At 36.4% G+C, this 143,617-nt stretch overlaps 11 protein-coding genes and 3 pseudogenes across 14 annotated transcripts in view; 8 read left to right on the top strand and 6 right to left on the bottom strand.

Moving 5' to 3' along the window:
• LOC103403507 (beta-glucosidase-like SFR2, chloroplastic) overlaps positions 1-4,436 on the top strand; it is a 4,865-nt gene extending 429 nt beyond the window's left edge. The window contains exons 2-10 of the mRNA XM_008342349.4: positions 909-1,278; positions 1,445-1,583; positions 1,826-1,992; positions 2,163-2,384; positions 2,490-2,658; positions 2,754-2,987; positions 3,092-3,241; positions 3,357-3,486; positions 3,989-4,436. Of these exons, the coding sequence (XP_008340571.2) occupies positions 909-1,278; positions 1,445-1,583; positions 1,826-1,992; positions 2,163-2,384; positions 2,490-2,658; positions 2,754-2,987; positions 3,092-3,241; positions 3,357-3,486; positions 3,989-4,191 (1,784 nt within the window). The 3' untranslated portion in view covers positions 4,192-4,436. The remainder of the gene's footprint in view (positions 1-908; positions 1,279-1,444; positions 1,584-1,825; positions 1,993-2,162; positions 2,385-2,489; positions 2,659-2,753; positions 2,988-3,091; positions 3,242-3,356; positions 3,487-3,988) is intronic.
• A 26,283-nt stretch (positions 4,437-30,719) lies between these two features.
• LOC139193221 (gibberellin 2-beta-dioxygenase 2-like) lies at positions 30,720-35,710 on the top strand. Its single transcript, XM_070816248.1, has 3 exons — positions 30,720-31,386; positions 33,074-33,458; positions 35,188-35,710. Exons 1-3 carry the CDS (start codon positions 31,007-31,009, stop codon positions 35,452-35,454), a joined length of 1,032 nt encoding a protein of 343 aa, XP_070672349.1. The 5' UTR covers positions 30,720-31,006; the 3' UTR covers positions 35,455-35,710.
• Positions 35,711-37,863: 2,153 nt separating this feature from the next.
• On the bottom strand, positions 37,864-41,594 carry NI (alkaline/neutral invertase CINV2). Its single transcript, NM_001294124.1, is given in 6 exon segments — positions 37,864-38,190; positions 38,373-38,421; positions 38,548-39,041; positions 39,331-39,542; positions 39,818-39,983; positions 40,794-41,594. Coding segments are annotated over 6 exon segments (2,049 nt in total).
• Positions 41,595-49,648: 8,054 nt separating this feature from the next.
• LOC103403506 (transcription factor MYB108) lies at positions 49,649-52,197 on the bottom strand. Its single transcript, XM_008342348.4, has 3 exons — positions 51,764-52,197; positions 50,844-50,973; positions 49,649-50,648 (listed from the first exon to the last, which is right to left on the bottom strand). The coding sequence occupies exons 1-3, from the start codon at positions 51,978-51,980 to the stop codon at positions 49,946-49,948; spliced, it is 1,050 nt and encodes a 349-aa protein (XP_008340570.2). The 5' UTR covers positions 51,981-52,197; the 3' UTR covers positions 49,649-49,945.
• Positions 52,198-70,342: 18,145 nt separating this feature from the next.
• Positions 70,343-82,949, top strand: LOC103425613 (E3 ubiquitin-protein ligase UPL6). Of its 2 annotated transcripts, XM_070816244.1 has the most exons (26): positions 70,343-70,907; positions 72,288-72,385; positions 72,494-72,621; positions 73,409-73,520; positions 73,977-74,157; positions 75,251-75,433; positions 75,565-75,747; positions 76,087-76,168; positions 76,321-76,436; positions 76,552-76,856; positions 77,014-77,110; positions 77,897-78,037; positions 78,223-78,306; positions 78,367-78,453; positions 78,560-78,700; positions 78,964-79,089; positions 79,675-79,773; positions 79,848-79,915; positions 80,012-80,078; positions 80,742-80,912; positions 80,996-81,085; positions 81,676-81,756; positions 81,923-81,996; positions 82,129-82,200; positions 82,315-82,404; positions 82,510-82,949. In XM_070816244.1, the coding sequence occupies exons 1-26, from the start codon at positions 70,749-70,751 to the stop codon at positions 82,574-82,576; spliced, it is 3,102 nt and encodes a 1,033-aa protein (XP_070672345.1). In that variant the 5' UTR covers positions 70,343-70,748; the 3' UTR covers positions 82,577-82,949. The 2 variants fall into 2 exon arrangements, with proteins under 2 accessions (XP_070672345.1, XP_070672346.1); XM_070816245.1 differs by lacking the exons at positions 80,742-80,912; positions 81,676-81,756; positions 81,923-81,996; ... (1 more) ...; positions 82,315-82,404; positions 82,510-82,949 and having other exon boundaries at positions 70,399-70,907; positions 80,913-81,049.
• Positions 82,950-83,750: 801 nt separating this feature from the next.
• LOC103416711 (E3 ubiquitin-protein ligase UPL6-like) lies at positions 83,751-89,481 on the top strand. Of its 2 annotated transcripts, none has more exons than XM_070816246.1 (8): positions 83,751-83,992; positions 87,255-87,425; positions 87,509-87,598; positions 88,189-88,269; positions 88,436-88,509; positions 88,642-88,713; positions 88,816-88,902; positions 89,041-89,481. In XM_070816246.1, exons 1-8 carry the CDS (start codon positions 83,888-83,890, stop codon positions 89,051-89,053), a joined length of 693 nt encoding a protein of 230 aa, XP_070672347.1. In that variant the 5' UTR covers positions 83,751-83,887; the 3' UTR covers positions 89,054-89,481. The 2 variants fall into 2 exon arrangements, with proteins under 2 accessions (XP_070672347.1, XP_028951954.2); XM_029096121.2 differs by having other exon boundaries at positions 89,001-89,481.
• A 1,250-nt stretch (positions 89,482-90,731) lies between these two features.
• LOC103403498 (uncharacterized) lies at positions 90,732-97,060 on the top strand. 2 transcript variants are annotated; one of them, XM_070816243.1, is made up of 14 exons: positions 90,732-90,997; positions 91,106-91,218; positions 91,316-91,412; positions 91,512-91,636; positions 91,918-92,449; positions 92,590-92,775; positions 93,010-93,303; positions 93,404-93,556; positions 94,036-94,190; positions 94,409-94,514; positions 94,628-95,620; positions 95,936-96,008; positions 96,145-96,510; positions 96,671-97,060. In XM_070816243.1, the coding sequence occupies exons 1-14, from the start codon at positions 90,893-90,895 to the stop codon at positions 96,862-96,864; spliced, it is 3,492 nt and encodes a 1,163-aa protein (XP_070672344.1). In that variant the 5' UTR covers positions 90,732-90,892; the 3' UTR covers positions 96,865-97,060. The 2 variants fall into 2 exon arrangements, with proteins under 2 accessions (XP_070672344.1, XP_070672343.1); XM_070816242.1 differs by having other exon boundaries at positions 90,733-90,997; positions 96,148-96,510.
• Positions 97,061-97,430: 370 nt separating this feature from the next.
• LOC103403499 (small ribosomal subunit protein bS1c-like) lies at positions 97,431-100,309 on the bottom strand. Its single transcript, XM_008342344.3, has 7 exons — positions 99,878-100,309; positions 99,150-99,425; positions 98,859-98,939; positions 98,284-98,565; positions 98,093-98,203; positions 97,790-97,876; positions 97,431-97,670 (listed from the first exon to the last, which is right to left on the bottom strand). The coding sequence occupies exons 1-7, from the start codon at positions 100,169-100,171 to the stop codon at positions 97,563-97,565; spliced, it is 1,239 nt and encodes a 412-aa protein (XP_008340566.1). The 5' UTR covers positions 100,172-100,309; the 3' UTR covers positions 97,431-97,562.
• Positions 100,310-105,426: 5,117 nt separating this feature from the next.
• On the top strand, positions 105,427-108,187 carry LOC103403618 (galactinol synthase 2-like; annotated as a pseudogene).
• A 120-nt stretch (positions 108,188-108,307) lies between these two features.
• Positions 108,308-109,933, top strand: LOC108169703 (stress-response A/B barrel domain-containing protein HS1-like; annotated as a pseudogene).
• A 680-nt stretch (positions 109,934-110,613) lies between these two features.
• On the top strand, positions 110,614-112,479 carry LOC103403501 (stress-response A/B barrel domain-containing protein HS1). The gene is made up of 2 exons (XM_008342345.4): positions 110,614-110,789; positions 112,134-112,479. Exons 1-2 carry the CDS (start codon positions 110,650-110,652, stop codon positions 112,321-112,323), a joined length of 330 nt encoding a protein of 109 aa, XP_008340567.1. The 5' UTR covers positions 110,614-110,649; the 3' UTR covers positions 112,324-112,479.
• A 6,245-nt stretch (positions 112,480-118,724) lies between these two features.
• Positions 118,725-119,147, bottom strand: LOC103402352 (pectinesterase inhibitor). Its single transcript, XM_017322981.1, has one exon. It carries the CDS (start codon positions 119,145-119,147, stop codon positions 118,725-118,727), a length of 423 nt encoding a protein of 140 aa, XP_017178470.1.
• A 13,803-nt stretch (positions 119,148-132,950) lies between these two features.
• LOC103403616 (peptide-N4-(N-acetyl-beta-glucosaminyl)asparagine amidase A-like) lies at positions 132,951-134,807 on the bottom strand (annotated as a pseudogene).
• Positions 134,766-137,380, bottom strand: LOC103403495 (laccase-7-like). The gene is made up of 6 exons (XM_008342340.4): positions 137,196-137,380; positions 136,792-136,943; positions 136,455-136,699; positions 136,214-136,342; positions 135,160-136,113; positions 134,766-135,060 (listed from the first exon to the last, which is right to left on the bottom strand). The coding sequence occupies exons 1-6, from the start codon at positions 137,283-137,285 to the stop codon at positions 134,930-134,932; spliced, it is 1,701 nt and encodes a 566-aa protein (XP_008340562.1). The 5' UTR covers positions 137,286-137,380; the 3' UTR covers positions 134,766-134,929.
• Between the last annotated feature and the right edge of the window lie 6,237 nt (positions 137,381-143,617).

The following is a 143,617-nucleotide window of genomic DNA, read 5'->3' as shown; positions in this document are numbered from 1 at the left end:
TGTGAGGTAGTAATGACATTGAGGAATGAGCAAATGAAGAAAATCATAATTTTGAACTTTAATCGAGTTCTTGATCCTTAATGACTTGGATTTGTGTTAATTAAACTCAGTTTTAATGAGGGCCATAAGCTGAGTGTAATTAATATGCTGCCAATTGATGACTTTGATCAATGATTTCGCTGTTCGAGCTGTGTTTGTAATCTTATCTTTTATAATCACATGCTATCATTTCTCTGTGATATGGCAGTAGGTTATATATCTGTCTTTGTATTTCAAAGCTTATTGTGTAATTACATTGGTTCTATGTACATGTTCATGCATATTTGTGGAACTTATTGCTAAACCTTCCCTATTTATGAGTTTGGTCTTTGTTGTTTTGGGTAAAATTGGGGCTGGAGGCCCGAGTTTGATCACTTAGGCTACATTATATGAGGGATTTGCGTGTACTAAGGGATTAGAATAGGCTGAATTAGAAATGCAATACAAAAGATTAGATGGAGGGATTTGAAATGAGTATATATAATGCGTTAAGAGGCAATTGCAAATGACGACGTGAAAGAGAGTATTTGTAGACACGTTTATGTCTTTGCAAATGCCTTGCTGCACTTGAAATTTGAAATATATCAGGTTAGGGAAACATCTACATGTAAATCCGTTCTTTATGTCTTTGCAAATGCATTACTGCACTTGACTTTGAAATATATCTCTAAAGGTTAGGACTACAAGTACTTTATATTAATCCAAATTTGTTATTATGTCATCAAAGTATTGTGTTTGCTTGTGTGGGGTTGCAAATAAAGCGAGATTAGGCTCTTCAGATTTTAGCTCTCAGATTTCAGAAGCACTTGTCTCTGTGTATTTTTCAATGAGTATATCATAAAAGTATTCTGTAATGTGATGGTGTGCAGAAGGGGGAGATGAGTTTTTCTTCGGGTTGGCAACGGCTCCAGCCCATGTTGAGGACAGGCTAGATGATGCTTGGCTCCAGTTTGCAAAAGAAAATCCTTCTGACCAATCAGAGTCACAGGGGAGCCTGCAAACAGCAGATGCTATAATGGGTTCTGCTACTGGTGATGGAGGATCTCAGCCAGTTTCCTTACCAGGAAAAGCTGGGAAAACAGATAAGAAAAGGAAGCCTCTTAAGATAGCTATGGAAGCCATGATTAGAGGGTATGAGAAGTATATTGAAGGAGACGGAGGAGAAGAAGAAGTAGAAACACCTGTCCCAAACGAAGAATCCCATCATAATGTAGCTGCATGGCACAACGTTGTGCACCCGTAAGCCTCATTTTTTAAACTTGATCAATTGAAATTTAAGTAAATTGCAAAACAAGACATCATATTGTCATACTTATTTCTGGTTCTCATACTTATTTGACACTAATCAGTTTCATATGATCTCGTGTTGTTTTGTGGGTAAAATGGATTCTTGAATCAATCTCAGAGAAGAGAGGCTAAGGTTTTGGTCTGATCCTGATACAGAACTAAAATTGGCTAAAGATACTGGAATCAGTGTCTTCCGAATGGGAATAGATTGGTCACGAATCATGCCAGAAGAACCACTCAATGGGCTAAAAGAAACTGTAAGTCTGATGCTGACTGTTTATGTAGTTTCCAAGCATTTGGCAAATCAGGAATGATACAGGACTTAACTTGCCATATGGGGTTCATCCATGCCTAACATTTTCATAAAAATGTGATGTTTGACAAGTTAGTGGATATTGCTTTGATGATATTTTCAGGTTAATACATTGTGTTTGTTCAGTTTAAATGGAATATCATTATAAGTTTGACTGAACTCTATGAACGATGTCCCTCTTTTTAGGTCAATTATGCAGCGTTGGAGCGATATAAGTGGATAATCAGCAGGGTCCGTTCATATGGAATGAAGGTGATGTTAACTCTGTTTCATCACTCATTACCACCATGGGCTGGAGAGTATGGAGGTTGGAAAATGGAAAAAACGGTTGATTATTTCATGGACTTTACAAAGTGAGTCGTCCTTTCAGTGGTAGAGTTACCAGTTCTCTTTTGATGTTCTGATTACTTTCATTACTTGTGAGACTGTCTAAATTATGCTAGCGGTTACCCTTTTATCATGTAGTCTTCTTTCTCTCCCTTTTCCTTTTGGTCTTTTAATCATTTGTTGTTTTGCTTTTCAGGCTTGTTGTTGACAGTGTCTCAGATATGATAGACTATTGGGTAACATTTAATGAGCCTCACGTCTTCTGTATGCTTACCTATTGTGCGGGTGCTTGGCCTGGTGGTCATCCTGACATGCTGGAGGCGGCCACTTCTGCTCTACCTACTGGTGTTTTCCAACAGGCTATGCATTGGATGGCCATTGCACACTCAAAGGCCTATGAATATATTCATGAACAAAGGTTTCTCTGCCTCATACAAGCTCTGGAAAGAAGATTTTTTGAAGAATATAACATATGTTGCGTTTAATTATTACTGTAGTGAAATTTGTGTTTTAACTTTGTCAGGTCTTCATCAAAACCAGTAGTTGGCGTGGCACACCATGTCTCATTTATGCGGCCATATGGTCTCTTTGATGTTGCTGCTGTTTCACTGGCGAACTCCCTGACTATGTACTCATATGTGGATAGTGTTTCTGACAAGCTGGATTTTATAGGCATAAACTACTATGGACAGGTTTCCTCACCTCTCTAACTAATTAAACTGACACCCTCCTCCTCCTATATATAGAGCAACAAAGTTCACTATAGCATTAATCTTCTGCCCTTCAGGAAGTGGTGTGTGGTGCTGGACTGAAGCTAGTAGAGACTGATGAGTATAGTGAATCTGGACGTGGGGTATATCCAGATGGCTTGTACCGTGTGCTTCTTCAGTTCCATGAAAAATATAAACATCTTAATGTACCCTTCATGATTACTGAAAATGGGGTAGCCGATGAGACAGATTTGATCCGTCGGCCATATCTGCTAGAGCATTTGCTTTCTGTTTTTGCAGCCAAGACCAAGGTTTGATTCTCCACTGCACTTTTCAGTTATTTTCTTAATTAAATACCTTAATTTGGTGATCATGGGTGTTATAAATGCGTATGGTTTGATACTTTGATTTATAGGGTGTCCCTGTGCTTGGCTACCTGTTTTGGACTATTTCTGATAACTGGGAGTGGGCAGATGGATATGGTCCCAAGTTTGGACTTGTAGCAGTTGAACGTGCCAATAATCTTGCCCGGATTCCACGTCCTTCTTACCATCTATTTACAAAGGTTAATATTTTTTCTTGTCCTCGCTCATGTGACTTTCCATGTTCTGCTTCTTCCCCCCTAATACATCCCCAATTGTGCTCTTGGCTAAAAGTTTTGGCGTGTGTTTTCATTTCAGGTGGTGACAACAGGTAAAATTACACGTGATGACCGGGCACAAGCTTGGAATGACCTCAATCAAGCTGCTAAAGCAAAAAGAACACGACCATTTTATCGGGAAGTTAATGAGCATGGTTTGATGTATGCAGGTAAACCATGAGGTCTTCGATTCTACATTTTTTTTTCTTTTCTTTGTGTCATCCATCAAGAGGGTGGTTCTGTGCAAACAATCCATCAATAAACATTCTACGATTCGAGTGTCCTCATTGAATTTAAAATCTTCCATAGGTTCTAACAATTGATATTAGAGCAGGTTTCACCATGCAACTAGGTCAGCCCTCAGATGAGATAACCTATAGGCTAGATTGGTAGGTGAATGAAACTACTGTAAAAAGATAGGTCTACCGTTGAGTCGTTGGACGAGTGAAGCTCCCTTGGGTTCTAACAGAACTCTGTGGTGGTCACTTGGAAATGCACCCTTGTACACCATATAATACTGCAGTTGTTTAGAACCTTCAAAATTTTCCTGTGCACGCAGAGGTTAACTTACCTTTTGCACTTTTCTTATTGGCACTTCAAAATAGTCTTCCTTTATCATATTCTTTTGATTAATGGATGGCATTTTTGTCCTTGTTGGTATTGGGATAACAGGAGGCCTTGATGAACCGATACAGCGGCCGTATACTGACAGAGATTGGCGATTTGGACACTACGAGATGGACGGTCTCCAGGACCCCTTAAGTCGCTTCTCAAGATTCATTCTCCGACCTTTCTCCTTCCTCAAAAGGAAACCTAAAAAGAAGAAATCATTTACCAGTAAGGAGAAGGTAACAAGCCTGACCCTGGTGCAATGAATTGAGCATCCTTTGTGATTATCCTTGGGTTTGGCAAGTTCAAGTTGTAATCTCACCAACTTTTCATAATTTGGGTCTTGTATAATGTCTCAAATGAAAAGTGGAGGACTTTGATTACATTAAACAGTATTTGTAAATAAGAGATTTTGCGGTTAGCCCAAGTAGCAAGGGAGGTTTAGTTATTGGGTTGGGATTGTGATAGATTCGAGGTTCGATTCCTTTCAATATAACAAAATTAAAAACCATTGCGGACCTCAGTGATGGTTTCTCATGATGGGCTATTCATCAGGCCCATTGGTTCAGATCCTTGTCACTCTAGATTGGATTGGATTGGATTGGATTGGATTTGCTAATATCCATTTTACAGAAAAATGATGAATACAGATGAAAAATAATGAACACGCATCTTTTTTAGCTTCTTGTTATACTCTTGGTTATTCTTGTTCATTGCTTTTGTTTGATTTGTTCAATCCAACGGTCAAAAATAAAGAGAGACGTGTGAGAAGCTATGCGAAAATCATATGTCCTTACAGATGAGCTAGAGCTAGTCTCCTGAAGCACTATTTTGCTTTAAATGAAAATAGAGAAGGAAATACCAAATTTTGGAAACAAAGATTTAGCAAAATTGGAATGAAAACTAATCAAATGAACAGAATACTACGAAATCAGAAATATTACCTATGAATTTTTGGGAAATTAATTTCTTATGCATGACGTTGTATTGCATATATGGTGACATATGATGGAATTGCAATTATTGTGGAGCAATGTCACATATGATGCAATTGCAATTGGTTAGTTGAAGGGAGGAGGCTGGAGAGTTTCATGAGTCATGGCCTTGGATGAGCCAATACCCAAATAATTAAGATCATCTACTCTCAAAATATTCCTTTATTTGGCAATATTCAGCCATATTTTGAGCAACTTATATTAGGTAACGTAAAATTCACATGGTTCAACATTATGAGAGAGATTTAGAGCAACGACGTCTCATTCACTATAGACTCTCTCAGCATAGTAATCACACATACTTTGATAACTATTTCGTTTTCAACTATTTGAATTTTAAACTAGAAGTTCTTGCAGATGTTAACTTTTGTAGGTAAGGATTAATACTTATTTTTAAAAACTACTTAGCTAAGGGTTTCTACAAACTTGGGATTATTAACATGAACAACAATGGATGACTGAACTAAGGAGATGGAAGAAGACAGAGAGAGAGAAAGAGAAAGAGAGATTGTATATATGAAAAATCAGAAAGATTACAATGATATCTTCTTACAACTGAACACACTACTACTTCTTATATAGTCACAAAGACTAATTACAATATTACCCTTCTACCTTAACTACCATCGGATCAACTAGATAATGCCATGTGGCATTCGGTTATATTGGTTATTACTCCCCCCTCAAACTGAACAGCCCAGTGAAGTTTGAATCAACCAGCCGGAAACTGATCGGAAACAGCAAGTGAAAGCTGTCGGCAGTGCTTGACAAACACGGGACTATGCAATCCTTTTGTGAACACATCTGCCACCTGATCTGTAGTAGGTATATAATTGACAATCAAATCACCTCGTTGCACTTTTTCTCGAACAAAGTGATAATCGGTATCAAGATGTTTGATCTTGGAATGAAAAACAGGATTGGAGCTTAAAGCTAAGGCACTAAGGTTATCACAGTAAAGTAATGGAGGGACCAAAATTCGCTGATGCATATCTTTGAGGAAAGCCCGAATCCAAAACAAATCTGCTGCAGAATGTGCTAGAGCTTTGTATTCAGCCTCGGTGGAACTACGAGAAACTGTTGACTGCTTCATAGATTGCCATGAGATTGGGTTATCTCCTAAGTAAATCACAAATCCAGATATAGACCTTCGGGTATTTATGTCTGCTGCCCAATCTGAATCGGAATAGGCAAGTAGATTGAAATCCAAGCTCTTTTTGTAGTGCAGACCATAGTCAAGTGTTCCTTTCAGGTATCTCAAGATTCTTTTGACAAGGTGCATGTGAAGATCCGTTGGGGAAGTCATAAACTCACAGACCATGTTAACAGCATGAGCAAGATCTAGCCGAGTAAAGGTCAAATACTGAAGAGCCCCTACTAGACTTCGATAATGACTTGGATCAGAGAAAGCAGTGCCTTCTTGTTCAAGTAGTTGAGCATGTGGTTTTGACGGTGTGGATGTGGGCTTACATGTCTCCATGGCCGCCTTCTTCAGTAAATCCTTAGCATATTTAGATTGACTTATAAACAATGACTCATCATCCTTATACTGAATATGCAAGCCCAAGAAAAATGATAATCTGCCCATATCCTTGAGATCAAACACTTCTGCAAGATTAGTGATTACTGCTTGAATTTTTGTAGAATTAGAGCCAGTGAGTATGATGTCGTCTACATAGAGTAGTAGAAGAATAATATCGCCTTCATCGACTTTAACAAATAAACTTGTATCCGAAAGAGAAGTTTTGAAACCAAGAGATGGAAGATAGCTCGTAAACTTTGAGTTCCAGGCTCTCGGGGCTTGCTTTAAGCCATAGAACGACTTAATGAGTTTACACACATGATTTGGAGAAGAAGTATCCACAAAGCCTTGAGGTTGCTGCATATAAACCTCTTCCTCGAGATCACCATGCAAAAAGGCATTTTTAATGTCTAGTTGTGCATATTCCAGCCATATTGGGCAGCTAAGACAAGAATAAGTCTTACAGTGGTGTGTCTTACCACTGGACTGAATGTTTCTGAGTAATCCAGCCCTTGTTCTTGAGTGTAACCCTAAGCAACTAACCTAGTTTTATACCTTGATATTGGCCCATCAGGATTTTTCTTGATTTTATAGACCCATTTACTGCCTACAATGGTTCTGTTGGATGGAGTAGGAACTAGAATCCAAGTACCTTGAGCCTTTAAAGCATCATACTCTTCTTGCATAGCTTTTTGCCACTCAGATTTACAAGATGCAACCCTAAAAGTCTTAGGTTCTTCAATTTCAGATATATCTGCTAAGAACGAAAAACCAGCAAAGCATGCACCAGTAGTTGGACCAAAACCAGAATTATCATAACCTGAGTCCATAATTTGTAATGAACTTAACTCAGGTAACTCTGTAAAATAAGCAGCATAATTCTTTCTTGAGATAGCTCCTGTTTGTAATCTAGTTTGAATCCTATGATGTGGTGGGTGTTGGACAGGTAAGACAGGTGAACCAGTATGAGATGAGCTGTCAAAAAGAGGAAGTATTACCTGTAGTTGAGTGGGATCGAGGACAAGAAGCAAAGGAGATTGATATGGTGTATCACTAGCTGAAGAGTTGGAATTACCAGGTGTTGATGCTGATGAAGATGCATGACTTTGAAGCTGTGAAGAAGTACTGACAAATCCTGATGTCCCAACGGGATGAATAACTGGTGACTGACCATGCTCCGAATGATTCCTTGTAGCACTTAGGGGAATAGGAAATGGCAGAATCACAGTATTAGTGTTACCAGTTGACTTACCAGAAATATCACCACTGGGAGAGGACTTTAACTTTGCAGGAAAAATGGATTCTTAAAAAATGACATGCCTTGATATAATACACTTCTTAGATTGTTGATCATAACAGATAATGCCCTTATACCCCATTGCATAGCCTAAGAAAATACACATTTTGGATTTAAACTGCAATATATGACTGTTGTAAGGTCTTATCCAAGGAAATACAGCAAATCCAAATATTCTCAAAGACTGCAAATCAGGCAACTTGTTGTATAACAGCAGATAAGGAGAACTAAAGGACAAAGTCTTACAAGGCATTTTATTAATCAGAAATACTGCATGTGCACAAGCAAAGTACCAAAACTCACTACTTAAACCAGAAGCACTTATTAAAGTGAGAGCAGTATCCACCACATGCCTATGTTTCCTCTCAAAAATCCCATTCTGTTGAGGAGTGTAAGGACAGGAAATAAACTGCATAATGTCTTTTTTAGCCAAGAAGATGTAAACCTTTTGCTAGTATATTCACCTCCACCATCTGTTTGCAACCCTTAATTGTCATTCCAAACTGGGTGCAAATAAAAGTATAAAACTTGACAAAAATTGCAAATACATCAGATTTGTTGCACATGGGAAATATCCAAGTAAATCTTGTATATTCATCAACAAAAAGTACATAGTATCTAAAACCTTCCACGGACTTTACAGGATTTGGACCCCAAACATCAGTATGAACTTTCTCAAAAGGAACCACACATCTGTTATTTCTAACCGGAAAAGGTACTCTAGACATTTTTCCTTGAATACAAGAAGTACAAGTAGTACATGTATTATCTATCTTGTGTACAACTTTAGACTATCTTAACATTGCTGCCATTGTATCATGTGCTGGATGTCCTAATCGTTGATGCCAAATATCTGATTTCACCATTTTCCCTAAGTAAGCCACTGGATCTCTTGTAACAGATTCTAGCCTTCCAGAAACTTTAACCACCGGAATCTAAAACAACTCTTTTGGTTTACTCCTTCCGTGATACACCACCTCCCTTGTCTTCTTGTCCTGCACAAAAAATTCACACTCATCACATATAAACCAACTATTATTATCTGCACATAATTGTTTCACTGAAAAAAGATTTCTGGCAATATTTGGAACATGAAGAACTTTACTGAGAACAAGAGAACGATCAGCAATATGAATAGCAGTGGAGCCAATATGTGTAATTGGTAAACTTGAACCATTACCAATGGTTATATTATCAGAACCTTGATAAGAAGCCACTTGATTTAATGCATTTATATCGGCAGTCATGTGGTGTGACGCACTCGAGTCCACAATCCACGAATCCGGAGGAATGACCTGAGATGTTTACTGTGCATTCATGGCAGATAGGGAAGATGGAGGTGGATGTCCTTGATAAGTGTAATTGGCTCTATGGAAACAGTCAAGAGCAGAATGTCCTCTTTTGCCACATATTTGACACTCCACAATAAAACCAGCTGTTATATTGCCCGTATTTCTGTGAAAACAGTTCACTGCAGTATGCCCTCGTTTATTGCAAATTTGACACTCAATAACAACATTTGGCCTAGCTTCTTTATTGCTTGACCATGATCCAGTAACATTCTGAACTTGTCTTGACCCGGATGAATAATGACCATTACCACTATGAAACCCTCGGCCTCTGACATTGTTACTAGTTCTATAGTTGTTGCTATTATTCCTGTATTGACCACCATTGCCATTGCCAGACCGGTTACCCCCATTATAGTTCTGAGTTCTGAACCCTTGCTGCTGACCATAATTAGATTGAGCTACAAGACCATATCCATATGATTGATCATGATGCCCTGGAGGAAGCGTATTAGATCCAAACATCTGAGACTCCACACCATGGTGATAAGCATTAGTAAATGCACTCTGTGGTTGCTGACTAATCGTGCCACCTGTAGTAGCAGGTATATGAGCATGATGTTAAGAATTGGATGAAGATGCACCACTCGAAGATCCACTTCCATGCATGACAGATCCCAAATTAGTAGTCTGACCAGAATGAGAACCCTGAACATACATAGCAACCATGTTCTGAGATAGCAGATTCATTTCTCCTTCAATCTCCTTTTCAGTTGCAAGTAATTGTGCACGAAATTCCCGTAAGGTAATGGAAGATTCCCGTGCCAAGATAATAGTGCGAATAACACCATATTCCTTAGGTAAACCTGCCAACCCAGCAACGATAATATCATTATCAGAAACTGTCTCTCCTGCAGCCATTAACTGATCTCTTATATTCTTCAAACGCAACAAGTATTTATCAATACTATCTGCCCCCTTCTGAATCGTATGCAACTCAGTTTTCAAATGATTAACCCTAGACTTCGAAACAGAAGCATACCGTTCAACAAGATTTGACCATGCTTCAAAGGCAGTCCTGCACCCCAAGACATATTCCATTGCCTCATCTGTTAGTGTAGCCAACAGCAGACTAATAAGAGCCATATCATTAGACTCCCAATCAAGAAACTCTGTGGTAATCTCCCTTGTAATACCAGTCTCTGAACTAACTGCATACTTTGATGGGCAACCAATCGTGCCATCAAAATGACCAAATAATTTGTACCCTTTAAGAACCGACTGAAACTGAAAGGCCCATTTGGCAAAATTATCATCTCTAAGTTTTATAGTCAACATACCCAACAAATTCTCAATCTTGAATGAAGAAGACGCCATTGAAAAAGATTCAATCAATCAGAACGCTGAATGAAAAAATTACCAAACAAGGAGACTGACACTCCACGATTACACAAGAGACTTCCAAGATTCACAGAACCACGCTCAAATAAGGAGATTGACACTCCAAAGCACAACACAAATCACACACTTCGACTAGAGACACTAAATCAGGAGATTGACACTCCAAAACACAGCACAGGAGACTGAAACTCCAAGATTCATAGAATGAATAATACAGACACTAAATCAGGAGATTGACACTCCAAAACACAGCACAGGAGACTGAAACTCCAAGATTCATAGAAAGAATGACACTTTCTTCGTTAAACCGAGAAGTGTTAGAGAATGATACTCCAAGAACCAATACAAAAAAAAATGATAATTGCATAAATCAACACATCACTATTCTACCAAAACCCCCAAATATTCGCTTCAATTAAATTTCAACAAATTAAACCAAAACCCCAAATACCACAGCTCCAAGAAAGAAACAAAAGCACCTGATTCGCTCTAGATTTTCAAGAACGTCAATCCAGATTACCAAACGCCCATTCTTCGAGCCCCCAATCTCCGAACACCTAATCTTCAAAACAGCACCCAAACCAGCAGAAGTTTTCACCAGAATCAAGAATGGCGACGAGCCAATGCCGGCGATGATACCATATTAACATGAACAACAATGGATGACTGAACTAAGGAGATGGAAGAAGACAGAGAGAGAGAGAGAAAGAGAAAGAGAGATTGTATATATGAAAAATCAGAAAGATTACAATGATATCTTCTTACAACTGAACACACTACTACTTCTTATATAGTCACAAAGGCTAATTACAATATTACCCTTCTACCTTAACTACCATCGGATCAACTAGATAATGCCATGTGGCCTTCGGTTATATTGGTTATTAGGGATATCATCATTATCGAGCTTAATGGATATGGAGGTATAGTTTGCAAAATTCAGTTTTATCTTAAGGTTTGTGGTGGAAAGCTTCCAATTAAACTTTTTGGTTATGGTCATGGATCCATTTTTGTATTATCAATGCTTGACGATAAGTTGATACATTGGAAATTCCATTAGGGTCAACACAAATGGTGGGGGAAGGCGAGGAAATGAGTTAAATATATTGGGATCATGTTAAGTTAAGATTCATGTGAGCGCTAGTTTATCTAAATTAAGAGAAGGAGAATTCGAACTTAGATGCAGAAGAAAAAAAAATTCTTTTAATTATTTTTGGCATATGTATACCAAATGGTTTAGGGTTTGCTCAACATTTAAACATTCATGGATTCTTACCTTCTAGATAATTTCAAGGTTTAATTTATGAATCAAACTCAAAGATACAAGAAAGTCCTTTTAACGTGTGAGGACGCAGCAAATTTTAATTTTAATTTTTTTTTTAAATAGGAGGGGTTTACAACACGAGACTTCAATCTCACTCATATTAGTATTATTCTCGCTCAAACTTGCTAAACTTTGAAGTTCTGGTAGAATCCGGTGGTGTGATTGCATCTTTGACACAACATTAATAAAATATAAAATAAAAAAAATAAAGCAAAGTATGGGAGTCGGCTACTAAATCAGGACTAATAATTCACAAGATGAATAAATCAATTATATTCCATCAGTTCCTATCATTTTCAAGGAATTTTAGTTCTGATAAGGATTGAATTAATACTCATCCTATGTAGCTATAACTAGCACCGATCTATATAATAGCTAGCAAGCTTGGTTTCTACATACATTGCACAGGGGACTGATTTACGGGACAAGTTCATACATATCTCAATATATCTCACTATAGTAACGTTATTGTCTGACAAATAAGAATATTCGATTTTTAAACTGTAGACGTCGAAATTTCGGTAAATAAATGTTGACCGATAAATCAAAGTGTCAACGCTCATGTATTACATAAATTTTACACGTAGCGTGTGACTCAACGAAAATTGAAATGAGTTGGAAAAGTCATCAAATAGGACACGTGTCAACACCTGGCAGAAACGACTTATTTCATCTGGGATATTATATTCAAAATTAGGCCTTGGAAAATTCTATAAATACAAGCCCATTTCATTCATTTAAGGGGAACCAAAATCATTAGGCAAAAACTCTTGAAGCTCTGAAGCTCTGAAACTCCGAAGCTCTCAAGCATCCAGGTTCCCGAAGAATCAAGAAAGCGTTCTTCGTTCATCGTTCTTCCAAAGATCAAGCCCGACGGCCCTTGGATCAACAATCATCCACCTTCAAGCCCAAGCCTCAACGACCCCTTGAAGAAAGCGTTCATCGTTCATCAACTGTTCATCCTCAAGGATCAAGCCCCAACGGCCCCTTTGGATCGACAACATCATCGAATCCGCTCATCCGCTGTTCATCAAGCCCAAGCCTCGACGGCCCTTGAAGAAAGCGTTCATCGTTCATCACTGTTCTTCGAGATCAAGCCCAAAAGCCCTCGAAGATCCGTTCAAACCCAAAAGCTCTCGAAGATCCGTTCGTCACTATTCTTCGAGTTCAAGCCCAAAAGCCCTCGGAAATCCATTCATCTCTGTTCTTCAAGATCAGGCCCAAAAGCCCTTGAAGATCCGTCAATCACCATTCTTCAAGATCAAGCCCAAAAGCCCTTGAAGATCCGTTCATCCTCGTTCATCCAAGATCAAGCCTCGACGGCCCTTGGATCAATCGCACATCCCACAAATCAACACCTTACGGAGATCGAATCAGAGGATCAAATTAGAGAGAGATTGTAACCCAAAATCATCAAATACAAATATATTTGTTTGTGCGCGTTGTTCTTGTCTCTTTCGTTTCAGGAATTTTCCGTGTTCACAAATTGGCACGCCCAGTGGGACAATCTCTACCTCTCATCTCTTTCTCCGTTCAAGGAATCCAAGCACACCTCAAAGTCAATGGCATCAAGCAAGGGACAAGCCATTCTCGCAACCACTGAAGGAAGGATCCTAAGCACTTCTGCCGCAAACGGACAATCCATTGGCGCCACAACCGCTCCTCAACATGCCACTTCAAAATTGGTGCCGCTAAAAGAGCAAGGAGAGCATCCAAGGTGTGAGTATGTCATCAACCTGACCTCACTGGGGGCACCGAAGCACGATGTTGGGGCACACAAGATGACATCCCAAAGCAGCCAACGACGTTCTTCATCAGCATCCTGGATGTCTAAAGGAAAGTCACGTCTATTGGTCGCACAAGTCATGACTATCGGCGTTACCTCCGTTGAAGAACAACTGGCTCAAATGAATGAAGCAATCGCAAGGCTAACCCGAACTGTGGAAGAAAAAGACTTGCAAATTGCAGCACTCGTCAATCGACTAGAGGCGCAGGACGGCGATAAACCCGACCCAGAGAATGATCCACTAAAAAGAAGAGATGATGAAGAAGATGAGCCTCAGGTGGAGAAAAACGATGCGAAGCCGGAGCCAGACCGAGCAGCGGCACTCATGGGATCTCTTTCTATCCAGCAGCTGCAAGAGATGATCACCAACACCATCAAGGCACAGTACGAAGGGAGCTCAAATACCTCCGGGTTGTACTCAAAGCCGTATTCAAAGAAGATCGACGCCCTAAGGATGCCAAGGGGTTATCAACCACCAAAGTTCATGCAGTTTGATGGAAAAGGAAACCCAAAGCAGCACGTTGCACATTTCGTCGAAACTTGCAACAACGCGGGGACAGAGGGAGACTACCTCGCCAAGCAGTTTGTGCGCTCGCTGAAAGGAAATGCCTTTGAGTGGTACACGGACCTAGAGCCCGAGTCCATCAACAGCTGGGAGCAATTAGAGCGGGAATTCCTCAACCGCTTCTACAGCATCCGCCGCACTGTGAGCATGCTAGAGCTAACGAGCACAAAGCAGTGGAAGGACGAGCCAGTCATTGACTACATCAACAGATGGCGCACTCTAAGCCTCGACTGCAAAGACAGGCTCTCGGAAACCTCTTCAATCGAGATGTGCATCCAAGGCATGCAATGGGGTTTGCAATACATCCTTCAAGGCATTAAACCACGGACCTTCGAAGAGCTAGCCACCCGCGCCCATGACATGAAGTTGAGCATCGCCCATCATGGGAAGAAAGAACCGATCGCCGACTACAAGAACGACAAAGTTCTTGGGACAAAGGGGGAAAATGCTGCATGGAAACCCACCAAGGAAGCGATGATGGTTAACACAACTCCCGTCAAAATATCCACACGAGGCAAGGCGATTCAAACCGAAGCTTTTCGTGATCAAGAGATGCGTAGACGCACTTTGAAGGAGCTTGAGGAGAAGATTTATCCATTCCCCGACTCTGATGTAGTTGCCATGCTGGATGACCTGTTGGACAAGAAGGTGATCAGTTTGCCTGAGTGCAGACGGCCGGAAGAGATGAATCGTACCGATAGTCCAAGATACTGTAAATTCCACCGCTTCATCAGTCATCCGACAGAAAAATGTTTCGTGCTGAAAGATCTCATCATGAAGCTGGCTCATAAAGGAATCATCGAGCTAGATCTGGACGAAGTGGCGAAGTCAAACTATACCACCTTCACTTCTGGCTCTTCCGACTCAAAGTTTTCACCTCAACCGCTGGGGGCATCGTCCAAGACAAGCAAAATTGAAGGATGGACTCAAGTCACTCCTAAGAAATTGCACAAGAAGCATACGTCTCCTCCACAAGTCCGCCAATCGGAAAGGGGGCAAAGCAGCTCTTGTCAACCTTCAAAGCAACGTGAACATGTTGAAAATGAGGAAATTTCGACACATAGATCGTCCATCCCCATCACGATGCGTGATTTCTTTCCTGAAGACTTCTTCAATCACTCGGTCAAGGCTCCTTGCTATGAAGATTGCGAGGAACGACTCTCTCAGATCGCTTGACGAACCAAAGCTCCTTGTCTATAAGAGCCTAAACTGCAAGACACAATGCTCCTTGTTCGCACGAGCCTAAACTGCACGAACCAAGGCTCCTCGCCTGCACGAGCCTAAACTGCATGGCACAATGCTCCTGGTCTGCACGAGCATAAAAGGCAACACCAATGCTCCTGGTCTGCACGAGCATAAAAGGCAACACCAAAGCTCCTGGTCTGCACGAGCCTAAAAGGCGACAACCCAAAGCTCCTTGTCTGCACGAGCTGAAACTGCAAACGGCACAAAAAAAAGAAAATACCAAAAAAAAAAATATATATATATGTATGTATTTGAACTACGTTTTGACTTGATCTCTTTCTTTGGAAGGGTACGTAGGTAGCTTGAATATTCAATTACAAGTTCAGTCACATCAAAATAAAAAATAAATGCTTTATTAAATAGAGTCAATTTTATTTAAAAAAAAATGAATACATATGTTATTATGTATTTAAAAAAAAAGAAACGTATGTTATTATGTAAAAAAAATAATTAAAAAAAAAAAAAAAAAGATACATGTTTTATGTATTTTAAAAAAAAAAAGAAGAAAAAAAAAACATATGTTTTATGTATTAATATATATATATATATATATATATAAAGGGCCTCAGAAGCAGCCCGTGTCCAAAACCAGATCAACCCAGGCTCGGCTGTCAAAGCCCAAGTCTCTCGCAGCTCTTTCTCCCTAACGAGCTCAGCTCTCATCCTCACTCGGCCCTAAGCCTCGTCTCCACCAATAGAAAGGGAGTAAGAGCCCGGGCCTCCTTTTATTTCACAGGCCCAGATGCCAAGACCAAACCCGGCAAGAAGCCCAAAAGACCTTGCCATCTTCCTCCCTGTCAGGATCCGACATTAAAGTCACCGTCGATCTCTCCTGATCATCGTCAATAGCTGCAATACCACCTCAGCAGATTTCGGTCATGGCATCAAAGCTCTGCGACTCTTGCCAATCGGCGACGGCGACTCCGTACTGCCGCACCGACTCCGCCTTCCTCTGCGTCAACTGCAACTCCAAGATCCACGCGGCCTCGTGGCTGCTCCCGAACCCCAAGGCGGTGGAAAATCCAGATCTGAACTCGGGGCAGTGCTTGTTCCAGGAAATGGATCCGTATCTGGATCTGGACTACGGGTTTTGGATCCGAAACTTGAAGAAGCTCAGGAGCAGAACAGCTGCGGCGCGGACGGCGTCGTTCTGGTGCAGAGCAGGAACATGCAGCCTCTGCTAGTTAACGACCAGAGCTTCGAACTTGACTTCTCCGCCGACGCAACCCGATTCCGGCAACCGCTTCTGGGGCCGAACCTTCTGCTCCCACGACTCTGTCGGAAAATTCTCCTGCCTCACAGCCGACTGCAGCTCAGGAAAATTGGAGTGCTCAGGCAACGGAGCCACCCCGCCCGCCACTCTCGCTGAATTCACACTCGACGGCTCCGGCGGGCTTGATTTATACGCCGTCAGAACCACCGTCAGAGACCCTGACAACCACAAGAAGGTCTCCCACCTCACGGCACTACAAGAGTTGAGCCTCTACCTCCCACCTCCTCCTCGCCGCAGGCGACCGCCAGAGCCGCATCGCCCTCCTTGATCTCCGCCATTGATCCCGCCACCAGCGTCCACGAGCTGCTCGAATACCCCGCCTACACCAAATTCTCTATACTCTTCCTCCTTCCCAACAATCGCGGAGAAGATGATCACTTTCCCTGATCTATCAGCTGGAAGCTCAGGAGGCTCAGTCTCTGATGCCAAACCAAATGCCTCTTCCTCTGGAGCGTCAACTGCCAAGGATCCATGCTTTCCACCTTCAAGTTCAGTCACTGGACTTGAAGGTTGTAACTTAGATTGGTGTCTCTGACTCGGCTTGAGGTTGTGACTTGGGTTGGTGCTGCAGGATCCATGCCTTCCATCTTCATGACTCGGTCATTGGACTCGCAAATGATCCTGAAGCTTTTGCTGAACTAAGAGAGCGAAGATTGGCGCTGTTGACGGTGGCGAAGAAGCTTCGGAAGCGCTGTCAATCTGTCTCTCCCCTTGCAGAGGTGATGCAGCAGCAGTGCGAGGAAGGCAGTGGTGGTGCAGTAAAGGTACAGTGGTGCAGCAGCAAGCGAGATAGGGCAGCGTAGTTTTGTGCAATGCTTTGTGCAGTGAGGACGACAAGGCTGTGCAGCAAGGAAACAGCGCAGTGAAGATGCAAAACAGTGTGCGGTGCAGAAGCAATGGGGATGGTGCAGTGGAGATGCAGTGGACAGTGCAATGGCAAAGGCTATGCTGCGACGGTGCGACGGCGATGCTGTGCAGCAAGGAAACAGTGCAAGGACGACAAGGCTGTGCAGCAAGGAAACAGTGCAAGCCAATGACTCCAAAGCAAAAGTATCTCATATCACCAGGGTAGAAAGCGAGAGTATCTCATATCATGCGTTCTCCCTGTCCTTTCCTTTGTCCTTGTTCTTACCTACAAAGACAAGGATAAAGAAAACAATATGCCGGAACTTCCATTCAAACTCGGGTAAGGAACCGACTGCTTGGAACCCTTCCCTGATTGCCTACCTAGCACTTCTCTCGAGTACTCGTTTCCCACTGCTGCTGTACTTCCAAAGAAGCTGCCACATCTGCCTGGAGAACAGATAAGGCAAGTGAAAATGATACCTTGCAGCATGTGGAGACAAGGTGCAGAAGGAACAAGCGGAGAAGAATGCAGTCTGCACAGTCAACTCAGCAGAAAGAGTCCGAGCTGAAGAACTCGAGAAGCTGCCATATCTGCCTGAAGAAACAAGCAGAGAAGAATGCAGCATGCACAGTCAACTCAGCAGAAAGAATCTGAGATGAAGAACTCGAGAAGATGCCGCATCTGCCCGAGGACGGTGAACTCGTTTTGACCCTCAAATTCTTGGGTCGACTTACTAGGCGTTGTGGGCTGCACGTGCCGATTCACCACCCTTGAATCAAATCCTTAAAGACCAAGTCACCAATAGGAAGATGAGCCCATCAATCTCGAAGATCATACCGTTGACCAAACTACTCAGGTGTGAATTAGAAAGATTGAACAAAGCAACAAGTCGTCACCTTCACCTCGTGCCTGCTTGCCGTGTGTTCGAGTCAGCCTTCAAGAATCAAGCCTCAACGGCCCTTGAAGAAGCTTCCAGCCAAATTCAAAATCAAGCCTCGACGGCCCTGGAAGAAATCACAAGTCCGATTCAAGATTAAGTGTCTACCACCCTTGAATCAAAACCTAGTTCAAGAATAAGCTGTGGAAAATCAACAATTGGAGGAATCCAGAAAATCCTCCAACCCAGTTCAAGATCAAAGCTGTGGAAAGTCAACAAGCACAACAAAAGTATGTGCCGATTCACCCACTACCAAAGCCAAAGATCATCTACCACATGAAGCTCCTTGTGGTCCAATTTCAACCTTCAAGATCAAGTCTCGAAGGCCCTTGAAGAAATTTCAAACAAAAGTTCAAGAACAAGCCTCAACGGCCCTTGAAGAAATCTCAAGCCCAATTCAAGATCAAGCCTCAACGGCCATTGAAGAAATCTCCAGCCCAATTCAAGATTCAAGCCTCGACGGCCCTTGGATCGACATCTACAGTAAGGGACTTCAAAACGCATCTCCTACACGTGACAAGCACATGTATACGACGTGCCTTGAAGTGGGGGCATTTGTAGACGTCGAAATTTCGGTAAATAAATGTTGACCGATAAATCAAAGTGTCAACGCTCATGTATTACATAAATTTTACACGTAGCGTGTGACTCAACGAAAATTGAAATGAGTTGGAAAAGTCATCAAATAGGACACGTGTCAACACCTGGCAGAAACGACTTATTTCATCTGGGATATTATATTCAAAATTAGGCCTTGGAAAATTCTATAAATACAAGCCCATTTCATTCATTTAAGGGGAACCAAAATCATTAGGCAAAAACTCTTGAAGCTCTGAAGCTCTGAAACTCCGAAGCTCTCAAGCATCCAGGTTCCCGAAGAATCAAGAAAGCGTTCTTCGTTCATCGTTCTTCCAAAGATCAAGCCCGACGGCCCTTGGATCAACAATCATCCACCTTCAAGCCCAAGCCTCAACGACCCCTTGAAGAAAGCGTTCATCGTTCATCAACTGTTCATCCTCAAGGATCAAGCCCCAACGGCCCCTTTGGATCGACAACATCATCGAATCCGCTCATCCGCTGTTCATCAAGCCCAAGCCTCGACGGCCCTTGAAGAAAGCGTTCATCGTTCATCACTGTTCTTCGAGATCAAGCCCAAAAGCCCTCGAAGATCCGTTCAAACCCAAAAGCTCTCGAAGATCCGTTCGTCACTATTCTTCGAGTTCAAGCCCAAAAGCCCTCGGAAATCCATTCATCTCTGTTCTTCAAGATCAGGCCCAAAAGCCCTTGAAGATCCGTCAATCACCATTCTTCAAGATCAAGCCCAAAAGCCCTTGAAGATCCGTTCATCCTCGTTCATCCAAGATCAAGCCTCGACGGCCCTTGGATCAATCGCACATCCCACAAATCAACACCTTACGGAGATCGAATCAGAGGATCAAATTAGAGAGAGATTGTAACCCAAAATCATCAAATACAAATATATTTGTTTGTGCGCGTTGTTCTTGTCTCTTTCGTTTCAGGAATTTTCCGTGTTCACATAAACATTTGATCAAAATTGCAAGAGATTCTGAGAAATATGGAAATTAATGTGCATGCAATTAAGTGGAATACAACTCAACAAATTTTTTTTTTTTTTAAATTAAGAACTAGCTGGTGGCTTCGCAACTGCAGTCCATCTAGCTTCTGGGGGTTGGGAAGACTCAAAGAGGCATTTCAACATTCTCTGGTTATCATCGTGTGATTCACCTGCGCTAGGAATTAAAATTAGGACATTCTTATGTGAAATACGGGTCTGAAATTCATTTCCAATCACTGAACACCTGTAGTGTTTGAATATAACTCAACTCAACTACCATTGTTTATCTTTAAATATGTAAACATGCATGCATGTGGAATACATACGTACGTAGGTAGAACACTTTTTTTTTCTTATTTTGCTTGCTTGCCATACAGGAAAAAACTCATCTTTTGACGTCCATAGATGATGAAGTTAAAGATATTATGCAAAGCATATATACATATGATATGTATTAAATACGATATAGATATAAACTAGGAAATTTTTATATAGTTAGGATGTGCCGCCCATGAAATTGTTAGATATTTGCCTTTATTACTCATTTTCTTTTATAAGGTCTATCCGGGAATACTAAGTCTAGAATAAGTTTCAATCTATGGAAATTTCTTTGTAGTGGCCAGTTAAAGCTATTCTAGACTTAGTATTCCAGGATAGACTATCAAATATCAAATATAAGAGAGACTACCTACTTCAAGTTCAAGGTAGTCTATCTTGAACTTGAAGTAGGTAGTCTCTCTTATTCTAGCTCAGTACAAGAGTCCCTTCCTTTAATGTGCAATTCCCGTCATATAATCATTGAGATAGTAATTATATTGAATATGTTATAAATATTGTAGCCAAATTCGTATAGTTATATACAAAATGTGCCATGCCCGTCACTCACTATCAGATTGACGAAGACTCTCACCATATGCAGATATGCATTGAACCTTTAGTCATTTGACTTGTAGAATTGGATGTCACAATTTTTTAGTTGGTCATAAATTAATGGGCAGCCAATAGCATACCTTCATGCTTTTGTTCATGTCAAAAAATGCTCAAAGTGTCATTACATTGTCACATTCCAGCTAATTTTCTTCAACTTTAGCATCACCTCAAAATCAAATCAATGTATTATTTATATCAATGTCAAGTTATACAAATAAAGTTTGTGCGTGGGTTTGGAATGGAATATGACATTAGCCCCTGTTGGACCGTTGAAAATGACTGTTAATTTATATCAATGTCTAAATGGGTGGGCTCACATCAATATGATAATCAGTATCATCTGTTGAGTCACGCGTTCATTAATTTATATCAATTTATTACTTGTGCCACGAATCAGCGTCATCTGTTGAGTCTCTCATCTATAGTTATTTACATTTAATTATGTTTCATTCTCGTTTTTTTCCTTGTCCCTCATCTTAATGATCTGCTCTGGTTTAGACTTTCACCGAATTTGGTAGTTAAAAGATATAGTCTAATAACCATCTTCAGGGCTGCTTTGGTATTATTTTAAGAGTATAAGAAGAATCATACATGATTTCCATGGCTACAATATAATATACACAGGTGTGAAAATTGAATGAATTACCAAAGCACCATAGCAGTGATGTTGAGTTCTTCGTGTGCGGAAAAAAAGGGTTTAGGAAGCAATAAGTGAATGAAAGAAAAAAGGCGTGACAATAAAAATAAGGGAATCTTAAAGAACACTCACGTACTGTTCACTTTTAACGAAAATAATATTTTTATCTTAAAAAGTCACTGTGGTACTATTTACTTACACATTTATTTTGTCATTTTCATTAAAACTAAAGTTTTTGAGAACTTTTCATTAGTTTTCCTTAAAAATAAGAGCATAAATTATCTACTGTCAAAGGAATGCATATAGCCCAGTCATTTGATTAGTGTGCAATTGACTGGATATATATACGAACATCAAGTTGGAGATAAGTTTCATAATAGAAAAGTTCATAAAAGAGGATGAAGACGAAAAGATCGGAAGTAAGGGGACTGTTTTTGGAAATGATGATATCTTGTATAGTTCTGTTAATAGATGGATCTCTAAAGAATAATAGATTAGTCGCATCCTTGTCTGATAAGATCTTATTAATTGCCAGTTGAAAACATCAATATATTGATGAGAACGACTGCAAATCGAAGATGAAGTACTGGTTTGGTACTGAGGTGTTTTTATAAAAAGTGGGTATAAAAAAAGCTGTGCTAAAAAAGGTGTATGGTAAACACTTAAAAACAGCTTATTTTCACAGTTTTGAGTGAAAAAAAAAAACTGAAAACGTGAAGCTGCAAAAATGAGTTTATTCTCACAGTACAGCAGAAGCAGAGCTTATTCTCACAGCACAGCAAAAGCAAAGCTTATTCTCATAGCACAACAGAAGCAGTTTTTTCTCAAAGCACAGCAATACCAAACAAGTCCGAAGATCGTTTTTGAGGCTTTGACCATAAAATAAGCTTTTGTTGCATATCTTAAATTATGTTTACACATTACATTTTAATATTTGTATATTTAAAAATAAATTATAGAAGTATAATAACAGGGCGTGAGGTCAACAATATCCGTATATCATGCAAAATAATAAAATTATTAAATCACATTTAACAAGCGTCTAAATCAAACGCAAAAGAAAATAATAACTTGAAGAAGAGTTGGATTGAGACATTGAGTAGGGCTTCCAATTTGATAAGTAGGTCATTGCCATCAAACTATAAAAGTGACGCTAACATATTTCATTTAGCCTTTTCATGCCTATTATAACTAGTTATTTCGGTTTTCTACTAGCATCTTTGACTATAACCTCAGCTCTATTTATCGGTCTGAGCAAAATACGACTTATTTGAAATTAATTAATGAACAATTTATAAAAAAATCTTTCTATGGTAGTTCATATATTCTCCAGTCCCTTACCAATTCTTGGTCATTGAGATGTATAGTCAATACAAATTAATGCTGATATCCTAAGGTTGAATCAATCACCTAATGTAATTCAAGTAGCATTAGTTCATGAATTTACATGTAATTTAATTTTAGTTTTTGAACTCTTATAATAGTTTTTTTAGTTCTTTAATTTAATAATGTGTCGCACCACTGGTCCTTTTCGCTAATGTCCTCTATTTCTCTGTTAAATTTAGAGGAATGCTAGGAACTTCATCCCACATTACTAAAAATGAATTTAAAAATAGAAATGGGAAAGAAAGAAAAAAAACCCTTAAATTTTTTTTTTTTTTTTTTATTTTGTGTAAGAAAAATTGAATACATAGGAATTTTTTCGTACTTCAATATGTGATCGGTTAGTTGTTTAAGTCCAACCATAATTCGACCTCCTACCAACTTTGAAATCGTATTACCTAATATTTACAAGTTGCTAAAGTCTAATCATTTTCGTTTTATATATTTATAGTTCAAATTTCATTTATATTTAAGTTTGAGATACTAATTTATAAATTTTTATTTGCTTTTTAGCTTATTCTATTGTTTTTTTGAAGTTTTGAGTTGAAGTTCCTAATATACTCCTAGAGTTAATAAAAGTAATACGATGTTGTTAAATTCAAAAACTAAAGAAACTAATATGAGAATTCATGGACTATAATTAAAGTAATAGTAAAGTTCAAAGACCAGTATTATAATTAACCCTATTAAAAAAGTCATGGCTAATCTTGACTTAATAAACTTATGAACTGACTCATAATGATACATCAATGATTCCAATTTGTACACAATGGCAGAGTTAAGCATAGAGCACAAGCCCTGATTATCTCATCCACTTCTTTTTATCCCTTTTAGTTCATGTATATAGTGTATAAGCACAAATGTGAAGATGGGATCCTCCTTGTCTCTGGTTGGAAAGTGACTCTTTTAGTGTTTTTTTTGGCTCTCAAATCGACTGATTTTGATCCTTCTTGGCCTCTTCATACACAATGATCTATTTGTTTGGACCACATTCAGAAGATGACTTTCTATGCTTCTCATATACATCACGAAAGAAATGTTGTCACGGACAATTTCGCTAACATGGGGTTATTTTCTCCAACTTTGGTATGGCAAGATTCTCTTTCGCCAACAGTTCGTGTTGCTTTGTTTTAGGACTATGTTGGCTTGTCTAGCTTCTGCTTCTCAAATTAATGTGTATGTCGGTATATAGGTTTGTCTTAAATTTCTTTTTTTTTAATCTTGTAGTGTTGTTCGACTTGTTTTGCAGGTTTAGAATATTAACTTTTGTAACTAACATATATATATATATATATGTGTGGATGTATATATTAACTTTGTATCTTATATTTGGCCCCCGAAGATTAAGTATATGGCTCCACCCTTGAATTTGAACGTATACAAAGAGACTACTATAAACTGTTGAGATAATATTATTGCTCCACCCTTGAGTATATGGCCCCCGAAGATTAGGTATATGGCTCCACCCTTGAGGTTTAAGTCAAAAACAACAAAATTTGGTTTTGTAAAATTATATTATTGCTCCTAATTTTTTTGTTGTGATAGAAGTACACTTTTTTTGTTGATAAAGAGAATTTTGCTAATAAGTAGCTTAGATATATAGGTATTGTAGTTAAATTCATATAACTATATGCAAAACGTGACATGCCCTTCACTCACTAGCAAATTGATGAAGACTCTTTCAACCAAAAAAATTGATGAAGACTCTCACCATATGCATATATGCATTGAATCTTTAGTTATTTGACTTATACACAATTTTTAGCCGGTCACAAATTGGGCAGCCAATAGCATACCTGCGTGCTTTTGTTCACGTCAAAAATGCTCATATTCCCAATACCTTGTCACATTCTAGCTAATTTTCTACAACATTAGCATCACTACCTCAAAATCAAATCAATGTATTATTTATATCAATGTCAAGATTTACATATAAAGTTTGTGCGGGGGTTTGGAATAGAATATGACATTAGCCCCTGTTGGACGGTTGAAAATGACTGTTAATTTATATCAATGTCTAAATGGGTGGATTCACATCGATATGCATTATCAGTGTCATTTGTTGAGTCATTCGTTTATTAATTTATATCAATTTATTATTAGTGACTTAAAATGTTTTTTTTTAGTACAACGATATATTTTATATCGGGAGTTCATCTAAGCCACACAATGGGCAACCTAATTTGGTATCGAATTCGCCATCCACGAGATTCGAACATAAAATCTCACACTTACAAGTGAATAAGAATACCACCAAATCGTAGTACTGAGTGGGTAGTGACTTAAAATGTTAGATGTATAATTTTATGTTTTCATAATTAAATTAAGAAACATATCTTTCCTCACACGAATAAAATATGTTTTCATAATCAATTGATATAAAATATGTACATATATATATATATATATATCTATATATATACACACACACACATATATTCCGACTCAAATGTTAGATATGATACCTTGTATAGTTCTGTTAACACATGGATCTCTAAAGCATAAAAGAATAGTCGCATCTTCGTCAGGTAAGATCTTATTAGTTCCAGTTGAAAACATCAATATATTGCTGAGAACGACTGTAAATCGAGGATGGAGATGGTTTTTGAGGCTATACCATAAAATTATCTTTTCTTGCTTATCTTAAATTATGTTCACATTAAATTATATTATTGTGTAAATAAAAATAAATTATAGAAATATATTATATAATAACAGGGCGTGAGGTCAGCAACATCCGTATATCATGGAAACAATAAAATTATTAAATCATATTCAACAAGCGTCTAAATCAAACACAAAAGAAAATAATAACTTGAAGAAGAGTTGGATTGAGACATTGAGAAGGGTTTCCAATTTAATAAGTAGGTATCGGACTATCGAGGTCGGTGCATGTGGCGTTGACGACTGCATGGGACTGCAGATTAACACTGCTATTCTACTGTTGAGTCAATGAATCAGTATTGTACATAATGGCAAAGTTATGCATAGACCACAAGTAACCCCGACCCTCTCACCACTATTTTTATCCCTTTTAATTCATATATATAATGTCAGTCCTGCTCTCAGGTCCTCATTTTGAGGATTTGTGAGGACTAATTGTAAATTAATTGTAAAATTATATTAGTTTTGATTAAAAGTTCAAAATATTAGTTTAAGTTCAAAGAATTATATAAGCACAAATGTGAAGATGGGTAGCTTTTAGTTAAGGTTATGGCCTTTCATTAAGTACGATACACACACAAACACACACACATCCTTTAAGAGAAGCAAACCCTTTTTTTTTTTTAAATGGAGATTAGTTGTGGGATTCACTTACATCAAATTTCAACGGTCCGAATCGTCTATTTTGTAAGTCTCGATTCATAGATCATCTTTGCAAAAATTTAATTTAATCCGAAACCATTTGCTTATTCAATTATCATAATGAAATTTCATTGTTTCTTATAGAATAAAGTGTTCGTCAATTTCTTTAAAATCAATTAGATGTCTCAAATAGTTCCTATTTGGCGAACACTTTATTCCCCAACTGATTATTCTTAAGGTTTAACAAAAGCATTTTTTTTTTAAAAGCATAGGAGTTCCAAATTGGCCCTTAATAAAAAGAGTAAACTGTAGCTATGGTCCCTTAATTTTAACTCAATTGGAGCAATGGTCCCTCAACTAAAAATTCATTACCATTGGTCCCTCAACTCATCAAAATATACAGTTATGGTCCCTCAACTAAAAACCCATTACCATCGGTCCCTGAACTTTTTAATTCAACTGGAAAAATGATCCCTTAACTTTAACCCAATTGTAGCAATGGTCCTTCCAACATAACTCGTTTTGACAAAAAATTTGACGTAGTTGACGAAAAGAACCATAATTACACACTTTGATGAGTTGAGGGACCCTAATTATATAAATGGTTATTCCAACATAATTTATTTTGACAAAATTAATGAAAATGACTATAGCTACATATTTTGATAAGTTAAGGGACCAATGGTAATGGATTTTTAGTTGACGGATCATTGCTCCAATTTGATTAAAGTTGAGAGACTATTGCTATAATTTACTTTAATAAAAATAAAGAACTTTCTCTACCACGTATGTAAGAAGGCCATACCTTTTTTGGTAAATAAGAATGCCAAATTTGTGACCACTTCATACCGATCATTACTCTCTCTCTCTCTCTCTCTCTCTCTCTCTCTCTCTCTCTCTCTAAAATACAAATCTAATCTAATACGATCATTGTTTGGATTGGCATTGGTGCATATATAATCTAATGAATTTTAGATTAATATGTAATGAGAAATTTGTGACCACTTCATGCGATATTGTAATACATTCACATGCTATAAACTTTCACTCATGTTTAAAAATGCGCATTGGTTATCGCATGCCGTGTTATATCGCTTGTTGTGTTCTAGTACGTACGAAACTATAATTTTTCAGAAAAAAAGAGTACAGTTCATCTTTTAATTCTTTTCAAGTAAGTCTCTTATATTAGAGATGTGATATGATACTGTGGCTTATTAACATTTTTCAAATTTAAAACAACAAACCGATTATAATTTGATTAGTTGAAAACTCATCCAAAATTTTCGACTATAATCACGACTAAATTCCTAATCAACCACTGACCACGTACATATCGGCTCTGTGCACTTTAAGTCTGGAGCTTTCACAGTAATGAATGTATGAGAGTAACTAATTAAAGTTACCATTATTCTCTATTCTCTATGATAAAACACAAAATACAAAATTTAATACTGCAATAAATTATTATTCCATCTCTACTCAGATATGACCAACAGTGGATGAATGATGAATCATGAGATTCCTTGAACCCAAATCAAAAACCCAGAAAAACTAGATCATACCAAATTCTCATGACCAATTAAAGATGGGTGAACCACAAATACGGACCAACACCATCCATTAGTACTGTCTTTATCACATACTATACGATTGGACGTAGGATCCATATATGAGCTGAAGTTGGTACCTTTCGGGTAAGAGTTGTTACCCAACAAAATGTTGAGTTTGATGATCACAATCTGTGGAATGTCATGCTCATGTAAACCTAGCTCATCAAATCCTCGACCTCCAGAATAACTTACCTACACGGGAGAAATATGTTCATATCTCTACACATATTACGTGATACGTAATATGTCATACAACGAGTGAAATAATGAGAATGTGAACATAACATTGTAGTATAAAAGTTTTCTCATCGGTATTATCTGTAAATGCATCAATAAAATAGTCAAACAATATTTAAAGGTGGTGTTTTTTATTTTTGTTTATTTTGTATATCTAATTAAAGGCATTGCTAAAACGCGTAGATGGTTATAAGATCAAAATCAAAGTATACAAAAAGGTATGCAAAATCAAAAAGATCACGAACACACATGGGAGGGAGATGACTTAAATTGGTAAAGCTATAAGAACCAGTTCATGAGCCAAGATCATGAACTCCATGATTTTCACAAACGAATGTGGAAGACATAAATCACATTCTTTAATAATTAACTGTTAAATGTCATCTACAATCTTTATCTTGATCGATCTATAGATGAGGCGTCGGTGTGAAGAAAACTAAGTTTCTCTCTCTAGACTTGTTTGCACGTTTAAACTCTAATAAAAAAATCACCATCCACCGTTGTATTAAAATAAGAAATCAAATCTCATAACTTGACCCAAGAATGTTTCCAAACAATATTTATTAAATCGACGATATTATACTTAGACAATATCATGTAGGCCACAGAAATATAAAGAGAAGTCAGTTCCATGTGTGTGGAAAATTGAAGACATTAAGTCTGAAAGGAAAGTTTGACGTCCTGGCAGCAGAAAACGCATTAGACTCTCTCTCTCGTTTTTCAACCTTGCAAACTTTTTTGTCGCCGGCCCCAATCTTTGGCTTGGGTGCCGGTGGCTATCCTTGTTCAAGTTCCTTTTTCTCCTCTTTCCCTCTTTTTTCATGATCCTCTTCTCTCTTTTTCAAATTTTTTTCTGAGATTTTTCTCAGTTTCATTGAGCTTTGTCTCAAATTTTCCGTGAGTTTGTCTCACTTTTAGACTTCATGTCCCTCCTCTCCACCCATTCCTCTCCTCTAGCAGTTCTTTTCCAAACCCAAACTCCATCTCCCCTCACTTTTTTCCTCTGCCTCCCTTTCCCATAAACTATCCCCACCCCATCCTTTGCTCTGACATGCAGACTATGGGCCAAATATGGTTGCTAGCTTTATTTCCCTCCTTCACACTCCCCCCCCCCCCAAAACGCTTGCTAGATTTCCATTGAGGCCAAGTGTAATGCGACTTCGGCCAAAGTAATAAGGGTATTTTACATACCCCCTTAGCTTCACCTTCTATTCCATGTGTTACTTCGTTTGTATATATTTGCTAGGATTCGTGAATGGGATTTGGATCTAGTGACTATTGTTTGGTTATGCGTCTTTGATGAAGAAATTTGGATGTGGTGTGCTTCTTGTTGCAGGTTTGGCACATTTGTGCTGTGATGTCTTGTTCATTTTTACCACTCAGTCATTTTCATGGCGGTGATGACGGCGAACGCTGCTTTCTGAGGTTGGAAATTAGGGATTTGGATTCCCATTTTAGTTTATTTAATTAGGCTGGGCTTTTATGTATCTATTTCCCCCAATGTATTTGGGTTATTTTACCTTCCTTTGAGTTGGCTTATAACCTACTATCGGATTAATGCATTTATCCTTCCAGACCCAAAAAAAAAAAGTGTGTATATATATATATCATGTAGGCCACACTAGAATATTGAAATATTATTCTTACAGATGGGTCAAAAACTCTACTTTTTTTTTAATAAATGATATTGTCTATATTGTCTACACTAAACTTCACAATAAACAAGTAATAATGTGATTTAAAATAGAATACTATTAAATTGTAGTACATAAGTGGCCAAAGGACTAGAAAAGTAGAAAGTTGTATTTTTCATTTTGTTTTGAGCACCGAATGTGAATATTAATAAAATATTTTGACCATATAATAGGTGCACACCGAATTCATGCAATTTAAGTAAGAAATCAAGACATCCACAAAAAGGAGAAAGAAGAGGAAAATGTGTATAGAGCAATCAAATTGTCAGCTTTTAGATTTTTAAACCAAAACTATCAATAAACGCAAAATTCGACACCTACACGTTCATATAAAAAGGGTAATGTTATTCATCATCCCATTTTATTTCTCACATATTTTTATAAATTTTTATCCATTGATCGTCTTCAATTCACACAATTCGACGATCAAAATTGAGAATGATGTATGAAAAGTAAAATTAAATATGTAGATAGCACCACCCTATAAAAGTTCATAATTAGATATCGTTAAATTATTTCTCTTTGACTAAAAAAAAGATAATCATGCTTTCAATATTACGATGCATAATATAGATTCTCGTGTTTGTTGTGAATCATATTTAATACCTCTGAGTAAAATTGATCCTACAAACCGAATAGGGTAATACTAGGGAAATTAAATTTCGAGACAAAATTTGTAAACTAAATGATGTATTATTAATAGGAATGAGCGTGTTTATCAACGCTTAAGTATAATAAACCAATCATCAACTTCTATGTCTTTAAGTTTTCAAAATTTTATCAACAAATATAATCTCCTTAGCATTACCCAACCTAATAAGTTAAATAATAAAAAATAGGAAAGAAAACCTAGTCAAGGAAGAGTGCACAATAAGTAACTTAAGCTAACCTTCTTGTGTGACAGAAATTTGCTATGTGTAAACGACCAGAGAAATTTGCTGGTTGTACTTCACCCAAAAGTCTATGGTTCCTGAATCCCCAAGTAATCCTTTTGTTTAAGGATAATCCCAACCGCTTGCATAGATCCTCTCTCTCTCTCTCTCTCTCTCTCTCTCTCTCTCTCATAAATACCCCATTACATCTCACTTCCTCTCCAAACTTCCCTTGAACAAAAAACTCCCTCTTCTTTTTTTTCTCTCTTTCACACAAAAACACTACAGATACACTTAGTTATTCACCATCTTCTCTTCTTAGTTTTCTGCACCCACATCTCTTAGATTATTAACCATGGTGGTGGCACCTCCAAACCCAATTAGCAACGAAAAGATCCTGGCCGTTGATCTCCCCATCATAGACCTCTCAGCCGAGAGGTCTCAAGTGAGAACACTCATTGTCAAAGCTTGTGAGGACTATGGTTTCTTCAAAGTCATCAACCATGGCGTCCCAAAAGATATTATATCCACAGTGGAGGAGCAAAGCCTCAGCTTCTTTGCCAAACCAGTGTCCGAGAAGCAAAGAGCAGGACCTTCCGATCCCTTTGGCTATGGCTGTAAGAACATAGGCTTCAGTGGTGATATGGGAGAGGTTGAGTACCTTATTTTCAACACAAACCCAATTTCTATAGCTCAAAGATCCAAAACCATCTCAAATGAGCCTACAAAATTCAGGTACTTGTTCTTATTTTGTTGTTTTTACAAATTTTTACATTTTATTTTGTTTTTGCATGTTTTTAGATTTTATACTTTTATTATTTACCCTCTAGGATTCTCTAGCTATTTCAGTAGTTATTAATGGGTTTCCATTCTATGGTTTTAGTTACTTCTTCTTTAGGTAGGTGGTACATGACCCGTAAAATTTAGCTAGAATATCTCAAATGAAGGACGGTCGCAGGAAAGGGTAACAATTTTGTGTAGGTCTAGGGATGAACTGTTCATTAACTAGCAATTTACTTTGTTTTTTTTTTTCAAAGAAAATTATAACATATGCAATATTTTTCTTTTTACGCAATTCTGTTTAACTATTATTGGGTTAACTTTATTTTTTTGTTTGTCGCAAATGCGGATTTCGAACCTTGATTTTTTAAGCCTACTCCTGCTCATATCTCTATCACAATAAACTTATTTAAAAGAAGATAAACTGATCAGCTGCAAAGTTGATTCAAATTCAAACTAACTTGATGATTTTAGTTTATCTAACAACCTCATCTTGTTTTTTTCTCATAATTTCCTAACTTTCCAATTTATTTTATGATTCGAATTCATTTCAAATACATTTTTTTACACAAATCTTAAAGCAATTATTTTTTAGAGTCATCAATGACACTTTATAATAATAACTTTCTACAGAATAAAAAGTGCAAATAATCATTTAGAATGTTAATAACAATCTCTCCATTTTATATGTATGGAAAATCAAAATCAAAATAAAATTGAAAAGTAAGAAATAGAAGAAACCATTTGGTTGTTCACGTGACTTGTTAAAATCAAAACAAACACTAAAAAAAACAAGGGAACAAAGGGACCTCTTCTCGACTCCTAGATGGTGGGATAAGCTGTCAGTGACAGACTTACTCACTGAGTCATTCACTCCTCTTCCTCCTCTTCTCTGTCGATTACCAAGATTGTACAAAAATTAGAGAGCTAGCATATTTTCCATTACTGAACTGGGAAATCGGAAAGGAGAAAGATGGAATACAAAATTGTTGTTCCATTATTGTAATGATAATTGGGGAATCAGAATGACAAGTCAGAAGCAGCACATCAAGAGCGCCTAATCATATCATATAATATAAAATATAAATAAATAAATAACTAATAATTAAGCAGTTCATTTGGGTGTTGAAAAAGAACTCAAATAATTAAATAAATAGAGGAGAAGAAAACAGCTTCCAGAATTAAGGGAGAACTTGTCGTATAACTGTTTGTATAACTCCTTATATTTACCTGTTATTATCGTGTATATTTCATACCCAATTCCTAAAGAAATTTTAGTTATATTAGTTGCCCGTTTTTATCTATTTTCTTGGTTATCCTTATTTTATACATCGTAGTCAGAATATCTGGATGGGGTTAGAAAGTGACTAGTTTTTAGACTTTGTGTTACTTAAAAGCTAAGAAAACAAAGGTAACGGAAAGTTGGAGTCAAGTCGGGAAATAAACTTTCATGAAACAGTCTGTAATACTTAGCATCAAGTCATGTCGAAAGAATCTTATACAATGTCGTGTTTTAGTAATCTAAAACGCTACGATGGAGGTGAATTTGTTCCATGATCCGTCGATTTCCTGCGACAAGTGAAAGTGCTGCAAGCTAGTTTGTGGGTACTGAATATCCTGATGAGTGGTATTGTCTAAACAGTTCTGCAGTAAGTGGATACATTGCAGCAGCAAGGGATTTGGCATGTGAGCTTTTGGATCTGATTGGTGAGGAACTGTGGGTCCCTGACACATCAGTCTTCAGTAGGCTGATCAGGGGTGTCGACAGTGACTCCGTCTTCAGGCTCAATCACTACCCGCATCTGCACAACAAGCAGGACTTCTGCAAGGACAAGGACACGTCACCCTCCTCCTTAAGCAGCGACATCGGCAAGGTAGGGTTTGGGGAGCATTCTGACCCTCAGATCCTCACCCTCCTCAGATCCAACGACGTGGCCGGCCTCCAAATCTCTCCACAAGATGGGGTTTGGGTCGCTGTGCCCTCTGACCCCACGGCCTTTTGGGTTAATGTGGGTGACGTGTTGCAGGTTGGTCTATTCTCCCTCTCTCTCTCTTGATTTTCTCTCTCTAGATATTCATATGTCATGATAATCACAATCTTAAAAAAGAAGACTTTGAATTGATTGAGTCAGACTTGGGAATTTAGGGTTTTGCACGTAGCTTTTGAGACTGATTTGAGTAATCTCTGCAATTTTGACTGCTCGTAGCTTTTGCATTATCGGTAAGTGAGGAGAGTTTTTTTCAATATGATCGGTACGGAGTAGTATATTATGTATTATTATATAAATAATGATATATATATGCTAAAAATTTAATAACTTAAAAAATAAAATTTCTTATTATTCTTATTAAAACTTGTGGTGTACTATTTATATTCTCATTTCAATTAAAATTTTCTCGTAAGTGAGGGCCCAGCATATCAGTTCATAACCAATCAGAGTGTGACTTTAGTTAGGGGGTCTGGCCCATTGGGTAATTGATGACTAGCCATGTTTGAAGCATATTGAAACTGAAAAGTGCTTCGTTAGTTGGACCGCATGCCATTTACGGTGTGTTGGGACTACCTCACAAAAACAAGGTGAATTTTCCTTTCAACTCAATTTAATCTCTCCAAGAAAAATCAAAGTAATAACACACCTAGTCCCTTTATGTACCCTTTGGAAGAGGATCCTCTCCTGAGCTCAGGATGAGGATCCTCCTGACCATAAAATTCGGATCGTTCAAATTTAATCCAACAGCTCCAAACATAAAGTTCTCTAAAAGTTATAATAATTGTAACCGTTGAATTAAATTTGAACGGTCCGGATTTCTTGGTCAAGAGGATCCCCATCCTAAGCTCAGGAGAGGATCCTCTTCCGTTCCCTTTGAGTTGGTTGCCCTTGTTTAGGGTAGTCCTAGTACTTCCTTTGCAAATGAGTTTTTTTTTTTTTTTTTTGGAAAACCTTTGCAAATGAGTTTTGTGGGATAAATCTTGACTGTTTTGAGAGTTGTTAAAGCATGCGGTTGATTGTGAGTCCTTGATAATCTCACAGTTCATTAATAATTGACAATTGTATTGAGTGGTTGTTAGTCACTGATGGAAGTGAATCCTACAACTTATCAATAGTTCACAGTCGCATCGTGTGCTGTGTTTGATATAGTGTATTGATATCCATACACTTGTTTTTACTTCTTACACACCTCTCTTAATTTTCGGTAATCAAATAAAATGAATTGAAGAAGATCAATGACCAAGAATTAACAAAAGCTATGTGAGGTAAAAAATAAGTGTGTAAATAGCACCATCCTTGATATATATATGTTGTAGAACAACTAATGTATATCTATCCGTAGAACAAAGAGGGCATGAAGAATGATAAACCTTACCTTAAGAGTAGTCATGCTTCTTAAAAATTTAAATGTAGGTTTTCCATAACTTCTTAAAAAACCCAATTCAACCTAAGAAAAGTTCTCATTAAGTAGTCACGTCTCAAGATATTCTTTTTGGTTGGATAAAAGTGAAATGAAAACAACTTGTCATACAGAATTGAAGCTTCTTGTTGGGTTGATTGACTTCATGCTTTTCCAAGTACAAATTTCTTAAAGGTGATAAAGAAGTTTGCTGATTCATAGATATCAATACAACTGTTTCTAACACACCTTTACACGAACTTTTTAATCATGTCGATAATAGAGATGAGACAAACAGACTTATATAAGTTCTTAATGTGTTTTAGTTGAATTGTGTTTTAACTAATTTTTTCCTTAATTTTGAAGGCCATGACAAATGGAAGATTTGTGAGCGTTAGACATAGAGCCTTAGCCAATTCATCAAAGTCTAGATTGTCAATGGCGTATTTTGCAGCTCCCTCCCTGAACGCATGTTTGAGTGTTCTTCCAGAAATGGTCACACCGGAGAAGCCTCGGCTCTACAAACCCTTCACTTGGGCTGAGTACAAGAAAACCACGTTCTCTCTAAGCCTCGGTGAAAACCGTCTTAATCTTTTCAGAATTTCTTCAAATGATGAATGCTTCATGGATTAAGGAGCAGCAATGAAAAGTTACAGAGAAAAAAACAAAGAAACATAGGACAGTGAAAATTCTGAAGATAAGCAGCTTATTCCACTCAAGAACTTTTTCCTCTCTTTCTTTCTTGTTTTTCATTAACGCAGTTTTTCTTACTCATAGTGAAAGTCATAGACCTTGTACTTATAAATGGGGGAAATGTTTAGGTACTTAATTAGGTCATTAATGAAAAGAAAAAAAATTATGCTCAATAAATTTACGGGTTTTATTATTATTATTTTTTTAAACAAGAAGAAAGTAGAGATAAAGAATCAAACTCTTGTCGTAAATGTGTTTTTTTGATATTATCTTTCTTTTATTTAATTGAAAGACAAGATAAACATCAAACTTTTTATAGCGAATGTGAACCGATGTATGCTCTATTATTTGAGATTGAAACCCCACCATGAAAATGATTGTGGGGATCGAGATCTCAGGTTTCAAGCTATGTACGTATTCGCTTATTTTCTAAAAAAAAGGTTGAAATATCTTTCTTGGTCCATAATGTCCACTAGGGAGAAAATTTGTGCTGCATGCATGTGGGAGTCTGTGCAAAGAGTCCAGCTCATGGTCCCTTTTATTTTGGTGCAAGGGTCCAGCTCATGGCATCGAATGATAATCTTTGGTAGGTAACCTACTAAAGATTGTTTTTCCTCTCCTACCTTACTCCATGGACCAGACCGCACCGTATTAATCTTCACTTCAAATATGGCAATGTGTTGGGATTCTGATGTATCATTGAGATATATCCTCTTGAGTTTGCGACACTTAGTTTCTGTTCTATATATATATATATATATATATATATAGTTTGTAGGGCACACAGTAACTTTTTTCAAGGATCGGTTGTCTATGTTTTAGTTCACTATTCATATGTAAATATTGGACCAATACATTTTTACAAAGAAACTCTAAAATAGGTATCATTTAATATGACGGTGATATGATTCCGGATTTGAATGGTTTTTATTAGACATAATTTTTGAGAAAAAACGTAAAAAATGTTCGAATAAATTGTTGAAATACATTATGAAGTAAGCTCTACATAATATATATTTAGATATATCGACAATTACGAGTAAAAAATTTCCCGCTTGACTGGAGTGAGCTTAATATCGTTACAGATATAGGACCAAAGACTGATGTAAATGGAGGCAGATTGTCTACCCTCTTTTTACCATGCCCTTCTCATCCCCTTCTATTTGTGTAGTCACAGTTAAGCCACATCAATATGTCTTATTATCCTTACAAGAAAAATCAATATAAAATGTTAACGTGGCTTAACCGTGACCGTACAATGTAGGAAATGATGAGAAAGGTATGGTAATGGGAGGGTAGACAATCTGCCTCCGATGTAAATAAGGTGGGCGGAAGAATCCAACCCAAAACCATCAAAATCAATTTCTAGGTTTGTGGAAATATGGAAATAATTGAAATAGGTAAAAACTAGTGTGGGAGTGTGCCCCTACAGAAGGTTAGTGGACCCCAACTGCATTCTCCAATCTCATTAGAGTAGGATTCTCTCTCCTCCTATTCTTATCTCCTTCCCTCCCCTCTCCTCAAATATTGTTTTTTATATTATTGTCTCTATAAAAAAATCAATATGAGATGTTGATATGACTTAACCGTAACCGTTTAAGTATGAGGGGAGGAAAGGAGAGAGAGATTAGAAGAAGAAAGAATCGTCCTCCATATTCATCAGGAAAACAAAAGCCACTCTAATTTCTGGAAAATCTTTATTTTTATTTTTATTTTATATGTTTAGCTTTCCTAAAGTTTCGAGCTAAAAATCAACTTTCATATAAAATTTGAATAATGTTGAATCAAATTAAATCAAGTTAGGTTCATTAAAAAAAAACTCCTATAAACTCCGTTCATTGTAAAAATCTGAAGTCTTTAAAAAAAAAAAAAATCTCGCCGGTAATGCAATGCTATTAATAAATTGCAATACCGGTGAGGATTTTTTTCTCTTTCAAAAGTTTTATTTTTCATGTGATTTGCAATGATATTAATAATTGTCATGGTAATAGGAAATCTACTCGATCGGATGAAATCTAATTTCGACGCGTAAAAATTAAACAAGAAAATTAAGTTGCTAAATCAAGCAAATGGCTAAACGCCGTTCAAATTGGTTACATTTTCACCAACGTAATACATGTAAATTTTCAACAACATACAACGAGACGCGAGTTAAAAGGCTCTGCTAAAACTCAGCCTTTTTAACTACAATCAGTCTGTACTTCGATTAATGTTCGACAGAATGTGCATGTCGCACCTGCTGGGCGCTGGCTGTTAGAGAAATTCTAATGCCAATTATATTAGATTGAATCATCTTCCAGGGTTTCGTTAGTTACCCACAAGCACCGAGCACAAAGATACCGTACGTCACTAGACCGCAACCTGAGATTTTGCAGCAAAGCGTGAACACTTCTTTCGACTAGTTTTATTGAGAGCACAAACGCAAGTCTCGAGAAGTTCATAATCCTCCTCCCAAAACAACAATGATGCCTTGTCGGGGTTCTCCAAAAGCATCTTCGAGGTTAGGTAACCAGCAATTGTCCATGTCTGGTGAAGCCGGGATTGCTTGCCTATAAATCTCCCGCTTTTTGTGTCATAGTATTCGGGCCAGTTATCCATAGAAAGCCTCTTCTCTGCCAAAGCAACTGCCTTTTGCGCTAATTCTGTCCTCCCCATCTTGATGCAAGCCAACGTGAACTAAGATAATTATAGAAGACACAGTTACAGAAATCAGATAATCGGTTGCAGCACATGCTATACAGAATATATAGAACCAAGGACAATCGATAGGTGCACAGAATAACCCTCTGGACCACCTCTGCAAAATAAACCCAAAAAGAAAGTGGAAAAATCCAAAGAAAGTGCTTTTATGACATTACCTGCCATAGGAGGGTTGGCCAAGATCCGCCATTATGATATGACCAAGGCCTACAAGTGGACACAATAAGTGCATAAGCAATAAATTCAACCGGGAGAAGAGCTTGTAGTCAGAAGATTTGCAGAACAATGAGGTATACATGAGTAACAAAGAGAATAAAATTTAGTGAGCCTCACGTGTTTTTTGGGTCACCACCAGTAATTATTCGCCATTCTTCATACTCCAGAGCAGGGTAGCAAATTTTAAGGGGCATTTGAGCTACGAAATCATCCCATTTGGCCTCAATCAAATTCAAGATGCCCTCATTCTGTTTTTGGGTACCAAGGGATGATACAATGGACCAAAGATTTCCAAGAGTGAAGAACCTAAAATCCATATGCGCAGGTTGCAGATTGCCAATGAGGTAACCACCTTCCTCAGGAATCCAATCAACTAACCAAGATGGAATTTGATCCGGATAGATATTGAATTTGTTGATGGCATCTGTGGAATATTCCTCCGTTTTGTAACGATAAATCTCATTAATCTTCTTCATATCCGCCCAATAATATTCTCTGATATGAAACGAGAGTGCACTAAGTCGGTTATTGACTGCAGCCACCAAATCTTTTGTCCCGTCATTGACAATGAGCATTTCACGGGAGCATCGTAGAGCTGAATAAAACAAAGCCTGTATAACCAGATTTGTTGAGTAAAGTATAAACCAGAGAAGCAAGCAAAATAAGGGGGCAAACAGAGGGCTGGTATTCTATCTTATTTATTAATTAACCAATATAAGCAACTGTTCCCCGAGGGGACACTATGATAGTTAGGAGTTCAGTTTTCTCCTAAGAAATATTGGACTCAACCGATGGTGTGACTCTTGTATAGAAAGGAACAACGTAGAAGAGAACCAGCTAGAAGCCTAGGATATGACATGTATAAAAGGAACTAAAACATTTGTACATTTTCAAACTTACTTGGATTTCAAGAGGGTGTCCATGAATACCCATCCGTCTATCAATCATACAGGACCCATCAGTGACCAACAGGGTCGGAAACATGTCAAATCCATTTTTTAAACACAGATTAAGAATCAGCCTTATGCCTGTCTGGAACTCCACCCTTTCTTGCAATGCATAATCACCTGTGATCTTTCCATAAGCTCTCAACAAGATTATCCACCACAACCCTGTCAAAAGTAATTCTAATATAAATCAGATACTATCAATACCAACTGTAAGATTGTAATGTCATTATGCTCTCCAACTTTTCCCCCTCCCCCCAAATATATAACGAGAAGGTTTGTTTATTGAACATCACGTACGCAGCAGTTATCCCAACCCAAAAATGGACAACAAGAAAAACATAGGCAGCAGTTGAGCACCAGTGATTTACGCAGCAACACTAATCTAACTGAACTAGTACTTTATATGTCACAGTAACCAGCAAATAATTTTAAATTACCTGAATCAACAGGTGCTACACGACCGATTGCTGATTCACCAAAATCAGGATCTAAAACTTCCTCAAATGCTCCAGGGTTTCCATCAAGAGGAACAGTCCTCACTTTAAAGCTTGCCGGCATCAACCCTTGCCCAGGGCTGTGGCAGTCCACTGTCTTCTCCCAGCTCTAACACATGACCAAACAACAATTAATGAGCTGTCACAAAAGGGAGCCAATGCTCAATGCGGAACCAGATTACCAAAATATATTTGAATTTTGAACAGTATGCCCATTTCTATTCTTACATCACCACAGATGTCATTGGCTATCAATTGAAGAATTAAACTACTTTAATCTGCTAATAGGAGGAAACCAAGAGATCATATACAAAATCTCAAAAGTCTAGCAACAAGGTTGCATTAGCATTGGTGTAGGAAAAAAAAATTGTGGGAAGAAGAATAATTATTAACATTACCGTTTTAACAGGACCAAAAGTTGTTTTAGACTCTCAGGCTGAGCATTACCGTGTTAACTTAACACCAAGAGTTGTTTAAAAGTCTTAGTCGGAAATTATAGTTCATACGCACAAAACTAACTTAGATTTGTCATCAGAGACTTTCAAGGCAAAAGGAAATGTGTAGGAATTCAGATCAGTGACCTCAGTGATACCAGATTCATTTGCTGATTCAATTTCATAATAACTTTTGCACTTTTAAATGCTTGGTTGAATATAAACTCTTTCATTTTACGTCAGACAGTTCAATAAGCACATTTCTCGTTATTCCATTTGAGTTCTACAACATCAACTTAGTTAATGTTATTAATTCCTTTAATGCCCAACTTATGGATAAAATGTATTAATTATTACAAAGAAACTGCATTTTAAACTGCAGAACCATATGATTAACATGAAAAATGTATATTCCACTAATTAGATTAAAAAACTAATGAATTTAATGTAACATTATACGCAACTGTTAAAGCTTGTGACATTACCTGTAACTGCAAAGTGTGAAGCAGGAAATTCTTGACAATCTCCGCATCCCCATTGAGCAAGAAAGCGAGTGCAGATGGGACAAAATCTCGAATAAAGACCTGATCGTAATTGAGGGGTGTCTTGTCAGCCGGATCAGTAGCAGCAAGAGTTCCCACCGGAGTCCCACAGTAACTAACAACGGAGTCGCGAAGTAACCTCCAGGCCTCCTTTTCAATATCAGACAGCTCTCTCTCAATCTTATTGTCATTCAAACCCTTGGAATTACCTACATTTACATTTACATTTGAGCTATTTACCTCTACCCTAGACTCTTCATCCTTAACTAAATCACCACGATCCGTCTCGGTCCTCTCTATCACTAAAGGTTTCACATTCAAGCCACCTTGAATGTAAATACTCTCGAACGAGCTCTTCCCATTTACCTGAGTCTCCACCGAGGTTGAATGGTTCTTAATATCCGACGCTACATTCGATATCACTAAAACACACCTTCTCCTACTACTACCACTTCCACAACCAACACGGCTACTCGCCGTATAAACCCTAGACCGCCCCCAATTCGAATCAAAAACACTAAAATCTCTCTGATTCGGATCAATTACACGCATGCACCCTCCAATCTGAGAACTACAGCCACGATCGTGACTTCTCGATCGCAATTTCCACAAATTACCAGTAACTTTTCTATTCAATTTCGGCTGCCCAGAACCGAAAATTGAAGAACCTCTATAGCCATAGCCCATGAGAATTCTACAACATGGCCTCACGGTACAGATTCCAATACAATTGCTGCTACTCATTTTATCTATATTTACACTAATCACTAAATACACCAATTTTTTTTCCACTTTTTTCTTAAAAATTTAAAAACAAAAACAAAAAACAGAAATTTGGATTGTATTTTGGTAATTACCGCTCTGTTATTCTCGAAAAAAATCAGAAAAACAGAGTTCGATCCGATGAATTCCTTGGATCTTATAAATTTTCAGAAATTTAAAGCTAAAATTAATAGAAAATAAAATAGAAAGTAGACGTTACTTACAGTTGATCTGGGCGAAGAGTTTGAATGATGAATGCGACGAACAGAAGAGAGAGAGAGAGAGAGAGAGAGAGAGAGAGAGAGAGAGAGAGCGCGTCTGAAGAATGTGTAGTCGGTTGAAAGCCGCGCTTTTATAACCAACGGAAAGGTCAAAGATAGATGGTAGCTGGCCACGGAATTACAAATATACCCCTGCACGTGCTGAGTTAGGTATGTGATCGAGGAAAGGGTGATGTTCCAACGAGGGTAATTTTGTCTTTCTAGCAGCTATAGGAAAGGGTTCCGGTAGGTCAGTTGTGGGGACCCATCCCGGTCGTTGGGATTAAACAACGTGCGGAAATCGGAAAAGCGCGCGTTTGCGGGTTTGTTGTTTTGGATGACGTGGAGGGTTGGGATTGGCGAAGAGGCGAGGTTCCAACAGCGACGGAGGAAAATCTATACGGAACGCGTGCGTGGGAGTTGGTCGAGGTTTTTGACCAGAAAATCTGCCAACAAGTCTTGCACGTTGGGGTTAGAAAGCTGACTTCAGATTTGGGCCAAGAATATTGGGCTTGAATCAGTTAAGGCCTTTTGATAAAATTGGGGCTTCTCTGGCCTTCAAGTGTGATGGATTTAGTGGGCTCAAAATTTGTAACGTCAATAGGAGGAGTGACGGAAACGAGGAGTTTGTGTAGACTGATCGTTACATTAGGGCGAGAGAGATTTGGGCTAACCTACATATTAATGGGCTAATCAGAGTCCAATTTGGTTGGGCATTTCTGGAAAGAGAAGTGACGGGTAAAGAGAAATACAATTAGACAGTACTTAAGGCACTAACTATTATTCCTACCTTTTGCTTTGAGTTTTGTTTTGAGTTTTGCTAAGGCATACTTCTTTGATGTGGGTGTTGTATGAAAAAACATACTCACAACGGGTGGCTCTTACATATAGGGGGCCTCGGAGTCACACCTTTTATGAGTGTTATCGTATCTTAGAATTTCTTTTCATTTACTCGTAACAAACAAGAAATTGCCACAGTATGCGTTACATAAATTGATAATCAAAAGTTTAGATCATAATTGGTTACTTAAACATTATTCAAGGGAAACACCTAACAGTGTACTAGTTAACATTATTAGAGTTTATTTGTATTCTTTTGTTCCAATTTTTTGTTTTTGTAATTAATGAGCTCGTAAATTGAATGCCAAATAGCTCGTAAATTTGTCTCGACATGTGCTCCTACAATGTATATGAAAGATGATATGTTCTAGATTCATATTGAAATTAGACTCATCGATATATATATAAACTATTAATTATTTCCAAATTGAATGCCAAATGGCTCGTAAATTTGTCTCGACATGTGCTCCTACAATGTATATGAAAGATGATATGTTCTAGATTCATATTGAAATTAGACTCATCGATATATGGAGAGGAATTTGTGCCACAGGTACACCGTTACAGTAGCGTCTTGTGTCAATAATACAATAACATGTGTTAGTTTCTCTTCATGTGTCTTTATATTATTGGCACTTGACATTATTGTAGTGTTGTACATGTGTCAATAATACAATAACATGTGTTAGTTTTTCTTCATGTGTCTTTGTATTATTGGCGCATGACGTCATTGTAGCGGTGTACATGTGTTTAATTCTCTCCACATGTATTTATATTATTAACATAACTTGTCACCAGTTACCCGTGCCATACAAGTCCTCATGCTCTTATTATTCAATTCAGGAATGGAGCTTGTTACCTTTAGAGAAGCACATGAAAGCTTTAACGCTAGGCCAAGCAAACTTGGTGCTTAAGACAATTCTGTGTTTAAATAAGTAATCCACTCTCTAAGTCTATAATTGTCCAAGTGCTTTTTAAGTAAAATAAGTAAATTTCATGTTGAAAACCGTCACTGATGGCGTAAGCAGTGATTCCATTTACATTCGTACTTAATTATGCCGGATGCCACTAATTGTGTAGTAATTAAAATATGAATAATCAAAAGATTAATGATCAAACTCAGCTGCTGCTTGACCCGTGTTTTACGTGTATATTAATGCATAAACAATTTTAACTTGCGTTTCCAGTCAAGGCACTAGGCTGCTAAAACTCGTTAATAATCATTGTTTAGTTTAAAAGAAGATCAATATTTTCTAACACACTTGTCACTTTGTTTACGCTTAAATCATATAAACTTAGTGGGATAATTTTAACCCGTAAATCTACATTTACCTATTTTGATGAAGAGTTGGTATAAATCGTTATGCATGTACATCATACAGTTGTAGTTTTGATATTAGAAGGCAAAGCATGGTGCATCAGCCACGTATTTGAAGTTGGAGGTGTCTTACCAATGAATACATTTTTGAGTTTGATGGTTACACAGTTATGAGGTGTTTGAAAATTTACGTGTAGTAAATACACGTGTTATAATATGAGTTGATTGATAATATCACATAGCGTGCTGTTATTATAACAATCGGAAAATAACTACAGTCAACAAATGATCCACTATTATTATAAGGTTACTTTGATATACCAATGACCAAACCTTATTTGTTCCTCGAGTCATCTAATCCATTATCATCCTTAATTTCCTAAAAATAAAAAAAATAAAAATCCACTGTTGTAATTCTTTAAGCCACTAAGGTTAACCCAGTTGTGAGAACGGGGTAGGTGGATACATGACTAGGAGTAGACTATATACAAAATTAAAAACTCTCCAATGAAAAAAAAAAAAAAAAATTCATCCACCATTTAGTATTCATGTGTGCGTGCACAATTTTAAACCATTGACTGATGTGAAACTTGTTATGAAACTCGCATTATCTTAAATAATGCATTTTGCATTGTATTTATCAACTAGCAGTTAATTTGCTTGCTATTCCTATTCGTCTCTTAGCCATCCCTTTCCAAACCTTAAGTTTATTAATGGCTTCAAACTTTCACATCGCCGTACGTTGACATTCATGCTTCTTATTCAACTCTGTCCCTTCAAGACAATGGAGTAGTAACAAGAAGAATCGTCAAGTTCCGCATGTTTGGGCGCGCATTTAGCCAATAATTTTAGCAAAATATATAGCATGTCCACTGTTAAATGTTCATGACGGAACAAAAGTATGTACTTGGCCTTATCCAATATATATGACAGGTGATCAAGAATCTGGACATATAAAGATCATGCATGCTCCAATATGTACAAGTCATGCACGCATCTAATCGTATATGGTTTAGGTTTAAGTACATTTTTGTTTAGTAAGGGTTTTGTAGCTCATCAATTGGTTAAGAGCATTCTCCGTTACACCTGAAGTCTCGAGTTTGAATCCTCATTCCTTTATAGTTTGTTTAAAAAAGGTATATTTCTCTTCATATATATGTAGTTTCGTTCTGAATCTCCCCTCCCAAATACCGCTCGTATTAGCTTATATATCATTGAAACCCAGTGCTGAATTTGTAACATAAGTCACAAATGCACAAAGCTGTTGAAAAATTTACGATCTTTTTTTGGTGAACTCTCACAAAACCGAGTGCTAAGTGGAAGAAAATCATCTTTGCTTATCACAAATGTACACGAAAATTTTTGAAGACTCATTAATTTCTATGGAAGAAGTTTATCAACCTCAATTATTTTGAGGACCAGGAAGGTACCCATGTCGTATGGCTTTGTAGTTCGTAATCAAGTTTGCCTTCCTTAATTAATCTAATTTGTTAACATGAACATGAATTAAAGAACCCTAATTATGTAAGCATATGAACAAATATACCAACCTAACCAAACAGGATAAGTACAACGAGTCAATGGCATATATAATCCAAGTACTAAGTAATATCTCATCATATAACTCAAATGTGGAACACCAACAAGGGCACTTAGTTTATGTGTTACGGGTAGGAATCATCTTCTACACAATTTAGGGCATAAAAAATAGAAAGACATGACACATTTAATTAATAGCTAAGTTTAGAATCTATTAATCTCATCATCTCTAAAATTTGTGGCTGTGAAGGCCTTTGACAAACCCTAATTAACTTAAGAACGTCGTTTTCAACAGAAAGCTTCACGCAATTGATATCATCGGTGAGAGATTTAAAGGGAATGGGAATGGATACATCAATTAACTCAAAAATGCGTAGTAAAAGAAAAGAGAAAGTGCTTCAAGGTGGTCCAGAGTTGTAGGAACTGGGAAAATACATGTGGGCTCAATATATCTGTTTGTACACGGCTCCGGAAATAATGATATTTGTCTCTGTTGGCTTAGCTATGTTACCATGTGGTTTTGTCTCAGAGATTATGATTCTTAAGCAACATGCGTGGACCTAATTGTTCTCTTATTGAGGAAGTAAACACTAAAGAGAATGCTTTATAGGATGATCTCTTGATTAACGAGTTCTTTTGTTTGCATAAAAGGAAGTGGTGAGACTTTAAGTCAACTCTTTGTAAGTTTTTGTCTTTCGGGAATGTGTGTGGGTTTAGGGCTATTAAAGTTTTACGCTAAATGACACTAGTACGATGGTTTGGTGGTATCTTTCTCTACTTATAAGTGGAGGGTTTTACGTTTGACTTATCCAAAAAATGTGTTTTGTAACAAATTATAGCTGACCCATTATGTGATTTAGCTCAAATCCGCACCTTTTAATATGATTGTAACTTTAAAACTTTTACAGTTGAGACATTGGATAAACCTAAATATTCACAGCTCGTATATATTAGTATGTTTAAGAATCTTGAATGTTACGTTTGAAAACAATTATACTTCCAGGTTAGCAAATGACGGCTATTAACAATATTCTATATACTAATTAACAAACGAAACATATGTGTATGCAATGCATGCATGGCAGTTTGCACTAATTTCAACCTAAGCTTGCTTACTATATTCAATGTTATGAAGAAGAATGAGTTGAAGCTACATAATGTCAAATAGTAGTGGCATGAAAACTTTGAAAATAAAAGCATTTTGATTCTTCCCCACCGCCCTATTTGGTTTGTTTTCACCAACTTGAGTTCTCTACACACCAGAACACCCTCCACAGAGGATACAAAAAGAGGCTATACTAGTTCAAAATCAAATTGTCATCAAACTTGAGAACACATATGCATAATCAGCATTACATATACGTATATTGTACGGTACGACTAGTTTTCCAATGACAACTCAATTATTTTTTAAATGCGCCAGAATTCCGCTGATAATCTTAAGTTAAAACTCAAACTGAAAATCTTAGATGCTTGTACGTAAATCCACACTAATCTGATCAAGAGTTGAGTCGTCAATATGCAACATCGGTTATCATTTCTTACTTTAACATATCTTGCATAGAGTATTTATTCATTTCAATCCAAACAAAACAAACTTTTTTAATCAATCTAGTTAACATGCGTTGAGTAACTAACAAACGGGCAGTTCAAAGATTTGAATCATTGATCACGTCTCTTTTTGTTCTTATTAAAATGAATCTCTCTCTAAGGTTCTATATGTATGCCTAGAGTGATCACATAGATTTCTTTTAGGGTTTTAGGTGGATTATACAATGCATGCGATAGCCAACTGAATAACAAAGAACCCTACCACCCCCGTGATAAGGAGAAACTTTTCGGTATGTCGAAATTTAGGAAAGTATACCACATGTCATCATATAATTAGAGAGAAGTTTCTTCTTATTTTTTAATGGCCTCTCCAAACAATAAAATGTGACATACCATTTTATGTTCCGGACACATTGAAAAATCTATCTGGTATAAGATGCAGTCAAGGTGCCGCGTGAGCCAAAATTGGTCCCACATCTTGACCGAGAAGTCGTTGCAGATGGTCTATTCCCGAAGCGGGAGCCATTCATAGTAGCTTCGCGTTGAAACTAAAAGTGGAAAAATTGGAAATCAAGGTGGCGGAAGGATAAGTCTCCAAGACTATCTGTGATTGTGGAGTCCAGTTGTACATTCAATTTAATGAGTACCCCATACCGTATAAATCCGTATGTGCACTGTATAAACATATACATATAGGTTTTCCTGTATGTATAAGTCATACATTCACTGGTTTGTAGGGCAATTTCAATGGTTGCGGCTCTCAGTGCTTCTGCCCAGGAAGCCTATGTGGGCCTAACCATTAGGCACTCTACTTCCTATTCTAACACGTGGCAGCTCCTCAACCCCGTCACCGACGGGGACCACTCTGGTGGCTTCTCTTATGGGCACGCGGCCTACAAAGATTCCCCGCCGCCATACCCCCTCTTTCTCTTTTCTCAATCGTAGTCTACCATTCAATCACGTTTGATCTCGACTTTTTTCATCTTTGCACGTGCCAACCTAGATTAATATCCCTTCAATTAAGATTTGTTTTCTTTTAACGAATACAAATTAAAAATAGTTACTAGCTTTCCAAAAAATGTCAATAGTAGTTCTCTACAAATTATTCATGTTTTTATTTTTCCAAATAAAGGAATGATGTTGAATTTAATGATATTAAATAATCTAACACCTCTTAAAAATCTCTATTATAGCACACTCGAAAGTACAACTGAGTGCGTCGCTCTATTACAATAAGTATAGACATACGAAAACGTTACAAACCTTAATAATAGACTAGCATTCCACACTTTGTGTGTATGAACACATTTTTTTTTAGAAAATGAGAAGGAGAGAGGGAGAGAGAGAGAACGTGGGGGGAGTGGGAGATTTTTGTTTTTGGTTTTTTTTTTTAATATTGAAGGTATTTTAACATCACATGTATGTGAGGATTCAATAAAAAAGAGTAAAATTTAGACCTGTGAAATTACATTATTGCCCATCATTTTTTTGTGTGATAGAAGACTAATTTGTCTTTTCACCCTCTTTTGGTTTATAAAGAGGGTTTCATTAATTAGTATAGATATGCCAACCCTCAAAACAAGACATTTCTAACCATCATTATTAAACATGTCAATAAGCCCTTTTAAAAAATATTTCAACTTCCACCTTGAAGTGAAAGTAGCTGTACATTGGTGCTATTTAAGCCCTTTTCTAGATGTATATAGGAGAAAATTATTGCAAATTTTAGCATAGTTAACAGGTAGTATCAAATAAATCCGTTCCTAATTGTAGTAGCTGAAAATTTGGATTATATGGATTATGGAGACACGTCACACACCATCTTTGATTTGTCTTGCTAAATGGGTTCTAATTAAGCACCTTGTCACGTCCGTACGAGGGTAAACAAAAAAGAAATGGAGCTTTGGAATCGTACTTAGGTGGCCTTTGATATGGCTAATTAGTACAAGAGATAAAGCTCAAAAAGAAAATTAATTAACTTGTTGAAAGTTGTCCTTAATGGCTAACTTAAGATACAAGTCTACAAATCCCACAACAACACGTATGGAAAATCATTGCAAAAAACCTTTTAGCAACTAGAAACTTTGAGGGGACTTTAATCTGGTTCAGGTCCCATGGACAAGGCTTTCAAAAGTTTGCAGCACTTAATCAGTGGCATATTAGAACAGTTTAACAAGGACATATATATGTAAAACTAAAGATGGTGGAACCAATTATGCACTTCTTCTAAAATGCAATCAATGGTTAAACAATTCTTTTATGTTTTCTTATTGAGATAAGAAACAAATTACAAACCAGATTCTTCAGAGATCTTTAAACTTTACATTATTTAATATAATCATTATTTGACGATAAGATATAATTCACATGAATATATATATATTAGGAAACAATATATGACCGTTGAGATAGTAATTGTATGAAATACATATAAGTATTGTAGTCAAATATTAAATTTTGTTTATCGTAGAAATTAGTTAACAATACATAAATATGATCGCAATTATGTGCCAACGTAACAAATCTGATTGAAACAACTTTGATGTCATTCATTCCAAAGAAAGAAGAAATTAAAAAATAAAATCTCAAATTACAGATTTCCTCACCCAAAAATAAAAAGGAACAAAATACAAACCGGATATTAATCCACAATTAGATCTATGTCCTTCACAAATCCTATATCTAGATTATTAATTATATTTCATGGGTTTTTCTTCTATTTCCCATAATATATTTTCTCTACATTTTTGTTTTGTTTTTATCGCTAGCTACAAATGAATGCATCACTTTCACCCTCTTTTACAGTAATTTCGTACGTTGGATCATCAAATGCTGCTGAGATGCTGTTGTAAGAACCACATGTCCTCAACATTCCACCAATTGTCCGATATGTCCCCGCCTTCCACAGTGCCCCACTGATAATTGTTGTTTTGCTCGTCCATGGTTTGGAAATGTTCTAATCCCAACCCTTGATTACCTAAGGACCCCGAGTAGTTATCGTAATTACCAACTTGATGATTGTCTTGGACGAAGTAACTATTATCCGGGGTAGGGTTATTGTTAACCGAGATAGCAGCAGCAGTAGTAGGGGTGTAATAATCAGTGAGGTCGGAAACAGGTGACACCTGAGTCCCAAACGAGTCCGATGAGGCCGCCGTACTAGAATTCTCCGGGGTATTGTAACTCGGTGTGAGTTGCGAATGTGAGGAAACTCCGAAGTGATGGTGATGACTTGGCTGTAATAACATTTGTGCTGAAGACTGGAAGTTGTTGCTGAAGTGGTGAGAGGTAGCCGGGGCGGCGACAGAGGAATCTGTTGCGGTGGCGTTGGTGGTGGTGGAGGCAGCCGCGGCGGCTTGAATTCTTTCAACCAATCTAGGCATCCAGATGTACCTCATGGTGTCCTTGAACTGCTTGCTGTTGACATCACATTTGAGTTGCTTGGCGTGTTTTTGTACACGGGTCCTCCAATAGTTTTTTATCTCATTGTCAGTCCTTCCTGGCAAGTGTTGTGCAATTTTTGACCATCTGTATTGATTGACACAAAGGAAGAATAAAATGACCTTTTTGTTTTAGTATTTACTCATTAGGGTTAATTTGAGAAAGCAAAGATAAAGGATATATAAATCCATAAATGTAGATAGATTTTTTTTTGAGGTAAAAATGTAGATAGATTATTAGAATTATTTATAATATGTTTTGATGATGATTATGTATAATTACCTGTTACCCCAGCGAGAATGAAGCTCAAGAATCAGAAGCTGTTCTTCAAGGGTGATGTTGCCACGACGGACATCGGGGCGGAGATAGTTGAGCCACCGTAATCTGCAGCTCTTTCCGGTTCTTTTCAGACCTGGGTTTGGTTGCAAAATTGAATAGTTTTGTCAGATATTATGTATCTAAATAATATAAGTAAAGTTCTTTTAAGAACGTATATAAATTAACTACTTAAATAATTAATAATTAATTTCCTTCATTTTGCTCATATTTCCTGGCAATTGGGTTCTCTGAAATATATAAGCTTTTGTAGCATATGGGGATAAGGCTAGCTAATGAATTATCAAAATCTTCCTGGAAGATATAGCTCACAACATCATCAACATATCTAGCATATCCCAAATCTTTTTAAATTACGCACTAGTTTTTTTCTTTTTCAAGAAAAAGGGAAGCTTTTCACACTAATGCCAAATCCTTTTCATAGGACCCAATATGGAAGAGGAATGATTTTTTTTTTTTTTTTTTTGTCAAACAATTGAAATCAAAGAAGCATATAGATTTCCAGCCACAAGTAATTATACGAAGACAGAGAAACATTTGGTTCGGTGCAAATTATGGAGTTTGTTTCACTCTTTCCCACGTAATTTTCAGTTTAAGGAAAAACCCATCTCAATGAACTAAACAATAAGGTGGGGAAAAAACCCCAACTATTAAGCAAATATTTTTATATTTTTACGATAATTTACACTAATTTTATATCATCGTAACTTTAAAGTGATATTATTTACACACCTATTTTTACCTTCCTTATACGTCATGTTAATTTCGATCATTTGATCATCTTCAATTCGTTAAATAAATTGAGAAGTATGTGGAAGGTAAAAAATGATGTTTGACAGCACTACCCTAGATTTATGATTAATTACCTGCGCAGCCAGCGAGGGAGTTCCAGCGGCCTTCGCCGTGGTTAGCAATGTAATTCATGAGAGCTAGGTCTTCCTCAACTGTCCAAGGACCTCTTCGCAGGTCCATCATCTGATCCTCAGCTTCCTCATGATCATGAGAGCCAGTTTCATTGAGGGTTTCTGCCGAGAGTTGTGATGATGAGCTTTTGCAACCTCTGCTTCCTTTCGCCATGTCCATCTCCAAATATCAATTCCTCCAAATGGACACGCACAAAAAAGGGGTTTGCTTATTGCTTTCCTTGCTTCTTTTTGCTTGCTTTGTTCTTGGGGGGTGGGGGGTGGGGGGTGGGGGGTGGGGGGTGGGGGGGGGGGGGTGGGAGAGAGAGAGAGAGAGAGAGAGAGAGAGAGGGGGGGAAGAAAATGAAGAGAGAGAAGGAAGAGAGAGTTGGATGGATGTACGGGAAAGAGAGGGGTCGGCTTTTATAGATGCAAAGATGGGTTTAAAAAGGGAGAACAAGTTAAGCATGTGAGAGATGAGATAGGATAGATGTAGGGATAGGACTGACTAGCAAAGCCGCAATGGGGACTTGGTGGAGTTGGGAAGTCTAATTACTTTTTAATCAAATAATTAAGCGCACACACTTAAGCTTGTTTAACTTACGTAATTAAATTTATATAGTGAGAAAAAGAAGGTTTCAAGTTTGACCCTTTGACTTTATTACCTCTCCTCTTTGTTGTGCCTTTGTAAATGAATACGTGCGTGCATTTTGAATTTAGAAATGGTTTTTTAAACAAAATGATACTTGAGATTGACATATTTTATTTTGGTGCTTAAAAATGAAAATTCTTTATTTTGGTCATTGATAATGAAAATCGTTTGAAGTAGTCATTTGTCAATCGTAACTCATTTTGGTCATTCTGTAAAAAATCTATCAATATTCTCGTTAAGTGGAATGACTGGTTAGACAAAAATACCCTTAAAAAGGTGATCACGTGGTTGTTCATGTTACAATCTAACGAGAATATTGCCATATTTTTTACGGAATGACCAAAATGATTTACGCTAGACAAACTCAATGACTACTTCTATAAATTTTCATTGTAAAAACCTAAGTGAGAAATTATGTTAGTTTTAAAAAATCATTTTGGCTAAAATTCTTTAAAAAATAGTTTTTATATCGTCTCGAAGCATGTTTGCATTTTGTTGTAAAATTTTAATTTATTATATGGACTTGCCAAGTTCAACATTGTGATGATGATAAAGACACAATAAGGATGATAAAGACAAAATAAGGTTTTCTAATAGATTACTCTGCTTTTTTCTTCTTCTATTCATATGCTTATTCTTTTGGTACAGCACGATTCTCTGATTACTTTGTCAGTGAATCTTCTGCTTGCTAATTACAAATTCGAAATTTTCTCTAATACAATATCAAAGAAAGAATATTAATCTAGAATCACACTTACATCATCAAAAAAACAGTGCCGTTGCGTAATAATTTTTTTAAAGTATCAATAACAGCTTTTTAAACTTTATTTAATCTTCTTCTTTTCGCTTCATGGGTTGGAGATTCTAGGTTTTTTTGTTGTGTTTCTTAATTGGAATTTCCTTGAGTACAAGAACAAATTTGTCCATCTCTTGGTGGATGCCTAATAAAAGGTTTTGCATATATCAATCTACAAGTTTAAGCTGACAATTGCAGAGATCATAGGGTGATTGAGAACCCTTTTTTGTGGTCCTATATATTAAGATCACCAACCGATATTGTACTGGCTCAGCTACTTATACTAGCTAGCCTTATTGCCAAATGGAAATAGAAAAACTTATCTGATCAGAAATGTAGCTTGCTATGTGAAGGGACTCCATAAATATATACACTAATTCAAGCAACTCAACCAATAGGAGACTAATTCTCATCTTATTGATTACTTTTATTCAGATTACTAGATAATATTTATTGCAAATCTTACTCAAAATAGGTAAGGCATATGAAAAAAATAACATTTTTTTTGTTTTTAGCATCAATCAATTTATAAAATAAGAGAAAAATCGAGAACGATTATATGATCACTTAAAATTTAGGGCTAACTACATTTCACATTCGACATGTTTGGAGTGATTTTTAAATGAGCTATGGCATTTCAATTTTTTCACTTTGCACCGTGATGATTTGAAATTTAATCAATTTAATGATCCTTTCGTTAAACTAATAATGCAACAAGCGTATCACTCATTTGTGAGTTGACAAGTGGATCACGTTTGCACTAATGGGCCAAAACTAGTTATCATAGAGTTTCGTCTTCTCCTTAATCAGTACTTCATATTCCAAAACGATAATCAATCACACAGTTTGATTCCACTGATGTAAGTGTGGCTGTTCATGACATTGAAGCAGGTTCCACAAATGCCACATCATCCATTTAATAGAGGATCATGCGGTCATACTTTCTTTTGATGAGATAGTACTGATTAATCTCTGTTTGTTTGTTTTTCAAGCATTATCGGTTGCAACAAAGAACGCGTTTTTCTTTTCTTTTATCCGAGCACCTCTTTTTTCTTTTCTTTTTTCCATTTTCCCCTTTTTTGGCAAATAATCCAAGCACCTCTCATAGCCTCAGGCTACTAATTAATAGTCACAAACCCCAAGCTACATTCTGAATCTCTGATGAGTGATCAGAAGGTGCAGCATTTGACTGCTCACCACCCGATTTCCCAGTGAATATGAAAATTAATCACAATTGTTAGAGCTCTAATCTTCTTATATTATTTTAGGGTGATGCGAGAGAAACCATATAATTGAATCATATTTTGTAAACAACATAACGTGGGCAGGTTGATGATTGGCTTTTGTTTGTTTGTTAAATTATAGATTTTGTTAGATTAGATGTTAAACTAGCCACCGACGAGATTCGAACCCACATTGTCATGATAGGCTCAACTCCTTTCCACCACCGTGAATTTCTTCTTTAAATCATTAAAAAAAAATCCAATCATCAATTGGAACGTTACGTGGTCTACGTGATCTACAAAAGATAGTTAAATACAAACTCCTTGATATTTTTTTCTTTTCTTGGGCTATCAGTCCCCACACCCTACTGTCTCCGGCTAATAGGTCGGCTTTTGTTCACCGCAACTTGGTATTGGTCCAATAATCTTGTATTATAGGCACATTTTATTTTAAGTTGGATTTATGTAGATATACTATTAATGGTTTATAACACTTAATCTTTTTGTAAAGGAAGTTTACACATGTTTCTTATACAAGTGAGAAGGATAGATTTGGACTCAGGGATATCAAGGGTAAGGGTAAATGCTCTTTATTAACTGGGCTAAAAGTTCATTGAGACGGAAGTTTAATCTTAATTAAACACGATTCGAGCTTCGCAAATTAAGCCTAGACGTGGGATTGTAGATGCTCTCGATCACCAAAGTTACATGCCATTGCAGTTAACTATGAACTTTACAACCGTCAAATGTACATATAGTTTTGCCATTTTCAGCAGGCTGATAATAGTTAGGAGTTCATCAAAGTAAATGCTCTGATTACCTAGCAGAAAGGCTAAAACTTTAATTAATTCCCTGTATTTAATTTTCATCCCACTTATATTAAAGCACAGTAGACGGTCATCAAATATCATAGCAAATTGGTGATTAAAGTTGCTCAAAAGTTGACAATGTGCGAGTGATATAATTAAAGAAACGGAAGTAGATGTAGTCCTCCACTGCAGTTAATTAGTGCAATTTTAATTAACAGGAAGAAGTTTTAGCCTACTAAACTTGATTATGCATAGTCAATCTTGCAACTAAACTATTGGTGTATTTAATCAACTAACCGTTGATGTACTGATATTTTTTCCACTTTTTTGAAGAAATCCAAGTTCCAGCACCCCTTATTAGATAAAAGTTGCTGCATATATGTTTAGCCTGTTGAAAAGTTAACTAGTTAGCAATTTGGTTTATTATTATGTAAGTGCATTTTGGTATTTTAAGTATTAGGGTTTTGTAGTAATAAGCTATATTTTATGAATACTTTTCTATTAGTTATTAGGGCTTTTATAGCCTTTCCTATTTGTTCAGACTTAAGTTTTTATAAATACACTTCTTATAACTAAAGTTTGGCGAGATGTATACTAGTTTTTTCATGTTATGTAGCTTTCTTGACAATTTTACTGTATTCTTTTTGTTGTGTATATGAAATAAGATTCAAAGTTTTACAATAAGTTTTTTTTTTCTTTTCTCGTCTTTTAGTTTTTTTTTAACATAACACTCCTTTGATTCATAGAAAAATATGGCGAATGGAAATAGAAAAATATGGTTTGCCTTCCAATAATACATTTGCATTACATACGTAACATATAGTATTACAAATTTACATTTATGGTAATTTATTAAAGAAAAGAAAAGAAGAATTTCTCACGTAATGAGAAAATACTTCTCTATATATAGCTGGGTTTGATAAATTCATGTGGCATTGTTCGTTCCCATCATTGGTTTTACCAAATATAAGAATGATTTCATGTACATAATTCCTAAGGCTATAATCCGCAAATCAAACGAATTACTACATTATTTCGGACACTAATACTCTTATTTTACATAGTGACTTACAGAAGTATTGTCATCATAACACTGTCACATGGTAAAATTCGTGATGGGAATGATTAACCCCTAATCTCATTGTGTTGATTATAGGGCAAAAATGTATGCCAAACTTTAAGAAGAAAGAAGAAAAGCAACCGGGGCCGGGAAGGGAAATTTAATCATAGCACTAGATACATGCATGCACATTGCACACATACACTTTGATTGATAAATTATAAAATTAGGACAAACACCAAATCTCTGTTTTGTATGAACTGATATATACAAAAATAGGAGGACAAATTAATAATTCATGGCATGATCAACACGTGAGATCGATGTTTATGCAATATATGCATGCACCTTGGTAATGCAGGTTTTGATTATTCCTTAGTATCCAATTCCGGCTTTGTCTCTTTCTCATGTCAGGGAACATCTTTTGTGTTCTCCAAACTTTATGTCAATTTGGTCGGAGATTACATCTGCGTTTTCAAGTTTTTTATTAGGACGGTTGTCACATTTGCATATGTTTTTCCTTATTTTATATCTAAATTTATTTTTTAAATATTTTTTATAACACTCTAATGAGTATCAATGCCATGGCCATGGCCCTGCATTACTAAAGCAAAAATTCTATGGGGAACCGGCCGAAATATAAAAAAAGTACAGAAAATTATAAACTAAAATTAAAAGAAAAGGAATTTTGGAGTCACCTGAAATATCATATAATAGTAGAGGGGTCAAATCAATACACCGAGTTGTTAATGATATCATTAAAATCTATTTAGTTTGATTGCAACTTAATCATCATCCCCACTACTAATCTTACATCTATATTATGGTGATATCAATTTACATGGGTCTTAACAGGTACTCATTAACAACCTAATGGGTTGAGTTGACATTTCTACATAAGCGCATCTCCAACAACTAGCTAATCAAATGACTCAATGTTAACTTGGCTAGCCACCATTTCCAACAAAACTAGCTATTTTAGCTTAAGTTAAAATATTTTAATATTATTTGTTTCTTGTAACATCCCACATCGTCCAGGGGAGCGATCCTTAAATGTATATTCTCATCCCTACCTAGCACGAGGCTTTTTGGGAGCTCACTGGCTTCGGGTTCCGTCGGAACTCCGAAGTTAAGCGAGAAGGGGGCTAGAACACTCCCATGATGGGTGATCCACTGGGAAGTTGCTTGTGAGTTCCCAGAAACAAAACTGTGAGGGTATGGTCAGGGCCCAAAGCGGACAATATCGTGTTACGGTGGTGGAGCGGACCCGGGAAGTGGTTCGCCCCGGGTCGGGATGTGACATTTCTAAATTTATCAATCCAAGCCTTTTTTTTCTTCTCTTGAAGCCCACAAACAATGCATTTTATAGTTTTTAATGTTTAGCAAATATTTAACTTTTGCCTTCCTTCTAACTAAATTTAGCTACTTACTATTCACAAAGTTAAGATAGCTAGCCTATTAAAGTTCGGTGTTTTTTTTTTACATTTTTTGTTAAAGTAGTAAAAAAACCTCATTTAGCCTGTTGAAGATACTCTTACCTCGTCCCATCCATGAGCTTTAGAATTGGTGGGACTTGGGGGTTCAGGGTTATGATTCAAAGGAGCCAATCTGGGTAGTGTGAACTGCAACCAAAGGTGATGTTTATTGATACTATTATTCTTTGAAGTTTACGCAGAATTATGCAGCATAAACCAAAAGAAGAAGAAAAGTTAGTGGAGGCCTACAGAATGAGTTGGTATGACAATGTTGCTTATAAAAATAATGATATGGCTGAAGTGCCTAAAAGCTAGTTTAATTAGTCATAGAGCCTATAGAAATACTGGGGCATACATTTATATAATTATATTCACTTCTAAATTGAAGCATACTTCGATCAAGTAGATTTATTAATATATAGTGAGAAAGGAATTCTACAAAACCAATCATGGCTTCTATTATAATGCCCTCTCCAATACAAGAAAATAAAGAGAGAAGAAAAAGGGAATATAAAACCGTTTTGTTTATTGTTCTGGTTCAAAAACCTGGGCCTTACAACCCAAGTGTTCAATTTATTTAGGAACTTATCATTATCTACTTAGTTCAACTTGTGTTTTATGAGGGCTCGTTTGGTAGGTTGGATATAATTTTGCTTTAGGAATAGAATGAAATTAGTAGGGACATGTAAGACACCTATAAGGATACGTTAGATATAACTCACTCTATTGTGGATTGATAACTCATCATGTTCACCTTACATTTTGACACAACAAATAACGGATTGGATTAAAGTTTATTTTAATTTATCCAACCTAACCCACCAAACATGCCCCAAAGGTACTCAATAAACATTTATGACTCATTTGGTGGGTTGGATGGGATTGGGTCTTAAGAATATGATTGGATAGACATAAATTTTAAGATAAGATTTGTAACCTATGTATAAGGATAAATTAATTAGATAACTCACTTTATTGTAGATTCATAACACATCATATCCAGTTATGTACATCTTGTATTTTGACACAACAAATAATTGATTGGACTAAGTCCATTTTAATTGATCACGACCTATCCTATCCAGCCCACCAAGTGAAACCTTAAGAAAATGAATTGTCTAAACACAGAGAGAAGCTTTCCTATCTCGATGTCACTGTTGCGTCTCTTTCTCTAAACCTGAGGAGGAAGGAGCAATGAGAGGGTAATATTTCTTGTACACTATATACAATTACAAGAGCCGAGCCAGCTAATGGCTTTCATGGAATATAGCCTTGTGCAATTGTTGGAGAAATCAGAAATTACCACCAATACAATATTTACCCTAATTACCCCTTTACCAAGTAAAAAGGCACATTATATGGAGAAATTTTTCGGGGTTCCCGGCACTTATGCCAGGTGGTATTTCCAATCAATGAGAATTTGACACATAAAGTTTTTAAAAACTTATTTAATCAAAATAGAGAAAATTATATCTAAGTGTCAAATTTTTATTGGTGAAAACATCACGTGACGTAAGTGCTATAAACTACGAAAATTTTCCATTATAAGGAGGAAAAACAGATGACATCTGTAAAAACCCTTTCCTACACTAGTAAATACTCAATGGTGAAAAAACATTCTCTGTGCCGTTTTGCAGGGTTAAAAACAAGCAATTACGGGCAGAACACCTTAATAATTCAGTTAATACTTCTGTTCATGATTTATTCCTTTGATTTATAAATTATTTGAGTACCAGCATGATCGGAATATAATTATATAAAGGTCCAACTGTAGCTGTATATATACACACACACACAGAGTTTGAAAACTTATGAGTCCTTTCCTTTAAAGCTGGGGGCCTTGGAGGTCTACACGAACTCTAAGAATCAGCTCCTACTACCGTAAAGGAAACCAGGGGGAGAAAAGCACAACAAGAAAAGAAAACTCTGAACACTGTAACCCTTTGACACGTGCCCCACCACTTCCAAAATATTTCTTCTCGGACTTGAAAACCTTCTGCTTTCAGCCTATAACAGGCACCAAATTCCCGTTTAAATGGTTTTTTTCCCTTAATTACCTGCTACCTAACAGTTGTGGGATTTATTTACAAAACATCGACGTATTTAGAAATGATTTTTTTTTAGGAAAACTAATTAAAAGGGTTTGAAAACTTTGAGTTTTAACGATAATGACAAAATAAAGGGTAAAGTGAATAGTATCATGATTGACTTTTTAGTGTAAAAATGTGGTTTTTCATTAAAGTGAACAGTACCGGGTGCTTTTCGTTAAAATTCTTCTTCTTTTTTTTATTTCACCGGATTTTCTACGGATACTGTTCAAGTTTAATTTCTCTTTCATTTACTTCACACCAATATTGAATCTATCTGTCGTTAAATGCATGCAAAGTGTTTTTTTACCTCCCCACTTTCCGGTAGCTTCGAAATAGTATAAAAACATGATTGCGACCTATCAAGTCGAATACTTATTAGCACTGTATCAACTGCTGTTATTTTTAACAGAACGGATGTTTCGATCGATTTTTGTTGCATAACCATGTATGACACTTTGTCTCTTTAATAGAGAACACCGTATATAGCTAGGACACTGAAGCAGTAATTTTTCTAAGTAGGAAGCTGGAAAATGGTTGATTTAGCCATTTTTACTTCATGTGTTTTACAAACACAGAAATAATGATTATGCGCGTGCACTCACTAATCATGCAAGCATTTCCTCTCGACCAGTTTGGCCTAAAGACATATCTTTAGATACAGATGAAGAAGGTGAAGAAGTCAGATGTTGTTTTGAAATGTGAAATATAATTGTCTTGGATATTTAGAATACTTCTTACGGTTATATCCGTTAGTATTAGTATATAATTAGGTCGAGATGATCGAAATGCATCATCATCTACATCTCAATCCTCTCGACCTATATCACAATGCAAGAAAAAAAGAAAGTAGCATCTCAAAAGCCGAATTGTGTCTGGAATTTGTATTAACAAAGTAACCATGAAAGGAAGATGTGTCCCTTCTTGAGTTCACTCTGGCTACTTTCCACTGTTAATGTACTTTTAAAGGGCGCCGCTCAGAAGTGACAATTTTGGTTTCATCCATCCCAGTCCTCGAAGTTATGTTTTAGTTTAAATTCACACTTCTTGCAAATATAATTAATAATAAAAAAGTCTGTACTTCCGATATTTTTCAAATAAATAAAGGAATAATATGGGAAATTCACGATGAAAGAGACACAGTGAACAGAAGACCATCCATAGTATGTAGGTCTCTATTGTCAAAAGCCAAGCGGGTTTTAAGGGCTTAATGTGGTTGACATTTCCACTAGCCATTCTTCTTCTTCCTCTTATTCTTTATCTCTCTCTCATTTTTTTCCTTTAATATGTTTTATTTAGTCTCTTTGAATGTGCCCTAAGTATCTCTTTTTCTTCACCATGTGAAGCGTCTTTGACCCAATTACTTAGTTTTGTAAGCCCTTTTTTCTTCTCACCCTATTTCTTTGACCTCTTTGAAGGCATCTATATAATAGGCATGCGTATGTGTATATTTTTCTTCACTACAAGTATACATGGTGCATATGTTAGGTATAAAACTTAGTTGAATATATATATATATACACAGTTACACACACACAAACATATATGTAACATTGACATGTTTAAAGGGGTAAAAAGGTGTGCCATGAAAATTGAACCAATCCCTTGTATCTTTACATTGTGCACGCTTGAATTGTCAAAAGAACCAGAAAAAGTAGAAATAAAGAATTATCTAAAAATATCCTCTTTTGTTTCTAATCTAATAATAGAAACAAGCACTGTTAAAACCCTAGCCCACATTGCCAAAATAAATCTCAGATTTTGCATTTGTATATCCAGAACATAGGCAAGACCAACCACATATTCACTCCACTAGATATAACGGTTTACTTTTGGGAAGGTGAGGGGGTATGTATTGTGTATGGCATGCCCAGATTGACCTTATTGTATTTCTTACATGTTATGCTCAAATGGATGGCTCTGCCTCCGGCAGTGCCTTTATGCCAACCCCAGATTAGCCCTAGCCGATTAATGTCCTCATTTTCATGCCAAAATTTCCATATTAGCTCTCCAATAAATTGTTGGAGTCAAATGGGTTACATATCGCGGGTTACTGTATTGAGCAACTCTCTAGTAGTGGGGTATGACCATATGTATTTGAGTTGCTTGCATGTTGGTCCCACCTTATTGTGTGAGAGCTTCTTTATTGCGGTGCAGTAACCCATCTCTCTCTCCCCATCAACCCTAACCAGCAAAATATCTCTCCTTACTCTGATGCGTCAAACTGAAGGGTTTTGAGTTGGTGAATGAGTAATATTCAGTATTTCAAAATTTAAATAGTGAGGTTTAGTGCATGAGAGAGTGCAAGAATCGTACGTCCTGAGGACCAACTACTTATGTCGTATTTGGTAGCAAAGAATAAGAAATATTATCCAAGAAATTAACTTGTTTCACATTTAGGTTTGCACCCCTAGGAGTTAGGACCTTCAAACAAACATAAGATGAATTAAAAAACTACAGAAGTACTTTTTTAGTATAGCATGCATCACAATTGAGCTGAGCAGCAATTAATATAATATTTTGGACATGTTAATTCTTATGTGACGTGGAACAATGTAGCTAAGCACGAAGAAGCCGCCAAAGAGACCAAGAAAAACAAGAAAAAAGATGACGACCAGTGTCTCATCACTTAGATGCTCGCCATACCCCATTCTTAGGGTTAAAAATACAAAAGCTAGGGTTTCAAAGAATAAATTAAGAAAAGTGTCCTCGGTGATCCCTATGGTCTCTGCTATTTTTTGTTTATTTGCTTAACTATGTTGCTCTCTAACTCTACAAAGTGAGTTTAATAATATGACTATACATAATTAGAGGGCTAATAAGATTGTTTTTCCTCTAATTAACAAGTGCATTATGTTTTTAGACAAGCGTGTTGTTGCCCCACTAGGCACAAGATGGTCTATCATAAGCTTGTTTAGGTTAATGATTTATTTCAAAAGAATGAAAAACACGATTGATTTGATTGTTCAAGGCTTCCATTGAGCTGCTATGGTGCAACTTTTTGCAATCTTTCTCAATCGGATTTGACACTGGTGGCGGATGGGGGAGATCCGATTCGATGGGTGATATTTTGTCATTCAAGTCGACAATTTTAGAAGAGTGTATTCAATTGAGATTTTGAGGGATTTTAATTATTTTAATGAATTTTGGGATATTCAATCAAGAATTTAAATGATTATCTGAAATTTAATGTGTATTCAATCATGATTTTAAGATAGTTTATTAAAATCCTTATAAATCTAGGTGTATTCAATTAGAATTTGATTTTAAAGAGTTTGAAAAAGTTGAGGAATTTGAGGGAATTTAAGAGATTTTGTAATGTATTTTAAGTATCCACAAATCTTATCTCTTTCCAAGAGATTTAGGGGGAATTGAATCAAAATTTTACATTAAATTTCTACAAATCAATTAAACTCCATAAAAATCAATGAATTTATAAATCCACTAAAAATTCTCAAATTTCCAATTGAAAACACCCCCTTAAATTGATGATGTTAAATTTTTTTAATTTTTTTAGGGACCCTTTTATATACACGCCACTTGTGATTAAAAAAATATAAGGATGATTGACTCTTTAAATACAGGCAAATAATGTTATCAAAATTGAGATAAATGTTTCAAAATTTCACTATTATACTCCGTTGTGACGTTTTCAGTCAACATGCGCATGAATAAATTTGAATTGGATAAAAAAAAGATTAAGTTTGAAAAAAAATTAAATAGTAAGACTCGTGTCAAAAATTAACATGGGTAGCTGATATTAGTATTTATTCTATGTAATAGTTTCCAAGTCGTTCCATGCATTGACAAGCAGTAGGTCAAGTTTTTTTCATTGTTTTCACTTGTTATAGTAAAATCCCACTTTGGGTTTGGTGACCTTTCATGGAAAAGACCACCAAAATCGAAGAAGGATCATTAGCCACGGATCACTCAAACCGGCAATTCAAATCTTGATTGTGATTCGTTTTAGCTTATACATGTTTCATCCATACTCTTAAACCCTAAAGTTAACTAACTTGCACACACATACGTGGGGCATGTAAGCAGTACTTTGCACAATGTGGGAGCATCACTGTGTCGAACTACGATTGGTGCACGTATGCAGTTATGGACTCCTTATCGTTATCCTAACTAGTTTACAATTGTAAGTGTCAATTCTACTATTTTCTTCAGGTTAGAGGAGAATCCCAATAGTGAGATACGTGATACCGATTTGTTCACAGTCCATAGTTACGTTTTGATGTGGCAGATTGACCCATGCGTGTACTTACAAAGTGTTATTCATATATCTTTGTTTTATCAATGACCCAAATTATGCTACAAAGACATCTATGAAGGTGATGGCAAGATGAACACCATCCAAAGCCTGCTTAGGGTACTTTGCTTGTTATACGGTTCGTTTAGAAATATTTTTAAAATGATTAAAAGCTTTTTTGGTGAATATGTTTTTTAAATCAATTCTTAGTAAAAATCTAAGTGAATTTTGGAAAAAACATTTTAAGTACTTCCTGCAAGAAGCACATATCTGGGTGCTTCTCCAGAAAACACTTAAAGTGTTTTTGAACCTAAAATCAATTTCATCAAAACCCCTTTCAGCCATTTTAAAATCACTTATAAACGAGCTCATAGTAGTTTACTGTTAGACTGCACTAGTCAATAGTGTTCGTAGGAAACAAGTGTATAATCGGGACATGCAAAAGTTCATTAGCATGTATACAGGCACATACGGTATTGGTATAACATTTGAGGCTTCGAGCCAATTGATGAACAATGGTCAACAACTAATAAAGTGATCGATTAGATCCAACAAGCAAAAAAAGGCAAAGGGTTTTATGATAGGATGAGAATACTGATGACGATGAAAATGACGAGGATATTGACGAGATGATCAACAGCGTGATCGAAAAGGAAGGCACTTATTTGGCTTCAAGATTGCGATGTGTTACATGGAACATCAATTTAGGACGAGACAGTTGTGATAAGCCAACGATTGATGCAAATTTCGAGACCAGATTCAATGGCACCTCAAGTCGTCCTTGTAAAACGACGTCTCTTTGGGATCTTTTCTTTGTCCTGCTTTTGAAATTTCAACAGCTTGTGTTATTTCCCAAAATTATTAGTTAATTGGCCATTATTCCATGATTAATTAAGCTTCTGCTTTGTTTTTTCAAAGCTTTTGATCGTCCATATAGAAATTAGCATTTGGCTTTAAATAATGCTTTACTTAACAAATCCCACTAACTTCATTTTCAATGATGTTAGAAAATTAGTACGGCCGTGTAACTTGAGTAAACTCCATTGTCATGTCCAAAAATTAACATAGATTAGTTCATTTGGTGATTGATTAAGGTTTAACTTTAAACCATTTTAACGAGAGGAATAATCATCATGCACATGTGTTAAAGTCAAATTGATGAAATTAACAATGATTGTGATAGTAGTAATAATGGACTTCTGGAGAATATGCATGCCATTTCGTCCACATGCACATGGAATAGTTTAGTTGGAACATCAACACAACTTTTTGTATTACCTTTATTCTGTTGATTAATAGGAGGTGATACAAATGGTAGTATGATGAGCTACACGTAATTGTTGTTAGAGTTCGGCACAATGCATCAAGCGCTAAGAACGGATTGATGTATTAAAGAACTGACATGAAAAATTGTATTTGATATTATCATGAGTATAAAGAAATTTGAGTGAGAAAAAGTAAAAAGAGGCAAGACTTCAAGGACTTAAAACCTGCACCCTTTTGAGCTCCAATCCCTTCAAAACTTAAAAAAGCAAATAACTGTATATCTTAGTGGTTATGGTTTTGGGTTTCTACACATTCATCTTAGATTTGAAACTCCCCGATCTTTTAAATCATTGTAATAGTTTCACACTCTCCAATGTCAGTAATAATTGTAAATTAAAAAAATCTGTCACATAGTTCTTGTCCTATTAAATCCTTAGTATTAATCTATTAATATCAGAGACATTTTGTTGGATAAAGCACAGCAGCATTGATCCATTGTGTTCAACACAGACATAGGGCCCGCAATGCTCATCCAACAATTGAACCCTTAAAATACTTTTTAATTAACTTAAGCAAGCAAGCACCACCAAAATGTGAACGCTGCAAGCCATCCTTGCTTCACATTCTAAAGCTCTCATGATTTTCTCTTACTTTATTGTACCTCATTGTTGGTAAAACAATAGTATAGCCATCATGCTCCACCGTCTCTAAACGAGAAAAGAAGTTTCAAGTTTCAATAACTATGTTTAGAACATTTATCATGTACTGTATTGAACGCGCATTTATATATACATATGATTCTCGTATGTTTTCACATATCAATCAATGTTTGTATACATTTGATTCTCAATGTTTTGTATCCAAAATCAAACACACAAATATTATACGTCTACTAAGTCATCGACAATGACCAATTATTCTTGTGCCTTTGCTTAGTTGCTTGTCCACTAAGAAAAGCTTTCACATATCAAGTAATTTAGCTATAAAAATAATTAAAGATGAACAATAATTAAAGATGATCAGTCTAATTAAAGTTAATTATCTAAACAATGTTTTAGGCAGGAAAAAAAAGGAAAACTAACAAAAAGTCTTAAAAAAAACTTTAGTTTTAATAAAAATGGCAAAAGAAATGTGTAAGTGAATAGTATCATGAATGACTTGTCAAGGTAAACATGTCATTTTCGTTAAAAGTGAACAGTACCGGAAGTGTTTCGTTAAGATTAAAAAAAGAGAGGGAGTTTTAATAAAACACTCTCGGTACTGTTCACTTTTAACGAAAAATCATACATTTCCTTGGTACTATTCACTATACATTTAAAAATGACTTTTCATTAAAAAGTAAGTTTTTTTTAACTTTTCGTTAGTTTTCTTAAAAAAAAAACCCATGTTTTAGGAGGTAAAAAACTGAGCTTTAATTACCACACCACTGCACCAACCCCCCTCGTTGAAAAACAGGGTTAAAATAACAGAGTCGAATAATCAAAAATGTCAACTAGCAACTTGCCATACAAGTCAGCCAATATTATAAGTTCAATTAGGGTTTAATTATAAATTTATAATTAGTGAATCAGATCAAGAAGCATTTAGCATAGTTTGCACCAAACTAATGAGGCAAAGATGGTTTTGATATTTTTAAGGTGTTCATCTTGCTCAATGTATTAGACTTAATTAAGCACTCGATATGAATTAATCAACCGCTAATCCAAAATTGCAGAAAAACCTAACTACAATTACAAATTTAAGTTGACACACTGAAGGAAGAAGAAGAAGAAGAAGAATAAGAAGAAGAAGAAGAAGAAGATGATGATGGTGGGGATGCAACCAACTTTTTGTATTCAATTTAGCATATGTAACTGTGGCAAAGATGGTTTAGGAGTGTTTTCTTCTTGTCTGTGGTCTTCTTCTTGAATGTTTGAATACAAAGAGTCATGACTCTTTGGATAATATGAACACGTTGGTCAATGTTTTTGACCTTTCATTTTCTGCTTTTGTTTTTCTGTCGATTATTATTTTTTTTTTTTTCTGTCACTGTTTTTTCTGTCAATTGGTGGTTGGACCACTTTGAGACCATCAATTGTGTTTGGGAAGTGGAAGGGAGCAAATATTTTGAAGGACATTCCATTGGTCTATGATGGGCTGATTTATGATGGGCTAAAAGTCAAAATAAAGATCAAGTCCAATAATTGTCCAATTTTATGGTGTGAATTTGGGCTGGGCTAGTTGAAGACCCATCTAGTCCTCATTATGTAAGCCCATTTCATGTTTATTTTATTTTATTTTATTTTATAGAAAACGACATTATCTACCAAAGGGGAGGGGTGTGCTTAGTCTCACAATGAGCTAACAATAATATAGTTCAAATCCGCTATTAATGATAATCGAATCTAAGACTTCTCACTTACAATTGAAGATGAATAACACTAGATCATAGTATTAAATGACTATTTCATTGTTTATTTTGATAAGTTACATGACCATTTTAAAAATGCGTTGCCACGAGAAAGACATGAAACACGATTGTGAAGGTGTCAAATGGATCTAGTCGAGCTGGGCTAACCCGTTGTACTCCTTTATTTTTTAAGGACGACAGGTACGTAATGCATAGGGGGAATAGTAATTTGAGTTGGTTAAGTACCAAAGATGTACCTGAAGTGTTTCTCATAATAAGAAATCAAAGTAAAAACATAAATAAATAAACACAATGCAAAACCAGATTATTAATCCAACTAATGAAAACAAGAAGATTGATAGATTTTAATAGAACATGTGATGGTTCGTAGAGCAAGTTATTCCGCATGGAATGAGAAACTCATGCCCTTATTTAAGTCATGAAATAAAAGAATTCAAATCAGGGAGAAAAAAATTGTAATTTGAATATGATAATTCAATTAGTCTACAAATTGAATATTGATTAGATTAATCTGTTTCACACAATAAGACGACAACACCTGGTTAAAGGGACCTCATAAAATAACCTTCCGTGACACGAGAGGTTTCAAGAATTTTAAAAGTTGAGTAATTTGAGGGAATCAGAGATTTCGTAGTGTATTTTAAGCATTTATAAATGATAAATTTTATTTAAACCTATCTAACCTCTTTCTACACCCAACTTAAATTTTAAATGTTAATTGTCTATTTTACCCTATTGCATAATTACTATTAAGTACAAAATAAAATTAATAATAAAAAATCAATTTTATCAATAGACCCGTATACTATAATTAAACCGTAGCATCACCCTTTGTTTATCATATGTTTATTTTGACTAAAACCCTAATAGCTTTGATAAAGAAAAACAAGCTTTTCTATTGATGAATGGTAATTTGGGAGTTTTTAATCCTCCAACTAAGGTATGATTCAATTTATGGATATTTTGTTTGTTTGCTTCTTCTTTGGATAAAATTGCATACTTTTTATATTATATTGTATTTGTTTTTCTTTGCCGTCTGTATATGCCCCAAAACACCAATGCAAGGACTTTTGATTAGTATTGCAAAGACATAAAACTTGATTCTCGTTTGATTAGTATTGCAAAGACATAACACTTGATTCTTGGTGCAAATAAAGATTGCTTAACCTTAACCACGAACTAGCTAGTGGCATGTCTTGCACCGTTTTTATTCGAAATAGCTCCAATTTGTTTATTAACATAGCAACAAAACACCCAGCCTTATGTCACTTTAAAGTTTCTTAAAAAGTACATAAAAATGCTCGATTTAAAAATGACTGAACTGGAGCTTGCATAACATTCTCTTGGCAAATTCAAGTCTATGAAATGATCTCTTGGATCCCAAGTCCATGGATGAGTTGTGGTATCAGAAAGAAAAAAAAGCAACCATGGAAATGTTAGTCCTCTATAGCATATGCAATTATAGAGGGACAAATGACGCCTCTTTGAAAAAAAAAAACATTCAATTAGAGATGTTATTTTATAAAGGGAATGAGTGTAAAGATAATTTTACATTTTGAATTGGGTTTGAGAGGGTAGTTTAGTTAATAAATTTGGGTTTAAAGAGATATTAATTCTTTAATAAAAAACAATATGGGTGAAGAGAGTAAGTTGGATGTAGAAAGAGGATAGATGGGTTCAAATATAATTTCCTTCACAAATCTCATTTATTGCCATGAGATTTCGAGATAATTGAATTAAAATTTTATATGAAGTCTATACTAATAAATTAAACTCCATCAAAATCCATTAAAATCTTTCAAAATCTCAATTGAATACACTATCCTTACAACTTTCAAATGGATTTTCAAGGATTCTTATGGGGTTTGATTGAAGATTTGAATAGATTTTGTTTAAAGATTTGAATGAATTTTGAGATTTTCTTTCGTTTAAAAATTATTTTTGAATAAAAAATAAGATTAAAAAAAAAATTTGAAAAAAATAATGAAGAACTTTGCCCAGTCCTCTCAAGTAATCCCAATCTCCCATGGCCCACCACCATCATAAATGTAAATTACCTTGCCATCCAACATGAACTGAGTCCCATTCCTCCCCACAAAACTCAACTTCGTTTCGTTGCCAAAATTCAAAATAATTTTTGGTTGCAAAATGTGTGGTGAATGTCTAGGATGAATTGATTCCTAGAATCCTTACATAACGCGTTAGAGGATCTTGATCCGTTTAAATGGGCTGGATCATGCTAGGTTAGAGAATAATGAAATTTTTAATGGAATTAATAAAAAATTTCAAAGTGACGTAAAAATTGAGTTTTGTTTTTGTTTTTTGAGTACATATATATTTTTTACAGTAAGAAGAGAGGAAATTTGGTTAGGCCACACAATAAACAGTTAAAATTGGTACTGAATTCGCCATCCATAAGATTCAGATCTAATATCTCTCAAAGTGAAGTGAAATATCAGCACAGCATAAAAGTTGAGTTTTAAAGGAGTAAATGATGCAAATTGGGTTTTAGAAACTAGCGTGAGATCAAGTAGAGTTTTAAGGGCATGGAAAGAATAAGCCTTTCATTTATTTTATAAAAAGTCACTGAATTTCTTTCGCAGCCGACGTTTCCATCCTCCAGTAAGTCCAGCCGAGAAAATCCAATAAGAAAATAGCGAGAGAAAATACGCGCACAGTCTCTCCATTTCGCTCCTAATTTTCTCGGTAACCAAACGCAAATTCCTCCCTTTTCCCACGATTACACCCGCCAATCCCCTCTCCTTATCCAAGTTTCTCCGATTCTACTCCCACTCAATCCATCCGATCAAACATTCACAAGCTTTTAAACCAGCCCTCTGAAGCGTTAAACCGAGCAACACAACCAATCCCCGTCGCCTGGGATTGGATTGGAACTGACGGACTCAACGCGGAAGGATGTTCTTCTCGGGCGATTCATCGACTCGGAAGCGAGTTGATTTGGGAGGGCGGAGTACGAAGGAAAGGGACAGGCAGAAGCTTTTGGAGCAGACAAGGTTGGAGCGCAACCGCCGGTTGTGGATACGGCAGCAGAACTTAGCCGCGTTGAAAATCCAGGTTTGTACTTCTGCATTTTGCTTTCTATGCCGTTCGAATTAGCTCGAAGTGTGTGAGAGTTGAAAATGTATGGAATTGGTGAAAATTTCATCAGTTTGATTGTGTTTTTAACCTAATTAGTTGGAGGTATGTTGCTGCATTCTTCAGTGTAGTTTCAATTGTAAAAGACAGTAAATTGAGGTTCTTTGGATAGTTATTGGTAATGGTTTGTGCGTTGGATGATAGTTGTTGAAATATGTGGAGTTTACGGAGTATGAACACGTTTTTAATTGTCTCGGAAATACAAATAGATTCTTTGGAGGTCGAGAAAATAGGTGGAGGTTTATATGTTTGGTCATCTAATCTCTATTTATCCTGAATGCCCGTAACTGCTGAAGGCTAATTATTTACTGTTGTTGATTGAGTGAGTCGTGCTTTCCAGGTTAGTATATAGCTGAATGTAGCGATTTGTGGGTCGAATGTCAACTAGTTAAATCTCAATGCCGCTAAACATGAGTTGATCACAGTGCACACCCTCAAAGTTTTCAACTTATACAAGTGACCTTATGCTTGGAATGGATAATTATGTGAAGAATGAAACTTTGAACACGTGTTGAATTCCTAAAACTAAACACTTACCAAACATCTTCAATTTATATGAAAAGGTGTAATGGTGTGTACACAGCTTACACGTGTCTGAGGTATAACTCAGTTTTTAGTTTCACGTCCCCTGTAAAGAGAGAAGATACCAATTTCAAATCCTTCTTCAATTGTTGCAACTGGAAAGAAGAAGTATACATAACCGAGACTCGAGAAATTCATATTAGCTTTATAGAACGTGTGCTAACATATTTATGAAAAGCTAAGTTGCCATAAGCACAGCTGGAAATAGTGCTAATGTGCCTTTCCTGTGGTATTTAAAGGGGCTTTCCTTTTCTTTCCTGTCATTTAATGTAGGCAGAGGAGAAAGATTCCCATTCTTCTGTCTCTAGTCACCCTTTCTTTATTGCGTTTTTCTATTTAGGTTCTGAATGGTCAATAAAGCTAAGTAAATTTGCATGACATAGATTTGATGTCATCATGGTAATAAATGGAGCGATCATCTATCCTTTAGTGCTGTATTTGCGAAATTATTACATGTAGCTATAATATCTATTGAAGCATATGAAAAGGTGAATTTTCAGTTAATTAGACAATTCAGACTTATATTGCACGTTACTGGATATCCATATACAGATGATGTCTCTACCCAGTCACTTATGTTAGTAGTCGATGAGTACTTTTTGATTGCTTTTTGTTTGAAATAGGTTGTCTCAGCCGTTTGGCTAAGATCAAGTGTAGCATATGTTACTATCCATTCGAGTTTTTTTATTTCAAGTGTTGACTAATTACTAGCTACAGAAATGCTTTAGAGGGAGGAAGGTGGCAGCGGCTGAACATTCTAAGGTGCGTGAGCAGTTCTATGGAAGATATGGGAGGCATTGCCAGAATGTGGACAGGTTAGATTTGGATCCTTATTATCTGTTATATTCCACTTTTGTCTTAGTTATTGTTAATTGAGGCTCTGTTTTAAGTATCATGACCTTCTTCTGTCCCTGTGCATTCAGATTTAGTTTTGGTCCTGATTCAGAGTTTCTCCGCCAGTTACTTTTCTTCTTTGATGCTCGAAGCGTTGGTGATTTTTCTATCCTTGTGGAGACGTGCCGGTTGCTTCATCAATTTGTCAGAGAGACAGGTAAGTTTATTCTTTTATGAAGAGCTGTCTGTACAAGAAATTATGTGATAAATATACCTCACATAATAAATTCTTTTTCTCAAAAAAACACATACTCCACTAGTAAATTCTGTTTGGGGATGATCTTTCTCTGGAACTCTCATTTTAGTGCAGGGATTGTTATCACGGTTTCTCCCTTCTCATGTAGTTTAAACCCGTCCGTCTCCCCCAAATGCCCGAGTAATGAATAATTGATAGTATATGTGCAAGGCCGCTGGGCTTGTTTTGGTTTTTAAGAGGGGTTTAATGATTTGGTTGATTGTAAGATAATAAGAATCTGATAAAGATAGAACTAATTTATAATGACTTTTTATGATTAAAACCCTGAAACCTTCAACACTTTTCTATAATCCAGAATTATTTAGATTGGAAATCACTGGTTACCCAAACAATTCTCAAAGGTAATATGCCAATTCTTCCGTTAAGGATCTTCAACTGTCCATGGCTTCGTGCAGTTGACTAGTTTAAAGAGATATGACTACCCTGTCTTCACGTTAAACCCTGATCCATGCTGTATTTGATAAGTACGGAGCTGGCTACAAGTGTGCTATTGATCTGGTTCTTATCTGATGAATAATTTCAAAATTTGACTATGAAGAAATAGTCAAGGAAGCACATCTTTTTAAGTTTTGTACAATGATATAATAACATTGGTTTTAAGATTTAATGAAGATGTCTTGAGGTTCTGCTTGTTTCACACTGCTTAGCACATTTTGGGTGTTGTTGACAAAATCTGATCATGAAACAGGGGATATTATTAGCCTCGTTGCAGGCATGGATTATTCGTCCAAGCATGCTTTGGTGAAACACAGAGTGAAGCAACTTGCATATATCTGTATGAAGGCTGTTCATCAAAACAGGTTGGCTGCATTAACTTATTTTGAATTTTTTTTATATTTTTGGTCATTTTCTTCTGATTTAGAGCTCTAATGTGGTGTTTTTCTCGATTTCATGTTTTTTTTTTTGTTATGCCTAGCTCAATTCTATTATAAGCATCTCATTTCTTGATTGATTTCTTATATAAAATGACTACTCATGTCATTATTTTGGTTCTCATTGTACTCTTTTCTATTAATGGGTGGGTTAAGGAATGATGACGTCTCTTTTGCATCTAATAGCACATGAAGTCATGGAAGACATTCAAATTCTAGTAATTTTGTGTTTACAGATATATTTAACTTTGCAAGTGTATGGCGTACTATACCTGTGTAATTTATAATGGCTGAGCTGATTCTGTTGTTCTGGTTGTTGGGTTAGAGGACTTGACGATATGCATTTCACACGACTTTCATGCATTGAACTGTGTTATTGGACAGAAATCAGTTGAAGGATCAACTTTTTGCAGCCCCTGAGGAGGCCACCACGTCAACAACTTTACTGTTAGAAGCATTAGTTTTATTGATAGATCCCAAGCTTCCATGGGCTTGTGAGACAGTTGGCTATCTTTTGCAAAGAAAGGCTTTTATCCTGTATAGAGAGATTATTTTAACAGGAAAGGTATGCATCTGATTCCAGCTCTTTGTCCATACTTAATAGCTTTTGTTCTAACAGGAGAGGCTTTCCCCACAAGCCAAATCACTTTTCAAAGAAAAATGATGTAGCAAACCCCCCTTTCTTTTTACGAAGTATGAACCATTAAGGAAACTTATAAAGGTTTGGCCACATCTCGGTCAACAGTAACCAAAATTTATTAGTTCTAGAGCTGTTTCTAATTGTTGGGCTAAATTTCTGAATTTTCTGACATTTCGATATTATCAGTTTCTGAATTTGGCTTCGGATTGGATCCATCAATATTTACCTACAGCTGCTTCCCCTTGACAAACATATGAAACTGAAACTCAAGAAAAATAGTTCTTTGCATTCAATTTGATGGGCTAAATTTCTGAATTTTCTGACATTTCGAAACCCCAAGACAGATCAAACAGAAGCCAAGCAACCAGAAAATCAACAAAAAAATACTGAAAAAGATTTTGGCAACAGGACACCACAGTTCTACTATGATGTGTCGACTCAAAGAAAACCTAGAACCTACTCTAAATCAGATAGGCTCTGATACCACGACAAAATATTACTAAGAATGTTTTCTGTATATTCTTCTCTCTAAGAGGCTGAACTTGTTACATGATATAAAGCTGTAAACGGAAACTAATACAATATTCCCAAACCAAAGGCATTTAAATCAATCAAGAAATTATTATCATTTAACACCTACTGCTAACCCGAAATAAGTTATTGGTGAATCTTACACCCAACCCAAGCTTTGCATTTTCCTACAATATTAATTCCTGAAACTAAGGTTTCTCGCAAAGAAGCTACTCAGAACATCTATAACAAAAGTGAATACGGAAGATGACAAGGGATCACCTTCTCATCCCTCAATTAGCTTCAAATCACCAATCTGCTTTCCCATTATTATTGAAAGTTAGCTGAAAGCACTTGTTTAATATTTTTTGTTCAACTTACTTGGTTATGTATTTTTCCTGATTTTTTTTTCTAGTTTTATCTGTTTCTGGATATCTGTCATTTACTCGATGTTGGCATTCACACATGAGTGAACTCATCTCCTAAACCTACGAGTAATGGGGTGCAGGAAAGTATAAAGACTCATAACTACATTGGCAGAGTGTCATCGTTGGAGCGTAGTCTTGCTGTTGTAATTTCTCACATTGGTCAGGAGCCATGTACGTGCCCAAACATCGATCCACATTGGAGTTTTTCATCTCAAATTCTTACAGTTCCATTTGTATGGAAGCTATTTCCCTACTTAGGAGAGGTAAACTTGAATGACTTGGTACCTATGTCTTTTGAAGCGTTTATTTATTTATTTTATTTATTTATTTTTTTCTGTATTAAGATTTCCTGGGCATATACCATTCTGCAATTAAGGTAATCTTTTTCATTTAGGTTTTTGCAAGACGAGGGCTGAGCCAGCATTATATTAATCAGATGTCACTCTGTGTGAAAAATCATGCTGATGTACTTCCGAAAGATGCATCAGTTGAGTTACCCGGTTATGCCTGCCTTATTGGAAATATATTGGAATCTTCCGGGGTCGCTCTGTCTCAGACTGATTGCTCATTTCAAATGGTAAATACCGGACTGCTATCAGAATTAGAAATGGCAACATGTTGGTTGTTTAGCATGTTTTGTTCAAGTTGTTGCATAAATTTATGTGCTCAAAAATCAGGGAGATCTTAGGTTCAATTTTAGCAACAGGTCTACTTTGTGATCTACTACTGCGAAAATTGGAAGATTAACTTTGTCCAAGTGATAGGTTTTTGACAATGCTTAATTTAATCTCATATGTATGTAAAGTTTCTCATTGTGCTCACTCATACACATGCATATGTTATATATATGTATTATTTTAATCCATCCATTTTCACGGCTTTGATCCCTGATTGAATGTATTCTTTCTAATATCAGGCTTTAGACCTTGCTGGCGTCGCAACATTCTTGTTGGAGGCCCTTCCTTCAATGAAATCATCTAATAGAGAAAGCAAAGAAGGTATGCATTGTACTTTATTGCCGTCTTACTATTGTTTTTGTACTTTCATTTTTCCAAGTTGTCTCCATCTATAATCTTCTGTTCAATTTTTTAATTTGTGTAGCATACTTAAATCCTCTATTGCATATGTACATACATATTGTGATTTTCAGATTCTATGGGTGATGATGATATGATTGAAGGAGATGATGCAATGGAAATTTGTTTGAATAATGATTTAGAACGACAGATATGTGATGCCATAGATCTGCGCTTTCTTCTGCAATTAGTAAGCCATCTTGGTATTATGTACTTCTATTTTCCATGCAAGTACAATTATATTAAGCAAATTTGTCTTTACCACTAAACTCTAACCAAGATTTGTTGTTTAATGCTTTGAGCAGACAAATGTTTTGTTTGGAGGGATTTCACCTTCCAGTGGCTTGGACCACAGACCGGATGATAAAGAGGTGTCAGCTGTTGGTGCGGCTTGTGCTTTTCTACATGTTACTTTAAACACCTTACCTCTGGAGAGAATCATGACTATACTAGCTTATAGAACAGAACTTGTTCCGGTGCTTTGGAATTTTATGAAACGGTGCCATGAAAACCAGAAATGGCAGTCAGTATCTGAGCAGTTGGCATATCTGCTGCCCGGAGATGCACCTGGCTGGCTATTACCTTTGGCTGTATTCTGTCCTGTGTACAAGTAATAGTCCCTGCTTAATTTTGCTTGGATCTTGTCTATATACATTTTAGTGGTGTGAAGTTAGTTTTATGTATTCTGGTTTGATCCTAGAGTATTGTGTAGCAGCTTGAGATGGGATTACCTGTGATTCGTCTGTTTCCCTTTTGTTATGGATCAGGCACATGCTTACAGTAGTTGATAATGAGGAGTTCTATGAGCAGGAGAAGCCACTATCATTGAAGGATATCAGATACCTAGTTATCATACTCAGACAGGTAATTCTGTAGTAAAATGATCAAAAGAATGATGTTCATTGTAGAAATGACATTTGGTTGTCCTTTGGTTAAATGTACTCTGTAAGACTAATCAGTTGTTTTCTGTGTATGACAAACAAGATGTACAAAACTGTATTGATTGCTAATTCTGCACTTAGTGTCGATTTGTGATGTTTTTTTTGAGAAGAAACAATTTTATTAAAGAATAGAGTAATACACAGAAGTGGATAAGAAGTCCACCAACTATATTAGAAGGGAAAATCCCAATAGGATTTGGCTACAGCAGCCATTTCTAGACCTAGCTCACTTAACTGCTGCTAACAAATCCCACAGTATTTGAGATAGAGAGCAATTATTAAACTCTTTAGTGACCGAAGCCCAAAAAGCTGCCCAATATTTTACTCTCCCCCAAAGTACTTCTGCCCCCACTCCAGTATAGTCTTCAAAAATCCTTTTGTTGCGTTCCAGCCATATATTCCAAAAAATTGCCGATACCAGGCAACCCCACAAAGCTTTGGATTTTTTCCCTTTTCCAAGTGCCTTAAAATTTGTACCTAGTAGCTCGAAACACCCTTTAGGAATGACCCAACTTACTTTAACCTCCTGAAACAGTTTCTACCACAGTTGGATCGAGTAAGAGCAATGAAGAAAGATGTGATTTACACTCTCCTCCTTAGCTTTGCACAAACTACACCAATGTGGGGATAAACACATAAGAGGGTTTCTCCTTTGAATTCAAATGAATAGATGAATAGATGCATTATCTGGACTTTCTTTCTTCTGCAGGCCCTATGGCAACTTCTTTGGGTGAATCCTACGGCTCCCAGTAATTCTTCGAAACCTGTCACAACCTCCTCTTCTAAGAAGCACCCTGTGGAGTTAATTCAACATAGAGTTAGCATTGTAGCTTCTGAACTCCTCTCCCAGGTATTAACAAGCTATATGTGTTGCGTCTGTTTTCTTTGGAAAAGGATATACCCTTCTTGTTGTGCATTTTGTGTTTGCCCTCTCCTTTGCAGGTTGTGTATTTTTGGTTCTCCTTGTAGAGATATGCCCCCATACAATGAACAGGAAATCTTACACATTCTGTTTTTCCAATTTGTTGTGTGTAGTTGCAAGATTGGAACAATAGACGAGAATTCACATCCCCCAGTGACTTTCATGCTGATGGTGTCAATGAGTTCTTTATTACACAGGTAAACATTTCCTAGGACCAAGATCTTGCTAGCACTGGTTTTAATGTCTGTATTTTTCAGGCCGTAATAGAAAATACCCGAGCAAATGACATCATGAAGCAAGCTCCCTTCCTGGTACCATTCACAAGCAGAGTTAAAATATTCACTGTAAGTATTTAAGTTGTCAGAGGAAAAACGATATGCCAATCTTTATGAACTTAAGTCTTATCATGTTGAAAAAAATTTAATCAGTTTATTCAAACCACTTTGTCAGTCACAATTGGCAGCAGCTAGACAAAGACATGAGTCTAATTCTGTATTTACCAGAAACCGATTCAGAATACGGCGGGATCGTATCTTGGAAGATGCTTACGACCAAATGAGTGCGCTGTCTGAAGATGATCTTCGGGGACCGGTAATGCATCTGTTTTTGTTTGTATACATTCAATTGATGAAGGTTGTGGTTAGGAGTGTGTTTGACAATACTATGAATGCTATGGTTGCTACCAAACCAAAATAGTTACTTTGTAATGTTTTGCTGATTGCTTTTTGGGGTCAAATAGGCACTGAATTTTCGGAGAAGTGATTGTCCGCCTATTTTTTGCAAGCACTTATCCTCTCCTCTTCTTATCCAATACCACAATAACCGCCTTACCACCTTGACCTGTCTATTTGCAGATTCGTGTAACGTTTGTAAATGAATTTGGGGTTGAGGAGGCTGGAATTGATGGCGGTGGGATTTTCAAAGACTTTATGGAGAACATTACTCAGGCAGCCTTTGATGTTCAGTATGGATTGTTTAAGGTTAGAAAGTTTTCTTTCATTCATGCTATTGTTTTAATAAATGTTATCGTTTCTTCTAAAAAAAAATCTATGTTTCTAAAGCCTGTAGTATATATCCACAGTTAAATTAGGCACTTGTTACAAGCTATGACTCTGAATTATGCAAAAGAAAGTACATAGCAGTTGCACATTTCAAAGTTACATTCATCAAACAATAGAAACTGAGGGCTCATAGCTTCAGCGGTAGTGAACATTTATCCCCACTTTCAAGACAAAATTTAAATCCCTCCTCCAGTCCAAGTAAACCTCTATGTAGCAGAAACAATCACTACAAGAACATTTGATGAAAGTCAAGTGATCCTGTGTGCCATCGTGTGAGTGTGATGCGTCCGAAAATTAAGTGGAAACAGAGGTTAGAACTGCATATCATGCTTTCTAATAAGATAATCATCGTCCAGTATTAAAAGAAGATATGTCTCGAAATTCTGGTAGAAGCTGACTCACAATTATCAGACAAGAGAAAGTGTTAGATCTTTATTATGCTGTTGGCAATTATGCTGATTTTGCTTATTTGTTTTCCTCCTCCTGCTTTGCTTGGTAATCCAGGAAACATCCGATCATTTACTCTACCCTAGTCCTGGTTCAGGAATGATTCACGAACAGCATCTCCGATTCTTTCACTTTCTTGGGATTCTTCTTGCAAAGGTATAAAAAAATTTGTATACTGTTTTAGTTCATATGGTGCTTCTTCATGGTATCACATGTTTGACTCCTTACAGGCCATGTTCGAGGGGATTCTTGTTGATATACCATTTGCTACGTTTTTTCTGAGCAAATTAAAACAAAAGTAAGTGCACGTTTTCTCTGAGAAAATCTTGTTGATGTACCATTTGCAACATGCTGCAATGTTAATACTAGAAATCTCTTTCTTTTTGTTGATTAGGTACAACTATTTAAATGATTTGCCTTCATTGGACCCAGAGTTGTACCGTCACCTTATTTTCTTGAAGGTAACCCTGTTCTTTCTAAATATGCCTCCTGATACATTGTAGCTTTTACTGACTACTCGTTCTTTTGTTGACACGATTCTAAGAAAAGAGTACACAACCCAACATCTTGTTGCGAATACTCGGTTTAAAGAAATTAATTACATTCACATCTAACTTCTTTCGCTGTATGAGCGAGCATTCCATTGATTGATGATATGGATTTTAACGTAGTTGAGGAAATGGAATTTCATAAATGCACCAAGCTTTATTGGAACCTCGGTATTGATAATGTTCTCGAATATTCAATTTATAAACAAAAATACTTTATAATCTTTATATTTGTACAATGTACTGTTGGATTTAGAAATAGATTTGTCCTATGGAATGGATATTTCTTTTAGGAATCCAATGGTATGAGTTACAAATTTGCATTCAGTTATGTCAATTTTCACAGTATCTGTTTATAAATTTTTGTTTTTCACAACTGAATTTCACCCTCCAGTCATCGGCTTCGACGAAAATTTATTCTTGGTCTACCTATTATTGGATTGGATACTATAATCATGCTTGATGGAAAGCAGTTGACTCAATAACTCTGTCTCATCTGCACTTCAGATAAAAGTGTGACTCCTGTTTAGTTGCATGTAGAGCTCACTCCTTCCTGTTTGTGATTTATATCTGCAGCGTTATAAAGGTGATATATCAGAATTAGAATTGTACTTTGTCATTGTAAATAATGAATATGGAGAGCAAACAGAAGAGGAGCTGCTTCCCGGGGGAAAAAACCTACGTGTCACTAATGAGAATGTCATTACCTTTATTCATCTTGTTGCCAACCATCGTTTGAACTTTCAGGTAGTGCAACTTTCCATTTTGAACCCTTGTTCCAAATGATGACGTAGCTTCCTTATGTGAACATGACAAATGATCATTTTCAGATACGTCAACAAAGTTCACATTTCTTAAGGGGGTTTCAGCAGCTTATACCGAAAGATTGGATAGATATGTTTAATGAGCATGAACTTCAGGTATATTCGTATACCCTTTGGCTTTGTTGCTTAGGGTTTGTTTGCATAAAATCACCTGAGTATGCTCACTTCTTCTTTGCCGGTTCTCTAAGATCAATAAACTAAAACAAGCTTAAGTCATTCTGTCCAATTTGAAAATATAGTTCTGATGTCATTATTGCATTTAAGAGTTGCCAGTGATGCTACAAATGCTTACTGTGAGGTTTTTGCAAAGGCATACCATGTGTGCTATTTTTTGTTATGCTTTCCGGTATTGGAAACTTAAAATGGTTCTTTTTTTTAAAAGGAGAATATTTTGGTACACATTTTGCTGTACAAGAGTACCGCCATGGCAATGCAGGATGTTGTATGTGGTATGCTTGGTGCAACTTTAGAGTTAACCTAGAGTAAGATCCACGTTGTTCCATTCTGATTTTGGACCTTTTCTCCTAGTCAAAGCCTGAAGAAATTTTTTATTAGGAAGCGAAAGTTTATCATTCCATTGTTTGAGAAGTGGCTGCATCTGTAATATACACTTAGCACGCATTGTCCACTGTCACAGGCAATTATGCATAACTGTCCTCTTCCTTTGACCCGCTTTGTTTTTACAGCTTCTGATATCAGGTTCACTTGACAGCTTGGATGTCGATGACCTACGGATGCACACAAACTATGTGGGTGGCTATCATAGTGTAAGTTCCTTCACATTTGTTTGGCTTATTTGTGTTCTTGTGGGACATATAAAATTACTGTTTGCATGGATAAATGTAGCTCTAGATGAACCCAGTCATTGGCTGTCAACCTTTTTCATTACATTTTCACGCAACTGATTTACTGCTTGCTATTTCTTTTTGACAGGAGCATTATGTCATTGACATGTTCTGGGAAGTTCTGAAAAGTTTTTCATTGGAAAATCAGAAGAAATTTCTGAAGTGAGTTTTTAGTATCCATCACAAAATCCCCCAAACATATGTTTATGTTGGCTATTGCAAGTTCCTGTATTTAATTGGATTTCAAGTTAATGAACATCGGGAGAGATACTGACCACACTATTTTTCATCCAGATTTGTGACCGGGTGCTCTCGAGGACCTCTGCTTGGATTCAAACACTTGGAACCATTATTTTGCATACAGAGGTAAGAGTTCATGAAAGATTTATATCATTTTAGATTTTTTCTTTTCTTTTCTTTTCATCTTGGCGAAATGGCTGATAAAGTTTGTTTTACTAAATCTTTCTGCTCTTTCCTTAGAGCTGGTGGCAATGGAGCTGAAGGAGCTCTTGACCGATTACCGACTGCAGCCACTTGTATGAATCTCCTAAAGCTTCCACCATATAGAAGGTTTGCTGTTTCTCTCTCTCTCTATTTTTTTTTCCGTTGTAGAAGCAAATAAACTGTTTGTTAGTTGTATTCTTCTTCTAAAAGTGCTTCCTTGTTATGATGCAGTAAGGAGCAACTGGAATCAAAATTGATGTATGCTATAAGCGCAGATGCCGGGTTTGATTTGAGCTGATCGAAAATGTGAATTCTAGTTGTGCACCTAATCCTCTGATCCGTTATTCTGTGGGGCAAACCATCCGCCAGGGGCGGAGACAGTTCACATCATACCCTGTTAATTTGATGTACCTGCTTTTAACCCGAGCTGCGTAATAACCAAAAGGATTTGAAAAAGCCGATGGAGCGAAGCTCAAAACTTGATGGCATGTAGATATTTGTATTTCTGGCAAGCTCCCGATTTGACATGTAAATATGTGGGGGGTGATCTGCCAAAGTTATTACAACAGCTTTTGTTAAGTTTACAGATTACACATACAGATCTTGGCCAGTCGTGAATGGCTTTCCTCACCATCGATAGGCGATTATATAAATAGAAAGTGCTTTTAATTGCTCTTGTTGAACATGATCATTCATCTGCAGAAATAATCAGAGCTGGGCTGTTGCTGCATCCTGCCATGAAATCGTGTTTTGTAAGACGAGGAATGTAAAATTTTCGGAAGTTATTTCAGTAGCACCACTGTGAGTTATGGGCAAAGCTGCGGAATGTCGGAACTGCTCTTAGAGGTGTGCCGTAGTTAAGTTTTCACCTTCAATCTCTTGACGTTATTTTTTTTTCTCTATTTACGTGCCGATACTTCCAAACGGGCTCTTGTCCGCTTTGCAAATTGGCGTGTAAATCAGGTGAGAATGTGGTTTCCATGGATCCATAATACAAAGTGAAATTCGGATTTTACTGAGTTTGTGATATTATTTAATTGGGAAGATAACTTAAATGGCACAAGAGTCTACATAAGTACATGCCTTTACAAAAACCAAAACTCAGCTAAGACTTACAAAAGAATAAGTATCATTCTGATTCATGTCATATCATGCGTTAATTAACATTTAAAAAATGAACAAATAAGTGACTCCTACATTGATTTTGGGTATGATAAACCTAAATCATTAAGTATGCAATTAGCGGACTAGTTGCTTAAGGTTGTTCATCGCATTTTTCACATCCCTATCCTTTTATACTGATTCACAACTTCTCCGATTTTAAGTAATTAAACCTATCATTAAAAAATAGACTAATTTAAGCTACACACCTCTTTTATCTTTGGCTATTGAATTAAACACGTCGAACAAAATCAATCGATAAAATTAAAACATAGGTATATAAGAGGAGAAAAATAAGGGGTGCTTGTCGTTTCCTAAAAAACCCTAGTTGTATCATTATTACTGATCTCACGATTCACACCTATTAAGCAAAATCACAATCCCTAGTTGTATCATTGTCACTGATCACACGATTCACACTTAGGGAGGAGGAGCTTCATCGGCGAAGATGGTGAAGGTCCGGATGAACACCGTCGGTGTCGCCGCCGAGATCAAGTGCTTGCGGCGGCTCATCGGCATGCGCTGCTCCAACGTCTACGATCTCTCCCCAAAGGTCTATTCTCTCTCCTGCATTCTCTCCTCCTTCTCCGTTAAATCAATCAAAATTCATAGTCGTATCATCGTGTGATTCTCAAATGTCATTCATAGTTGTATCGTCGTGTGATTCTCAAATGTCTTGTGAAATTGGGTTTTCTGCATACGTATATGTTCAAGCCGTATATGTTCAAGCTTATGAACAGCAGTGGAATCACAGAGTCTGGCGAGGGCGAGGCAAGAGAGAGGCACAATCAATGAGGGAGAGAGAGGTGGTCGAGAAGTCCAGCAAGCTCTGAATCATTTTCAGATTCCAAGATCCAAGACTCTACACACGAGCGGCTCATCGCAGTTCTGTCGAATGCAGCGTGGACAACGGTAACGGTGTCGTCTTCAATTTTAGCAAACAATTAGGTAATACGAGGGATACATGAATATAAGAAATTCGAACTATGGGCAATTGTTTCGCTTTCTTGCAATGTTATATCAAGCATTCTGATTCATGTTATATCATTCTCATTCTTGCAAAAAGCGAAACAATTCCCCATGGTTTGAATTTTGTATATTTTTGTATCCCTCGTCTTACCCAATCGTTTGCTAAAATTGAAGACGACACCGTTGTCCACGCTGCATTCGAAAGAATTGCAATGAGCCCTTTGCGTGTAAAGTCTCAGATCCTGGAACTCGCATATGTCGGCAAGATCTGAAAAAGATTCAGAGCTTGCTGAACTTCTCGAGCACCCCCTCTCTCTCCCTTGTTGATTGTGCCTCCCTCTCTTTTGTTGATTGTGCCTTTCTTTCTTTTTTTTCTGGAGCGACCAAATAAATTCCCCATAGTTGGAGAGAGGTTAGTACTTCCATGAATTGTATATCTTCCGTTTCTATAAATGTATTATATATATAAAACCAAGGGCAAAATGAATAGTGTTTTTGGTGTCACAAGCTTCACAAAAAATTAAAGGATAAAAATGCCCATCAAACAAAAAACTTCAAAAGCAACTCAAAATAATGCATCAAATGTGGCAGGGGTGTAACATCCCACATCGTCTAGGGGAGTGGATCCTCTAAGCCTTATATGTACATGCCCATCTCTTATTAGCACGAGGCATTTTGGAAGCTCACTGGCTTTGGATTCCTTAGGAACTCCGAAGTTAAGCGAGATCGCAGCGAGAGCAATCCCAAGATGGGTGACCCATTGGGAAGTTCTCGTATGAATTCTCAGAAACAAAATCGTGAGGGCGTGGTCGGGACCTAAAACGGACAATATCGAGCTATGGCGGAGTCTAGCCCGGGATGTGGTGGGCCCCGGGTCGGGATGTGACAATTTGGTATCAGAGCTAATCCTTGGCCGGAAATGTGCCGACGAGTACGTCAGGCCCCTAAAGGGGTGGATTGTAACATCACACATCTCCCAGGGGAGTAGATCCTCTAAACCTTATATGTACATGCCCACCTCTTCCTAGCATAAGACCTTTTGGGAGCTCACTGGCTTTGGATTCCTTAGGAACTTCGAAGTTAAGCAAGATCGCAGCGAGAGCAATCCCAAGATGGGTGACCCACTGGGAAGTTCTCGTATGAGTTCCCAGAAACAAAACTATGAGGGCGTGATCGGGGCCCAAAGCTGATAATATTGTGTTACGGCGGAGTCGGGCCTGAGATGTGGTGGGGGCCCGGGCCAGGATGTGACAAGGGGTTTTTCGTTATTTTAAATGTGTTTTTTAATAATTAATTTCTTTTGTACAGTTTTTTATTTTTAATTTTTTATAATAATTAGTACCTCACAATTATTATAAAACAACCTTTGAAAACAACCTTGCAAAGGCTATGCATCAGAGCTTGCTATATCACTTTCAAAACAACTTTGCACATAAGAACGAATTAAACCCTGTAGGTTGAAGATGAATTTGCAAGTTCTACTTATTCTTCTCCTACTTATCTTATCTACTTATAAAGTGAGAAGCCCAAATAGTACTTATAAAGGGAGAAGTCCAAATAGGTGAAACATTTAAAAATTCAAAAATGCCCTCACTCCATGGACAAGATCATGTCCATAAAAAATAGGTCCAAATCGTAATATAGTGCAATTGAAAAACTACTTACATTTTAATACTAGCCTCTGGCAATTGGCTCTTTTAATTTTTTGTTTAAAAAAACAAAAACAGAAAAACAAAATAATAATATATTTAAAAATAAATAAAGTTAGTTATGGGGGTGGGGTTTTTTTTGTGTGAATTTCTTATTGTGAACACGGAAAATTTCCTGAAACGAAAGAGACAAGAACAACGTGCACAAACAAATATTTGTATTTGATGATTTTGGGTTACAATCTCTCTCAAATTTGATCCTCTGATTCGATCTCCGTAAGGTATTGATTTGTGGATGTTTCGTTGATCTAAGGGCCGTCGAGGCTTGATCTTGGATGAACGGTTGGAAGTTTCTTCAAGGGGCCGTGGGCTTGATCTTTGAAGGTGGATTTGAGCGGATCTTCAAGGAGCCGTTGGGGCTTGATCTTGAGGATGAGTGTTTCTTCAAGGGCCGTTGAGGCTTGATCTTGAATAATGGTGATGAACGGATCTTCAAGGGCTTTTGGGCTTGATCTTGAAGAACGGTTGGATGTGTGGATTTGTTGATGTTGTTGATCCAAGGGCTGTCGGGGCTTGATCTTGGAAGAACGATGAATGAAGAACGAAGAACACTTTCTTCAAGAGCCGTCGGGGCTTGATCTTGTTGCGAATACTCGGTTTAAAGAAATTAATTACATTCACATCTAACTTCTTTCGCTGTATGAGCAAGCATTCCATTGATTGATGATATGGATTTTAACGTAGTCGATGAAATGGAATTTCATAAATGCACCAAGCTTTATTGGAACCTCGGTATTGATAAAGTTCTCTAATATTCAATTTATAAACAAAAATACTTTCTAATCTTTATATTTGTACAATGTACTGTTGAATTTATAAATAGATTTGTCCTATGGAATGGATATTTCTTTTAGGAATCCAATGCTATGAGTTGCAAATTTGCATTCAGTTATGTCAATTTTCACAGTATCTGTTTATAAATTTTTGTTTTTCACAACTGAATTTCACCCTCCAGTCATCGGCTTCGACGAAAATTTATTCTTGGTCTACCTATTATTGGATTGGATACTATAATCATGCTTGATGGAAAGCAGTTGACTCAATAACTCTGTCTCATCTGCACTTCAGATAAAAGTGTGACTCCTGTTTAGTTGCATGTAGAGCTCACTCCTTCCTGTTTGTGATTTATATCTGCAGCGTTATAAAGGTGATATATCAGAATTAGAATTGTACTTTGTCATTGTAAATAATGAATATGGAGAGCAAACAGAAGAGGAGCTGCTTCCCGGGGGAAAAAACCTACGTGTCACTAATGAGAATGTCATTACCTTTATTCATCTTGTTGCCAACCATCGTTTGAACTTTCAGGTAGTGCAACTTTCCATTTTGAACCCTTGTTCCAAATGATGACGTAGCTTCCTTATGTGAACATGACAAATGATCATTTTCAGATACGTCAACAAAGTTCACATTTCTTAAGGGGGTTTCAGCAGCTTATACCGAAAGATTGGATAGATATGTTTAATGAGCATGAACTTCAGGTATATTCGTATACCCTTTGGCTTTGTTGCTTAGGGTTTGTTTGCATAAAATCACCTGAGTATGCTCACTTCTTCTTTGCCGGTTCTCTAAGATCAATAAACTAAAACAAGCTTAAGTCATTCTGTCCAATTTGAAAATATAGTTCTGATGTCATTATTGCATTTAAGAGTTGCCAGTGATGCTACAAATGCTTACTGTGAGGTTTTTGCAAAGGCATACCATGTGTGCTATTTTTTGTTATGCTTTCCGGTATTGGAAACTTAAAATGGTTCTTTTTTTTAAAAGGAGAATATTTTGGTACACATTTTGCTGTACAAGAGTACCGCCATGGCAATGCAGGATGTTGTATGTGGTATGCTTGGTGCAACTTTAGAGTTAACCTAGAGTAAGATCCACGTTGTTCCATTCTGATTTTGGACCTTTTCTCCTAGTCAAAGCCTGAAGAAATTTTTTATTAGGAAGCGAAAGTTTATCATTCCATTGTTTGAGAAGTGGCTGCATCTGTAATATACACTTAGCACGCATTGTCCACTGTCACAGGCAATTATGCATAACTGTCCTCTTCCTTTGACCCGCTTTGTTTTTACAGCTTCTGATATCAGGTTCACTTGACAGCTTGGATGTCGATGACCTACGGATGCACACAAACTATGTGGGTGGCTATCATAGTGTAAGTTCCTTCACATTTGTTTGGCTTATTTGTGTTCTTGTGGGACATATAAAATTACTGTTTGCATGGATAAATGTAGCTCTAGATGAACCCAGTCATTGGCTGTCAACCTTTTTCATTACATTTTCACGCAACTGATTTACTGCTTGTTATTTGTTTTTGACAGGAGCATTATGTCATTGACATGTTCTGGGATGTTCTGAAAAGTTTTTCATTGGAAAATCAGAAGAAATTTCTAAAGTGAGTTTTTAGTATCCATCACATAATCCCTCGAACATATGTTTATGTTGGCTATTGCAAGTTCCTGTATTTAATTGGATTTCAAGTTAATGAACATCGGGAGAGATTCTGACCGCACTATTTTTCATCCAGATTTGTGACCGGGTGCTCTCGAGGACCTCTGCTTGGATTCAAATACTTGGAACCATTATTTTGCATACAGAGGTAAGAGTTCATGAAAGATCTGTATCGTTTTAGAAATTTTTTTCATGTTGGTGAAATGGCTTATAAGGTTTGTTTTACTAAAATTCTCTGCTCTTTCCATAGGGCTGGCAATGGAGCTGAAGGCGCTCTTGACCGATTACCAACGGCAGCCACTTGTATGAATCTCCTAAAGCTTCCACCATATAGAAGGTTTTCTGTTTCTCTCTTTATTTTATTTTTGTTTTATAATTAAATAATCTGTTTGTTGGTTGTATTCTTCTTCTAAAAGTGCTTCCTGGTTATGTAAGGAGCAACTGGAATCAAAATTGATGTATGCTATAAGCGCAGATGGCGGCTTTGATTTGAGCTGATCGAACTGTGCATTCTAGTTGCACCGAATCCTCTGATCCGTTGTTGCAAACCATCCTCCAGGGGCAGAGACAGTTCACATCATACCGTGTTAGTTTGATGTCCCTGCTTGGAATCCGAGTTGTGTAATAATCGGAAGGACTTCAAAAAGCCGATTGAGCGAAGCTCAAACTTGATGGCTTGTTGATATTTGTTTTTCCGGCAAGCTCCCGAGTTGACATGTAAATATGTGGAGGGGGGGGGGGGTGATCTGCCAAAGTTATTACAACAGCTCTGTTAAGTTTCAGATTATACATTCTTTGCCAGTCGTGAATGGCTTTCCTCGACGTCGATAGGCGATTATATAAATAGAAAGTGCTTTTAATTCCTCCTGTTGAATATGATCATTGGTCTGCATAAATAATAAGAGCTGTTGCTGCACCCTGCCGTGGAATCGTGTTTTGTAAGACGAGGAATGTAAAAATTTCGGAAGTTCTTTCAGTAGCACCACTGTGAGTTGTGGTTAAAGCTGCGGAACGTTGGTGAAGTTTTCACCTTCCCTCTCTTGATGCTTTTTCTTTCTATATTTACACGCCGAAACTTCAAAACGGGCTCTTGCTCCGCTTTGCAAATTGCCGTGTAATTCGGATGAGAATATGGTTTCTATGAATACATAATACAAAAGTGAAATTCTGATTTTATTACGTTTGTGATATCATTTAAATGGGCACTAAGAGTGTAAATTAGTACCTGCCTTTACAGAAACTAAAACTCAATTACGACTTGAGAGAGAATAAGTATCATTCTCATTCATGTCATATCATGCGTCAACTAACATTTACAAATGATAAAAAATAGGTGAATCCTACATTGATTTTGGGTATATGATAAACCAGAAATATTAAGGGGCGTATTCAATTGAGAATTTGAGAGACTTTAATTGATTTATAAATCCATAGATTTTTATAGCGTTTAATTGATTTGTAGAGATTCCATATAAAATTTTGATTCGATTCCCTCGAAATCTCATGGGGAGATGTGAGATTTATGGATGTTTAAAATACACGACGAAATCTTTCAAATTCACTCTAATTCCTCAACTTTCTCAAATTCTTTAAAATCAATTTCTAATTGAATACACCTGGAATATTATAAACTTCTTTAAAATCCTAATTGAATACACCTGGATTGCTAAGGATTTTAATAAATTATCTTAAAATTCTAATTGAATACACATTGAATTTCAGAAAATCACTTAAAATCATAATTGAATACCCCTAGATTTATTAAAAGAATTAAAATCCCTCAAAATCCCAATTGAATACACCCCCTAAGTATACGATTGGCGGACTGGTTGCTTCATGTTGTTTATCGCATCCCTCACGTCTCCATCCTTTCTATACCGGTTCATGACTCATCCGATTTCAAGTAATTAAACCAATCACGAAAAAAAAATTAATTTTAGCATCTCTCACACCTCTTTTATTTTTCGTCATCTAACTAAACCCGTCAAACAAACAACAGATAAAATTAAAACACGAGTATATAAGAAAAACAATAAGGTGTGTTTATCGTGTCCTAAAAACCCTAGTTGTATCATTCACTGATCACACCAAGGAAGCAGAAGCACGCATAACGCGCGTGACCGGGAAAATAGAAGTGCCACACAATACTAATCCCCACTAAATATTATTATAATTACCTAAAAGCCCTTCTTCTTTTAATTTTCCCATCAAAATTAGAAGGAGAAGAAAGGCTCCCTCGCCTTGCACAGAAGGCTAATAACACCACCGCCGACCACTCAACACCACACCACACCGAGATAGACAGAGGAGGAGGCTCATCGGCGAAGATGGTGAAGGTCCGGATGAACACCGCCGATGTCGCCGCCGAGGTCAAGTGCTTGCGGCGGCTCATCGGCATGCGCTGCTCCAACGTGTACGATATCTCCCCCAAGGTCTCTTCTCTCTCCCCTCCATTCTCTCCTTCTCCCTTAAATCAATCAAAATTCATGTCGTATCATCGTTTGATTCTCAAATGTGTTGTGAAATTGGGTTTTCTGCAGACGTATATGTTCAAGCTTATGAACAGCAGTGGAGTGACAGAGTCCGGCGAGAGCGAGAAGGTCTTTCTATTGATTGAGAGTGGCGTCAGATTGCATACAACTCAATACGTTCGGTAATGCCAATGAGTTATTGCAGATGATAGGTAAAAGGGAATGGAGTTCCGGGATCCCTATTGATTCCTGCTGTCTTTGTTTCTTCAATTTGTGCAGTGACAAGAGTAATACTCCATCTGGGTTTACCCTAAAATTGAGGAAGCACATACGAACACGAAGGCTCGAGGATGTACGCCAGCTTGGATATGATAGGGTGCAAGCTTTTCTGTCAATTGGATTCTTTTCTTCACATTTGGAGTTTCCTATTGTTTTTACTTTCTGGGTTGACTAATTTTTGTGACATTCTTTGCAGATTGTTCTCTTTCAATTTGGGCTCGGTGCGAATGCGTACTATGTTATATTGGAGCTCTATGCCCAAGGAAATGTTATTCTCGCAGATTCAGATTTTATGGTCATGACCCTTCTTCGCTCTCATAGGTCAATGACTACACTCATTTCCTATTCCATTTTACTATAAACGGTCTCACATTCTTGCGCAATGACTTGGCATGTTATGATTAAAAAGCTTTCCGGTTCTTGCTTGATTATAGATGTGCTAGTATTTGTGTTAGCATTTGTAACTTTACGAATTGACTAGAAACATCTTTGTTTTCTTTTGATTGTGCTTACTGTTCAGTAAGATACCCCACAAATTTCTGATTCTTTTGTTTTCTTTTAAAGTTGAAATATTAATTAGGTGGTAAATTCTCATTTAACAGGGATGACGATAAAGGGGTTGCAATCATGTCACGTCATCGTTATCCAGTTGAAATTTGTCGAGTTTTTGAGCGAACAACTGCTGAAAAGTTACAGGAAGCTCTTACGTTGTCTAAGGAACCTGATAACAATGAACCTGTTAAGGATCTTGAAGGTGGAAATATTGTGCCTGATGCACCGAAAGAGAAAAAGGGTAAAAGTAAAGGTGGGAAGCCTGCCGAGTCAAGTAAGAGTACTGGTGATGCTAAAGCCAAACAGGCCACCTTGAAGAATGTTCTTGGGGATGCGTTGGGATATGGGCCTGCTCTGTCTGAGCATATTATATTGGAAGCTGGCCTCATTCCAAACACAAAAGTTTCTAAAGAGAACAAGTTAGATGATAATGCAATTCAGCTATTGGTTGAAGCTGTTGCGAAGTTTGAGGATTGGCTGCATGATGTCATTTCAGGTGATAAAATTCCTGAAGGATACATTTTAATGCAGAAGAATTCAGGAAAAAGTGGCCCCCCATCTGAACCAGGAAGTTCTGTCCAGGTACCACACTACCTTAACATGTTTTAGACTAGAGTGTAATTTCCCCTTCTTCTTCCCTTGGTTGGTGGAGATCTGCCTAGTTAGGTTTCCATTACATGGTGTTTTAAACTTTAACACTGACTTCTGCATCCATTTTGCAGATATATGATGAATTCTGCCCCATATTATTGAACCAATTCAAATCGAGGGAGCATGTAGAGTTCGAAACATTTGATGCTTCTTTGGATGAGTTCTATAGCAAAATTGAGAGTCAAAGGGCAGAACAACAGCAAAAGGCAAAAGAGAGCTCCGCCACCCAGAAGCTTAATAAAATACGTGTTGACCAGGTTTTGCCCTGTTTCCTCTACTATGCTATTTGCAATTCAAAGTCATATTTGAGTACAGTCTTTCTGTGTTATGACTTAAGTAAGGGGGACGGGTATAGGGGTCAGGGGTTTGGAAATATTAATGTTTGTATATGTTACATATTTGGTTTACATTATGCGTTGTACGTTGTTGGACCATGTGTGCTATTTATGCTTGGAATCTTTCATCTCAATCATTTCAACCCTATGATATAGGAAAATCGTGTTCACATGCTAAGGAAAGAAGTTGATCAGTGTGTTAAAATGGCGGAATTGATAGAATATAACTTAGATGATGTGGATGCTGCTATAGTTGCTGTTCGTGTAGCTTTAGCAAAGGGCACAAGTTGGGAGGATATTGCTCGAATGGTGAAGGAGGAGAAGAAATATGGAAACCCTGTTGCTAGCCTCATTGACAAGCTTCAGCTTGAAAAGAATTGTATGACATTGCTGCTGAGCAACAATCTTGATGAAATGGATGATGATGAGAAGACTCTCCCAGCAGATAAGGTGTGTTCTAAGGTTCTACTTTTCTACATCTTCTCTAGGAAAAAACGATGAGTCTCTTCATTTTACCTTCTACTTCCATTATCTTTCTTCCCTCTTATAGGTGGAAGTTGATTTAGTACTTTCAGCACATGCCAATGCTCGGAGGTGGTATGAACTGAAGAAAAAACAGGAGAGTAAACAGGAGAAGACTGTAACAGCACATGAAAAGGCATTTAAGGCGGCCGAGAAAAAGACTCGTCTCCAGCTGTCACAGGTAGCTTCACCTTCCATAGTCCTATGATATAGTTTTAAATGGCTAGCTTCCAACTATAGAACATGAATAAGTTGTTTTAGCCTTTTAGGTCCTGCATGGCCTTCTTGTATTTCTGATGGTATTCATCCAACTGCCAAATAGGAGCCCTAGTATGTCAAGCACAACCATGTTTTTCTTTTTAGTTAATTCAAAAGAAAACAAATGAGTTTTCAAGGCAGCGATGCCATAAATATTAGGACAGAGTAAAAGGGAATCAGAAAGTACATACTGTGTGATGAGCAATATGTCAACATCATTGCGACCAAAATGCTAAGCATATATTCCTAGGCGTACAAAAATATGTATACAAGGAAAAACATAATTATGTTTAAGAGGCGAAGCAGAACTAGCTGGATGTTTGTCACCATTATCCAGTATCATCTTAGAAGATAAGGTCTCTTCGACTTTTTAATTCCACCTTTGTTACAAATAACTTGCAGGAAAAAGCTGTTGCTAGCATTTCACATATGCGCAAGGTTCACTGGTTTGAGAAATTTAACTGGTTCATCAGCAGTGAGAACTACTTGATTATCAGTGGACGTGATGCTCAACAAAATGAGATGATAGTCAAGCGCTATATGTCAAAAGGAGATCTGTAAGTCAACTTAGTTATGTGGACATAATACGTTGTAATTCTTTTCTAAATGAAGTTGGTCAATTTCATGTTTCCAAAAATCTGGTTACATGAAATTTTACTTTACCTCAAAGTTATTACAAATGTGCCAGTACTTATCTGCCTATCTCGTCTAGCGTGAAGCCAACTTAGCATCTTCTTTCTCATGTTGATTGATTTTTTTTTCCCTTATGTAACAGGTATGTCCATGCGGAGTTGCATGGGGCTTCTAGCACCGTGATAAAGAACCATAGGCCTGACCAACCAGTGCCTCCACTTACATTAAACCAAGCAGGATGCTTCACAGTAAGTCTATGACCTTCATGTAATGCTTTTGTTTTCATAAAGTTTATTGTGTTATTGTTAGTGCTTCATATCCCATTGTAATTACTGAATAGTTTACTGATATTATACTCTAGGTTTGCCACAGTGCAGCATGGGATTCAAAGATTGTCACTAGTGCTTGGTGGGTTCATCCTCACCAGGTCAGTAAAACTGCTCCTACAGGGGAGTATCTGACAGTTGGAAGTTTTATGATTCGTGGGAAGAAGAATTTTCTTCCTCCACACCCTCTCATTATGGGCTTTGGGTTGTTATTTCGCTTGGACGAAAGCTCCTTGGGCTCCCATCTGAATGAGAGGAGGGTAAGAGGTGAGGAGGAGGGGACGGATGATGTAGATGAAATTGGACCTCTAGAAGAGGTATCTGATTCTGAGTCAGAGAATAAAACTGCAGAGGAAAAACTTGCAGAAGAATCAAAAACCGCTCCTGATTCATCTATACATATCACTAAACCAGATCTGAAAGACCCATCTGAGAACGGCTTACTTAGAAGCAATGCTGAAACAAAAGACTCACATGAAATTTCCATGAAGGACAGGAAGGCCTTGAGTGATGCTGATATTTCTGTAAATGGTGTTTCATCTGTCACCCCCGAACTTGAGGATCTCATTGATAGAGCTCTTGGGCTTGGATCTACAGCTATGTCTGCTAAAAAATATCAAATTGACACTTCTCCAGTTGGTTTGGTAGCGGAACCTAATGTTGAAGAGAATAAGGCTACAGGAAGAGATAAACCTCATATTTCAAAAGCTGAAAGAAGAAAGCTCAAGAAAGGCCAGACTGGTTGTGCTCATGAAGAACAAGCTGAGGTGCAAAATGAAAAATTAAAACATGATAGTTCAGTCAGTCAGCCTGAAAAGGAAGTTCACGAGAAGAAGCCCAGTGGTGGAAAAACCAGCCAATCGAAACTACACAATGTTTCTTTCAGCCAGACTGAAAAGGAAGTTCATGATAAGAAGCCAAGTAGTGGAAAAGCCAGCCGTGGACAAAAGGGTAAACTCAAGAAGATGAAAGAGAAGTATGCTGATCAGGATGAGGAAGAAAGAAGGATCCGTATGGCTTTACTAGCTGTGAGTACAGTTACTAGCACTGTCCTTATATTGATAACCAATTGATTTTCTCTAGCCTTGAATTCATCTGTTCTAAATTGAGCTTTGATGCCCCTTACATGTGATGCCTAATTTCGTGCCTGTATGTCATACTGCATCTGCATATTTGCATGTGCGCCAGTTATAGAACTTTCATTCTAATATTTTCTCACGAATGAACTGCAAAAGTATAACAACATCCTTCAGAATTTTCCTATGAATTTTTGGAAGGTACTTCATTAATTTGCTTAAGAAACCTGATAATCGATCGAAATGACGATATTTTTGAATTTTCAGTCTGCTGGAAGAGTAAAGAAGAATGGAGAGTCCCAAAATGAAACTTCAGCTCCAGCGGAAGATAAGAAACCAAGTATGTCATCCCCATTCTTCATGTTTCATTAGCGATTTAAACTTCCAAGGCCATCATTTGGTGGTTATTTCTCTTTAGTATCATGTAATGGAGGTCCACTGATTTTTTGTGGTTAACATCAATTCTTATCATCTAGCAGGTCCTGAAGATGCTCCAAAAATATGTTATAGATGTAAAAAGGTAGGTCATCTGTCCCGGGATTGTCCAGAACATCAAGATGGTACATTACATAGTCATGCAAATGGCGGAGTTGAAGATGACCCTCCTGTGGATTTGGATAAATCTACTTCTGAAGTGGACAAGGTGACAATGGAGGAGGATGATATTAATGAGATAGGTGAAGAAGAGAAGGAAAAATTAAATGATGTTGATTACTTGACTGGCAATCCACTGTCCAGTGATATTCTCTTATATGCGGTACCTGTCTGTGGTCCTTATAGCTCAGTCCAGTCTTACAAATATCATGTGAAGATAGTTCCTGGCTCTGTGAAGAGAGGGAAAGGTAAAGAACTTCTTCGCTTGAATTCGTCCTCAAACTTTTAAAGTATCTGTAATGCTTGGATAGAAATTTAATTATTTTTTCTTTTCCCTTGTGTGTGGTTATTTGGTTCAAGAGCTTTCTTTTATCGCATACTAACCTCGTTCTTACAATTTTTTTGTAGCTGCAAAAACTGCCATGAATCTGTTTAGCCACAGGCCGGAAGCAACGGTTAGAGAGAAAGAGTTGATGAAAGCGTGTACTGATCCTGAACTGGTCGCTGCCATTATCAGCAATGTGAAGATAACATCTGCAGGCCTTTCTCAGTTGAAGCAGAAGCAAAAGAAAGTCAAGAAGAGCAGCAGCAAAGCTAAGTAGGAAGCTTAAACAGCTTCGTGCTGCGTCAGTTTTGTAAGCACAGACCACACTCGTTTCTTTGTTTGGGGCCGTCTTGGATATGTTACTGTATACTCTTCACTGTACAAAAGCAGTCATCAGCTGAGTCTTGTTAGGAAACTGGAATGTACGAGGATTTTTACGTGTTAGAGAAAAGATTGACATCAGTTATCAGGGATGTTACCATTTTCCATAGCTAGCATCATTTCATTTGGTAAACATCTGATCGAGAGGTTATCGGGTCACCAATTGGAAAAAATAGCAGAACAAGTAGAGAATTATGATTTATGAAGCACGCTTACAATCATTCTGAACGCTATATATGTATATATAAACATCATAGGGTGGCTTAATGATTGGAGACGAATTTCAAGTCCGTATTTCACACGGCACGTTGGCGCTGGTAAATCACACGATGGTGGCCTACAAGGAGTTGAAATGAGTCTTCTCGGCCTCCGGAACAGTACATTGCCGTGATGAAGCCACCGATTGACCTTTTTTTATATTTTATTTTTATTTTAATAAAGCTATATATTATTCAAAATGAATAACAACTATAAACAGTTTGGTTAAAGCAATGTATTCGCATTACAGGCTGTTTGTGGTATGAGCTTTTACAACAATTTCTACAAGATAATCAAAGCGGGAAAACCCCAAAAGTGCTGAGGAACATTTATGCCTCAGTCAGTCACTTCAGCCGGAGGCACATCGCTCAAATCTAAACCCTCTACTGGCAAGTCTGAAGTAAGAGGACCCAAGATTCCGTCGGAGCTGAGGGTTAATCCGCTCTGCATAATTAAGGAAAGAAGCATATGGTCAAGTTAATGAAAATGAGAACTTTCGTTTTCCATTTGACATTCAGATTAAGTCAGAACTTGTTATAAGGAAATAATAGCCCAGTAAGTACCTCTGGTTGGAAACGGAGCATGTCCGCACGAGCCATAGCTTCTGCTTGAGCAATTCTCTGCCTGAATGTCTGTGCCATTTCCTCCGCCTAACAGAACAGAATCACAAACATATATTCAGTCATTTATCTGGTTTCATTGTTCGGTTAAACTACGAGATCAATGTCGTGCCAAAACATCTTATAGCAGAAATGTACCTTTGTGGTAAAAACAAATCAAGAAGATAAGTCTGAGATTCACTACTAGAATTTACCATCCAGCAAGTGCAACTAGTAAATGTTTGGGGTGTATTATCCAGAAAATACCTTCTCGAAAACAAGTGTTGGGTTGCGGATCATGTCACCAGGAGTAGGTTCTAACTTCTTGGTAGATAGACTTACACGGCCTCTCTCACGGTCATGGCTCAATATCATGACCTACACAAAAGAGTAACAGTTTAGAGATGTTTAACGGAGTGGAAAAATAAGTAACAAGATAAAGGATATAGTATCTATACCTTGAGAGTGTCACCAGGTTGGAGAACTGTTGCAATATCTGAGACTCGGTCATGACTGATCTGGCTAACATGAAGAAGACCATTGATTCCACCAATGTCGATAAAGGCACCATATGGCTTCAGGCTCTGGACCGTTCCAATGACAACTGATCCAATTCCAAGCTGTGCTTGGTTGTCTGCCATGGCCTTGCGGTTACTGAGAACAAGCCTAGACTGTTCTTCATCAACCTCCACAAACTTCAGAGGAATCTCCTTTTCAAGAAGATCTTCTGCGGTTGATTTCTAGTACATCCAGAAGTAAATGTGACTCAAATACTGAAACATTTAGTTGCAAAATTAATTCAAACTCAGAGCTAGTATTCCTTACAGTTGTATTCTTTCGTATTAGGTTAACAAGGGCAAAAGGCCAACACGAAAGAAAAAGAGAAAGTACATTACAACTGTATTATTTTACCGCACAAATAGAGTAAACAGAAAGATAGCGTAACTGCATAAGTATCAAGCTAAGAAGAGACTGGAAAATTAAGAGGCAGGTTAAAGAACTGGAAAATTAAGAGGCAGGTTAAAGAACTAACTGTTGATATCTGTGAGAAAGGAACAAAACCTCTAAGGCCTTCCACCACAGCCACCACTCCACCTTTGTTCGCACCAACAACCTGAACAAATACATTTTAAGGGAGCTTTCTAAGAATAGATTGAATAAAAAGTTGAAATGGTGAACTTGTCTGCAAAGAAGAAGAATAAATGTCTGAAAGCGTACTAAATATCAAACTCTTGATGCTTGGAAATATACCAATTCTTGACATTAATAGACAAAGACCAATCTACTAACATTACGGGCAAGAAAACTTGAAGCGGATACCTACCTTACCCTTGACAACAACATCCTCAGCTTGGAGCTGTCTACATCTTTCCCACGCAAGGTCATACTGGATGGACTTCAAGCTCAAGATCAAGCTGTCGTCAGCTTCATTTTCACCTATAATCACAAATTCCTCTCTCACTCCGGGAACTATGCCCACTTCTTCTACACTCTTTATTTTGTGAATGCATGCCTCTTGCAAAGGCAAGTATGCTGAAGACTTTGCAGTAATGTCAACTAATGCTCCATTGTTATCTATATTGAAAACTGTCCCCCTCACCTGAAAAAAAAAAAAACAACAAAACAAAACCGTATGCGCAAAATTATAATCTCCCACGGAATCACAAGTAAATTACATATACTGTATGCAGTTACAGTTCCTCACTCAAGCTCACATTGTAAACTTATGTGCCAAGTGAGAAAATGAATTGAAGAAAAGCTCAAAACCGAAATTTCCGCACACATTGCCAATGTAAACCATAACAAAATAGTCCCCATTTTCCAACACTTTATGCAATTCTAGATTCTACACATAAAAGAAGAAGAAAAAGTTCTTGTGGGTATGCTTAATGTGAGCCGAGTGACACAGACCATGTCTCGAATTCGATACAAAGACATAATTTCTTCGTTTCAGCTCATACCCATCAAATCTTTTGCACATTTAATCAAATGGGTGAAAAAAAAAAAAAAAACAAAATTTGAATTACCAAAACAAGAGGGTGATAGGCAGACCTTAGTTCCAATCTCAGAATTGAAGTCGTACTTCTCAAGAGCGTTGTAAAAGGAGTCGAGAGTGAAAGAGACGCCTTCCATGGGGGCTGTACGACACCGTTCGTGGGCGTCTTCGAAGATTTCCTTCAGCTTGAGGCGCTCTTTGGTCTGCGCATTCGAGATGACCGCGGCGGAGACGATGGGGAGCAAACCCGGCATTTTGTTTTGCTTGGGACGGATTGAGGGCTTCGAGAGCCGCGAGGTTGAGAGCGGTGAGCATCTTAAGCCTGTGAATTGCTGAGCCAGAGACGCCATGTCTCTCTCTCTCTATGTGCTTCTCTGTTGCTTTGCTCGCAGTGTAGCTTTTGAGCAAGTTGAAAGCATTCGGTTTTGCTTAGATAAGGCACTGACGGGGAGAGAGGGTGAGAGAATTGCATGGATTTTGGATAATGTGATTATGTTTGATGAATATAGGCCCATTTAATTGGATTAAGATCCTCCCTCAATTTGGGCTTTCATGATCCACAAACACCATTTTGCCTTAGGCCTCCACTGAGTTGTAAAAATTGAGTATGATATCAATAAAACAGGAATAAAACTCCTATAGTAGACCAGGAATAAGAGATTCTTATTTTTTGAGTTCAATTCACAAGTGTGATTCTTATATATTAAATGACGAGAGAGAGAGAGAAAGAGGTAACTAAACTAATCATAAGGTAAGATAGAGAAAAAAACACTAGACTCACTCCCACGTTTAATATGAATCAAACGCATAGTGCTTCATTTATATATATGGACATTACACTCATTATTTCATTGTGGAATGCCTTACTAAATTACAAAGAGAAATGCTAAGAAGACTCAAAGTGAGACTCTCCATGGACTTTCCTCCACCTCATGTTTTTGGCATAATATTTTATAATGTTGGCACCAGAATTGTGTTATAAACATGAGGTGGCGGGGAGTCTATAAGGAATCCCACTTTTGAGGGAGTCTCTTTAGCATTTCTCAATTGCTAATCATAAAAGTGAACATAAGAGAGAGACTCGGGAAAGATTACCATGCACCATGAGACATTATTGGCATTCGAAACCAATAATGTAATAGTATTATAATTATTGATAGACCTGTAAACGGGTTGGGTTTATTGGGTTTGGGTCGGATTCAATCCGACCCGTTAAGTTAACGGATCACCTGAATCCAACCCGTTAAGCTAACGGGTCATCCGAACCGACCCGTTTCACCCGTTAACAATTATTATAATTTTTTTTTTGCATAAAGTTTATTTTTTGTTATTAAGACTTTACTAAAATTACTAAAATATCCTCAACTAACGGGTGCTAACGGGTGGATCCAAAGTGACCCATTATTTAACGGGTTGTTAACAGGTTCATCCGTTAGCGACCCGACCCATTAAGCATCCACTCAAATACAAATATTAACTAGTTAGATTGGGTCGGATTAACATATTGGGTCCAAAATGCCAGGCCTAATTATTGACATGATTATTAGGGTGGCGTCTCGAAGATTGTGTATAAATCATTTCATGCATTTTAGACATGGACAACATTGAATACAAATTTTCTTTCAATACTTTATGTTCGTTGATTTTCTTTATTTTATTTAAACTAACAGTCTAAAATAGTGTGCATCCGAAGAAAAAAGGGCTTGTTGAAATTGATTCCATGCAAGTATAATCACAACAAAAAATAAAACTTTAGAAGTGTTTGATTAGAAAGAAGAAAGAAAGAGTTTATTGCCCGCACATAGAAAAAATGATTCTACGAATACGATTATAGAATAGATGTGTTTGAATGCGATCAAGAAACGTGTTGCATTTTTTTTGTATATTTTTATACTTAAGTTTGATACCTACACTACTTAACGAATTTAATAGTTCAACCATTGATGTAATATGTCTTATGTAGTTTATAGTCACAATTCTTTTAAACTCCCGCATAGCGTGCTGTGATAAGAAAAAGGGCTCATCGTATGTGCCAAACGTTTGCGAAGAGGTTAGTTCTTTTATCAAGTGTATGTTTTTTCTTTATTTTGATCCGAATCACTAATTTTATCGTTTTAACTTTTTTGGTTACTTGGGTTTTTAATGTTTTTATGCTTTCTATATTTCCAATTTTATTTTATTATTTTGTTGTAGGAGAATGATGCTAACACTGAGCAACAATGTGAAGTGTGGATAGAAGAAGCCTTGGTGTTTTCGGACTCGTTTGGAAGTATTTTTAAAATAATTGACAATACTTTTATTGAATTTTTTTTTAGAATCAATTCTTAATAAAAATACAAATGAATCATGGAAAAACACTTAAGGTCCATCCTGCAAGAAGCACTTCAAGTTTTTTTGGAATCCAACAACATTTTTTCTAAAAAGCGATTTCAATCATTTTTGCAGCATTTCCAAACGAGTTCTTCTAATTTCTAGTCTGTGTCATGTGTGTCCTCTTTTTCTTACTCTAAAGTTTTGTCCTAGGTGATTTTTTTTGAGAAGGTTTTTATTGAGGCTCACTTGTGTTTTGCTTTTTTACTTCCTTTGATACTCTTTGGACAACGTATCTTTTATAAGATTCAGCTTTTGTTCTTAATATTCACATTGAGTTTGGATTTTCTTTTTAGTCATCCTTTGTACTATCTTATGGTATTTTTAATGAAATCATCTAATATTCTAAAAAGAAATTTATTTTAAGGGAAAACATCAACAACATAATCAGATCACTTCCCATCGTTAAATAAATGTCAAAATTGTCTATTAAAAACCATATCTTCTGAGTTTTGATAAACTATAATTCCTATTGATTACGTACAACACAAACAGAATTTGTTCGTATTTCTATCTCGTCACCTTTTTGTATTTTTTATGTAAAATCAAATTTTAAACATCAATCCATACAAAAGATAAACCAAATAGTGTGAAACGTATTTCTAAGTTTCAACTATGCAAAGTTGAAATTAAATTATAAGACAATACCAAAGTTTAAATAAACTAACAAAATGCAAAAGAGCAACACTGTCATTCATTTCAAGTGAAAAGCAAACAACATACTTCAAGTATAGTCATTCCAAACTTGTACCTATTACATGCATATATATATATATATGTATGTATGTATTTCCACGAACATTTAGGATATAAGTCAGGTTGAGTTTGGGTTGACATGGGGTGGACAAAGCATCAACCCAATAAACAGTCGGGTTGAGGTTGAGTGGATTTAGGCGGATTATTGTTACATTCTAACCAGCCGGATTGAATTTGAAATCGACTTAGACATGAGCGAAGCCGAGTGTACCCAACCCAAATTGCACCCCTACACCTCATGCAGAAAAGTTGCATCAAAATTATTTGGGCAGATTCCCACTATTTTATGCCACCCTTTACACTTGTTTACAGAATACTAAAAGAAGTATCTCCGTGTCTTTCTTAGTTAGAAATGGTAGGAACCAAAGAATAAAAAAGAACGTGACGTTTCAAAAAGTCATCTGCATGCAGAGTTTGAAACTGGATTATTTTGGTGTTAATACTTAAATTTATCTGTTTAGTTACTAATCTTTGTATAATACCCTTCATTGGCTAATCTGGCTCTGACCACTAATACTAAAACATTTTGTACAAAGTTAACATAACCTAACAACTTGCTCCATTGACTTATAATAAGTTAGAATACTTTGGTGTTTCAACCGTGCGGAACATCATTTCTTCTTCAAAGACAAAACACCAAAAAAATATTCTTGATCCCATTATCTTTTCCTTTGTTTTCATCATGTTTTCTGCTACCTACTTTCATTGTTGTATTTGTAAATGACAAGATTTGACTCTCTTACCAAATCAACCGGAAAGAAATCCTTTTAGGGAAATGAGGATATATATTTTCCCCTTAGTAATTGATGGAGTGTAACGTTTCAAATCTTCTGTACCTTGAAGCACCCATTATTTGTAAATAAATATTCAAATAACTATTACAGATTCAAATTAGTTTTATAGTAAATAAAATGTCCAAAAATAGCCTAGTGGTGAGGGTGTGGATAAGGGGTGGGGTAGAATTAGGTCCTAGGTTCGAAACCGGGTGGGGGTCGGGGTGGGGTGGGGTTAATATATATATAATGTCCAAAAAATAACCCAAACTAATTACATATCTATGTTTTATCGACAGTGCTATTCGCACACTCTTTTTACCTCTCACATACTTTGTTAACTTTTATCTTTTAATTTTCTTAAATTCTTTCGATCGTCCAACCGAAAATTGAGAAGAGTGTGTGAGAAGTAAAAATGGGCGTGCAAATATCACTCCCCTATAATGGCCTTTCAATTACAGTTAAGTTGATTGTATTCCATAGGGATTGTAGTTTTTCAAGAAACGGTGAGAAGTAAAAATGGGCATGTAAATATCACTCCTCTATTTATATTTAATGGCATTTCAATTACAATTAAGTTGAGTGTATTCTATAGGGAGTGTAGTTTTTCAAGAAATGGTATGTAGCATATAGAAAAATCTTCCTCGATTAAGTTGCCATGAACGAATTTCTGAGTTAAAACGGAAATGGAAACAAATTAAACATTACAATTCTGAACTATCTTTTGAAGCTTCAGCTAGAAATAACAAAATTTAATTTGTGTTATATATTAACTTGGAAATAATGAATGTCTGAAATCAAGAAAATCTCTATAATTTAGACCAATCTACTTCCAATGTCGATCGAGGATCAGAAATACGATCGGCTTTAATTTAATTTCTCACCAAAGAAAAGAGAAGTAAAAGATACAGAGGATAAAAAAATATATATACAGATTGTGCATGCTTACGTCTAATGAAAGCAATATTCTTTGATATATGAAAATTGTTTTATTTGATGATATTTGCATGCATGACATATGGCTTATGAATTTGCACGCCATGTTGTATTTCTCTCTGGTTTTCGTATTACTCATGCCCGACGGTTTAACACAAATAGATCGGACAAGTCAGCTTTTTTTAGATGACTTTTTAGTTTGAAGTACTTCCAAATCACACTCATGATATTTAATTTGAAAATTTCCTTCCTAATCATCAATAAAATTGCTATCGTTTTGTTTAAAAAAAAAAAACATAAATAACAATTTGGGTCGTTTCTGTTAGAACATAAAGAGCATCTGGTATGGACACTGACTTCCAGTACATATACATAGTTGATACTATCATGTATTTGCCAAATCTCAAATCGTTAATATGTTGTGGGTTGAGTATTGAGCTCAAACAGGAAAAGTTAAGCCTCATAAACATCATATATTATTGTTATGTCATGTCATATTATTATGCCGTGTTACAAGTTCATGTGTTAGAAAATGAGTTGTCGAAGTAATTAAGTAGGGAATTGTCCTAGTGGTTAGGGTCTTTTTTTTTTTCACTCATTACACCTTGGCTTCAAATTCTCTCACTCTTTAAAATAGATTAGTATAGAATATCACTTATAATAAAAAAATAGTAAACAATAAAAATGAATTACTAACACCATATTTTAATGTAACAATTGCACTCGTCACTTTTTCCTTGCCACTAGTTGCAAAGTTTAGAAAGATTACGAAGAATCATTTACTTCAATGAAACTTTCCACCCTTGGCATTTCTCCCATATTCATGCCAGCCGCATACACATGCTTTTCGTTCATGCCTCTATATAAACTGATAACTACTAGTACTCCTCAACATTTAATTTTCTTGTTCTCTACTTCTAATAATCTTCTCAAATTCTCTGTAATCTCTTCCCCTACTTTTGTCCAAATATGTCACCTGCAGAGACAAACGGTTCAAAAAGGGCCTATGTGACCTTCTTGGCTGGCAATGGAGACTATTGGGAAGGTGTAGTTGGCCTAGCCAAGGGCCTAAGGAAGGCCAAATCTGCATATCCTCTTGTGGTGGCTGTTCTGCTTGATGTTCCTGAGGACCACCTTCAGATTCTTCAGTCTCAAGGATGCATTGTTCACGCAATTGAACCTGTCTACCCTCCTGAAAACCAAACCCAATTTGCCATGGCTTATTATGTCATCAACTACTCCAAGCTTCGTATTTGGGAGGTAGTATTCTCTCGTCAAATATACGCAGCTTAAACGCGTTTGTTTGTGCAATGAAATATGCTGTCGGTGTAGTTAAATGTTTTGTTGGTGTAGTTTAAAATGATTGTCGGTGAAGTTAAATGTGTTGTTGGTGTCGTTTAAATTGATTGTCGGTGAAGTAAGCATGTTTAACATGTTGTCAGTGCAATTTAAGTATGTTTAACATATTGTCGGTGTAGTTAAACATGTCGTTGATGTAGTTTAAATTGATTGTCAGTGAAGTAATTAAGCATGTTTAACATAGTACAATTTAAGAGTGTTTAACATATTGTCGGTGTAGTTAAACATGTTGTTTGTGGAGTTTAAACATGTTGTTGATGTAGTTTAAGCATGTTTGACATATTGTCGGTGCAATTTAAACATATTATCGGTGCAATTAAACATGTCGTGGGTGCATGTCATTGCAGTTTAAGCATATTTAACATATTGTCGGTGCAGTTTATCATATCTTTTGTACAATTTAACATATTGTCAATATAATTTAATTAGATTGTCAATGTAGTTCAAGCAATCAGTTTATTTGTCGGTGTAGTTTAAGTAGTCAGTTTATACATATTGTTGGTGTAGTTTAAGCCATATGTTTAATCAAAATGTTACATAATTAGTGGTTCAGATTATATTCTATAAGCGCAAAATATGAAATTGTATGGTGAGGCAAAAGAGAATACTTTTCCTAATTTAAATGATTTATAAGTCGTAAAGTGCATTTCAATCATGCAACTATCTACCATATGTGTAAACTAATTTGATTATGTGTATCAACTTGTAGTTTATGGAGTATGAGAAGATGATATACTTGGATGGACACATTCAAGTGTTTGATAACATTGATCACCTTTTCGACATGCCTGAGGGCAGTTTTTATGCCGTGATGGATTGCTTTTGTGAGAAGACATGGAGTGCGTCTCCACAGTACAAGATTGGATATACTGCCAGCAGTGCCCTAAGACGGTACAGTGGCCGGCCAAGTCACCACCACCTTACTTCAATGCCGGCATGTTTGTCTTTGAGCCTTGTGTTCTAACTTACCATGATCTGCTAGAGACCCTTGAAGTTACCCCTCCTTCCTCGTTCGCCGAGCAGGTAACAGGATAATCTGTTTATATTTCTGTGTTGATATCGCACGCCACAAACGCAAGTCATTTCGGGGTTTTTTGAAGAAAAAAAATTATAATCGTGTGTGATCGATCGATTTGAAAATTAATTTTGATGATCATATGCAGGACTTTTTGAACATGTTCTTCAAGGACATATACAGTCCTATCCCACCTATATACAATCTTGTTTTGGCTATGTTGTGGCGCCACCCTGAGAATGTGGACCTTGACAAAGTGAAGGTTGTGCATTACTGTGCTGCGGTATGTTATAAGTTATAACCAAAACTCATATATGTATAGATCACTTAAACATCATTCAATTTTCGTTATGAATAAGGAAAAATTCTCTAATTAGACTGTGAATCTCGATTAGTCATGAAGTTGATTTTCACCAAAATAAATCATTAAATTGATCACTTAAATATCATTCAATTTTTGTTATGAGCGAGGAAATGTAATTAGATAGTGAATCTTGATGGTGGATGAAGTTGATTTTTGCCAAAATAGAACTTCAAATTTACGGTCACGTACAAAGATTGCCTAAATAATTTGGAAGGAAATGTTCTCATATGAGATTGTGGATGATTTATCGAGTCGATTTTTGCCACAATAAACACTTTAAATTCACAGTCTAATAACATAATTAAGTACAAGTGTATGATGCAAAACCGAAGTTTGATTAAATTGAGTGGGATGTAGGGATCAAAGCCATGGAGATACACAGGAAAGGAAGAGCATATGGAGAGGGAAGACATAAAGATGCTGGTGAAGAAGTGGTGGGACATTTATGATGACACTTCACTGCATTACAAGAATGATGGTCGTGTGGTGAAGGCTGAGGAGCATGTGAAGCTTCCACCCTTTAATTCCGCATTATCTGGGACTGACAATGATGACCAAAGAAGTGTACCATCTGCAGCTTGATCAACTGGTTATGGGGTTTAATGTGACGCCGTTTTGGCTCTGAGAACCACACCTATATGTAAGAACTATATAGCTATACCAACTTGTATAGTGTAGGAAACTACACCTATTAATACTCTATATATATGGGTTGTGTTTGTACTTTGTAGTGTGACCGAGTTTGTGAATAAAATGATAAGTGGTGCTATCTATACACTTATTTTTACTTCTATACACCTTTTGTTAACTTTTTGTCCTTTCATTTGGTAGGCTCACTTAATTAAACAAGCAATGGTTGCAATAATTGTGAAATGACTGGCAGTTGACTAAGAGAAAAAAACGAGAGAGAGATATGGAGGAAGCAAAGGGAGTGGTGAACCATGTATTTCTAGCAAAATTCGAACAAGGAATCGCAGAGTAAGATTGAAGAACTCATCGAAGGCTATGCCAACCTCGTCAATCACATCGAACCCATAAAGTCTTTCAATAATACCGACTTCTTCCACTCTCGAAAATTCTAATATATGTTCCGGTATATCCTATACCCCTAGATTTCTGTCCTTTAAATCTTGTTTATTAAATCCTTAACCAAAGAATTTAGCGGCCAAAAATCCCAGCATATAATGTAAGCTTTGTTAGAGCTGCTCACCTGTTTAACATGTGCTTAAAGGATTGAGATCATAAGAGATTAGGATTGACTATACTTGTAAGCTATCAAGCAATGTATGTGGACTGATATATAGCTAAAGTAATTCTGATATGAGTAGATATATCTATACTGATATGAATAGTATGGTTTCGTGGTGATAATGGTTATCAGTTTGATAGTTTGATAAGGATTACATGATGGGAAGTATCCTTATCAAATACCACCATTTAGGATATATAATAATTAAGGTCCCCTGTTCTCAAACTAATTACACATAAAAAGATATCAAGCCCCATTGATTGTGGCAGTGCATTTGGTCTGTGTTGAGAGTAGAAGAACCCTTAGTTCATTGCAGCAATGACGTCACAAGGTTAGTGGTTAATTTGGTATTGTGATTTACTTATTCCGCATATATTGATCTTACATATAAGTTATATGATTGGTTCTTGAGCAACTGATGCAGCTACACGTTTAAAGAGTTGATTAATTTCTTTACCTGATTTTAATTGCAATTTGTTAACCTGGGAAGTTGCCTGCTTAGTTTGGCTGTGTGAAGTTGAGTTTTCAGATTTTTTGTTTCCTGATTCACTATGGGAGTCAGATGGGTCCTCAAAACGCTAATTCTTTTGGCAAGTTTAGCTGCCTTTTTTTGGGAAAGGGCAAATTTGGCAAAATTTTCTGCTTGAAAGAGGTTGAAGAATAATATATAATGTATATTCTGGCACGTCTCTTTGAAATCTTGACAATATATCACACACTGCAATTGAATGTATCATCCTAACCACATAATACATGTAAGATCAAAGAGCTGGGTATCTAACTTAAACGTCAATCTTTTACCTGAAATACTTCCCTAGTTTTTTTTATAGACTATTTTACGCAAATTTATCGTCTTTGTTCGTGTATGGCTGAAGAAATTTCTCACCCGCACTTAAACAAAGTTTTCCAGGAATTCAGAGAAGTTACAGCTAATTTGTGTGTCAACCATTAGTGGTATATGTGGTCTGCATAACTTCTCAATCCATTTCGTTTGTTAATGTTTCGTAATCTGGGGAAAGCTTGTGAGCGTTGAGAACCTGCTGATAAGCTAAGCCCGCTAAAACCAAATTCAAATGGTTCTCCTATCTCATCCAATCCTTCGCAACTGAAAGTTTTCAACTCAGTCTGAATGAATCAATGGTCCTGTCTTCGAGTCTACCTTTGAGAGCGCGGAAGCTGTTGCAAAGTACATAGCTCATCCTGCTCATGTTGATTTTGCAAACTTTTTTCGATTCGCGTTTGGACAAAATCTACGTGTTTGATTATAAATCACCTACAGTTGGTATATAAATTGGAACAAGGACTATCCAAGGTGTCGATATCATGCCTATTATTGCACTGATTGGAACTTCATTAGCTTTGTAACAGACCACTGTGTTCTATCTGATTTTACACTGCATGCATGATGCCATTGAAAAAGGTGCGGCCTAACCAAGGGCCTCATGAAGACCAAATCTGCATACCTTCACTCTCAAGGATCATTGTTTATGCAATTTAACCTGTCTAGTGTCCACCCCTCCTCAATACTAAACCCAATTTTCCATGGTTGATTAGTCATCTTGTCACAAAATACTCAAACCTTCGTATTTTGGAGGTAATTTATCTTATCAGACATATTGTCGACGCAGTTAAAAAATATTATCGATGCAGTTCAAACATATTGTCGATGCAATTTAAACATATCGTTGATGCAATTGTAACAGTATAATCAAACAAAATTCTATAAAATTAATTGTTCGGATCGTATTCTACAAATGTAACATGTCAATCTGTCTATGGAAACGATATAATGTTCTTTCTAATTTAGGGAAATTTTAATAATTTAAGTAGGTGACTAATGTTAATACATTTTTTTTTTGGAGGGAAATGTTAATACATGAATGTAAAAGAATGTGAGTCCACAGAATCACACGACACGTCGTTTCCTTTACAATACATACGAGGTTTGGTGTGTGGGGGGTGGGGGGGGGGAGAGAGAGAGAGATAAGAGAGATAGAAATAGAGAGATGGAGGAAGCGAAGGGAGTGGTGAAGCATGTAGTGCTAGCAAAGTTCAAAGACGGAATCGCAGAGAATAAGATCGAAGAAATCATCAAAGGTTTCGCCAACCTCGTCAACCTCATCGAACCCATGAAATCTTTCAACTGGTAATCATCCAAGTTACTTGTAATATCTGTTAAATGATAATGTTTTGTATTTAACTTCATTTCTTCTTTTTGTTGTTGTGTTTGGCTCATACATTTGTGAGTAATTATGAGTCATGTGTTAATAACAATGAAGTGACCTATGTTTGCTTTCGGTGGAAATATCACATGGTGTGGGTTGCATGAAAGTTGCAGACAAAGTAAAAACAAAAGTTTGGTGGACATCACGAGTAAAGACATAATGATGATGCTTGCTTTTACTTTAATGATGATGTTTGTTTTTTGCTTTAATGATGATGTAAGACATGATGGCTTGGCCCTAATGATGATGGCTTTGCCTTATATTGAGAGTGTTTGCCGAGGGAGAGTTAGGGCATCAGAAAAACAACCAAGGGGGAGAGAGAGCATCCGAAGGAGAACACAAATGAGAGAAAATATAGAGTAAGAGTGAGAAACTCTTGGGGAGAGTGAGTCTCTTGGGAAAATTCTATGAGTGGGTGTACAAGGGATTTGGGATTGGGTTATGTCGATTTAACTCATGTGTACTTGTACTGTTATTCTCATAGTGAAGAGCAATATCTCTCCGGGGACGTAGGCAGGATTTTGCCGAACCTCGTAAATTTCTCGGTGTCTTTATTTCTTGTATTTTATTCTGTTCAACTGAGTGTGATTTTGGTGAGGTTGTAATCTGAATCTCGTTTTCGCACTAATGAACGGACCAAGGCACAACACTTGTTCCTGCTTGGAATTCAAAGAATTGAATCTTGATGCATTTTTTACCTGATTTTTGCAATTTGATTGTTGATTTAGATTAGCTTTTCCCCAGTCTGATCAATACAGAGGTTTTGGTGCTTATTTGACTGTGGGAGTCAGATGGGTCCTCAAATCCTAGATTTTTAGGCAAAATTTAGATGCCGTTTCTCGAAAGGGTGCAGCTTTAGTTAAACTTTGATGCTTGAAGGGGGTTGACGCTTCAGCTATCGGTTAAAGTTGCAGTTTTTCTCTTGAAAAGAGTTAATTTTATTGGGTGGATATGTTTGCCAAAAACTCAAATTGGTATGATAAGGTTCACTGTTTTCACATTTGGCATATCACACTAGAGTTGCTTGTATCAAATATAGGCCTCGTTTGGTTTCTAGGATTGGATTTGAATGGACAAACACGTAAATTCAGTCCTCTAGACCAAACGAGGCCGTATGGTATTATCATCAAAGAGATGGACATCGCTGCTGCAATTCCCCCTTCCCTTAAAGCTGTCGAACGAGTAGTAAATTCAAGTAGCGTTCTCCTGAGTTAGACAAGTTTCTGTTAATGATGTAAGTATTTGGTTCGTGTTTTTGTGATCAGGGGAAAGGACGTGAGCTCTGAGAACCTGCATCAAGGTTTCACTCATATCTTTGAGTCGACCTTTGAGAGCACAGAGGGTGTTGCAGAGTACGTAGCTCATCCTGCTCATGTTGACTTTGCAAATTTGTTCCTTTCACATTTGGAGAAAGTCATTGTGATCGATTACAAACCAACTGCAGTAAGTGTTTAAATCGGAAGGACTATCCCAGGTGTCATGTATCGTCCTATTTCTCTGAGTGGAACTTAATTTTCTATGTAAGAGTTTGATTCAGGTCTGTTTTACCTGATTTACAAACCCTATGTAGAATGAAATAATGAAAGAGAGGAGATAATTGTTTCCAAGTCATTGGTTTTGCCTCAACTTTTTGTTGGAGTATGTGGCCAAGTGGCCAACTTTTGGCTATAAAAAATTATAAAGAAAAAAAAAAGAAAGGACAACATGATTATGTTTCCTTGTTTTGTGGCATGTTTTGTGGCTTTTTTTAAAAGCCATAATTATGATGTTTGTTTCGGATAGAAGAGAAGAGATGGATAGCTCATTTTTCAGTAGAGAGAGCTGAAGAGAGAAGTGAGAGCTGCAGAGAGAAGTTAGAGCTCTTTTTCTGCAGAGAGCCTAAAAGGAAGAAGAAGCTGCTGCTTCATTTGGTTAGTAATCATCCATCAAAATAGGTGTTGTTGTAATAGCTTTGAGCTATATGTATAGAGAAGAAATTATTCATTATATTTCTTTCTCTATTTGTTTCTGTGGTGTGTGAGAGTTATTGGGTGTATTGGGTTAGTTGGGTTGTGAGATTGCCAACACTTTGTAAACTCCCATTCGGTTGATAGTGGATTATTGGGTGAGCTCCTACTGCTTCGAGGACGTACTCCAGTTACACTAACTGTTGAGGAACCTCGTTAAAATCTTGGTGTCTTTAATATTTTGTTCTTGCATTTTATTTGATATATTTCCTGTGGGTTATCAAGAGTTGGTTCTAACAGGTTTGGTGCTATCCTAGTACAACAATTGGTATCAGAGCACTGGTTGCTCTTGGGTACTGTCTAGTTGCCAAAGATGTTAGATGGGCAAGATGAAAATCCTTTTGGAAGCAGCTCCGGGTTTGCAAGAACTACGGTGCAAAATGCAAAGTTCGAAGTGGAAAAGTTTGATGGCACAAACAACTTTGGGATGTGGCAATGTGAGGTCAAAGATGTGTTGGCTCAACAAGATCTACTTACCGCTTTGGGAGAGAAGCCAGAAGCTATGTCGAAGCCGGAATGGGAGAAATTAAATTTGTGGGCTTGCTCTTCAATTCGGTTGTGCCTTGCAAAAACTCAGAAGTATTTTGTGATGCGGAAGACATTAGCAAGTGTGTTGTGGCAAAAATTGGAAGACAAGTATATGACAAAGAGTGCAGAGAACCGGCTACACTTGAAGAAAAAGCTCTACCGCTTCCAATACAAAGAAGGTACAAAAATGATTAGACACCTTGATGCTTTTAATAAGTTGATTGCCGACTTGTTAAATTTAGATGAGGATATTAAGGATGAAGATAAGGCCTTAATATTGTTGAATTCCTTGCCGGACTCTTATGAGCATTTTGTTACCACTATTATGCATGGTAAAGAAACTGTGAAATTTGAAGATGTGTCAAATGCCTTGATGAATTATGAAATGAGGCATAGAGATAAAAATCATGATAGTACATCTGAAGCTTTATTTGTTAGAGGTAGATCATCGGAGAGAAGATCATCTTCTAGTAGGAAAAAATCACAGTCTCGACCTAGAGGAAACTCTAAAGGTAGAAAACCTTTGGAAAGAGATGAATGTGCCTTTTGTCGTAATAAAGGCCATTAGAAGAAAGATTGTCCTAAATTGAAGACCAAAGGCAAAGAAAGTTCTGAAGCTAATGTTGCTGAGGTTGAAACAGATTTTTCTGATTTTGCTTTAACCACTTCCTCATCATTTGCTTGTGCTACTAAGTGGGTGTTGGATACGGGTTGTACTCATCATATGACTCCTCACAAGGATTGGTTTTCAAGCTTGAAAGAGTTTGATGGTGGCGTTGTGTTTATGGGAGATGACAATCCTTGCACAACAAAAGGGATTGGTACAGTTCGTTTGAAGTTGCATGATGGCATGGTTAAAGAGTTGACAGGTGTTCGGTATGTACCGAATTTGAAGAAAAATCTTATTTCTTTGGGTACTTTGGAATCCAAGGGTTTCAGGTTTCATTCAGATGGACAGACATTGAAAGTTACTTATGGTGCACTTGTTGTGATGAAAGCTCCTAGATGTGGCCATTTGTATTTATTGCAGGGAAGCACTGTGACAGGTGAAGCATCTGTAGTCTCTGAAAATATGGGCACATCTGATTCAGATACTACTAGATTGTGGCATATGAGATTAGGCCATGCCGGTGAGAAAGCTCTACAAGGGCTTGTGAAACAAGGTCTTTTAAAAGGTGCCACGACTTGTAAGCTTGATTTCTGTGAGCATTGTGTCTTAGGAAAGCAAACTAGAGTGAAGTTTGGTACTGCTGTACATCAGACAAAGGGCATTCTTGATTATGTGCATTCGGATGTTTGGGGTCCTACAAAGACTCCCTCTTTGAGTGGTAGACATTGGTTCGTGACCTTTGTTGATGATTATTCAAGAAGGTCTTGGGTCTATACTATGAAGCACAAGAGTGAGGTGTTAAGCATTTTCTTTGGTTGGAAGAAAATGGTTGAGAACCAGACTGGGAGAAAGATTAAGATTTTGAGATCGGATAATGGTGGTGAATACACATCCGATCATTTCTTTAAAGTTTGCAAAGAGGAAGGAATTGTGAGACATTTCAGTGTTCGGGGAACTCCACAACAAAATGGAGTTGCAGAAAGATTGAATCGAACCTTGCTTGAGAAGGTTAGATGTATGTTGTCTCAATCGGGTTTAAGCAAGTCATTTTGGGCAGAGGCAGTTAATTATGCATGTCACATCATCAACCGGTTACCCTCAGCTGCTGTTCAGGGTAAGACACCAATGGAGGTATGGACTGGAAAACCTTCTTCTGATTATGACTATATCCGTATTTTTGGTTCACCTGCTTATTTTCATGTGACTGAAAATAAACTTGATCCTAGAGCCAAAAAAGCTATCTTTCTTGGCTTTAGTAGTGGTGTCAAAGGTTACAGGTTGTGGTGCCCAGAGATGAAAAAAATTGTAATCAGTAGAGATGTGACATTTGATGAAGAAAATATGTACAAAGTCTCTGAGAAGAATGTGAAAGATGTCCAACAGGTGGAGCTTGAGAAAGTTGCCTCTGGTACTTCAAATCCTATTTCCGCTGATGTCGAAGCCACTACAAGTGAAGAAGTTGGAGACCATGAGGATGTTGAAGAAGTTGAACTTGAAGATTCTATTCAAGTTGAAGAGGAAGTTTCACCTCAAGAGTCTATTGCCAAGAACAGAGGAAAGAGACAAATTACCAAGCCAGCTCGGTATAGTGACTATGTTTCTTTTGCTCTTCCTATTATCACTAATGAGATTCCATCCAATTTCGAGGAAGCCATTGCGAGTGAGGAGAAGGAGAGGTGGTGCAATGCCATGGGTGATGAGATGAATTCTCTTTTGAAGAACAAGACTTGGGAGTTAGCTAAATTGCCTAAGGGCAAGAAAACTATCGGTTGCAAATGGGTGTATGCCAAGAAAGAAGATGCTGATGAGAAAAACAATGTGAGATTTAAAGTAAGATTAGTTGCTAAAGGGTATGCACAAAAGGAGGGCATTGACTACAATGAAATATTTTCTCCAGTTGTGAAGCACTCCTTAATTCGTATTATGTTAGCTCTTGTTGCACAATATGATCTTGAGCTTGTGCAACTCGATGTGAAGACGGCTTTCCTACATGGTGATTTGAATGAAGAGATCTATATGTGTCAACCAGATGGGTATATAGTGAAAGGGAAGGAAAATTTGTTTTGCAAATTGAAGAAATCACTTTATGGCTTGAAGCAATCTCCAAGGCAATGGTATTTGAGGTTTGATAAATTTATGAGAGGCTAAAATTATTCTAGAAGTCAATATGATCATTGTGTGTACTTCAAGAAGTTGCAAGATAGGTCTTTCATTTATTTGTTGATATATGTTGATGATATGTTGATTGCCTCAAAGAATGTTGAAGAGATTGAAAAATTGAAGAAGCAAATGAAGAATGAGTTTGAGATGAAGGATCTTGGTGAAGCGAAGAAGATCCTTGGCATGGAGATCACTAGAGATAGAGAGAAGGGTTTGGTCAGTTTGAATCAAAGACAATACCTTGAGAAATTGATTCGGAAGTTTGGAGTTCATGATTCAACCAAACCGGTTAGTACCCCTTTGGCTCCTCATTTAAATTGAGTTCTCTACAGTGTCCTAAAAATGATAAAGAGAAGCTGCAAATGAAAAATATACCATATACAAATTTGGTTGGTAGTTTGATGTATGCAATGGTATGCTCTAGACCGGATATTGCTCATGCAGTTAGCATGGTGAGTCGATATATGCATAATCCAGGTAAAGAGCATTGGCAAGCAGCTAAGTGGATATTGAGGTATCTCCATGGTACTCGAGATGTTAGTTTATGCTTTGAGAGAGATGACTCTGGTATTGGTCATTTTGCAGTTGGTTATGTTGATTCAGATTATGCAGGTGATCTGGATGGAAGGAAGTCTACTACAGGCTATGTGTTTACTATGGCTAAAGGGTCAGTTTGTTGGAGGTCCATTTTGCAGTCGTCTGTTGCCTTGTCTACTACAGAAGCTGAATATATGGCAATTGCTGAACCTATAAAGGAGGCCATTTGGATACATGGGCTGATTAGAGATTTGGGGGTTGATCAGAAGCAGGTGGAGGTACATTGTGATAGTCAGAGTGCCATTTATTTGGCTAAGTATCAGGTTCATCATGCGAGGACCAAGCACATAGATGTGCGTTATCACTTTGTTCGTGAAATTGTTGGTGAAGGGGAAATCATTCTCCAGAAGATTCCAACTAAAGACAACCCCGCTGATATGTTGACTAAGGTTGTTGGTGTAGCCAAGTTTGTTCACTGTTTGAACTTGGCTCACATTTTGCCTATATAAAGAAGGCGTTGAGCAGTAGGAGTTTTGGAGCATTTGGCTCTGTATGAGTTGTTCTCTTGCTAGTGTTTGGGAGTGTTTTTGTGTTGGTTGGCTTATCATGGTGATTTCGGAACTTGGCCAAGGTGGAGATTGTTGGAGTATGTGGCCAAGTGGCCAACTTTTGGCTATAAAAAATTATAAAGAAAAAAAAAGAAAGGACAACATGATTATGTTTCCTTGTTTTGTGGCATGTTTTGTGGCTTTTTTGAAAAGCCATAATTATGATGTTTGTTTCGGATAGAAGAGAAGAGATGGAGAGCTCATTTTTCAGTAGAGAGAGCTGAAGAGAGAAGTGAGAGCTGCAGAGAGAAGTTAGAGCTCTTTTTCTGCAGAGAGCCCAAAAGGAAGAAGAAGCTGCTGCTTCATTTGGTTAGTAATCATCCATCAAAATAGGTGTTGTTGTAATAGCTTTGAGCTATATGTATAGAGAAGAAATTATTCATTATATTTCTTTCTCTATTTGTTTCTGTGGTGTGTGAGAGCTATTGGGTGTATTGGGTTAGTTGGGTTGTGAGATTGCCAACACTTTGTAAACTCCCATGGATTATTGGGTGAGCTCCTACTGCTCCGAGGACGTACTCCAGTTACACTAACTGTTGAGGAACCTCGTTAAAATCTTGGTGTCTTTAATATTTTGTTCTTGCATTTTATTTGATATATTTCCTGTGGGTTATCAAGAGTTGGTTCTAAAAGGTTTGGTGCTATCCTAGCACAACACTTTTCACTGCATTGCTTTGTATTCGTGTTGATGCTATTGAATTGGTTTAATAGTCAGTTAAACCCTATTAATAATGTCTTTAACCTCTTCTATGCTGACTCCCTCCATAGCATTATGCCTAGAGCATCAGAGGAGAGACGGGGAGAGGGAGATTTGTAACGCATTTGGTGCCTCAGATTCTATTGGATTGGATTGGACAACTCATTGTACTGTCACGCATGTGACACATGAAGAAATGGAGGCCAACTTCGAAATTGCAAGAATGGAATCGATCTAATTCCTTTAACTTGGACAAAACTTGGAATTTGACCGTCCTTTCTTACTTTAACACATACCTTGAATCCTATGAGTTATCTAACGCAATTCTAAGCACCAAACATGCCCTTGAGGAGTTGGTTTCCGAGTAACTTTTGAAATTTTGATAGAGCGTTTTTCAGCCACCAACGCCGAAGAAGTACATTATTCGTCCCATGGTAAGATAGGATCTCAATTCTGATTGTCTTATGTTTCACTTGATTGTAAATCAAAGTCTTTTTCCATGAATCCGAAAGTTTAATCTTCTATTTTTGTGTTTTATGATGAGGGAATCGGATCGTCTTCACTAATAAAAAAGAAGAGATTCTTAGATGTACAACACTGTTCAATACACAACTCGAATTGAAAGTCTCCAAGTAAAAACAAGACATATAGAGAATTCTTTCACTAAAAGTAACCGAACTCGACATCCATGAGATCAAAGGAAACATAAATCATTTGTGAAGCAGAGTATTAGAAACAATTAATATAATACTAGAAAGATTTAGCAAATCCCTAGTATCTTGCCAGAGACTTGTTGGTTCAGATGGTGGCTGCTTAAAGTTCTCTGAACACCCATTGAACTCTCCCAAGGCACCAGCTGCTGCATTTCTCACACCATTGTAGTCACCAACCTTCGCTTTCTCCTTGGCCTCCTTGAAATTTGCAACGGCCTCGTTGTAATTTCCGGCACAAGATGTGTACCTCAGCCGCAACGCCGGATTGCCCGCCTGGTTCTTCCACTTTACTATGTGATCTCTAGTGGCTGTAGTATTGGAATATCCCAAATCTACGGTGACACCGGCCAGGCTGCGAAGAAGTGCCTCAGTCACACGGGGATTCGAACTTAGGAGCAGAGAACAGAATGACGGGTTCATGGATTGTTTGCAAATAGAATGAGTAAACTGTCATTTAACCCCCTGAACTATCACGTGAGTTTCAATTTCCCCCCTGAACTATTTTTTCAGCCAATTGACCCCCTAAACTATGTTAAAGTGGCCAATTAACCCCCTACCGTTAAGTATCTTTAACTCCATCCAATTTTCTTTTAGAAAGTGTCATGTGCTTGGCACATGACCACCTTTTTACATTTTATGTCTAAATCTTTACAAAGAAAACATATAAAACAAATATTAAAAAAAAAATACATACAAACCCTAAACTTAATCATTCAAAATAATAGAAAAGGTAAGGCTTTTTATATTAACACTCCACAAAATGTTGAATGCACCCCATATTAAAATTTAATATTAAATGACTTATTTACTCCACTATGCAATGACAATTTTGACCTTATTAGGTTTTAAAAAAATATATATAAATACACTCCAAATCACTTTTAACGTAGTATTTATCTTCTCAACTATCAAAACCCTCTCATCCTCCATTGTTGAACAAAATCCTAACCAATGAAAATACAAACATGTTGATTGAGAAAAATTGTTTTTGATGAATGAAACACGAAATCGATGTTTCTGAAGCTTCACATGAGGTAAGACTTCACATTTTTCATTGTTTTAGTGATTTTGATGACATCGATAATTATTTAATTTTGCGTTTGCTGCATTATTTTTCAATATGAACCCTAAAAGATGAATATGAATATGAATATGAATATGAATATATAAGTTTAAATAATGCAGCAAACGCAAGATTAAATAATTATCGATGTCATCGAAATCACTAAAACAATGAAAAATGTGAAGTCTTACCTCATGTGACGTTTCAGAAACATCAATTTCGTGTTTCATTCGTCAAAAACAATTTTTCTCAATCAACATGTTTGTAGTTTCATTGGTTAGGATTTTGTTCAACAATGGAGGATGAGAGGGTTTTGATAGTTGAGAAGATAAATACTACGTTAAAAGTGATTTGGAGTGTATTTATATATATTTTTTTAAAACCTAATAAGGTCAAAATTGTCATTGCATAGTGGAGTAAATAAGTCATTTAATATTAAATTTTAATATGGGGTGCATTCAACATTTTGTGGAGTGTTAATATAAAAAGCCTTACCTTTTCTATTATTTTGAATGATTAAGTTTAGGGTTTGTATGTATTTTTTTTTTAATATTTGTTTTATATGTTTTCTTTGTAAAGATTTAGACATAAAATGTAAAAAGGTGGTCATGTGCCAAGCACATGACACTTTCTAACAGAAAATTGGATGGAGTTAAAGATACTTAACGGTAGGGGGTTAATTGGCCACTTTAACATAGTTTAGGGGGTCAATTGGCTGAAAAAATAGTTCAGGGGGGAAATTGAAACTCACGTGATAGTTCAGGGGGTTAAATGACAGTTTACTCCAAATAGAATTGACATCAAATGCCTGAGAAGGAGTCATGACCAAGAAGGAGATTATCAGAATGCAAATGGAGCTAGGGTTACAAACTGAACACATTTTTCTCATTTCTTGGAGTGTTTCTAAAGTGTTGAAGGTGTGAGTTGTTTATATAGTGATTAATGGGAGGTAACGTTTCCTTGGTGAGTAAGAAAAATATGAAAATGGATATTTTTGATGCGGTCCCTAATCCTTAACATTCTTTGATTAAAACCTTAATATTATTCAAAGTTTGATCAAGGTCCCTTGACTTTGTACACCTCATTATATTACTATTAATATTTATATTTTTATAGTTTTGACATTAATTATTTGATATTTTATGAGATTTATAATCTTATAAATTTAAAATCCCTCATTATAATACTATTAGAAACGGTTACAATAAAAAAATTCAAACATTTTGATTGAATAAATGGATAAAAAATATGTAAAAATAAGAAATAATAAATGGCAAAAGAATGTATCCATAGTGTTAAAAAAATTAGTACATTTTACAAAAAAATTGGTACATTTCACATATAACAAAGTGGTACATTAATAAAGAAGAATGGGTACATTAGAAATAAATTAGGGTACAAATAAAAGATTAAAATTTATGAATACAAATGAATTTTTTAAAATATAGGCGCTAAAAGAAATTAGTACATGGGTACAAAATAAAACTAAAAAGAAAATACAACAAATTTAAAAAAAAATGTTGCAAATTAAAAGTGGGTACAAACTAAAAATATAAATATATGATACAAAGTTTACGCATAAAACATAAATATACCATATGTAATTTTTCTATTATTGATTAAATATACAATGTCACGTGATGGTATACACATGGGTACAAACACAAATAAAACTTAAAAAAATATGGGCACAAAAAGAAACTAATATATGAGTACAAATTAAAAATGAAAAGAAAATCGGTACAAATTAAAAAATATTTGCAAATTAAAAATAGGTACAAACTAAAAATGAAATTATATGATAAAAAAATTTAGCCATAAATATAAATATACTAATTGTAACATTTTTAACATTAAAGGAATATATTTAAAAATAAAAATATTTTATTATTCAATTAATTAATGATGTTATTAATACCTAAGGACTTTGATCAAAAATTGAAAATGAATAGGATTTTAATCAATGGAGTAACAAAAAGAAGAATGTGAACCTAATTTTCCCATATGAAAAATATTGATTCTTCACGTGAGGTCTAATTTTGTCTTGTAATTTAAAAGCAATGTGGCAGTTTTTGCAAATTGATAATTCGTAATTAAATGCAGTCAAGCATTTTGGTGAGAGTCGGTGTGTACTGCCAGTTGTTAACATTGTAGTAGTTAGATACATTAATACAGGTAAAATTTGAATAAGTGGACTAAATGTCATTCTGGCGCGGTTACACGTTGGAGTTTCACGAGTTTAAATGCATGTAGTTCAATAGATAGGGAGACATTTTTCAGCGTGCCGAGAACATGAGCAGTACATAAAGTGTTATAATATAAGTGTTTAATTTTGTATTTTTTTAAGTATCCAATCACTTGTATTGTGACATTTGGTGTATCCGTGTTACTGGCATACTGAAAAATCTCTCGTGAATAAGGTGTTGGGTTCTACACATGCATCTTGAGTTCAAAAATTCTCACTTACCTTAATTATTGTAATAGTTTTAAACCATGCACTACCCCATAATAATAATATTTTTAAAGAAAAACATGCATTTAAATGTTGAAAGATGAGTGTAATTTAAGTTGGGAATGCATGTATTTCATGACACCTTCACAACGTAAGAACATTGTGTAGTCAAGTGGCGGACCGAGAAATTTTTCTCGGGCGGAACCAATGGCACAATGTCAAGTTTGTACCTAAGTAGGATTAGGCCTAATTAGACCTTATGAACCAGGTCAATGTCTTACTTATTAGTAAAATAGCGTTTATATTAATATCAATCAAACATTGACACATCAAATTTTACAGTATGAAGCGCTCTTAATTTATTAAGTTGATGCCTTTAATACACATACAAGCAAACCCAAACAAAATCTATTTTATTTTTTATTTGGAGGAGACAAAAAGCAAAGTTAAATTGTAGCAGGGAAAAAGGATTAGATCAAAACAAATGATCAGAGAAGTTTGAGAGATGGAGGAAGCATAGGGAGGAGAGTTAAAGAATGTTCTGATGGCAAAGTTCAAAGAAGGAACTTCAGAGACCCAGATCGAGCAACTCATCAAATCCTATGCCAACCTGGTCAACCTCGTTGAGCCCATGAAGTCCTTCCACTGGTACACAATAGCTCCTCCACCCTAATCTCTATCTTGATTCTTTTACCCAATTATAACGAGTGAAAGAATGAATGAATATAATTCTCAGTCATACGTTTACTTAAAATTAACGATTTGAAAAAAACGAATCATCATGTTTTTTTGTCAACATTCTCATTAATCAGTTTACTAATAAGGAATTGAAAAAAAATTAAGTGAAGGTATCTCGTACCGGAAAATCAAGGTAATGAGATTATCAAGAGAGGGGATGTTTATGTCATCTCTAATCCTCCATATCATTATCTTATTCCCTCTCATGGTAAGTAAACATTTCTTGAGGTATATTAAAATAGAGGTGAATGTTTTTTTATTTTTTTATTTTGATGGGATAAATGGCGTTTTGCAGTGTTTTTTTATTTTCAAACGGCTTATGTTGTGCTTTAAAAATAATTAGCTGCAAAATAAAGCAGGTGAGAGTTTGATAAACTGTATTTTTAAGAGGGTTGTGAGTATGAAAAACAGTGTAAACGTGTTTGTTAAATTTTAGTGTAAATGTGATATACAATGACAAAAACAGACATGATAGTGTGGGCGACGACAACAATGGATATTTTACCAAACTGCTTCTAAAAACTGCTGTCTGAAGGCCATTACTTTTAAAATAAGCATTACATTTTAGTAATTACCAAACATTTTTTCCTTAAATTTAAAGTGAAACTGCTTTTGATAAAAAGAAAAAAAAAAACCAAATTGGGCCTAAGAATGAAGAAAACATCCTCTCATCTAGGAGAATTAAAATGATTGTTTTTTTTTTAATGAGGAATTCATTATCTACATTCAAGTTTGACAAAATATTATCGTTTCTTCTTCAACATACCTTAATGTATTTATTATATTGGTAATGCTAAGGAGACCAAACTTTGAAATCAACTTTGCAAACCAAATGATGTGTCACTAATAGAAAATAAGCACGTTAATCAACGCTTAAGTAATAATTCACTCATCAATAACCACATCATTTGGTTTGTAAATTTGGTTTAAATATTTTGATCTCCCAAGCATTATTTGCTCACGTGACAATTTTTTAATGAGTAATGCTAAGGAGACCAAACTTTTAAATCAAATGATGTATCACTAATAGATCTAAACTCAGCATAACCCTTTTGAAGATTTACATAGCAATCATTGCAATGAATTTGTTAAACAATCTTGTGTGATAAGTTGGTGTCCAACGAAGTTAACAAATCTTTGTGTAATAAGTTGGTGTCCAACGTAGTACTAGAGAACTACTTTATACCATGGCCTGAGTAGTATCAGAGACCAACTTTATATCTCAACTGACGTAATAATTTTTTATTTTTTATTTTTTTGTTTTTATGAGAATGTTGTAGACTTTTCACAACAAATTAGAAATTGTCACATCATTTGATAAACCAAAAATTGTGTAATACGTTAGTGTCTGATGTGATCTATTTGCAAAGATTTTTTATATAGTGCTCCAATGTATAAATATATTGAACTTTTTAACCGTTAGAACGTTAATCAGGGGAAAGGAGCTGAGCATTGAGAAGCAAGAGGAAGGTTACACTCATGTCTTTGAGACCACCTTTGAGAGTGTGGAGGGTATTGCAGAGTTTTCAGGTCATCCTGCCCACCATGATTTTGCCAAGCTGTTCCTTCCCAATTTGGAGAAATTATGTTTCATCGCAGCACGAGATCAGCAAGTCATAGCCCTCAAAAACCCTACCGAAGTACAGGCTATGTTGATGAAGATCCTTTCCAAATAGAAAGATTAATCAGAATATTTCTTGAATTTGGGCTTTCCCTTTGTGTTCCTAATAAATGTAACTGTGTGAGTGATTGCAATGGTGTCAGTTTCATGCAATGAGGTTTTAGTGACATTACTCATTCGATGAAGCTATTTGTACTAGTTTGCCAGCAGGTGAATAACGAAAACGAAAACTGAAGGGTTTGTTTGAAAATTATTTGGTTTTTAGATTTTTATTTTTTATGATATATACATGAAGAGGTGGGGAAAAATTGGTATCGAACCTTTTATTTATGAGATTTAAATTTAATACCTCTCACTTACGGTTATTATTTTTTATTATTTTTTATACTTTTTTTGCTTCACATATAGGAAGGGAAATCAAAATCTTAGAAAGTGAAAATAATTTGAAATAGTTTTTAGCTTTTTTATTTGTGTACCGTTCCTTAATGATGTTTACTATGAAATTTAATTACCAAATAATGTGTCAGTGCATGTGTCAATATCTTGTTTGGTAAAATAAATTTTAGATTTTACCTAATTAAATCAATCACACACTTCCACATCATTACTAAATAAAATTCGGTGAACAAATCTGATGTGCCTAACATTACTTGAATAATTAGGTTTACGAGTTCATTATACTATACAGGCTTTTTAACCAAAATGATATCTGAAATTGACATAATTCCTCATTTTGGTACTTGAGATTGAAAATGGATAGAAGTAGTCTCTAAGTTTGTCCACATTAAATCATTTTGACCATTCCATGAACAATCTGTTAATGTCATCGTTAAATTATCACGTGAGAGACTACATGACCACTTTTTTAATGATATTTTTTGTCAAACCAACCCTTTTTAGCCAAAATGGTCCCTAAGATTAATATAACTTGTCACTTTGGTCATTGAGTTTGTCCTCGTCAATCATTTTGTCATTTCGTGAAAATTCTGTCAGTGTCCTCGTAAAATAGTCACATAACGAGGATATTGACATATTTTGTTAATAAAACTATTTAATTTTGTTTCTTCTGTGAAAAATCTATTGTCACTATCCTCGTCAAGTTGAGAAGTTAATTTGACAAAAATAATTTAAACAAATGGTCACACAGTTGCTCACGTGACAATTTTTTAATTCATTACATTGAAATTGGCGCGATCATTAGTCATAGCATTACGAGCCTCCAACAAGTCAGAATATGGCTGGAAGTGCTCTTAACTCCTGAAAAAACCACGAGTGAAACCCAATAAACACTTTTTTGGTACCACCACCAACGACTCTCTCAGCACATTTTGGTTTTCTCTTGGATGGCTACCACCAGGTCCACCACCACCACCGCTCTCGGCGCCTCCAGTTCAGGTTACCCATTATTTTTCTTTTTATATTTCTCGAATTTATTTTCTTATTCCAGTTCCTTATTTTCTCTGTTTACGCTAGGCCAGGTCTGTTTGTTTCCCACAAAAAAAAAACGCATTGAAGATCAAAGAAAATCAATGGGTTTTCCGAGAGGTCGAAACAGGATGAGCCTGAAAAGTTCACCTTTTTTCTTTGGGAATTATGAATTTAAATCTACGGTGACACCGGCGAGACTGTGAAAAAGTGCTTCAGTCACGCGGAGATTCGAACTTAGAATTAGAGAACAGAAAGACGCGTTCATGTTCATGGATTGTTTGCAAATGGAATTGAGATCAAATGCATGAGGAGTCATGACCAAGAAAGAGATTAGCAGAATGCAAATGGTGCTAGGGTTATTGTTGACCCTAAAAACAATCAAGTCTACGTGGCGCGCAAGTCAAGCAATTAAAAAGCTAATTACGTCAACTCGACGGCCGAGCTTGGCCGGTGAGTAAAATGAGTTGATGTTGCGTTGGGCGCGCTGCTGACTTCTGAATCTTACGACTACGGCCAAGAAACGAACACGTCTCGGCCTTCGGGTTCTAGAGCCTGAAGACAAGGCTGCTAGTTCTGCGAAGTTCAATATCAAATTCGACTCTCAGGATAACGAATGTATTAACCTGGTAACACCTCACTTTGCCAAGAGAGCTGATGAGATGACCTCTGCCAATAAGGACTTGAAAATCCTTCTTGACTGAGACTTGGATAGGTAACCAATCGGTCTCGAAGCAGTGTTATTTATCCAAACTGAAGGTGCTCCGCGGTCGAATGGTTCTACGGCTACAATGTTGTTTATCCAAATTGAAGATGTTCACCGGTTGCCTTCACAGTGCTGTTTATCTAAACTGAAGATGTGTTGCCGAAAAAGGAAAATAAAAATCTCAAGGTTGTTGAGAGGTTTCGAGTAGAGCGAGAGTTTGCGTAGGGCAGTTTGTGTGTTGAATTGGAGGGGCTCAAATGTTGCCTGCGGCTCTTTATTTATAGTAGCGAACCTACTCTTGGCCGAACCAGAGATGTATCCGGACCAAAACTCCCGAATCTAATCTGATTAGGATTCGGCCAATCCTAGTTGCAATAGGTTTATGAACCAAGCCCTATAATGAATCAGATTCATTCATGTGCTCTCAATGCTTCCAACACCGAAACCCCTTGTTGTACCAGGATTCAATTTCTTCGCCCTTATCCAAATCAATCCCTCTTACAATAGGACTCGGTCGACCCGATTGGACGGCTAATGACAGCTGGACGACTCATAATACTTCTCGAAGAGCACTGGGCAGAGCACAAGCCTAAGCTCGGCCCAATAATATTATTTTGGGCCTAAACAGTTACAAATTGAAGAGCTCATTTTTCTCATTTCTTTGGGAGTTCTAATTACTTTTACTGAAATGTTGCAAGTGTGAGTTCTTTATATAGGATTAATGGGAGGTCCGCTTCCTTGGTGAGTAAGAAAAATATGAAAAATATTGATTCTTCACGTGAAGGCTAATTTTGTCTTGTAATTTAAAAGCAACGTGGCAATTTTTGCAACAATAATGCTATTTTTACCATATTTTTATACTATATTTATATCCTATCTTATGTGGCATTTGATGTGGACAACCACATCATTTAAATTAATCAGAATTCCATTTAAATTAAAAATCATTTAATAAACCAATAATTAAAAAAAGATGGAATTAAATGGTTATTGTGGCATACGAGGAATCTTCTCTTTCCTTCCCGTTGAATCTTGCTTCTTCTCCCCTTTCTTCTTCCACTACTGAATCAAAGAACTTGCTGGAATGATCTTCCATTGTTTTACTTGGTGGGGTGCTGTCTCTGCTCTGTGAATAGCTTTGGTGTGGTGAGTACGATTATTTACATAATTAGGTGAATAAGAATAGTATTTCTTACTGTTTTAGACACTTTGTACTGTTTGATTTGATATTTTTGGCGCCAAGGTAACTTCTTTTCCAGTTACATTAACGGAAGTAGATTAATTGTTGTAAAGTTTCAATCTTTGGTTAAAACGATGGAGATTGGATATATCTGCCTAAATTTGAAAAGTCAGAATTTTTAAAGCAAATTTTGTTTCTGGTGTACCATCATTTCTTTATTTGGGGGTTTAGTGAAAGCTTTTTTGTGATGTTTAATGTTGTAGAGTTTGATCAGAACTAGTTTATTATGGTGTTGTTAGAAAGCCATCGATATAAATCTTCAATATTTAATTAGGAAAATAAAGATTTGATTAATCCTGAAAGAAAAGAGGGAACTTGGGATTTATCTACCAAAAGGATATGAAAAATTCGCATTTTTGAATGCCATTCAGATTTTGGTGTTTTGTTTAGTTAGGGTTTAATGTAAGATTTTTGTGATGTTTGATGTGGTAGGGTTTCAATGAAGACCATAGAGAGAGAAAAGCTTTTGAAAGGCGGGGAAGTAATTATGTCGGAGAAGCTTTCTTCCAATGGAGGTGAAGTTGTACTGGAAGTTCGAAGCGAAGCGATCAATGCAGCAGAACTCTCAAGATGGATCAGAATACGTTTTGTGGTTTGATTATTGTTTAGGGGTGTGCTATCCACACACCCCTTTTTACTTCTCACACACCCTTTGTTAATTTCTGTCCGTTGATCTTCTTCAATTCATTCGATCCGACGGCCCAAAATTAGAAGGGTGAGTGAGAAGTAAAAAAGGGTGTGTGGATATCACATCCCATTGTTTATTATGTTCTTTATTAATGTCAAGATGGATCAGGGAAGAATAAACGTCTAAAACATTAGAGACCTTATTATCTTAGTATCTAATATTGACTTAGTTCCTCAATAATACATTAGAGACTCTATTAATGGCATACAAATAAAGAGACATTTTATCACTTTTAGATTAGGCTTTCTGATCACTTTCAAATTAGGCTTTCTTATCACTTGAAAACCGAACCTTTACAACAAAGATGAAAGAAATAGTATTACATATAGTTATATTATTGTGATCAACATTATACATTACTTCGTGTTAGCTAGGGATAAAAGATTTTTTGTTGTGGGTTTGTTTTTTCAGCCATTGCAGTGCATATACTAGAATTAAGAGACTTGCACATATGGCTAGTGTATTCACATTGATAGTGTGGTGTAATATATAAACTTGTATAATTATGTTTTATGTTTTAGGAACATGGAGTTCTTCTAATGAATTTACTAAAGAAGATGATGTAGTTGAAGTGAGTTCTTGTAATGAAACAGAAAATGATGGGGTTCATACAATAGAAACTTTTAATGAAAGTATTGGAGGAGATGATGCAATTGAAGCAATTTCTGATGCCATTGAAGCATAAGGCAATGGGGTTCATGCAGTGGAAAATAATGGGACTAACATGGATCGAACACAATGAATGTGGAAGAAAAGGTCTAAGAGCCTCAAGTTGGAATGATCTTTGACAATGCAGATCAAGTGGCTACATATTACAAAACATATGGGAGACAATCAGGATTTCTAGTGATAAAGAGATCATCAACGAAGGGAGATGATGGAAAATTGAGGTATATTACTATGTGTTGTGCTCGATTAGGTACATCAAAAAGTACTTCAAGTAATCCTCTTAAGCCATATCCAAGTATAAAGAATGATTGCAAGACTTAACTAAGGGCAGGTTTATACTTGGGCAAGAAGTGGCAAATGAATTCTGTAAAGCTTGATCATAATCATGGGTTGAGTCCAACAAAAACTCGTTATTGGAAGTGTTTTTGGGAAGTTAGTTCTTCTATAAAAAAGAAGCTTGAAGTGATTAATAAAGCCAGAATAAGGGTCAACAAAAGTTATAATTCAGTGGTGGTTGAAGTTGGGGGGCATGAGAGCATGAAGTGTATAGAAAAAGATTGTAGAAATTATATTGAAAAGGTAAGGCGCTTACGACGTGGAGAAGGGGATGCCACTGCAGTTCAAAACTACTTTGTAAGCATGCAAGCTCAGAATGCAAATTTCTTTATGCAATTGATTTAGACACATATGGTCATTTAAGAAATGTATTTTGGGCAGATACAAGGAGTAGGGCAGCATATGAAGAATTCGGTGATGTTGTAACATTTGGCACAATGTACTTGACTAATAAGTACGATATGCCATTTGCTCCATTTGTGGGGTTAATCATCACGAGCAATCAATTTTATTGGGATGTGGATTGATTTCAAGGGAAGATATCGACTCCTTTATTTGGTTGTTTAAGACCTGGCTTGCTTGTATGTCTGGTTATGCTCCAAGTCGAATAATTATAGATCAAGACAAAGCTATGAAAAAAGCGATTGAAGTTGTTTTTCCTAATACTAGACATCCATTGTGCTTGTGGCATATAATGAAAAAGGTTCCTGAAAAGCTTAAAAGTTATAAGGAATATGAGTCCATGAGCTCTTCGTTAGATAACATTATTTATGACTTAATGACTTCTGAAGATTTTAAAGAACGTTGGGTTGAGATGATTGGAAAATATAAGTTTAAAAAGCAAGCACATAAATGTTAAAAAGCTTGTATGCAGAGAGACATCATTGGGTGCCTATGTATGTGAAAAATAAATTTTGGGCTGGAATGTCAACTATACAAAGGCGTGAGAGCATGAATGCATTTTTTGATGGCCACGTGAACTCCAAGACTACTTTACAACAATTTGTGGAGCAATTTGAGAATGCATTAAGGAGTAAAGTGCTAAAAGAGGCATCTGTAGATTCTGATTCTTAGATGCAGATTCTGATTCTTTCTCTTCAAATGTTCGTTGTGCAACACATTATGACATGGAAAAGAAAGTTTAAGCTGTTTACACGATTTCAAAATTCAAGGAGTTCCAAAAGGAATTGACAAGTATAATGTATTGTGACAGGTTTCAATTGAAATTGATAATGCAATTTTGGAGTACCAAATAGCTGAGCGTATTCTGATCAAGGAGAACAAAAAGAAGACTGTCATTTTCAAGGGCTGGTTTAATGAGCATGAAATTGAAGTTAATTGCAATTGTTGCAAGTTTGAGTTTAGAGGCATATTATGTAGACACGCACTTTATGTTTTAGTTCATCATGACATTGACTTTATGCCAGATAAGTACATCATTTGGAGATGGAGGAAGGATGTGAATAGATGCCATACAAGGGTTAGTGACATGCTCCAACCCCTATATCCCTAAATACCAACAACTGATATGCTCCAACCCCGATATCCCAAAATACCATGGTAGGCACGTGCTGGCCGACACTCGAGGATGATGAAACCATTAAAAACATGTATACCGATAAAATATGTAATTAGAAAGATATAAACCGATGCAGAATCATGTTTAAAGCATACAACTACTAAGAATAATATGGAAGGATTACTAAGAAAAGATATGAACAAGGAAATGATACCTATACTGAGAAGACTCAAGGATAACTAAGCCGAAATGCCCTGACGTCGGGATCATGTGCCTCGATCCTAACTCCTGAAGGGTGCAAAACTAGAAAAGGTGAGTGGACCATAATTTATATTAATACTAATAGTATGAAAACCACTTTATTTAAGAACATACTAACCCCCTGTTTTGAAAACATACACACACACACACACACACACACACACACACACATATATATATATATATATAATACGACATATAGGTTTTATGAAAAACCCTAGCATGCCAAGTAAAACATTCATGAAATATCTGTAAATCATATCCGTGCTGTACTCAACTAGGGGTATCATAGTCGCCCGAAGGTAGTACCTGTCTATCACTTGAAGGTGAAGCTGAATAACTTGTCCATCACTCGAAGGTGAAGTTGTATAACCTGTCCATCACCTGAAGGTGAATATAAATGAGGAAGGAACACAGTTAACAAACATATTTGTTGTATATAACTACTAAGTTGATAAATCATAACATGTTTCACTTGCAACTTTTGTAGAAATCCTTAGAAAGTGATGCAATATGTCATATTGATTGATGGTCCACCTCCTTGTAGAAGTGATAACATAGTTGCAACACAAGAGAGTAATTGTGAAGGTATGCGATAAATATATTGATCTTTTTTTTTATCTTTTTTCTTAGTTAATAATCATTGTCATTATAATTACTATACTTACTCTTTGTAATTGTAATTACTTTTATTCTTTGGGATTTAGCATTCTCATCTTACACAAGAAGTTCAAATTTGCATGCCTGCCAACCAATATCCTATTTTCCCCCATACTAATGTAAGTTGTGCATTTGTCTTATTGATAGATTTGAAATGCTTTTGTGTTAGCTATTGAACAAATATTACCTATTATAGGAAAACATGGCTTTGTTATTAGGACTCAGTCAAGGTGGTCATCCAAACCCATTGTACAAAGAGTCTGAGATTGGAAATATAAGTTTTCCTATTATGCATGGAAATTATGTCCAGGTAAACATTGAGAGGTTGCATATAATTTTTTTGATGTTATTAATTATATATTTATTTACATCACATAGTATAATGCTATATCTATAGTTCTTATGGTTTTTTTTCCTCTTTGTTAGGGTCAACAATACACATACTGGAATGGAGGTTATAATATGTACAATATGCATAGCTCTACTTCAAGAGGAAATGATGACCAGGAGCTCAACTAAGCAATGGAAGCAAAAATGAAAGCAATTTCTTTATGCAGTTTGAGTTTTTGTGGATTTAGATCATATTTCTTCTAAACATAGATTTCAATGCATTTCAAATATTTTGTAACAGCAGCCAGTATGCAGACATGTTACTCTTCTAATTCATGTTGTATAGAAAGCGGAGTCATTTACATTGTGCTTGCAATTCATATTCGTGTCTTTAGGATTCTACAAATGGTAATGTAGTCTCCTCAGGAGCTCAACAATTCTTCAGTAAACAGATGGCATAATTACAAGAGTTAACACATTTGCAGCCATATTTGTTATGTTTTCTTTTCGATCAATTAGTCGAAATATTCAGAAGTATTGGATTGAAGCTTTGTTATGTTGCAACTAACACATTCAATTCCAGCAGCGAAGCGCATTCACATTTTTCTAGTTACCACCTAAGCCAAGGCAGACGGTCGACATATACTATGCATAACAGAAATCCCAATTCGACATTTGTAACGTACTTATATGTTTCTTTTGCTTGTTCCAAGAAGTCAATGTACAAGTAAAGAGGAAATTTTTTGTATGATGACATTGAGTGGATAATGAAGGATGGCGGCCTGATATGAACTGTATTGTTGAAATGGATTGTCTGATTCACTATTTGCGTATTGCCATCATTGTTCATGACCATTGTATTACTGTAATGGAGGTCTTGAATTGCATCAGTTGTGATATTCCCATAGGAGGACTTTACCCATCCAGTCGATGACACAGACCTGCCGCCCTTTGTAAAAAATGTGCCATTTAAACCCTTGAAATCCAAAACCAATGAAACAACAAGGGGCAAGCTACTATGCTCCGAAAGCTCTCCTTCAGTTTTTGTGCTCTGCTTGTCCAACCAAAGATGCAAATTCGCATCAACAAACCAAACATTCAATGCATTTGTGACACTAAAACCAAACTTGTGGCTCTTCCCATCCAATACCTTCCCTAAAAAGGGCGTGATTTCAATATCATAGGAAGGGAGATTGTACGAGCCAATCGCAGTAATTGAACTCCATAGGAGGGGATTGAACCCTCCAGTGAAAATCACTGTAAAAGGATAGATTGCACCAACAACCTTACCATCTAAACTCACCCCAACCTCCCTAAAAGGCCTGTTTCCAGGCATACCTCTAAGATTGTTTACAACAATGTACTCATTCGGAGCATTTGAATACCAAAACTCATCATTCTCATGAAATGAAACATATACCTCCAACACAGCCCTATAAGCGTTTTGTGGAATCTTAAATTCCTTCAACTGTGTATTGGTCGAATTCTGGATTTCAAACCACATCCCATCATTCAAAGGCAGATTTCTCGAAATGGGCAAGATCAAATCCGCCCAATAATGGTACCCAGAATCCAAATTTCCCAAATTTTGCTCATAATTATAATTCAAATTCTTCTCAGCAGGGTAAAAATGGATGCTAATATTCACATGGTAAATCCCTATGTATGTTTTATCTACCAAATTCCCAAGATAATTTGATTGTTCTGAAGCAAAGAATAGTACCTTGTGATGTCTTTCTTGACACTCCAAACAATCCCATTCTGTGTTGGCTCAGCGATGCAGCTCTTGAGAAGCTCAACCTCGCCGAGCCAAACCCCGAAAATCCGATCATTGGTAGTCCACGCTAACGTGAAAAAAATTGGGGTGAAAAAAAGGGCGTAAAAGAACTGGCGTGGAAGAAGAAATAGGAGAAGAAGCAGGATTGAAAGGGGAAGGAAGGAGAAGACTTTTTGTATGCCATAATCACCATTTAATTTCAACCTTTTTTTTATTATTGGTTTATTAAATGGTTTTTAATTTAAATAGAATTCTAATTAATTTAAATGATGTGGTTGTTTATATCAGATGTCACATAAGTTGGTATATAAATGTGGTATAAAAACATGATAAGAATAACATTATTGTATCCTAACATGCACCTCAATTATTAATATTTTATAATTTATTTTGATTTTAGTCAAACAATGATGACCAACTTGTACAAGGCAACTTTAACGAAAAGCACCTGGTACTGTTCACTTTAACGAAAAACCATATTTTTACACTAAAAAGTCAATTATGGTACTATTCACTTTATCCTTTATTTTGTCCTTAGCATTAAAACTCAAAGTTTTCAAACCATTTTCATTAATTTTCCTATTATACAATACATTTTGTCACAAGGTTTATTACAAAGGTTATTCACTTGTAACAAAACGAATGAAATTGACCTCGGTAATATAATTTCAAGAATACAAAGTGAAACAATATTTTGAGGTGTCTTCCAAACAACTTCTAACATTTGGGCAGATCAAGTGGTGGTGGAGGTAAAGTAGATTCTGGCGTCCCTCCATTTTCAACCTCAAAAGCCATGGCCAGCCCCCACGGCAGATGAACGTCCAAATGACAATGCACGTACCAGATACCTGAAACAATAATTTAAAACAAATAATCAAAACTTAATTATTTATAACATATTGAAGATACAAAGAAACTTAATTAATGAGATGATTAAGAAAACTAACCAGGATTATTTGCTCGAAACCTGATCACAGCCCATCCTCCGACTGGCACACCAATTGTGTTGCGTACTTGCGGATTAACGAAGTTAAATTTTTTGGGGTCATTAATCGGATCGTAATTTCCAAACCCTTGTGCCAATACATGGAAACTGAAGCCATGGAGATGCATCGGGTGGTTCTCGATGGCCAAAAACGCTATGTTCTGAAACACCAACTGTACTGTCGAATTGAACTTTAGCGTCTTGACCTTGGTTGATTTTGGCGCAAATATCAGGGATAGGTCGAGGCTGAGGTTCGTGTCCGTGTAGTCAAACTTGACCGGAGGCTTGCTAGGAAAATCTCTGGTGTAAACCCCGCTCACATTGTTAAAATGTGCTTCCAGCATGGACGTATTGGTCGGGACCATGAATGACTCGTTGTTCATGCTTGCGGACAATCGGTTATTGAATAAGCCCTGACACGTGGCATTTTCGGGACACATCGCCAAGTTAACGCCGACTGTCACGAACATGTGCTCGTCCACTTTGCGTGGGACCGGGACCCAGTGTGGCCCATTAGAGAGGCTGGTGAGATTGGTGTAGAACTTGTTGGCCAACGGCGTGTCGTGAGGGTTGGGCATGGGGGGCATAATGGGGGTTGATGACGTGTAGCCCTTGTAGACGATGATGCCTTTGGTTGTTGAGTTATCAAAGCCGACAGTATCGTCAGCGCTAGCGTAGGGAGTGGCGGCCATGTAATAAGATCCATTAAGTTGATTGAATTTGACGAGAACGTCAGTGGTCTGACCGGGTCCAGTAACCACCACGTCTGTGACATAAGGAGTTGTGTAGGAGGCATCAATGGCAACAACTGTCATGCTGTGGTTGGCTATCTTGAAGAAAAGTTGGGTATTGAGTGCAGCGTTGATTAGGCGTAGCAGGTAGGTCTTTCCTCTCACCACACTGAGTTGATATGTTTCTGATAATTTGATGTCAATTTGTTAATATTCACCATGTAAAAATAACATATAAACTAAATTAATAAATTTATGAGTATGCATGCATGCATGGTTACGTACGATTTTGGGAGCAATCGTAGAGATCGCCGGGAAGTCCATTGATGGTGTAAGCATTTGAAAGGTTAGGAGCTATTCCTTTGGATAGGCCTTCTTGCTCAATGTCGACCACATTGCCACTGTACCAATCTCCTGCAATTCCATCAAACAGTCAATATATAATTAGTCATCAAATTTACTATTTGAAGTACGTATTAAGATTAACGTTAAACAAGTTGAATGGTATAGTTTAATCGTTAATGACCTAATATGATGGGAACTTCTTTGGCGGGCTTGGGGAAGGGGAAGGATCGACCGGTTTTCGGGTGTATTATAAGCGCTCCATGGACAGTTGCGCGAAGCCACGAAATGTGGGCATGCCACCAAAGGGTGCCTTCTTGTCCAGTGATATTAAATTTGTAAGTATAACTTTGTCCGGGGGGTATAGGACATTGAGTTACGTATGCTGGCCCATCTGCCCATGCACTCAAAAGCTGAAAGACTCCATGCCTGCATTAAGAAAGAAACCATACAACGTGAACAAAGCATAACTCAACATTCCCTTTGGGGGTTGTTAAATGGTTTTGGATAATTTGTGTTACCAGTGAATAGTAATGTTATAGGGCGACTGATTTAAAACATGGATGATAATTGTGTCTCCATCTCGTGCATATATGGTTGGTCCAGGATAACTCTCATTCACTACAGTAATCGATTGATTCTGGCATAGTCGGGTAACAGTCATGTTGTTCACCTGAAAACAATGAAAAAAAAGTGTCATGATTATTCAAAGGAAACATTCAAACATTTGGTGAGGAAATATTCATGAGAAAATAAGACTCCCAAAGGATTCGTTCGAAATTATCTCTGAAAACCTCTTCAATGACCCAAAAGTTCTTATATTATTTTTGTTAAATTGAATCAGATGTATTTTTAAACGCTATAATGCGCTTTTAGCCATTATAGAAACATTAACGAGCATAACCAAAATTGAGGCAAGACTTACACTGAACGAGTGCTCAACAATTGCACCAGAGGCTACTGAGGAAGCTAATAGAGCTAGAGCACAAGCTAGCACAAAGGCTAACCGTGCCATATGGGGAACAAATTAAAAGAGCTATATCAAGGGGAAAAGAGAAGTCTGAGAATCGGCTATTGTTATGGAGATATCATATTACTCTTCTGATATTTCAGTGGTCTATAGATGCTATGTTTATATAAGCATTTGGAAGGTATTTGCTAACCCATTTTTTACCCAATTGCGTGACGAATTAGCAAACAAATTCGCATTTGTTTTGATAAGGACTTTGAAATTTTGAACATGCAGGCATATAAAATGACTTTGGTATATATTAACATATCCAGTAACAGTTTGATTAAGTCAGTGACTCATCAGAGAATGCTAGCATAAAGATATGAACAAGGGTAAATTACACTTTCATACCTTAGTTTTGGGGTCAATTTCAATTCTTTACAACATCTTTAAAACAGTCAACTTTCATACCTTAAGTAATATTTTATTTCAAAATAATATCTCCGTTACATTTTCCATATATTGATCTGTTAAATGCTGACGTAGCTGCCACATATATGCTACGTGGCAAATAAAATATTTTTTTAATTTTTTTAAAAGCCTGAAAGAAGAAAGAAAAAGAAACCTTTTATTTCAAAATAATATCTCCGTTATATTTTCCATCTATTTATCTGTTAAATGCTGACGTAGCTGCCACATATATGCCACGTGGCAAATAAAATATTTTTTTAATTTTTTTAAAAGCCTGAAAGAAGAAAGAAAAAGAAACCCACATCTGCAAGAAGAAGAAGAATAGGGAGGAAGAAAGAAAAAGAAAAAAAAAATTGTCCCCCCCCCCCAGCAGCGACCCAGAAGAAGAAGAAGAAGAAGAAGAGGGAGGAAGAAAAGAAAAAAAAAATTTGTCCCTAAAACTCCCCCCCCCCTCCCCAAAAGAAGAGTAAGAAGAAGAAGAAGAAGAGAGAGGAAGAAAAGAAAAAAAAAATTGTCCCTCCCCCCCCCCACCCAGGGACCCAGTAGAAGAAGAAAAAGAAGAAGAAGGGAGGAAGAAAAGAAAAAAATAAAATAGAATTTGTCCCCCCCCTCCAGCGACACACCTCCGGTCCCCCCTCCCGGCCCGGCGACCCTCCTCCCTCTTCTTCTTTTTCTCCTTCTTCTTCTTCTCGTCGCACCCCCCCCCCCCACCCAACGACCCACCTCCGGCCCCCCCTCCCGGCCCGGCGACCCTCCTCCCTCTTCTTCTTTTTCTCCTTCTTCTTCTTCTTGTCGCAGCATTTCAATTTTTTTTTCTTTTCTTCCTCCCTCTTGTTCTTCTTCTTCTTCTTCTTCTTCCTCTTCCTCTTCCTCTTCCTTTTCTGGGTCATAGGGGGGGGGGAGGGACACTTTTTTTTTCCTTTTTCTTTCTTCCTCCCTCTTCTTCTTCTTCTTCTTCTTCTTGCAGATGTGGGTTTCAATTTTTGTTTTTTTGAGAAAATTTAGGTTTTTTAAAAAAAATTAAAAATTTTTTTTTTGCCACATGGCACAAACGTGACAACCACATCAGCATTTAACAGATTAATTGATGAAAAATCTAACAGATGTATTATATTGAAATACAATAGTACTTGAGGTATGAAAGTGAAATGTTTTAAAGTTGTTGTATGAGGTTGTAATAGACCTCAAAACCTGAGAGGCTACTGTGTAATTTACCCTATGAACAAAGCCAGAAACTTGGTTCTTCAAGCAAAACAACCAATAACATCATTTTGACTGTGTCCAAACCACAGTTTATAGGCTGGCGAACTAAAAGAAAAGGGAACTCCCGCAGTGTACTAGAACACGATTAGATTTGAATATTACTCGATGTAAACATATTAAGACATGCATTTTCCCAATAATAACTGAGCTCTGAAGAGACTTTAATAAAGTCGGTTCCATTTGTGTAAATTATATTTTCTTTTTTTTATATTTAATTTAGGAGCAGTTCTTAGTACTTAAGAAATTAAAAGGTTTATATTACATCCCGAGTACTCTATATAAAATTTATTATTAATTCTATGTTGTACTTGTCGCTCTTTACCTTCAATACTCATTTTTTGTGTTTTACTTTATCTCATTCCATCAATTGAGTTGAATGATACATTAGTTTCGTTGATGTGGCATGGATTAATTCAATTCTTTTAAATATGTTCAGCTCGTTTTCACAATTGGATAATCTAAAACCCCAAAAGATCACCTTGGCATGAAATAGCCCAGTTTTTTAAGATTGTCATTATCCCATAAGAGAATTTAGAGAGCAAAATGAGATATTGTGCAGAATACAAGAGGAATAATAAAAAACAAGATAAAAGTTTGTTAAAAAAACAAGATAAAGGTTCAATGCATGTGTATTTTCTTATGAGTAATGTTATTCATACCATGTTTTTGTACCACATTTTCATACCACCTTAGGTGACATTTGATGTGGACAACCACATCATTTGAATTAATCAGATTTTTAAATTTAGTTCATTATTTAATAAACTAATAATTAAGAAAAACTAGTTAATTAAATGATAATTGTGGTATATGAGAAATCTTTCTCCTTCATTTTCTTGGGTTTTGCAAATTTTTCAATACAGTAATGCTATTCATACCATGTTTTTATACCACATTTCTATACTACCTTAGGTGGCATCTGATGCGGACAGCCACATCATTTGAAAAATTTGTAAAACCCAAGGAAATGAAGGAGAAAAACTCCTCGTATATCACAATCATCATTTAATTAACTAGTTTTTCTTAATTATTAGTTAATTAAATAATGAAATAAATTTAAAAATCTGATTAATTCAAATGATGTGGTTGTTCATATCAAATGTCACCTAAGATGATATGAAAATGTGGTATAAAAACATGATATAAATAACATTCCAAAATATATCAAAATCCACTAATTAAACAAACTTCAACCCTAAACTTTAATAATATTAAAATTTGCAGGTCCAAAAAATAGAAATGATAGGTTCACACTTAATATGATTTTTTTTTAATTTTATGTTAACAGTGATGCAAGTAGTATTAAATAAGGATGAGGATCCTCTTCGTGGGAACCCTAGAGATTCTCATATTCTAACCGTTCATTGTACATCGTGCGACTAGTTTTTGTTATGTACTATTTATGTTTAATTTTAAATAAAGAAAGTTAAATGATTTTTTACCACACGATATATAATGAATAGTTAAGATGTGAGGATCTCTAGGATCTTCATAATTTGGATCCGGAGGAGATCCAAAGCCATTAAATAAAAGGAAAACTAATGAAAAGGGTTTGAAAACTTTGAGTTTTAATAATAAGGACAAAATAAAAGGTAAAGTGAATAGTATTAGGATTGACTTTTTAGTGTAAAAATATGGTTTTTCGTTAAAGTGAACAGTACGAGATACTTTTCGTTAAAATTCCCTTAAATAAATAGTCAAATCTGCCTATCCTATATTTTTCTGAAAAGTAATCTTTTACTTACTTTCTCTGCAAATTGATAATTATTTAATTCGCAAAGAAAATAAAACATGATAACGTGTTTACTTATGCGTTTACGCCATTGCTTTTCTGCTGTAAGGTGATCCATGCGTAGTTTGGATATGATTTAATATTCTTCTAAATAAGGTCAATGGCGTAACCATGTTAAGGGCTACCATGGGCTATAGCCAGGTAGCTTTTTCATAAAAAATTAAAATTTTACATGTAATTTTTATTGATTTTTGAATATAGGTCATCATATATTTAGTCACTAATCCTAATTTTTTTGGTTTAACTATAAAAAATTATATAATACAGTTTACAAACCATCTCTTTTTATTTTGTCATTTTTCTAATCGCTTCTTGTACATGTACAAGTTTGGATTTGTTTGAATTTTAACACATATTTGTTTAATAACGAAAATTATTGGCTCAACTTGTGAAATTTTCTTTAAGCTAGACAATACTATGAAAAATACAGTATCAAGTTTCTTTGTTTATAAAGATTTGAATGTTTAAGTTAGCCTACCCGGTGAAAATTTCTTAGCTCCGCCATTGAATAAGGTGCTGAGTTTCTATTTATGTGTCAAGGTTCTAAGTTCATCTAACTCAAAATTATTTTAATAGTTTCAAATTTCCCTCTTCCTTTTAATAATAGTAAAATTTAAAAAAAAAAGACCATGCATTGTTTACTGTTTCTATTTGGCAGTGCCGGCCCTAAGAGCAATTCCACCCCTAAGGACTTTGGGCCAGCACCCAGCGCATTTATCTACTCAAATGAACAGTAATAGACTGGAGTGAACAGTAATAGGCCAAGGCATCTCCACCCCTAAAAAAATGCGTTGGTACCCAGCGCATTTATTTGGTGTGTTTTTTTTTTTAAGTTTATTTTGGATAAGATTTTTAACCAATTTCAGATAAAATTTCAAATAAACTTAAAAAAAAATACACACTAAAATAAAATTACATACTCATCAAATAAACTATAAAAAAAAAACACACTAAAATGAAATTACATAAACTCATCAAATACACTTTATTCTTCAACCACAAGTTTTTTGGTATTTTTTTTTTCACACAAAAAGTATATGAAAGCTTTGGTAGAAAGTGTAGAAAATATTGAAATGTGGTGTAAGGTAGAAGATGAGAGTTAGGTATTTATAGAAAAAATAAATAATGTTTTTTAAATTTTATGTATTTTTTAATATTTTTTCTGTATGTTTTAATAAATGTTAATTAGTTAATTAACGTGGACCGTTGATCTGTGATCGAACGGTATATTTTAAAAGTAAAATTTAATTTTTTTTACCATTGGAAATCCAACGGTCTAGAAAAACTAGCCGTTGGAAATCCAACGGATATAAGAATGCCACGTCGCTGATGGGATCCGGACTACTCGCGGCAGCGCCTGCGTGAAGCGCACGCGCCAGGCAAACTGCCCAGCTTCTTGCTCAGTCTGTTTTGGGCTGGGCTCTTGCCCAGCTCGGGCTGGGTACCAGTCAAATTGAGGGGTGGACTTGGTTGACAGGGTGCTGGCCCTGTTTTTCTCCTGGGTCCTGGACAAATTCCACTCCGGTGGAATTGCTCTAAAGGTAATCCATGTAGGTGTCCGCCTAGGGCTCCCAAAAGTTTTATATATTCAGTAAATAACATTTTAATACAGGAAAAGTAAAAAAAAAAAAAAAAAAAAAAAAAAAAAATATATATATATATATATATATATCATAACTCATTTGTTGGTACGTGGAAATGTTTGGCTTACTTCAAAACATGAAGCTACCTTTTTAGTTACTAGCTTTTTCTTATTTTTCAAATTTACTCATTATCCATCTATCCAAATGCATAGAAAGTTATAAAACTCAAGTCCTTTTGCAATCTTTTTTTCTTTTAACTTCCCAATATCTCCATTCCTATCGAATGTTTAAATCAGCTATCACATGATTTTGAAGATTGTACTTAAAGGTAATCACAACTTTGAATTTATACTTTGTTTTTTTCAATAATTTATTATTTAATGAATTATTTTAATATTCGATTTGTTAGTGTGATGTTGATTTTAGAAAAAAACGCAAGATAAACAATTAGCGTTGAATTTATTATACTCGTTAATAAAGTTTTATTGATCTTTTTAGTACATTTGCATTTGAAAACGTGAGACGTGTAATATTTGCGTAGTGTTTGTATGTCACATCCCGACCCAGGCCCCCACCACATCCCGGGCTCGACTCCACCGTTGCATGATATTATCCGCTTTGAGCCCCGACCATGCTCTCACTGTTTTGTTTCTGGGAACTCACACGAGAATTTCCCGGTGGGTCACCCATCATGGGATTGCTCTCGCACGAACTCGCTTAACTTCGGAGTTTCGATGGAATCCGAAGCCAATGAGCTCCCAAAAGGCCTCGTTCTAGGTAGAGATGGGAATATACATATAAGGCTTACAGGATCCACTCCCTTGGACGATGTGGGATGTAACAATCCACCCCCTTAGGGGCTCGACGTCCTCGTCGGCACACTTTCGGCCAGAGATTGGCTCTAATACCAAATTGTCACATCCCGCTCTAGGCCCCCACCACATCCCTGGCTTGACTCCACTGTAGCACGATATTGTCCGCTTTGGGCTCCAACCACGCCCTCACGGTTTTGTTTCTGGGAACTCATACGAGAACTTCGCAGTGGGTCATCCATCATGGGATTGCTCTCGCACAAACTCGCTTAACTTCGGAGTTCAGATGGAACCCAAAGCCAGTGAGCTCCCAAAAGGCCTCATGCTAGGTAGAGATGAGAATATACATATAAGACTTATAGGATCCACTCCCCTGGACGATGTGGGATGTAACATTGTATATCTATCTTCTTTTAATATTAATTTTTAATGATATTTGATGTAGAAATATAATTTTTTATGTATTTAGAAAAT

This window comes from Malus domestica, chromosome 16 (assembly GCF_042453785.1).
Source record: "Malus domestica chromosome 16, GDT2T_hap1".
In the NCBI taxonomy this organism is placed as follows: Eukaryota; Viridiplantae; Streptophyta; class Magnoliopsida; order Rosales; family Rosaceae; genus Malus; species Malus domestica.
Note: the sequence above shows the minus strand (reverse complement) of the source record. Positions and strands in the feature narration are given on the sequence as shown.

Bases quoted from the DNA above. Each gene is read 5' to 3' on its own strand.
- LOC103403498 (XM_070816243.1), top strand. From the start codon at position 90,893: ATGGTGAAGGTCCGGATGAACACCGCCGATGTCGCCGCCGAGGTCAAG. The intron at 91,413-91,511 runs GTGCAAGCTTTT...CATTCTTTGCAG, and splicing joins GCCAGCTTGGATATGATAGG to ATTGTTCTCTTTCAATTTGG. The intron at 94,515-94,627 runs GTAAGTCTATGA...ATTATACTCTAG, and splicing joins ACCAAGCAGGATGCTTCACA to GTTTGCCACAGTGCAGCATG.
- LOC103425613 (XM_070816244.1), top strand. From the start codon at position 70,749: ATGTTCTTCTCGGGCGATTCATCGACTCGGAAGCGAGTTGATTTGGGA. The intron at 78,038-78,222 runs GTATTAACAAGC...TGTTGTGTGTAG, and splicing joins CTTCTGAACTCCTCTCCCAG to TTGCAAGATTGGAACAATAG. The intron at 81,997-82,128 runs GTGAGTTTTTAG...TTTTTCATCCAG, and splicing joins AATCAGAAGAAATTTCTGAA to ATTTGTGACCGGGTGCTCTC.
- LOC103403495 (XM_008342340.4), bottom strand. From the start codon at position 137,285: ATGGCACGGTTAGCCTTTGTGCTAGCTTGTGCTCTAGCTCTATTAGCT. The intron at 136,700-136,791 runs GTAACACAAATT...TTCTTAATGCAG, and splicing joins TATAACATTACTATTCACTG to GCATGGAGTCTTTCAGCTTT. The intron at 135,061-135,159 runs GTTAGTTTTCTT...TTATTGTTTCAG, and splicing joins GTTTCGAGCAAATAATCCTG to GTATCTGGTACGTGCATTGT.
- LOC103403501 (XM_008342345.4), top strand. From the start codon at position 110,650: ATGGAGGAAGCGAAGGGAGTGGTGAAGCATGTAGTGCTAGCAAAGTTC. The intron at 110,790-112,133 runs GTAATCATCCAA...TTTTGTGATCAG, and splicing joins CCCATGAAATCTTTCAACTG to GGGAAAGGACGTGAGCTCTG.
- LOC103402352 (XM_017322981.1), bottom strand. From the start codon at position 119,147: ATGAACCCGTCATTCTGTTCTCTGCTCCTAAGTTCGAATCCCCGTGTG.
- LOC103416711 (XM_029096121.2), top strand. From the start codon at position 83,888: ATGGTGAAGGTCCGGATGAACACCGTCGGTGTCGCCGCCGAGATCAAG. The intron at 83,993-87,254 runs GTCTATTCTCTC...TTATATCTGCAG, and splicing joins TCTACGATCTCTCCCCAAAG to CGTTATAAAGGTGATATATC. The intron at 88,714-88,815 runs GTAAGAGTTCAT...CTCTTTCCATAG, and splicing joins CCATTATTTTGCATACAGAG to GGCTGGCAATGGAGCTGAAG.
- LOC103403499 (XM_008342344.3), bottom strand. From the start codon at position 100,171: ATGGCGTCTCTGGCTCAGCAATTCACAGGCTTAAGATGCTCACCGCTC. The intron at 98,204-98,283 runs GTATAGATACTA...TCTTTTGTGTAG, and splicing joins AACCTGGTGACACTCTCAAG to GTCATGATATTGAGCCATGA. The intron at 97,877-98,092 runs GTATTTTCTGGA...CTGTTCTGTTAG, and splicing joins CAACACTTGTTTTCGAGAAG to GCGGAGGAAATGGCACAGAC.
- LOC103403506 (XM_008342348.4), bottom strand. From the start codon at position 51,980: ATGGACATGGCGAAAGGAAGCAGAGGTTGCAAAAGCTCATCATCACAA. The intron at 50,974-51,763 runs GTAATTAATCAT...AACCAAACCCAG, and splicing joins CTCCCTCGCTGGCTGCGCAG to GTCTGAAAAGAACCGGAAAG. The intron at 50,649-50,843 runs GTAATTATACAT...CAATCAATACAG, and splicing joins CATTCTCGCTGGGGTAACAG to ATGGTCAAAAATTGCACAAC.
- LOC139193221 (XM_070816248.1), top strand. From the start codon at position 31,007: ATGGTGGTGGCACCTCCAAACCCAATTAGCAACGAAAAGATCCTGGCC. The intron at 31,387-33,073 runs GTACTTGTTCTT...TTGTCTAAACAG, and splicing joins AATGAGCCTACAAAATTCAG to TTCTGCAGTAAGTGGATACA. The intron at 33,459-35,187 runs GTTGGTCTATTC...TTAATTTTGAAG, and splicing joins ATGTGGGTGACGTGTTGCAG to GCCATGACAAATGGAAGATT.